The following is a 143,315-nucleotide window of genomic DNA, read 5'->3' as shown; positions in this document are numbered from 1 at the left end:
TGTGGGTCTTTCATAGATAGATTTTATGAAGTTCAGGAATGTTCCCTCTATCCCTATACTTTGAAGCGTTTTCATCAGGAACGGATGCTGGATTTTGTCAAATGCTTTTTCTGCATCAATTGAGAGGACCATGTGGTTCTTCTGTCTTCTCTTATTGATGTGTTCTATCACACTGATTGATTTGCGAATGTTGAACCAACCTTGCAACCCAGGGATGAATCCCACCTGGTCATGGTGGATAATCTTTTGAATGTGCTGCTGGATCCTATTTGCTAGGATCTTGTTGAGAATCTTTGCATCCATATTCATCAGTGATATTGGTCTGAAATTCTCCTTTTTGGTAGGGTCTTTGCCTGGTTTGGGGATCAGGGTAATGCTGGCTTCATAAAAAGAGTCTGGAAGTTTTCCTTCTGCTTCAATTTTTTGGAACAGCTTCAGGAGAATTGGTGTTATTTCTTCTTTGAAAGTTTGGTAGAATTCCCCAGGGAATCCGTCAGGTCCTGGGCTCTTGTTTTTTGGGAGGTTTTTGATCACTGCTTCAATCTCATTACTAGATATCGGTCTATTCAGGTTGTCAATTTCTTCCTGGTTCAATTTTGGGAGTTTGTAGCTTTCCAGGAATGCATCCATTTCATCTAGGTTGCTTAGCTTATTGGCATATAACTGTTGGTAATAATTTCTGATGATTGTTTCTATTTCCTTGGTGTTAGTTGTGATCTCTCCCTTTTCATTCATAATTTTATTAATTTTCATATCAGATAAATTAGATTTTAAACTAAGGACTGTAGTCAGAGATACAGAAGGACACTACATAATTCTTAAAGGTACTATCCGCCAAGACGATCTAACAATTGTGAATATCTATGCCCCCAATATGGGAGCACCCAATTACGTAAGAAAACTATTAATCAAGATAAAGAGCCATATTGATATGAATACAATAATAGTAGGAGATCTTAATACGCCTCTCTCAGAAATAGACAGATCATCGAAGCAGAAAATTAATAAAGAAATAAGAGCATTGAATGAAACATTGGACCAGATGGACCTCATAGACATATACAGAACATTCCACCCTAAAACAACAGAATACTCATTCTTCTCAAGTGCACATGGAACCTTCTCCAGAATAGACCACATACTGGGTCACAAAGCAGGACTCAACCGATACCAAAAGACTGACATTATTCCCTGCATATTCTCCGATCACAATGCTTTGAAACTGGAGCTCAATCACAAGGAAAAGTTCAGAAGGAACTCAAACACCTGGAAGCTAAAGACCACCTTGCTTAAGAATGCTTGGATCAACCAGGAGATCAAAGATGAACTTAAACAATTCATGGAAACCAATGAGAATGAAGACACCTCGGTCCAAAACCTATGGGATACAGCAAAGGCGGTTCTAAGGGGGAAATACATAGCCATCCAAGCCTCCCTCAAAAACATTGAAAAATCCAGAATACATCAGCTGTCTCTACACCTTAAAGAACTGGAGAATCAACAACAAATCAAACCAACTCCACATGCAAGAAGAGAAATAATCAAGATTAGAGCAGAGATCAATGAGGTAGAAACGAGAGATACAGTAGAGCGTATCAATGAAACTAGAAGCTGGTTTTTTGAAAGAATCAATAAGATCGATAAACCATTGGCCACACTAATCCAAAAGAAATCCAAAAGAAAAGAGAGAAAGCCCAAATTAATAAAATTATGAATGAAAAGGGCTGGTGCTCTTTAGAGAGTGAACGGTGCTGCCCTGAGAATGGCTTTATCTGGTCGGCTGACTAAACCTGATTTGAAGAATCATTCATGCAGGCAAAGACATAGATCACCTGGGATGGATTTGTTAAGGCTTTTTAGTGTTTTTAGTGTTAAAGAATTCTATCCTACTTGGTCCTTTGAGAGGATTAGTGGCTGTTAAAATTGCCCCAGCGGAGAAGCGATGGGCAAAGAACAACTACCACCCAGCACCCCTGAGAGCCGAGCTGAGCCGGCCCTGTCTGCGTGTGTGCATTTCTTTGGAAAAAGTTACATAGCCGAGGATCTCATTCCGAATTGACATGCACTACAGTCGTCCGTGGAGATGCTGTCTTTGCTAATAATCTAGCAATTAAAATGGAATGTGGCTGCTTGTTAAGCCTGCCACTCAACTAAGAGATGTGTCCTTGTTTTCAAGTGGAGCTGGGTTTGATCAGCCTGTGTCCAACTGAAGCTGAGGTCTGAAGATGTGGATCAGAATGCGAGGCCCAGAGAGGAAAGTTCCTCTAAATAGCTTTGCATTTTTATTTTTTGAAAATGGACCTTATTACCAGCCAAGATCAAATCCAAAGCTCAAACTAAGTCACCTCAAAATTCCAAAGTGTTTGTCTCTGCAATGCGTTTTCAACATGGTTTTCCTTGTTGGATCTGTGAGTAGACTTTTTAATAACTTGAAATGTTGAGGCTTTCTTAGTGTTCTTTAAATTTTCTTTGATTAAAACTCCTACCACTTAGCTTGTGAATTAGCAGGGATCTGAAGCTGCTTAGTCCGCTGTGGCAGATGCCTGCCCAAGAAAGTTCTGTTTTGAACCCATGTGAGTGCCCATATGGTTAGGGAGCTTGGAGTCAAGGAAAGGACTGGATCAGACCTTGGGGAGTGCTGGGCAGTTCTCCTGCCCTCAGTGGGTGAGGATTTGGGAACTGGCTCCACCTAGCAACCCAGCAGCCTTCTAGACATTCAGCTCCACAGAGGAAGACGGAGTTGTATGCTAGCTCACTTTCTGACGTCTCCAGACTCGTCAGCCTGTGATAGGATTGGCGAATAAAGGCATGGGTGCTTCCGGTCTTCCCCTGTGCTCAGAGCAGACATCACTAACCCATCACTTCATTCTTTCCTCATGAAACAAGGCATGATGTGAAGCCCTGTTAAACATTTTGCAAAGCAGCCACTGCCAGTCAAGTAGAGTGGAGACGCAGATGAAACACAGCTGCTGTCCCCGCAGCATGGCCTGCTTTTTGAGCAGGTCTAAATGAGGGTCCACAGGGCCCTTCTGTCCTGTAGCCTTCCGGGTCTGGTGGGTTGGAACATTCTGGAGAAAGAGCATTTCCTCACCAGATGCTTTAGGGGACACACTTGAAAGGTGGTGAGTAGGGTGTGGGTGGTGAGCTTCAGGTCACCGCTCACCTTTGCAGCCCTACCGGGTGTCTGTTGCCAGACACAGGAAGCCAGGCAACCACAACAGTGGGCAGGACCTTGGCAGGCTGGCATGGAGACAGGGAGAGACTGCGAAGGAGGCTCTTGGCTTCTGGATGAAATGCTCTGGTCCCCTGGGTGGCCTGGTGTGCTGCGTTTACTATTTTTATTGAGCCACCGGCTGCACGGATGTGTCCCGCCCACACAGGCTTCCAGAGGCCCAGCCCTGGCCATGGCCTCCACGGAGAGAGGGCTGGAGAGAGTCAAATGCTCTGAGCACTCTTCACCTTGATGTCTATGAAGATGAAGCCAGCTTCCCTCTTAGCAGGACACTGCTTAGGTATTTAGGGATGAGAAATGGCTCTGGGAAATGGCAGCAAATGACATTAAAATCAGAACTCTGTCAGCTCCCATCTCCCTGCTTTGACTTTTGCTCTCCAGAAATTCATTGTCTGCCTGGCAGCTGGAATGACCCGACCTGTCAGGTCCCATCACCTCCCGCACTCTTCGAACACTTCAGCTTCTCCAGTTTCTCCACTCTCCACTTCCTGCTCCTCAAAATCACAGGCCTGCCAGGGGCTTGGGTGAGCTGTGCTAGTCAGTCCCTCTGCCTGGACCACTCTTTCCCAACGCTTGCAGAGCTGGCTGCTGCTTATTATCTGTGGGTCAACTCAGAGGTCCCCTCCACAGTGGGGACTTCCTGAGCATCCTGTCTGAAGCCACCACCTTCCCCACCAGGAATCACTCTCTTCACAGAGCACATCACTCTCAGAAGTTGTCCTAGTTACTTTTTTTCTTGCCTATTGTCCATCTCCCCCTATGTGAATATAAGATCTGTGGGAGCAAGACCTAGCACCCAACAAAGGTAAGTGTTGGACAGTGAACTTAACTTGCTAGGTCTCCTAGGACCAGAGGATTGTTTCTTTGTTTTTTCAGCTGGCTTTGCAGGATGGTGAGATAGAATGGAAGCAGCCCAACCCTCCTGGGGCCGGTATGCCAAAGCATCAGCCTGGGTGAGCCCTCTCCCTTCAGCCTCTGCTGGACACTGACCGGGAGCTGCCTCCCACCCACAGGGGCCTCTCACTGGCCAGCCTCCCACCTCAGGACAGCAATGCTGCCACCTTCCTCCTGCTGCCAGGGCTAGAGGCGGCTCTTTCCTCTTGGACCCCAGCTGCAGGACAGATACTCTTGGGAGTCTCCTTTGATGCTGGCCACATGTTTTTGTTCCTGCCACAACCTTCTCAGGATATGGGCTTTTGGGTTCAGGGGTAAATAAATTCCCAGCAGCAATGGGACGTGAGGGAGGATGACCTTCGTCATTTTGGAAAGAGAGAAAATACTAAAGTCTCACCAAGAGCAAGATCTCTGTTCCTTCCTCGCCGGAATACCTATCCTAACCCAGGAAGACGGATTTTCACTTCCTAGCCTGCCGTGACAAAGCAAATCCAGGGAAGAGATGCATGGATCAGAGACCCGTGGCGTGCTTCAAATACCATCTCTCTAAGCTTCAGTTTCTTTACTGGAAAAAGCAGTAACATCTGTTACTCAGGGGCAGTTTTGAAGAGTAGAATGAAAGCCGTGCATGGAAAGTGCCCAGCACGAGCTCAGCGATGAAATATCTAGGAATGCCAGGGAGAGTTCTGGGACCGTAGAGCAGCAAGACTGACCTGGCTCAGAGGGGATGAGCCGGCATAGGGGGGAGCAGAGCCCTCCTCCCTGCTCTCAGCTGAGGATGAGGCCAGGAGTCCTGCCAAACTCGTTGGTACTTACCAGGAAGTAGATGAACTCTGAGGGAGAAGGATCTGAGTTTCAATTTTCTTGGATCCCTTGTGCCAAATTCTGTGCTAGGCATACAGTAAGTATGAGTAAGGAGAGAGATTTGTTTGGCTGTGAGTTCCAAGAGGACAGTGATACTCAGTGAAGAATGAATAAGTGAATGAATGAGTGAGTGAATCAAGGATTGTGGTCTCCCTGGCCTCTGTCCTGTCCCCACTGGGCCCCTCCACCTACATGCAAATTCACATACATGCCCAGGAGCTAGGGCAGGCCATGGAGTACCAGTGGGAGTAAGTTTTTCCACAGGAAGGGGCTAGTCTAGGAGGTTCTGGTCCACCCTGGGGCTGTGGCTCCTCGTACCCCCATGGGAGGTCTCTGGGTATGCTTAGGGCTAGCCTGGGCCTTCCTTGCTGGAGAGTACCTCCACCTAACCCTTCCCACCTCCTGCCAGTCATTGTGCTTGGAGCTGGGTTTGATCAGCCTGTGTCCAACTGAAGCTGAGGTCTGAAGATGTGGATCAGAATGCGAGGCCCAGAGAGGAAAGTTCCTCTAAATAGCTTTGCATTTTTATTTTTTGAAAATGGACCGTATTACCAGCCAAGATCAAATCCAAAGCTCAAACTAAGTCACTGTTCATAGTGACCTTCCCTCTGAACTAGTGTGGGACAAAGCAAGGATGCCTTGAAAGGGCAGGGAGATGGGGGCTGGGTGAGACCAGTGACCTGGTGATGAGACAGCAAACTATTAGATTCTCTCTTAATATTTACATCAAGGGAAAAAGAAAGGTAATGGAAGGATAATTGGAAGGCTTGCTAATTTATTTATTTATTTATTTATTTATTGAAAGGCAAAAGAAGCAGAATGCCTAAGTGTGTAAAAAGTGCTATTTAAATTTCTTGTCTGTAGCATATACTCAAACCTATAATTATGGCTTTGAAAAAAATGGGTAATTATGAAAATTTCTAGGCTCATTAAAGACACACAATTGACATCCAAAATTACTTGAGTTAGAAATGATGCTGGAATGTGTCCCTTGCAAGAGACTCAGAGGCAAAAAACATTGTTTTTTAAAAACTCTAAGTTTTTGGATTAATCCAGAGTATCTCAAGCCACCTCACATGATCCTTCCCTCCTGGTGAAGGAGATGACACAGACATTGCCCCCTCTGTATGGCCGGCTCAGCTTGGCCTCCAAGTTTTAAGCTTGTTGGTCTTGGTGGGTGGTGATTTTCAGGGACTCCCCATAAACACTGGTCACCAAGGGCCCTGCTCTCTGTTTGTTTGCCTTGCCCCAAGGCATCCAAGGAGCAGTCAGAAACCTCTGGTCCATTTATTTCCTTGGGATAGGATATGATTCTAGAGTCAGGCTACCCAGACTCAAATCCGTGTGCCATCACTCATGAGCTATGTGCCCTTGGCATGTCTTTTTCTGTCTCTGGAGAGGTTGGACCAATAGAGTGTGGGCAGCTTGAAAGCCTCCTTTGCCAGAGCTTTGACCTGCTCTTCTGTTAGTCCAAGCAGCACCCTCATCTTTGGAAGTACAAAGAATAGAGAGAGCAGCAGTGTAACATAATTTATATTAGCTTTAGCCAGTTTATATCAACCAGGGCTATGATGAGAAGAGCCAGGTCCAACATAATGAGAGGGTAGATAAGATGTACAATGGGTTGCCGGCAGAGCCAGCAAGGCACTGAGTTTGTGGCAGGGTCTCCAGGAGAGACAGAACACCCCAATGGCCTTCTCCCAGGGCCCAAGAGATGGCCAGATGTCCTTAGTGTGTCCCTGAGGTGATAAGAACACATCTGACGGGCCTTAGCGGCCAAGTGAGTTTACAGAAGCAGATTTGCCAAGCCTGGGCTGCAGGCCTCTGTGGCTAAGTTCACAACCTTCGAATGCCTCTCCTCCTTGCCACATCATCCCCTCCTGACCTCCTGCCTCTCACCAAGGCTTCCCAACTGTCCAGGCTGTCCCTGGGCCATGTGGAGGGCTCTGACATTTGCTGCAAGCAGGTCCTGCCCCTTTAGGACTGGCTGGGTCCAGCCACAAGGAGCTGCCTAAAGTCATGACATCTTCCAATTTCCATGCTCACATGCTCTGAGGGCCAGCTGGGCTTCAACAGGGTGGGGCTCACCAGCATCCTGACAGTCATCTTCTGATGGTTATCCTAGGGTCCTGGGCTGGGACCTGCTATGGTTCCCAAGGCCACCATAAGGTCACGCTGTGGTTGTCTAAGTTAGTAATTGGAAGTAATTGGGAAAGTCAACATAGCTTTTTCTTTGACTGGTGGTTCTTATACCAGCCATTTGTGGCCTGGGGTCAGTCAGTCAGCCATGACTCTAACAAAGGCCCTTTCTCTGAACTGATGTTATCTCTTCAGCCTGAGGCTTAAGTAAAGTCGATCATCTAAAAAATCCGAGTGTTTCCTTAGTACTTATGGCTCTCATCCACTTCTACAATTAAAAAAAATAAGAATTTGAGTTGGATCATAAATCTAAATGTAAAACCTAGAATCAGAAAGCTTCTGAAAAAATATAGGGGAATTTCTTCACAGCTTTGGGGTAAGCAAACTTTTCTTAAACAGGATATAAAAACTACAAGCCATGAATAGAAAGAATAAGATATTTCTTGTCAGAAGTGATAAAAAGATGCTTTTCATCATCAAAAGATACAATTAAGAAAATGAATGGGCAAGCCACAGAAGGGAAATATATGAAATGCATGTATCTGATGAAGGAACTATATTCAGAATATATAAAGAACTTCAACAGATCAAAACAAAAAGAGAAGCCAACTTAAAAAAATGGCAACAGAGATTACATGAAATAAGATACATGATTGGCCAATAATGCACATGAAATTTGCTCAACATCATTAGTAATCAAGGAAATGCGAATTAAAAGCACAGTGAGGTATGCTTTCTCACCCAGTAGTGTGGCCAAAGTGAGAAGGACTCATTACACCAGACGCTGGTGAGGATATGGACCTCTCACACATTCCTGGTCAGAAGGAAAAGCACCTTGGAAGTGGGTTAGCCGTTTCTTCCAAACAAGTCTGTTCTGGGACTCAGTGATTCCTTTCTTGATTATTCACCCAAGGGAAATGAAAGCATGTGTTCATACTGAGCTTTATACAAGAATGTTTATAACAGACTTATTTATAGTAGTTCCAAACTCTGAACAAACCAAGTGTTTATTAACAGGAGAATAGGCTCTTTTTTTTTCCCCCTTAAAGTGGCAGAGTAGAATACTATGCACCAATAAAAAATAACAAAGTGCTCATACCTGCAACACCATAGATGAACCTAAAAAACATAGTAAACAAAAAAGAAAGCCAGACAGAAGAATGGGGCCAGAAGAATGTCCACTCTGTGATTTCATTTATGTGAAGTTATAGAATGGGCAGGGCTCATCTATGATCATGGAAATCAGAAATGATTGCCTCTGGAAGCAGGGAGGCAGAGATTGACCAGAAAGGAGTATGAGGGAACTGGGATGGTTGGAAATGTTTAGTGTCTATACCTTGTCTGAAATGATGGTTACACAGGTGTATGTGCTTGCCAAAACTCCACAAATGGGACGTTTAAGGTCTCTGCATTCGGTGTTATATAATAGTTAATTATTCTATGTTGTTTTTAAGAGAAATGTTACTGATTTTTTTTAAGATTTTATTTATTTATTTGACAGAGAGAGTGAGATCACTAGGCAGAGAGGCAGGCAGAGAGAGTGGGGGAAGCAGGCTCCCCGTTGAGCAGAGAGCCTCATGCAGGGCTCGATCCCAGGACTCTGAGATCATGACCTGAGCCAAAGGCAGAGGCTTAACCCACTGAGCCACCCAGGTGCCCCAATGTATTTTATATTTTAATTAGAAAAATATCAACAGCCAGCGTTTATTGAACACCTATGCTATACAGCTCTGTGACTGACTGCCTATCAGTGGTCTCTGTCATGCTCACAACCTCCCTCTTGGAGGGGTAGGACCCATCATGACCACTTTTTATCTGAGGGGTTGCAGGGCCCTTTAAGTTGGGGTGTGGGGGGAGTTTAGCAGAACCTAAACTCTGTGACCTGAGGCCTTACAGGTTCTAATTGTATTTCTGATTCTTACTTTGTTACCTCCATGTTCCCATCAGCATTTATCCCTTGACCTTGTGGGTACTTAGCAAAATGATTTTGGACTGACCGTGGGAATTCCAGGCATTGTCCACTGTTGAGTGAACAGGTGCTGCATATCGGCACTCTCGTGGGGCTGAGCAGAGCAGTAAATAAGAGGGGTGCCACCCCAGGAATCCACAATCTAGAGAGGTCCATGCAGGCAGACATCTGGTTTCCCGGGTGTTCCCTGCATTTCTCCCTGATGGTCTCTAAGCCCAGTCTTCAGTTTTATTTTCTGATGCCTTCCACCCTGGCTCCTGCCTTGCTTGGAAATGTGTCCCTTGATGGTGCAAGTGCCCTTTTATCTTCATAGGCACTGGTTCTGGAAACAGGTTAAGGCACAGGCCCCCTGTCAGAGAGAGACTTGTGAAGTTCCCTCAGGCTCCAGGTGCACACCTGGGCCTCGGCATGGACTCCCCGTCTCCGGAGCTCTGGAGGACACTCCTGCCAGTGGCAACACAGTCGATGCTGCTTCTGCATGTGCTGAGGCCCAAGGGCAGGGGACCAGGCCTGCCCTGGCTTCTAGTTTTTAAAGACAGGTTTGGAGCAAGTTGAGATATCATGGCCCCCATAAATCACAGAGCCTTAGGGAGCTTGCTTTCTTGCCTTTGAATCATAACAGGCAGGTCTGCTGGGCCCCATCTCACCTGCAGAGCTGGTGATGGGCATCTTTCCCTGTCGTCTGCACTGTCTCCCAGAGACCTACAGTGCTTCATACTCCCAGCCCCAGCCCCAGCAGCTGTGGGCAGAGTCACGCCCACCTGCCTCCCATTTTGGGCCACTGGGCACCCCATCAAGGTAGCCTAGTGACAGTCCCCTGCTGCTTGTCCTGGTCCACTCGGCCCAGGCTGTGCACCACTCTGCTCACCCTGTGCATCTCTGGTCACTGGCAGTCAAAGACCTCAGTGGCTTGGCTGAGGATAGCTTTGGCTAAGGGTCAGTACCTTCATATTTCAGGGGACTTTTACCTAATAATTGCTTCTGCCTTGTTCTTACCTTCCTTGGGTTTAGCGTAAGCCAGACTGTCTGACAGAGGCACTGGGTGGCTTGCTAGGAGCAGTATCTTGAGGGGCAGAATCCCTACCACCCTACCACCACCACACATACATCTTGAGCACTCACTTGCATATTTCAAAGCTGTTTGCTGTGCATTTTGTCATTTGATCCCCATGTCATCTTGTAAGGGACATATCAAGGGACTGTCATTCTCACATTTAGAGGAGGAAACATTCCCTAAACTTTTGATCACTTGGCCCATATCTTGTGATGGTGTCTGAGCTGACAGACAGTGGGACAGACAGACAGCCATGAGTCCATGTTCCCTGAGCAGAGCCTCACACGATCCAGATCTGGGCATCCATCCCATGTATTTCTTACTGAGGCAAGATAGGCTTTGTGAGGTGTTTCCTCAGGCGCACCCAGGAGAAGACCCAGGGAGACCAAGACAGGAGTCTGGCACTGCCAACTCATCCTCTACCTGGAAACCAGGGTGATCACTTTCAAAAAAACTCATCTGATCCTGTCACATTGCTGCTTAAAATCCTATTGTGTACTGGGCACTGGGCGCCATGTTTTATGTGTTTATCTCTTTGATCCTTGCAACAGGCCTATGAGATGGTTCCATGAAAAGAATGAGGCTGAAGTTACCACGACTAACTTGTTTCCATTGCTGGCTGGAATTTAATTCTAGATCTGGCTACAAAGCCTGTGCACTGAGCCGCACTGTGCCCTGCTTCCGGCTTTAACATTTTTTTTCTCTCTAGCCCAATGGTAGTGGGTTAGTGTCCCCCCAAAAGATATGCCCCAGTCCTAACTCCTGGTAGCTATGAATGTGATCTTAATTGCAAATAGCATCTTTGCAGAGGTAACCAAGTGAAGATGAGTCCAACTGGATTAGGGTAGGCCCTGAATCCCATGACTGCGTCCTCATAAAAAGGCATGTGAAGACACAGAGATGCACAGGGAGAAGACCATGTGAAGATGGAGACAGAGAGGGATTTGTCTATCACCTAAGGAATGCCAAGGGTTGCTGTCAACCACCAGAAGCTAGGAAGACGTGAGAAATCATTCTTCCTCTAGAATCTTCAGAGGGAGTGTGGTGCTGCCAATACCTTGATTTTGAACTTCTAGCTTCCTGAACTCATAGAAAACAAACTTCTGTTGTTTTAAGCCACCCAGTTACACAGCCCTGGGAAAGCAATACTGTCTTATTGTTGCAGCAGGGAGGGTCTGGCCCCCTCTGGGTGCTATATTCTCCTCCTGGAGATTTCCAGGGCCCAACTGCATATGAAAGGCCCTGAGAAGTCCCAAAGCCAGGAAATGTAGTCAATATTTTCTAATCACCTATTTCCCAAACAAATGGCCTCAGGACCCTTTTCTCATAACATACCTTTTGACATGGTATGAAGCTGAGGCTTTAAGGAACACATTTTGAGAACTGCTGTTAAATGCCAAACAGGCATCCTCGCTGGCTAAGCCAGAGCTGGAAACAGCCACATGCAGGGCCCTTTTCAGGAAACTGCCTTCTCGACTGAACCACCTGAGCTTTCCATCACTCCTCTCTCCAGCACTGGGGAGAGGAAAAAAAGACATCAATAAATTAATTATTATAGAAAGGGCTATGAAAATGCCACTCACGGCAGCGAGCAAGACGGCAATATTTAATATCAGACAGGGACCCACAGGCAAAAATAGCAGAGGCAGATGTGCAGGCTTGTGCTGTTTTCGTCTCAAGTGTGAAAAAACACCAAGTCTGAAATCTGGAGCAGCTCTGTGGGAACCACACATGAGCTTTTGCAGAAGAATTTCCCTAAAGGCAAACCTGGAAACTTCAATTACTACTCAAGGATGCTTTGGCATGCCTCCACCTCTGAGCCAAGAATGTCTCAGAGATAAGCGTGCAGCAGCCCAGCCTGGCCTCCCTGTTGTTCCCAAATGGTGAGGAGCAGTAGTTTCTCACCCTCTGCAGCTGCAGATATCAAGACTGGGGGACAGATGAGCCACACATTTGCTTAGTCTGTGAGGAGCTGCTTTAACAGGGTGGGCATTTTTAAAGCAAGGTCACGTGATGAACCTGATATTCTGCTGCCCACAGTCTTTCCCACTGCCCATCCCTGCCTGGCTAACTTCTCAGAAGAAATGTCCCTTCCACCAGGAAGTCATCCCAGACTCTCTGGCCAACTGTGTCTCCCTCCTCTACTCTCCCTAAGCACCCTGGACACCCAGCTCTGAGGCACTGACACCGCACTGTGACACACTCAGTGTCTGTCTTGGCCAGACTGTAGGGCTCTATGAGGATAGAATGGTCACACTCACCACTGTGTCCTCAGCACCCAGCCCAGAGTCTGGCCTAAGTGGGTTCCCAGAACATAGCCGATGAATGAACGTCTGTGCTTTTCCCTGGGTACCTCCTCAGACCCCACTGCCATGGCCACGAGCATCCTTTCTGTGTGCCAGCTCCCCCAGATCTGGCTGGAAATGGCTGCACCATCACCTGCACCCAGGAGTGACCTTCTGGTGGTCAGCATACAATGCCAGACTCAGTGTTCTGGTGTTTATAGCAGGCTTATGCTCCTGCAAAGATTTCCTTCCTGAGATGCAGCAAATATCTGTATCCATTTGTGGCATTCAGTTACTTCACGTTTGTCCCATCCACTTACTGTCACGTTTGTCCCATCCACTTGGGACCTGGCTCAAAGTCCTGCAGAAGGCCCAGATTTCAGTGGTGGGCTTATGCCCTGCTCTGGGCTGGGAGGATTCAGGGGAGAGAGCAACCTCTTCTTCAGACACAGCGGTACAGGACAGGGGTGCAAAATGCTTCCTTCGGGGGTTTGCTGGGGAGCATATCTTCCAAATATGTATATTGGTGGCAAATCAGGAGGGGAAAAAAGGTTGTTTTCTTAATCCGCTCAGCTTCACAGTGACATCAGACCCGCAGCCCCAAGCCTGCCCTTAATTAAAGCTGGTAGATAGATAGACCTGAAGACACCTCCAGATTTAAAGTGAGGGGCTGGAAAACAATTTACCATGCTAATGGACATCAGAAGAAAACTGGGATGGCAATCCTTATATGAGATCAATTAGATTTTAAGCCAAAGACTATAATAAAAGATGAGGAAGGACACTATATCCTACTCAAAGGGTCTGTCCAACAAGAAGATCTAACAATTCTAAATATCTATGCCCCTAATGTGGGAGCAGCCAACTATATAAGCCAATTAATAACAAAATCAAAGAAACACATCAACAATAACACAATAATAGTAGGGGACTTTAACACTCCCCTCACTGAAATGGACAGATCATCCAAGCAAAAGATCAGCAAGGAAATAAAGGCCTTAAATGACACACTGGACCAGTTGGACATCACAGATATATTCAGAACATTCCATCCCAAAGCAACAGAATACACATTCTTCTCTAGTGCACATGGAACATTACCCAGAATAGATCACATCCTGGGTCATAAATAATAAATTGATACCGTCTCAACCGGTATCAAAAGATTGGGATCATTCCCTGCATATTTTCAGACCACAATGCTCTGAAGCTAGAACTCAAATCACAAGAGGAAATTTGGAAAGAACCAAATACATGGAGACTAAACAGCATCCTTCTAAAGAATGAATGGGTCAACCAGGAAATTAAAGAAGAATTGAAAAAATTCATGGAAACAAATGATAATGAAAACACAACAGTTCAAAATCTGTGGGACACAGCAAAGGCAGTCCTGAGAGGAAAAAATATAGTGGCACAGGCCTTTCTCAAGAAACAAGAAAGGTCTCAAATACAAAACCTAACCCTACACCTAAAGGAACTGGAGAAAGAACAAGAAAGAAAGCCTAAACCCAGCAGGAGAAGAGAAATCATAAAGATCAGAGCAGAAATCAATGAAATAGAAACCAAAAAACAATAGAACAAATCAACAAAACTAGGAGCTGGTTCTTTGAAAGAATTAATAAGATTGATAAACCCCTGGCCAGACTTATCAAAAAGAAAAGAGAAAGGACCCAAATAAATAAAATCATGAATGAAAGAGGAGAGATCACAACCAACACCAAAGAAATACAAACAACTATAAGAACATACTATGAGCAACTCTATGCCAACAAATTTGACAATCTGGAAGAAATGGATGCATTCCTAGAGGCATATAAACTACCACAACTGAACCAGGAAGAAATAGAAAACCTGAACAAATCCATAACCAGTAAGGAGATTGAAATAGCCATCAAAAATCTCCAGACAAACAAAAGCCCAGGGCCAGACGGCTTCCCAGGGGAATTCTACCAAACATTTAAAGAAGAACTAATTCCTATTCTCCTGAAACTGTTCCAAAAAATAGAAATGGAAGGAAAACTTCCAAACTCATTTTATGAGGCCAGCATTACCTTGATCCCAAAACCAGACAAGAATCCCATCAAAAAAGAGAATTACAGACCAATTTCCTTGATGAACACAGATGCAAAAATTCTCACCAAAATACTAGGCAATAGGATTCAACAGTACATTAAAAGGATTATTCACCACGACCAAGTGGGATTTATTCCAGGGCTGCAAGGTTGGTTCAACATCTGCAAATCAATGTGATACAACACATTAATAAAAGAAAGAACAAGAACCATATGGTACTCTCAATAGATGCTGGAAAAGCATTTGACAAAGTACAGTATCCCTTCCTGATCAAAACTTTTCAAAGTGTAGGGATAGAGGGCACATACCTCAATATTATCAAAGCCATCTATGAAAAACCCACCGCAAATATCATTCTTAATGGAGAAAAACTGAAAGCTTTTCTGCTAAGGTCAGGAACACGGCAGGGATGTCCATTATCACCACTGCTATTCAACATAGTACTAGAAGTCCTAGCCTCAGCAATCAGATAACAAGAAATTAAAGGCATCCAAATTGGCAAAGAAGAAGTCAAACTATCACTCTTTGCAGATGATATGATACTATATGTGGAAAACCCAAAAGACTCCACTCCAAAACTGCTAGAACTTGTACAGGAATTTAGTAAAGTGTCAGGATATAAAATCAATGCACAGAAATCAGTTGCATTTCTGTACACCAACAACAAGACAGAAGAAAGAGAAATTAAGGAGTCAATCCCATTTACAACTGCACTCAAAACTATAAGATACCTAGGAATAAACCTAACCAAAGAGGCTAAGAATCTATATGCAGAAAACTATCAAGTACTCATGAAAGAAATTGAGGAAGACACAAAGAAATGGAAAAATGTTCTATGCTCCTGGATTGGAAAAACAAATATTGTGAAAATGTCTATGCTACCTAAAGCAATCTACACATTTAATGCAATCCCTATCAAAATCCCCATCCATTTTTTCAAAGAAATGGAACAAATAATCCTAAAATTTTTATGGAACCAGAAAAGACCTCAAATAGCCAAAGGAATATTGAAAAAGAAGGCCAAAGTTGGTGGCATCACAATTCCGGACTTCAAGCTCTATTACAAAGCTGTCATCATCAAGACAGCATGGTACTGGCACAAAAACAGACACATAGATCAATGGAACAGAATAGAGAGCCCAGAAATAGACCCTCAACTCTATGGTCAACTAATCTTCGACAAAGCAGGAAAGAATGTCCAATGGAAAAAAGACAGCCTCTTCAATAAATGGTGTTGGGAAAATTGGACAGCCACATGCAGAAAAATGAAATTGGACCATATCCTTATACCACACATGAAAATAGACTCCAAATGGATGAAGGACCTCAATGTGAGAAAGGAATCCATCAAAATCCTTGAGGAGAACACAGGCAGCAACCTCTTTGACCTCAGCCGCAACAACTTCTTCCTAGGAAGATCACCAAAGGCAAGGGAAGCAAGGGCAAAAATGAACTATTGGGATTTCATCAAGATCAAAAGTATTTGCACAGCAAAGGAAACAGTTAACAGAACCAAAAGACAACTGACAGAATGGGAGAATATATTTGCAAACGACATATCAGATAAAGGGCTAGTGTCCAAAATCTACAAAGAACTTAGCAAACTCAAAACCCAAAGAACAAATAATCCTATCAAGAAATGGGCAGAGGATATGAACAGACATTTCTGCAAAGAAGACATCCAGATGGCCAACAGACACATGAAGAAGTGCTCCACATCACTCGGCATCAGGGAAATACAAATCAAAACCACAATGAGATAGTACCTCACACCAGTCAGAATGGCTAAAATCAACCAGTCAGGAAATGACAGATGCTGGCGAGGATGCAGAGAAAGGGGAACCCTCCTACACTGTTGGTGGGAATGCAAGCTGTTGCAACTACTCTGGAAGACAGCATGGAGGTTCCTCAAAAAGTTGAAAATAGAACTACCCTATGACCCAGCAATCGCACTACTGGGTATTTACCCTAAAGATACAAAGGTAGTGATCCGAAGGGGTACGTGCACCTGAATGTTTATAGCAGCAATGTCTACAATAGCTAAACTATGGAAAGAACCTAGATGTCCATCAACAGATGAATGGATAAAGAAGAGGTGGTATATATACACAATGGACTACTATGCAGCCATCAAAAGAAATGAAATCTTGCCACTTGCAACAATGTGGATGGACCTAGAGGGTATCATGCTTAGTGAAATAAGTCAATCGGAGAAAGACAACTATCATATGATCTCCCTGATATGAGGAAGTAGAGATGCAACATGGGTAGGAAAAGAATAAATGAAACAAGATGGGATCGGGAGGGAAACAAACCATAAGTGACTCTTAATCTCACAAAACAAACTGAGGGTTGCTGAGGGGGGGGTCGGGAGAGGGGGTAGGGTTATGGACATTGGGGAGGGTATGTGCTATGATGAGTACTTTGAAGTGTGTAAACCTGGCGATTCACAGACCTGTACCCCTGGGGATAAAAATACATTATATGTTTATAAAAAAATAGAAGATTAAAAAATTTTTTTAAAAAGCTGGTAGATTCTGGATTAGCTATCTATTTATCTATTTATTTATTTACTTACTTACAATTTTATTTACTCATTTGAGACACAGAGAGAGAGAGAGAGAGCATAAGTGGGGGGGGGGCGAGCAGTGGAGGGAGAAGGAGAAGCAGACTCTCTACTGAGCCAACCAGGAGCCCAAGATGGGGCTCAATCCCAGAACTCTGGATCATGACCTGAACCGAAGGCAGATGCTTAACCATCTGAGCCACCCAGGTGCCCTTGGTTTAGCTATTTAGAGGACAGGCAACTTCTAACTCATCTTCCCCGAGGCTTCAGGTTTCCCAAAGATCCTCATGCATGAGCCACATAAATTCTTTTGTCAAATATTGAGTAGGATGTGGGCAATATTCCCATTTTAAAGAAAGAAAAACAGACCCAGAGATGTGTAGTTATTTGCAAAATTGATGCTCAGGACTTCCGACTTTCAGGTCAGTGCTATTTAGCTCTTTCCTTTAAGGGACCCATATAAGGATCAAGTTGTATCAAAATTAGGTTTTTTTTTTTTCTCTCTGTATATACTAAGTTCTGGGAGGTATGTGAAGAGCTTTATGTACCTTATGCCATGTAATCCCTCTATTAACTCTTTCAGGCAGCTATTATTATTAGCCTCATTTTATAGATAAGGAAACTGAGGCAGAGAGAAGTTAGTTAACTTGCTCAATATAACATGGCTAATAAATGGCAGACTCAGGATTCAAACCCAGTACTGTGTGATGGCAAAGCTATGCTCCTAACTGAGTTTTCTGGCAACTTTCATGTATCTCAATAGTTCCCTGGTGTCAGGCAGACTGCAGTGTGAGTCTGGGTTGACAATGCAAGCCCAGTGCTGTTCCTGACTGCTGCTCAGGTGTTGGGGCTGGGAGGGTGATGAAGAGGAGGCTTCGACTTGGGTAGGCATGGCCAGGATGGCTGAAAAGGAGCTGGGCGGTGGGGAGCGTGTGGGCAGTTGCAAGGAACACTCTTGTCTAAGGGAACTTGAGCTGGCTCTGGGAGGGACTAGTCAGTGTCTTGTGGGCCCTGACCAGGCTCTGGACTCCCTTCCCGTTGACAAGGCCACAGTGCTCCCTGCGGGTCTGTGCTGAGGCCCTCAGGCCTGGACCCCCCCAAATCAGAGCTCCCACATCCAGTTTATGGCCTGCATTTTCTGGATCTGACTCAGAGAGCAGCAGCCCCCAGAGGGCAAGTAGCTGCCTTCATGAGGGTCCACATAGCTGCTGGTGCTCACTTCTCAGGCTCACTCCACCATCCAGCAGTAAGAAGCCTTGGCCATGTTCTGTAGCTTCTGGGAGCTTTGGTTTCTTCATCCATAAAGTGGGAATGTTAATGGTTATCTCATGAGTCATTGTGGGGAATCAGGTAATCCATGCCAGGCAATCAGCACACGGTAAATATTCCATGCCTGTTAGCTTTGAACATGAAATAGTGATGATGGTGGCAACAGTGACAAAGCATGGGCCATGTGCCCAGCAGATCCCAGTCCAGGCTAGGCTGTGTACTTGTGTCATTTACTACACAAAACAGGGTACAACAACACTGCCTAGACATAAAATGGGCTGGGGTCATCCTTCTCATTTGTATATAGGCTCTGGTGCCTACTTGCTGTGTGAGTTTGAGTAAATTACTTAGCCCTTCTGAGCCTATCCACTCAGAAGAGAGTCCCTCTACAGCAGAAGGGCTAGGTCTTCTTTCCAGGAGATGGAGCTAGGCCTTTGCAGGGCATTGGGATGGCAGGAGTTCCTGAAGTTGGCTGGTCCCACAGCCGAGTCTTGGGTCCCAGCTGCACCGACAGGGAGCTGGCCTGGCTGGAGCACAGATGGGTGTATGTGGCCGCCGCATCCCACCTTTGTTCTCAGGAGTCACTCACCCTGTAACCGCTTTCTTTGAACTCAGCTTTTTCTTCTTGGCTGCCCATCTGGCCACCAGTCCAGCCCTTTATTTTCAAAGTGGACCTCGTGACTACGAGAAGGTGCTCTGCCTCTGCAGCCAGACCCCCACCAGACACCTGACACCTGAGTAAATAGGGCCTTTCTGCTGCTGCTTCCCCAGGGCAGGGCCTAGCCCTGGGCTGGGCAGTCAGGAAGTCCAGGCACTGAGGGTCCAAAGGCAATTTAGAACTTCTCTCTCCTGGGCTTGGGGATAGAGGAGTACAATAGACCAGGAGCAGGGCCTCTGTACTCAGACAAACCTCAGTCCACATCTTAGCTCTGCTATTCTAGCATGTGACATTGGACAAGGCACTCACATTCTCCTAGCCTCAGTTCCCCCATCTGTGAGTTGGGTTAACAATATTACCCACTTCAAAGGATCAGTGGGAGCATAAGGCGCACTGAGCATAGGGCCTAGCACATAGCAAATATGCAGTATTGACCAGTCGTCATCCGTGCAACGCTCTTCTTACAGAGAGGCTTCTGATTTGTCAGGAGCTGGAGGTGGCAAGACCTGTGCTCCAAGGGAAGCAAGTTCTGGAGGCAACAGAAGCACTGGGGGAGGGGCACTGAATATCTGGAAGGTGCCACTGGAATGAGACTTGGAGGAGGAGCTCCCAGGAGGATGAGGGGCATAAGGGGCTCAGTCCCTTCTCTCAAACTGCTGATGTGTGGCCATGTCTCCCCTCCCCATACAGGACAGGCAGGCATGATCATGAAAGAGATGAGGGGACCCTAAAGGGCCGTGGAGGGCGAGGGCAGCAAACTCTTTTGGCCTCAGTGATTAGGAAAAAGTATCATGGGAGAATTAAAAAGTATGATGGATTCTGAAGCAACTACAACCTGTGATCTGATCCCTTGGTCATCACTCTGACTCCCTTGGTCTCTTCTGCAAACCAGAGTGTTGGTGGCATTCTGCTCTCTCCTAGCAGGCTTTCAAGCACTTGTGTGTTATCCTCTACTTGCTCCACCTCCTCATCGTGGTGCCTGCCTTTCTTTCCTGCTTGCTGTACTTCAGCCATTGTGGCCTCCCCTTTGGTTTCTCATATACTCCCTAACATGTCTGCCTCAGGGCCTTTACACTTGCTATTCCCACTGCTGGAGCACTTCCCTAAGAAGCCCTCAGAGTTCATTGCTTCCCTTCACTCAGGTTCCAACTCCAATGTCACCTCTTCAGAGAGGCCTTCCATGACCCCCACAGCTAAAGCAGCCAGCCTCTCTTTCCTAACATCCTGGTTTCTTGTCCCACAGTTCGTATCAGTCTGAAGTGACCTCAACTGTTTGCGTTAACTGTCCATCTCCCCCAGGTAGCATGTGAGCTCATAAAGGCAGGCACCGTGTCTGTTTTGTTGATTGCTGGGCTCTGGTGCCTGGCATGGAGCAGGCTTTCTGGTAGGAGGACAATAAATATGCATTGAGTGACGATAGATGGGTGCAGGCAGTTGAGGCCTCTGTGCCTCTGGCTCAACATGAGGAGAGAAGGTGGGGCCTGGGAGTTGGGACTCTGCAGCTGTGAGATCCTTTCCCTGTTGGCTCCATGCCACTGGGACATGGACCCTCCAGCCTCCCAGGCAGCAGGAGCTGTGCAAAGGAGTATAAATATCCAAGGTTCCCTTTTTTTTATTTTTTAACGTTTTATTACAGAAACTCGCAAACATCTGCAAAAGTGGAGAAAAGACTATAATCCATACCCATCAGTCACCCAGCTGCGACAACAATCAGCTCATGGCCCATCTTGTTCTTGAGTGTCTCCACACACACACCCGGCACCCACCCCCCGCAAGGGTTATTCTGAGGCAAGCCCACGGGCCTCCTTTTGTGTAGAGAGCTTAGAAGTACTTTCTGGCAAGTGTTTTCCTTCTGTCCCTCCCCCGAGAATCCTGAGTCTCCCGCTCTGTCTCTCCCAGGTCAGCACTAGCCCTCAGCAAGGATCTGCTCCATGTAGTCCCACAGAGGTGTCAGTGATGAGATTTGCTTCATCTTGGGTGTGCTTTCATCCAGATTCTCTACTGTAATGGTGGGTGTCAGGCCCTGCCCTAGCCAGGCAGAGGTGGCCATGCCATTGCAGGGCAACTCGGCCACTGCTGGTTTGTGGCACTGCCTCTTCCATTCTCCCGGGCTGGTGTCCTGTAAGGAGTGTCTATGGACAACGGGAGGGATGTTTTCTGTGCCCCGGTCCAGACCCGAGCTGGGGCCAGGAAGAGCCCAAGTGCCTCCAGAATCATCCCTAATGACTTCAGGTGGAAAAACACAGAAGAGAGGGAGAGAGAGAGCCTGAAGGCTCCGAAGGCCAGTGGGTTGGGTGGGCCAGCGTGGCCTTGGAGAACTAGGCTGGCTCTGGTAACGACTATGGCCAGGGGCGCCCGTGCACCCACCCCCATCCCTTCCCACCTAAAATAAGACCTTTGCTTTGTTTCAAGTTGGTAAAGTGCCATTTCATTAGAGAGTGTTTTCATTTAGGTCGCATGACTGTCCTGCCAAGGTGCTTTTATTATTATAAAATGTGGAAAAGTCTATTTTGAGAAGAAAATAATACAAAGCAGATTTTGCTCCATATATTGAACATTGTTGTAAAAGTGAGAACTGAACCCACTACTCCTTTCTTGACAGTAAAAGAAAGGACCCTGCCACCTGCTCCAAGTGCTCCAGCCCCTGGGGACCCATGGCCTGCAGAGCCTGCTGAGCTGGGGAACTCACTGGTTCTTGGGGAAGGGAGTTGGAATCAGCGTCTAGACTCCCCAGCCATGGGCTTTTGGGCTGAGGCCTCAAACCCCACTCAAGTCCTAGACCAACTCTCTGGCCAGGTTTCCCAGTAAATTTTATGGCAAGCTATGGGAAGACCGTAGTTAGGGGCCAGTTTTTAACCCCTCAGCCTTCATTTGCAACTTGTAGTGAGCAGAAGAATCTCCAGAGAGCTTGGTACAAATCCAGAATCCTGGTTCCCCTCCCCCAAACATCATGACTTGGCACAGAAGGGACAGTGCCCCGGAATTTGCATTTTAATAAACCAGATAGAAGGGGGGAAGAAGGGGGACCTGGCCATATTTCAGAGGCATCACTATGTCAAGAGGTACAGTGAGGCGGCTCAAGGGTGGTTTAAATGAAGGTGATGATAATATGTACATGGCATGTTTCCTATGGGTTATTCAAGAGAATAGCTCAAGAATGCGGCCAAGTGCCAGGCACATTGTAAGTGCCCACTTCACACTGAGTAAATAGTAAATACTGTTCCTCACCTGCACGTGGGCCCCCTCCCCCAACACACACTGTTCCCAAGAACACTATCAACTGGATCTCTGCATTTGAAAGGAAAGTCCTGATCTGGGGCATTTACCAGTTTCTGTGGTGTAAATACTCCCCAGGGCCAACTGCGAGCTTCTAATGCAATGATGTCAAACATGGAGCTGAGAGGAGATGTGCTCAATCGGCCAGGATGTGTGGCTGTGAGTGGGCTCCAGGGTCCCAGCATGGAGTCCTTGTTTACTGTTGAGCAGGAGTATGCGGTTGCCTCCGCTGGAGCTGATAAACGCAGAGGGCTGAGGGCGGAGTCCAATGTAATTGCTACCTCCTGCTGCAAGGGGCAGCTGGATTTTGTCCATTTTTGCTGTCCATGAGTCTTCCTAGCTAATGCAGGAAATGGGAATCATAGCCTCAAATTACCGGCATTAGGAATCCGGAGAAGAAATGATTATCAAAGGACAGCGATGGCTCCAACATGCTAATATTTACCATTTGCCATGGGTGGCATGAAAGGGTGCAAGGCCTCTGAAGCCGCTGTTGCCTCCTTGATGGCTCTCCTTTTGTCTTGTGTTGATCACTGAGAAAGGCAGGCATATGCCAAGGAGCGAGTGTGGATCTTAGAGCCAACTGTCCTAGAATCATATCCTAGGATTGTATGTGACCATTGTGCGACCTTGATGCAAGTTAGGAGCTTCCCTTGTTTTCAGTTTGCTCCTCTGTCAAGTGGGTGTGTTCATGGATATGTCGTATGGGGTGGTAACACACAGATGTAATACATGTTGTGTGCTCAGGATAGGGCCTGGCAGAGGGGCGGCTCGGTGGAGGGGTGCCGCATCATGTCTAATCCTGTCTCAGAGGTGCTGTCCATGTGGCTTTTCGGATGCTGTCCTTCATCCAGGAGTTTAGAAGCTCGGTGACAATCCAGCCGCGCTGGTATGGGTTGAGAAGGAGAGGTCGTTTCCATCGTGGCAAGTTTCGTTTCCTCCTCGAAGACACCTTTCCTACACAAAGAAATATTGAGTTCTTTCCAATTATTCCAGCATGTGGAAGAAGTTGGATGATTTTTTTTTTTTTTTTTTTTTTGGCCAAGTTTGGAGAAATCTTTGGTACAATTTGACTTAAAATATAAGCAGTTCCATGCCACTTAGAGGCCTGGTCATAAAATGTGACAGGCACAGAGATGTCGGAGCCACACTATGGAAGGAGCCAGAGTGCTTGGGTTCCTGCTGGAGGAGAGCTGGCTGACCTGGAGTCCACTGTGGACTTTCCTTGAGGGAGAAATAAACCTTGGTGTTAAGCCATCGAGTTTTGAGATATTGCTGTTCCAACCCCAGCATTAGCCAGCCCTGGCTAATACAGTCATAGTAAGCAGACACTGAAAAGCCTGGGGAGCACTCAAAGAGGTGGTCAGATCCAGTCCAGAGCGGCTACTCTGAGGTGCCAGAGAGCTTCGGTGTCACTGCTGTTGTGCAGACGTGGAGCAGCAGTGAGAAGACCCAGAGAGAGAAGTGTCACATGTGAACTTCAACTTGGAAGGCACAGGGTACAAGTTCAGCCCTGCGGATGCTTTTCCTGTGGGCAGATCTACGTGTCAAGGTCTTTTTGCTGTTCTGTGTGCCCTCCTACTCTTCAGTCCAGGGAGGGCCAAGGTGGCAGAGACGAGGGTTGTCTAGAGTTGGTGATACTCAGCTCCCTGTGGTTATTAGTGTCCCCAGCCTGTGGGAGAATTGCAGCCTTTCCAGGACCCTGCCTCTCCAGTTATTTTGGCCTCATGTGTAGGCGTGAACGGACTTTGGTCGGTTCTCAGGAAGGCCCGGTGAGCTGCTGTTTTCATGCTGTTTGGGTGGAAGGAAGGAAAGCATCAGCACCAAGGGTCTCAAGGAGTATCCCCAGGAAGCAGAGACCCCACCATTTCCGTTCTCTCACCAGTCCTCTTGGTTCACTTCAGTTCCCTCCCTTCCTGTGGGCCCAGGAACCTAGGGGAGCTGTCTGGACCAGGGACACAGGCATACTTCCACATTGCTACTGACTGCACAGAACTCTCCCCAGCACATTCAAGTCTGTCCGTCCTTTGTGCCCTGTCCTCATTGCCTGGACCATATTCTTCAGCTGCTTGGAGTTGGCACCTCGAGACTGCCTTGGTCTCCCGGACTCCCCTTCTGTACAGTTTATTCACTGCTGAGCCCTGCTGGTTCTCCTTATGTGGGCTTTACACGGATCCCTCGTCTCAGCCTCCACTGCTGCTGCCTCTCTGGGCCTGGAGCTTTGTTACCTGAACTGTTGTGGCCACCTCTTCCTGGTGTCCCTGCCTCTAGCATGTCCTGCCGCCTCATCCTACCAGGAATCCTGCCAGCTGTGCTCCAGCACCCTGAAGCACAGCACTCCAGACTCCTTGCGAGTCTGCTCCAAAACTTTCCATGTCTTTGTCGGCCTTGACCCTGAGTTGTCGATGATTTTTGGATAGAATCAGAGGCGTCCTTTGTTCCAAAGTTTTCTCATTGTTTTCTTTCCATGGGATTGTAGAAAACATCTCCCGCCAGGCACACCCTACTGTTTTTGTGAAAATTATAGGCTGCAAATAACTGCTTAAGTCGACTGCCAGACGAGGTACTCTCTTCAGAGGGAAAATTCCAGCTGTTGAACAAGTTTATGGGCTTTATTTCTGGAGGAAAGAGTTCATCGAGTGAGGAACAGAATTTTCCAGGTGCCCCAACTCCATTCTTATTGTAAAGCATATGTGTCTGAGTGGGCGACCACTTGTAAGGTCAAATTTATGACCCCAGTACGTACTTACCCCTTCTCTTTCTGTTGACTTCTCTAGGCCCCTTCTGTGGCCCTGCAGTAGGCACTTTGGGGAATACAGAGAGGAACAAAAACGAGAGAGAGAGGGCCTGAGCAAAAGGCCAGCCCCTATCCCACTCCTCCTGAGGTCTGACAGCATTCCCTGGCACGGGCGGCTCCCCGAGCTGATGCTTTGCCCTGAGGATATTTTCTGGCTTGTCAGTTGCCCTAGAATCCAGTCTCAACTGAAACCCACTAAAAGACCATCTTCCTCCCCTTGAACACTTGTAGGGAGAAGAGAATGCCCTGGAAGAAGCTGCCTAAGATCTGCACCCAAACCATGCCAATCCCTCGCACTTGAGGTAACCTGTCATTCTGCAGAGCGTTCTGGACACCCCGAGGAACCCATGAAGTTGTGCTCACCTGTCTCTTCTTCCAGACTTCACCTCCCTCAAATGTCCCTGCATCTTGCTCTGCCCTATAGATGCATAGACCATCCTCAGTGGCCACAACTCCAAGAGGCCTTGCATTCTAGAACTTGCCCAGTGCCAGGCAGTCCTATCAAAACTTCTCTATCCTATGTTCCCCTCCCACCAAATCCTGCAATTAGCCGATCTGATAAGCCAAGTTATAGCTTATATTTAAGGAACTGTAATCACTCAGCATTAACCTAACTTGCTGTTCTCAATGTGGCCCCCATTCCAGTCACTTGAGAGCTTACGGGAAATGCAGTCTCGGGCCCACCCCAGAACCTTGAATCAGACTCTCCATTTTGACAAAATCCCGGGGTTAAAGTCAGAAGAGCACTAACCTAATACACCTTTTCCCCTTTTCAGCAGATGATAAGGCATCCCATGTCAATGATGCCAATGCTTTGGCATTTCACACTTTCACAAAGCTTTTTCACAAATAGGGACTTGTATGGTTATCAGAGCAGCTAGACTGGGTTCCTGGAGGCTCAGGGACCGGCAGGCTTCCCCTGACAGCCTGCGCTCAGGCCTGGCATTTGGCTGTAGTTTAATTAGCCGAACAAATGAATAAACATAGAGGCCCCTGAGGGAAACAGAGCAGCAGGCATTATTTCCATTTTTGCACATGAGGAAGCTAAGGCTCAAATAGATCGAAGCTTGTTCCAGTTTATTTCCTAAGTGTCAGAACTGAAATTCCCCCGACCTCCCATCTCCGGGTGACTTCAGTCTGTCTTTCATGCTCCATTGCAAGAGATTTGTGTGGTCCCCTTGTTGTGGTTATGGAGGCTGCTTGCAAGTTCAAAAGCAAAGCTCTGGGTGGAATGACCTCCTCCAGGTGGGGGCACCCTGCACAGCCCACCCGAGTCTCCATTCTGGCACACTGTCACAGCCCTCTGGCCCCCGGGGTGGGGGGCTCCCCTTGGAGCCCCTGTGGCTGGTGGTGGGAAACCCTGCAGGGAGCTGTTCCAGGGGATGGAAACACCTGCTGCTTACCACGCCCCCCTCCCCCAGGACAGGAGCCGGTGCAGGGAGGAAGGGTAGGACAGGAGTGTTGATGAAGCTTATTGAGAACAGTTTCCGGTTGTGATGCTTGTTAACTTGGAATCATCTCCCTAGGAGCCCCTTCCCCAAGGATGCTGGGTTGTGGCCATCCACCCGAGTGTAGAGAGGCACTTATTCACAGAAATGCTCACAGGAACCTGTGGTGAGACCAGTGGCAAAATAAGGAATCAGAGGAACAGGGGATCTGCGTTGAACTCCAGACCACACGAATGTGCCCAGCCTCCCTTAGGGATCACTACAAAGGACAGAAGCAGATGAGGCCTTGGCTGTTCCACAGATTCATCCAGGCCCTGTCCTGGGCTTTACAGGAGTGGTACCTGGGCCAAGGAGGAGCCAGGAGGGCAGTTGTCTCTCACTGCCATTTTCCACAGTTGGAGGCCCATAACCTCGTGCTTTTTTGCAATTGCTCAGCTTGTCAGCAGACTGCAAGTCTGCCTACCACCTCTGGCTTGCAGTGGAGGCCAAGCCAGGTGGTGTATTGTCTTCTCCTGCATGCTTTGGCTTAGGTGCCCTGGCTGCAAAAAGTCTGGGCAGAGGTCATACCACTCGTGATGGCTGGTGCTCTGTGAGCACTCCCCGCACCAGGCACGCTTCTAAACACTTGACCTACATTCAGTCCTTTGATTCCCCACCCCAAACTAGGCAATAGGAAGGTCCTGTTAGGATCCCCATTCTACAGACAAAGCAGAGGGAACATAAAATGGCCATGTGATTGCTCCAGGTCACACACTGATGATTGCAAGAACTGTTTTAAACCACCTCTTGGGTTAATTAGCTAGGGGAAGGCAAGTGGCTCGAAGGATGTTTGGGTGGGGGGAGCGTCCCCGTGGCCCTGCACAGTGCAGTGGGAGGATCGGTGCGAAGGGGAAACTGCAAACCGCACAGTGCTCTGAGCTCAGGCCTGGTGTGGTGGGGAGTGATGACACCGAGAGGGGCAGGCTAAGGAGTGTGAGCTTCACCCTGTCGGCCAGGGGAGTTAAAGTCTGATGTGTGATCCAGGAAGGTATGAGGTAGCTTGCCAGGGGCCTGGCTGACGAGACAAGAGGCCTGGAGTCTGCACAGTGGCTCTTTCAGCAGGGTAGAGAGGAGGTGAGGGCTGGGCCACTGGGCTACATCTGAAAGAAGTAGCAGAGGGGCGGCCACTAGAATGAGGCCACACAGCCAGCCTTTACACTGGTTACTCTGCCAGGCTGCTGTTTCCAGTCCCGGATGGGGCACTTTTCTGTGTGAACCACGTGAGTCACTATGGCAGAGAAGAGCAGGGTCAGGGTTGTGTCTAAGTTCTCAAGTTTGGCCTTGGGCCCCCACACTGGCTGGGGTAGCACAACACTTCCTGCGAGCCCAGGGAGGTGGTGGATGTGCATTAGGATGGCTCCATCAACTTCGATAGCTCTTTCAAATGCTCCTCTGTCACCCCAGCATGGCCCGAGCCATCGTCCCTTCATGAGCTGCTACAGACACCCTAGTTGCTGGGTGGGCCGCTGCCCCGGTGGGTAGTGGGAGACTGTAACTGGCCAGAGGTGACTTCATCTCTCAGGACTCTCTCCAAAGCCCCAGGGAGTAGATGAGAGGTTTGGACCCAGGAGTGTTGGCATAAAAAGTGCACTTGTAGGAAAAAACAAATTTCTTAAATTACTAATCCATCCATTCTGTGCTAATGCCTCCTGAAAGAGAGCTTGCAAGTTGGATAACAGCCTCCTCTCTTGGAACCACTTGTACCTGTAATTAGGAAGCTGGGTCTCATTAAAGCTGCAGCCCAGAATTACAAAGCTGAAAGATCCAGCTTGACCAGGGCATGCATGGCTTTCTGGGGCTAAACCCTTTCTTGTGCCCCTGCCGTGGTATCGTCCTGTTTCCCTGGGCTGTGAGACTCCTGCTTTGTATTTCCTGCCTTTTATTTGGAACAAGTAATTCTTGTTGAGATTTCCTCTTTGCTTCCTAGCCCTAATAACTATGCCAGTTACCCCGATACATGGTTTGCAAAAGCCTTAGAACGGCTTTTGGGTGCATGTGGCTTGGAATTGGTGGTTTGTTCCCATCTTGAAAAAGAATGCTCCCTACAGGGAAATGTGAGCCTTGATCTTACCCGGTCCCCAGCTCTGAGGCATCCATAAGGATCTTCAGCAGGGAGAGAAGCAGGACGAACTACATCCCTGAGAAAACTGGATGAGAGCCGCTCGGACCCACAGCCCTTCCACTGTACCCATGGCTGGTATACTGGCTTAGACAGCTGGGTTTTTAATAAGCACCTTTTCATGGGCCAGCAAGAGGTAGTGGGTTTGAAGAAGGTGAGCCTATTGCTTACCTGAGGTCCCCCAGAATCTCCTGTGCTGCTACAGAGGGGAGGTAAAATTTCTCAGAGGGACCGTTCTCTGATCCCATTGATTTTTGTTTGTTTCCACCTTTGTGTGCGTGAGTCAGCTACTTCCTCAGGAGTATCTGCATAGTCAGCCTCACTTGTGGTAGCTGATCGGCCTTGCTTCTTCTTCAAGAGCTTCCAGGCATCTGTGAGAGGAATCCTGTCCTTGTCCAATGAGTGTTTCCTGATACTGTGCTAGAAAGACAGTCCCCAATTCTATCTCTGTAAAAGGTTTAATAAGGGGCAGTTTGGGAGTCTGAAACCTTGAATTATGAATGTGGGATTTGGGTTGTCAAAAGCTGTGGACTAGGAAGAATGGCCTTTGAGACCATTCAGCCCAAGCTCCGGCCAGGAAAGGATACCCTCAACTGTGTTGTCTCTCAGTCTGTTTAGATGTTTTCCACCTATGAAATTTCAGTACCATGGAAATACCACATATCTGTTTATGTACTATGGCCCTTGAAGGGCACAGCTACTGTAACAGCTCAGATTTGTTGCCTCCCAAGACCCAAGCTTTGTCCTGTTAGGTGTATATCACTCTCCTTGGGAAATTCTCTCTAGACCATATCCCCAAGCAATGGCTAGCCTGCTCTGGCCTTGATGCCACCCTTGTATCAGGGAGCTCACTATCTGCCTCTTTCTCGGGGTAGCCTTGGAATACGACTTTGCAAAAAAAAAAAGGAACAAACTCTTGATATACACACAACCTGAATGACTTTCCAGAGAATTATGCCACGAGACAAAAGCCAATCCCAAAAGGCTACATGCTGTATGATTCCATTTATGTAACATTTTGAAATAATAACATGTCAGAAGTGGAGAAGAGGTTAGTAGATGCCAAAGACAGTGGTGCTGGAGGGACATGGGTGTGGTTATAAAAGGGCGTCAAGAGGGATCCTGTGGCTTTGGAATGTTTCTGTATATTGACTGTGGTGGTGGATACACAGATCCTCACATGTGACCAAACTGCTTTGAACTAAACACACACCTGGATACAAGTACAATGAGGAATGTCTGACCGTGCTCCATGGATTACATCAAGGTTAGCATCCTGGCCATTGTCTCACAGAGTGCTACTGTTGAGGGAAGAAGCTGGGTGAAGGGCACACAGCATCTCTCTGTGTTCCTTCAAACAGCATGCGAATCTACAATTACCTCAAAATATGACGTTTACTTTAAGAAATAGCTAACTTAAAAAAATTAAAGATAGCTAACTTTGAAAATAGAAAAGTAAACAAAATAAATTAAAGAGCCTATGTTTTCATTTGCAGATCTAGGATTTATTACACCCTTTGGGATTTTCTTAGGTCCTGTTGTCTCTTTGTCAAATTCAGTCCAATTGACTTAAAAGACAGGTAAATGAGCCCACTGTGTACCAGAGGCAGCGAGTATAGGCATGTCCCAGTGTCCTAGGGGGTGGGCGCGGGGCAGGGGATGTGGAGCAGGCATGCAGGAAAGGCAGGAAGAATGGAAACCTGGCTTCCATCCCTCCCTGTGGAGCCCCAAGGGAAAGGGTGGGGAGATTCAGTGGGGGACAGGCGAGAATGCGCCCCACATTCCCCCTGGGGATGCCCCTTCAAAGGAGCAGGAGGGTTGGAAGGGAAGGTGCTCAGGCTGCTACATGAAGAGGGATCTGAGAACACGAAGAAGCTTCTGTGAGGGCAATGCTTAGACCTGCTCAGGAATGTGGCAGGGGATGTGGGAGGGGTGGGGAGGTAGTACTGGGGAGGAAGAAGGGAGAGAGCACTGTGGCTTCCATCGCTGGGCCTGGCCAAAGGCTGAGGACATCAGCTCTCTCACTGAGACCTGAGAAGAGGCTCTGTGGCTTCTCATTTTAGCAGCTGAGCTCCTTCATACGGGGTGGGGGCACTTCCCCCTGGGACCCTCCCTGACTTAGAGTTGTGTCATGTGACCTAGAGCCATCCCTGGGGCCTTACAGATGGACCCCATTTCTTTGGTCCCAGCAGGCTGAGGTGGGCAGCTGCCTGGGCCCAGGGAAAGGCGCTACATCCCTTGTTCACCATTTTGTTGCCAGTACCTGGCAGGCAGGCTTTTAAAGCAAGCCTGAAATTCTCTGTTGGTCTGGAAGTGCTGGCTGGGCCTGGCCTTTGTGAGATGGAGATGCAGATTGGGTGATGAAGGCCAGGCCCTGTGCTGAACGACTCATGACTGACAGGACTCACAGAGGTTACACAGCTCCCTCTGGCCTCAACGTGGCCCTCTGGTCTCCTGCTACACACTAGTCCCACTGAGATGAGGGCACTTGCCCGAGTCCCCACAGCTGGCCATGATCACACTCCAGCCCAGTGCTATCTGACTCCCAAGCTGAGCGGCACAAAAGATGACTATTTGCCTTCTATTCACATGTCACACTGTGCAGGGCCTTGCACACACCAGTGTGTACCCCAGTGAGGCAAGGGAGGTGGGCATTATGATCCCCTTGAGAGATGGGTGCTCAGATTCCAGAGAGAGTGACATGTCCAGAGACAATCAAAGCTGGCAGCAGACTCAGGCCCCTGACACTCACTTCTGTATGCTTCTCCTGAACTACACGACCCCTCAATTGCATGACCCGGGAGACTTGCCTGGCTGAGAAGGTTGACGGAAGAGTATGGTGGCTCTTCATGGGAATCAGTGGTCCTTGTGAGTCCAATATTTGCTGTTGCTGGTATGAAATGACAGCAGCTTCCTCAGAATGGTCTGATGCCCCAAGACGGTTCCAGAAGCCTCTGTTCAGCACAGCCCCCGCACAATCCTGGCAGATCCTGCTCTTCCGATTGTCTCCCACAATCCACTGCGCAGAGATGCCAGGTGGAAAAGGAGAAAAACATCCCAGGCCTAAAAACTGCTGGGCTCTTACCAACCAACATGGGAAGTGAAGCAGGGTGGTATAGGGAAGGAAGATTACTTTGGGGGATGGATGTGGTGGAAGCCTCTGGCTGGTGTCAAAAAGCCGGGATTCAGGCCCTCCCTCTGACCCTGACCTGCAGCATTATCCTCACATTCTTGGGAGTGAAGATGCTGCTCACAGAGGGGTGTTCTGAGGGGCCAGGTGCAGAGGGGAGCCTGGTTAATGAGTTCTGTGCTGCCATCCCCATTTTCACCAGCATTGTTCCACTTCCACGGGATTGCATGTTGGGGGCCACCCAAAGTTGCTCGTGGGAAGGATTTCACAGCTGAAGCGGGTTGCAAGCCCCCAGCTGAAGCGGGTTGCAAGCCCCCAGCTGGATGGTCTGAGCAAATTTCTGCTCTCCAGAAACAAGAGTAGGAGGCGAGAGGGAGAAAATCAGTTCCTGCAGGAGGAAGAGGCTTCTAACAGGAAGTGGGTCAAGGAAAGGGAGAGAAGGACGCCAAGAAGAACTGCGTGTCCACCGCAAGCCGCTGACAGCCTCGCTCACTGACAGGGATGACGCCAAAGCCCTGGGAACATTCCTTGGGATGCAGCCCAAGGCAGATGCGGTTGTGCTACACTGGCATCGCTCTTCCATTATTGTTAGACGTGTTGCGGTGACGGTGTGTTGCTGGAAACCAGCAGAGAGCAGCAGAGAGGGCATTCAGCCTAGGTACATGGCCTTCTGCAAGCTGGCCCCAAATCATCCTGGAGCAGGTTTCAGTCCACAGGGCTCTGGACCCTACGCTTCTGGGAAATGGTGCCTTGTGGTTTTGCCTTTGCTGTCAATGATTGCAGAAATCCTGGGGCGGAGCCAAAGTTTATAGTCACGTATCTTCTGAGTCTGTGTGCAAACTGCGGGTTGAACAGTCAGGGATCCGGATTTCATTGTTCTCGTCTGTCTTCTGCATCCCTAACATTGCTCCTTTGTGTTTGCCCTCCATGGAAAGAGCACTGGGTCAGGCCATCTGGCTCTGTCTGCTGGTCCAGCCACCCAAAGTTGCATGCTTCCTGTCCCCAAGCTTCTCATGCTGCTGGCCACAGCTGGTACCTTCCAGGCAGTTTGACGTGTCAACCTGCTGTCTGAGGAACCTGGCGTGGCTGTGTGAGTGCAGAGGGAATTTTGCCTGCAGTTTCTCTTTCCTTCCTCTTTCCAGGCACTCGGCTGCCCCTACATGTTTCTTCATTATGGGAAACAGGCAGGAATAGGTTGCAGATTTGAATTATACCCCGTCACTTACAGGGATGAGTGGCTTTGACCTGGAGCAAGTTACTTGTTTGTTTGAAGACTCAGTTGCCTCATCTGGAGAGACGCAGCTTTACTGTTTATGGACTTTGCCTGGGAGAGGCGGAAGGAGGGGAAAGCCTTACCCCATCCCAGCCTGGCCGGGCCCCAGATGGGAAGAAGGGAGAACAGGGCTGGCATTTCAGGAGGACATTGTCCTTTAACCATCAGGATAATGATGGGGATCATTGCTATTGTTTCCAACAGCTATCTCTCCCCCACCCAGCTGCCCCCGGGGGCTAGAGCACAGGTCCGCAGGTGACTGCTTTGATCACTACAAGACTTGTGCTCCTCTTCAGAGAGGTCCTGCCTGGCTAGGTGTCCTAGCTGGGCCCCTTGGGCTCCACCTGAGGGCTTGAGGCTTTCCCTCCTTCACAAGGCTCCTGGCAAATGTTTTCATGTCTTGCTCCCCCTACCCTTAAACTTTGAACTGCCCATTGTGCTGCAAACCTTGATAGTAAAGCCCAACAATGATTTTTCTCATTGGCTAATCAACTTGTTATTCTTTGAGCTACTGTAAATCTGCAAAAATCCCTCTTCAACAGGCCCTATTGGCTAGAGCCATTTTGAATGGTAGCACATGGGAGAGACTGAGTATCAGGGAGGGAGAATGAATGAAGGAGGGGAATCAGAGCCAGGGAGCCCCAGGTACATACACTCCCATGCAATTCCTCACTTGCTCCTTTTACTTAAAAAACGACAGAGACCACAGTGTAACCACCAGAAGAGAAATGTTGCTTTAATCACTCCCAGTCCTGTCACTCAGGCGAATCAACTATTGTTCATCTTTGTTTCTCTATCCTGCCTGTATGCAGACATGTTTCCAAGCAGCTGTAATTTCAACACAATCCCACATTCTGTTTTTCCCCTTATTTCCTAAGTCTTGCCTCCCATTACCACAGTCTTTATAGGTATCGTTTTTAATCGCTCACTCAGTTGTGCCTTCTGGAATTTACTGACCATCCCCCTGAATGGCCATCACGTCACATTAGCTGGGAAACAAGCATGGGGGTCATTTGTGCAATCTCTCGGTGTTATTAACTCTAGAAGTTTCTGGCAGGAAAATGCTTCCTTGGGGGCAGGCGCATGACTGTTCCAGGATGGGAACTCCTATCCTTGCTTCATGTGTAAATAAATGCCTTCATTTTTGAAGGAGACTCAGGCCCAGACTCCTTGCACACATACGTTTGTCTCTCAACAGTACAACCAGAGATCATTCCTGTCACTGCTTTTCTTCAGTGTGAATTTGTCCCTCTCTTCAACTTCTCCATCATCATCATCCTCGCCCTCTTACTCAGGGCTGCCATTTATTGAGTGCTTACTCCGTGCCAGGCACTGTAGTCTCGTGTCATGGCTTTATTCCATCCTATCAAGTGCTCTTGCTGTCACTGTCCTCAGTTACAGATGGGGAAACTGAGGCCTAGGATGCTGAAGTAGCTGTCAGAACTCTAATAGCTCTCCAGGGTAAGAGGCAGCCTGCCTCCAGGTGGGGGGCCTTTATACCATCGGCTCCTCATATGTGGACACTAATCCCATTCTTGAGGGTTCCATTCACATGATCTGTTCACCTCCCAAAGGTTCCACTTCCTAGGACCATCACCTTGGGGATTAGGTTTCAGCACAGGAGTTGGGGGATGTAAATATTTGGTCCCTAGCATCTACCACAATGAATCTTTCTCTCCAGGGGAGAGAGGAGGCCTCCCCCAACCCCACAAGAATCCTGGGCAGAATGGTGCGTTCCTGGCTGAAATGGCAGATGAGAGGTCATGGGTCCTTTCCAGAGATTCCAGGAATGGGACCAGGCCTTCCCAAAGGTCATGGAGAGAGTTATTGGCAGAACTGGGCTTGCATCTGGGGTCTTCTGACTTGTGAGCAGGTGACTGACTGACAGCAGTCTTCTATTGTTAGAAAACGCTGGTGTTGTCCCATAGATAGCACAGGGCAGGGGAAAAGACCAGAGAGGAGACAGTAACCAAGCCCAGAGTGGTGGGCAGAGATGGACGGCAAATGGAACAGACTTAGAAGTGTAAGAGCCTGGCCTCAGCCTGCCGACTCAACTTGTCAGACTTACCACAGAAACTCCTACCAAAGGGACTTCTATAAAGGGAGAGGCTCTTTGCTCTTTTGAGTCTCCTCTGGGTGGCAACACCTCTTGAAAGGGGCTTTATTGTGACTACAACCTTTTCTGAGCAGAATTAACCCAGAATTAAAGCTGCCACAGGAAAGGAGGTAGTTTCACAGATTCTTTCAATGGGTATTTTTTCAAACTTTCTGTGTCAGGTAGTGGGAAGAAGATAGATGACATTCTTAATCTTTGTGGGGCTCCCACTTTAGTGGGGATAATACACCAACCAATAAACAAGACACTTCCTGAAGGTAAATGCGATGACGGACAAAAGTGGGGAGATATGCTAGGGACTGTGGGTGGAAGTGGGGGCAGGAAGCCAGCTTGCAGGAAGTTGTCAGGGAGGGAGGGCTCTTCCCAGGAAAAGGCACATGTGTTGAGACCCAGATCTTCCCAGATCTGGGGGCAGAGCCCTCAGGCAGGGCAAACAGCAAGTGCTGGGTCCCAGAGGTGGGCAGCCGAGTGAGTTGTAGGAAGAGAAAGAAGACTGATGGCAACAGTTCTATTGAGGTTCAGCATTGGTGCTATTTAGAGCAAAGAGAGAGCCAGCCCACTGGGATTGTTGGCCTGCCTCAAGACAGAACATCCACTTGGACTGGATCCTTCCTTTGTCTCTGTAAGTCATTACTGTTTCCCCTCATCAATGCCTGTGTTTGCATGCTGCAGGGAGTGGTGCGTGGCTGGGACTCTCATGCAGACAGTAGCTCTTCTAGACCAACAATCCCTCCAATCTCTCAGTACCCTCAGTCTGATGGCTTGTTTACATCTGATAGCTATGTCCTCATTAGAGGCAATTAACATGGCATTTCTTGGACTTCATAAAGTAATAAATCATGTTATGTTTACCTTTTGTTACTAGGCAAAGTGCTAGGGTTTGCCAAAGAGAAAAAAGGAAAAAAAAAAAAGGCAAAACAAAAGCCCCTGCCTGTGGTTATTTAATTGGAGAAAGCTGCTCTAACATAGTTATGGGCACTGAGCTAAACAGGCCATTAGCTCTGGGAGGGACAGCCCTGAACAAGCCATCCCTACTCATTTTCTGCTTGCTGATGGATACCGACTCCAGATCTCACCTGGGAAGAGACAGTGTCACTGTTTCATCCTGCCTTTGGGCTGGGTTGATCCACATGTGCATTGCACTGAGGTCTGCTGCTGGAGTCTGGCCCTGCCCAGTGGCCCAGGGCTGACTGGAGAGAGGCCCTACCATCCTAGCCCCTCTGTTGGGGAACCCCCCGCCATGACCCTCATTCTTGCCATCCTGGTGTCACTTGGGTGCTGAGTGATTTGGGCTCCCTGTTGAATACAAGGCCTTCGGTGCAGACCCAAGTAGCACAGCACCCAGGCCCATGTCTGCCTGTTTTTTGGGGAGCGTCTCATCTCTATCCTTTTTATTCTAATGAAACTTTTAATTTGGGGATCATTGTAGATTCACAGAGCTGTAAGAAATAACACAGAGAGATCCTGCATATCCTTTACTCAGCTTCTTCCAGTGGTGACATCTTACAAAACTATGGTACAAGATCACAACCAGGATATTGATGTTGATAGTCAAAATAGTTTTCCATCACCATAAAGGATCCCCCATGTTTCCCCTTTATAGTCATACCCAGTCCCTCTTGCCTCTCCCCCTCCTTAACCATTTGCAACCACTAAACTGTTCTCCATTTCTGTAATTTTGTCATTTTGAAAATTTTCTAGAGAAGGAGCGACAGAATTACAGAATGCGATTATAAAATACAAACTTTGAGCATAATTCCCTGGAATGTCATCCAGATTGCTGTGTGTCGGTGGTTCTTCCCTTTTTCCTGCTGAGGACTGTCCTGAGGTGTGGATGTACCACAGACTAACCTTTCACCAACGAGGGATATCCATGTTGTTTGGGGCTGCTGTGAATGGAACTGCTGTTTCCACTCACGTGTAGACTTTGGTGTGGACATAAGTCTTCATTTCTTTGGGATACATGCCCAGGAGTGCCATTGCTGGCTTCTGTGGTCGTTGCATGTTTAGTTTTTCAGAAAACTGTTTTCAGGAAGGAATGTCCTATGTTACAGTCTCACTCGCACTGTTATGGGTGATCCAGTTTCCTTGTATATTCCCCAGCATTTAGTGTTGTCACTTTTTTATTTTAGCTATTCTGACAGATGCATAGTGATATCTCATTGTGAGTGAAGTTACATTTCTGTAATGGCTCATAGCATACATCTTTTCATGTGCTTATTGGTCATCAGTAAATACCATTTTGTGAAATGGCTTTTGTCTTTTGTCCGTGTTCTGGTTGGACTCTCTGGGTTTTTTTACTCTTTGGTTTTGCAAGTTATTTACGTGGTCTGGATCGGTCCTGTATGTGTTTCATCCCCTCACAGGGTGTTTTTCAGAGCAAAAGTTTTTATTTTTAATGAAGCCCAGTTTACTGGTTTTTCCTTTTATGGATTTTGCTTTAAATCTTAGATCTGAGAAATCTTTCCTGGCCCTGAAGATTTTCTCCTTTATTTTTTTTTTCTAAAAGCTTTATAGTTTTACATTTTATGTTTACATTTGTGATCCATTCTGAGTCAATTTTCGTAAAAGACATGAGACTTAGGTTGAGGATTTTTTTTTTATTTTTTTTTTATTTTTTTTTAAGGCAGGGAACTGGGGGCAAAGGGCAGAGGGAGAGGGAGAGACAGAGAATCCTAAATAGGCTTTACATCCTGCAGGAGCCAGATGCGGGGTTTGACCCACAACCCTGAGATCGTGACCTGAGCTGAAATCAAGAATCAGACTGAGCCACACGGGCACTCCTGCTTTTAAACTTTTGTGAAAAGTCTGGCACATTTGTGTGAGTCTTTTTGTGATACCACACAATCTTGATGGCTGTAGGTACCTGCTAAGTCTTGAAATCAGGTAGAACGAATCTTTGCATTTTATTCTTTTTCAAAAATTATTCTAGCTATCTAGTTCTTTTGTCGTTCCATATACATTTTGGGATATTCTTAACATGTATCTGCAAATGATCTTGCTGGCATTTTGATAGGAATTTGGGGTTCTGTTTTTTTTATGTAACTTTTCTATAGCGTCTATAGTGTATTTTATATAGTATTTTTAATAGGGCAAAAATAAATAATTCATAGAGAACTGAGAACATCTACAAATCTACCACAATATATATATCCTGTAGAGACTGTTTCATAACCAGCTGTCTTTTACTTAGTATATTAAGACTCTTTTTCCATGGCAACAAATGCATTTCTGTGTTATAATTTTTAATTGTTTCATAATATTTACTTGTGTGGATACAGTATCATTTATCTGACCAATCCCCCATTGTTGGATATTTAGGTTTTCCCTTAAAATATTTTTTTTGTTTATTTACTTTTCATTGTTAGAAACAACCCTGTGATAAATATCTTAAAGCCACATCTCTGTAAATATTTTCAGTTATTTCCTTAGAGAAAACTTCTGTGAGTCAAATAGCTGGTATCTTCTTGATTCCTCCATTTTTCTCTTCACAGATGGAGTTCCAGTTCCTTGAACTGAAGCTCATGTTTGGTTATTAGCTCACGAAAAGATTGGGCATCAAACCACCCTAGCTTGGAATGCTCTCACCCCTCCTGTACCAAAACTGCAGATGGGGGATCCACGATCTCCTCAGCTCTCTGTTTTTAACTGTCTTTGAGGCTGTCCCTGAAGTTCAGAGCTCCAAGTCCTATTTCTAACCCCAGATGTAAAACAGATGGGAAATAGATCCTGTGCCTTACTCTTAGACTCCCCCACCCCCACCCCACCCCCCACTCCATATTTGCCTAGTGATTCTCTGAAGGCTGTTCTTCCTTTCTGGAAAAAGGTACATGGGAACTCATGGGGCCCTTCCACCTCCATTGTCACTTAAAAGTACCCCCCCCCCCAGTAGTGTGTGACTATTTTAAAAAAAATTCTTTAAGGGCTTCAAAGAGTAATAGAATAGTCTTCCGGGATGATTATTAAAATTCTTGAATACATTTAAGGGATTTACATTTTCAAAGAGAGAATGTTTTCTGTTAGATGTTGAAAAAAGATGATTTTTTTTCCATCCCTGTGAATTTAAATAATTTGCTTGACTTTCTAGTGGAATAACCACAGTGCTCTTATGTTCTGGATGTAGCATTTGTTAGAATCCTCCGTGATTGGCTGTAGGGAGATTGTGTAAGTGATTTTGAAATGTGTTTTCAAACCAACGGCCATCTGTAAGTTGTCAACTTAAAAAAGAATGGCATCTTCCTTGCATAGGGAAATTTCATTTGAGAGAAATAGTCTCTCTCTCTCTCTCAAACACACACACACACACACACACACACACACACACACACACACAGAAATACCAGTTTTAAATGATCTTTAATGATGACCCAGTGGGTACCTTTCAGAAGAAATGGAATCAGTCTTCCCCCTTGTGGAATAACTAGGAAAGTGCCTATTTTCCCAGATTAAAGTTACACATGAGAGTCTTGAGGGAACTCTAGGGTATGTGATATTTTTCTTCCTCATTTAAAAGTAATTGTGAGTACACTATCTAAAATTTTGTTAAAGTCACAAAATGTCTCTGTAATAGCTTATTTTTATAACTAGTATTTTAACACAAACCACAGGAAAAAAATAAGTAAAAGGTATAGTGTGAGACATAGGTATTTTTATATATAATAGAATGTCTTCAGCTATGTATGTATGTTTGAAATTTTAGTTTCCTCTCCCACATTCCCAGAGTATTGGCAACCACATCAGATAAGTCGGTCTTAATGTCCCTGTCTGGATCTGGTAAACTGGAAGGTTTGGGCAGAGCTTTGGAGACTCACAGGAGAGGTGACAATAACGACCACTGTCATTTGGGTGCGGGTTACTCTATGTCAGGTACTTCTTCTTAACCTTACTCTCTAAATTAATCCTCATAAGGAGCTTAGGCTGTTATTGTCCTCAGTGTACAACTGAGGAATTGGGAGACCTGGGTTCTTCCTTAAAGTAATACTGCTAAGTGGCAGAGCTGAGATATAAAAGCCTATGTCTGGACACACCCAGAGGGCACGAGGCAAACTCCCTGCTGGGAAGCAGCATAACACCAGGGCAGCCCTTAGTGCTGGCGAAGCGGGAGGCCTGCTTCCTGTCCCCGGGAGATCGTGTCCTTTCTGTCTGTACCCCAGCCTGAGGGATGTAGGCAGAAGAGGCTTGAGCACCTCGCATCCCCAAGAAACACATAAAGCAAAGCAAAGTGAAAACTCCTCCAACGCTTGGCTCAGAGGAAGCAAAAGAATAGGTCTGAGGATGGAGAAGAGGACCTGGAATATCTAAAGTCAACCTCAGAAGACTTTATGGGCTACATTGTGTCCTTTAAAATCCATGTGTTGAAGCCCTCATCCAAATACCTCTAAATGTTAATCAGTTTTCCTTGAAGAGGTAATTAAGGTAAAATGAAGTCATTAGGATGAGTCTTATCCTAATACAAGTGGTGTGCTTCTCAGAAGAAGAGTTGAACACACACACACACACACACACACACACACACACACACACACACAGAGGGAAGACCGTGTGCAGACCAGGGAGAAGACCGTCATCTATATACAGGCCAACAAGAGAGGCCTTGGAAGAAACCAGCCCTGACAGCACCTTCATCTCAGACTTCCACCCTCCAGAACTGGAAGAAGGTCACTTTCAGTGTCTAAGAACCCCAGACTGGGGTGCAGAGTTAGGGCAGCCTAGAAGTGAAGAGAGCATCTGTGGCCACCTGGACCGTGTCTTGGAGGAAGAGAGCGGGGCTCCCCTGGGAAAGAGAGCACAGTAGGGGGATGCACCAGGGCTGTTAGGGGCTTAGCAAATCTGGGGTGCCAGAGGAGAAGCTTGCTTCGCATAGTAGAGAGGCAGCTGGATTGTTAAAGATCTGGGGTGCTGGACCGTGCAGTCTGGATTTGCTTTCCTGGGCAGAAGGGAGCCACCGAAGGTTTTTGAAACCCTGGGACCCTGGTCTTGCATAGCAGCCGTGAAGAGGTGGTTCTTTAAATGTCACTGGAAACTTCTTGCAGGTAAAGAGGAGTGTCATCCCCACAGAAGGGCCCGAGGGGCTGGCTTTGAACTGTATTTAAGGGCAAGGGCTAAGTCCAGCACACACTGTGGCATGAAGAAAGCACATTGTGACGTGTGATTCCTCTGATATGAGTTAGCGTCATCCCCATCTCTAGACGCACGCGGACGCAGGGACCAGACCAGAGGCGTGAAGTGTCTAGGATGTGGCCTGGAGTATAGGTCTTCTCACATCACTGTGTCTGATGACAGCTTGTAATCATTATGTCAGTAGTAGACTCAGCGTTTTGTTGGGGAAAAAAAAAATCTACTCTTGTCCCAGGCAGAAATATCTGAAAAGTCATGACTTTGGTGTCACAATATTATTTTTTCTAATATATTGCAAATTAAATATATTTGCTGTTAAAATAAAAACTGTTTACCTGTGTCACCTAAAATCATTTTCAATGACAAGTGATTAAATACTTCAGCCTCAGAGCCAAGCTGCCTAAATTTGAATTCCAGCTCTGCCGTTTACTACTGGCCTTTGATTACCCTCTTTAAATCTCATTTCCTTATCTTCACAGGAGGGTAATAGTGGTACATCCCTGATAGGATTCTTAAGAGGACGTAATCAATGACAACTGATTTGCACAGTTCCTGGAGTAGAGTAACTACTGAAATAAAGACTGTTATTAAAAACTGGTTATAGAGACGTGTGAATATAGCTCGTACTAGATTTGTTCTCCTGCTGTGAACAACTAGGAAACTACATAAAATAGGAAGCCACTATTTTAAGACAGTGGAGAACAGGAAGTGCATGCAGGACAGGGGTCTTGGAGGGAAAGGAAGCAGGGAAGTGAGCCCTAAAAGCCCCCAGCTTTCTGCAGGATTTAGAACGCAGCAGGGAAGGGACACTTGTGCAGAGCACCATGGCCTTTGGGAGTCAAGAAGTCAGAGGTCCGTGTTCAAGGAAGATGAGTAACTAGAACTTGCATATGATTCTACTTAGGAGAGTTTTGAAGAAAGGCAAAACCTCAGGTATAGACTGGTGGTTGTGGGGTGGGAAGGGTTTTCAATCAGAGGGCACAGTGCATGCTGCCCTCGAGACAGCTTGTTGCAGCTCACGAGCCTAGTCTGGGCATCTCTTCCCAGCAGCACATTTAAGTGCTACCATGTCAGCAGTTTGAAACTGGCCAGGGCAGGAGTATTTACACCAGGGAAATTAGCAAACAGTCAAGGCTTTGTTGTGTTGTTTGTTTTGAGAGCTGGTTTACCAGCACACCACTGGGGCAAGGAGGAACTTGGGGAGATAACTGCAGTGTTCTCTGCCTTGATTAAGGTTGTGGTTACTTGATGGGATGCATTGGTTAAAATTCATAGATCTGTACATTCAAAGGGGTAGATTTTACTTACTAAAAAAGAACCGTGCAAAAAACTTGTAATACAGAGATAGATTTAACATACATTTCTATGAAAATGTGGACAATAGGGTTTTAAAAATATTTTTATTTTTTAAATGTTAAAGTGTATTTTGAAAAAGGACAAAACTGGGGCACTTGGGTGGCTCAGTCAGTTAAGCGTCCGCCTTTGGCTCAGATCATGATCCTAGGGTCCTAGTATAGAGCCCTTCATTAGGCTTCCTGCACAGTGGGAATCTTCTTCTCCTTCTTCCTGTGCCCCTCCCCCTGCTCCTGCTCTCTCTCAAGAAAACAAATAAAATCTTTTTTTTTTTTTAAGATTTTATTTATTTGACAGACAGAGATCACAAGCAGGCAGAGAGGCAGGCAGAGAGAGAGAGAGAGAAAGAGAGGAAGGGAAGCAGGCTCCCTGTCGAGCAGAGAGCCTGATGCGGGGCTCAATCCCAGGACCCTGGGATCATGACCTGAGCCGAAGGCAGAGACTTTAACCCACTGAGCCACCCAGGTGCCCCAAAACAAAATCTTAAAAGAAAGAAAGAAAAAAAGAAAGAAAGGAAGAAAAGGGGCAAAACTGGCCAACAACCTAGCTGATTTCAAGGCATATGGTAAATTTGCAGCAGCAGTTCTCAGCTGAGAGTGGTTAACCCCCAAGGGACATTTGGAAATGTCTGAAGACAGTTTTGGTTGGCCACAGCTTGGGAGGAGAGGTTTCTACTGGATTCTAATGGGTAGAGGCAAGGGATGTTATTTAACATCATAACGGGCACAGGACAGCTCCCACAACAAAAAGTAATCTGGCTTAAAATGTCAATAGTGCCAAGATTGAGAAACTCTGATCATCGTAATCAAACCCTCCTCACCCCCATCATTTTATCAGTTGATGGGACAGAGCAGACAGTCTGGTATATATGTACCCATGTACATAGTACTGACTTTCTTTTTTTTTAAAGATTTTTTATTTATTTGAGAAAGAGTGTAAGATCAAGTGGGTGAGGGACAGAGGCACAGCTGGAGAGAGAGAGAGAATCTCAAGCAGGCTCCATGCCCAGTGCAGAGCCCCATGTGGGACTTGATCTCATAATCCTGAGATCATCACCTGAGTCAAAACCAAGAGTTGGAGGCTTAACCGACTGAGCCACCCAGGTACTACCATATAGTACTGAATTTTGACAACAGTACCAAGATATTTCAATAAGAAACAGGGAAAGATTTTTTCAACCAATGATAACTGACATAGTAGATATCTAAATGGAAAGATAGATCTTAATTACCACCTGAAATCACATCAGTTAACTCCAAAAGAATCAAAGGAAACTTAAGTATAAAAGCTAAAGCTATAGAACATCTAGAAGAAAACACAGAAAGAAATTACAGTCCTAGGGTAGGCACATGTTTCTTAGGATACCAAAAGCACAAATGAAAAAAAAAAATTGGATTTCCTCAGAATGAAAAAAAATTTCCTAGAAGGACATTGTTAAGATGATGTAAAGTCAAGGCACAGCTTGGTAGAAACTATTCACAATAGATATGTCTGACAAAGGAGCTGTATCCAGTAGATATAAAGATATAAAGTAGATATAAAGAGTTCATACAGTATAACGTAAGAAGACAAAAAACTTTACTAAAAATAGGGGAAAGGAGGTTTCAGTGTTAACATGGTAGCATAAGCTCACTTAGTCTACTCCTCCCACTGATTAGAACTAAAAACCTTGAGCCAAACACAAAAATCAACTACCAGAGAACTCTAAAAATTAAATAGGAACAGACTGTGGAGACACCACACTTAGACAAGTGATCCATGTAGGGGGGAATTTTCCCAGGCGCATTTTCTTTCTCTCTGGCTATCTCAGTCTCTTGCAGTCTCTCAGCTTTGCCCAGAGGGTCAAGTTCCACTTGCACAGCAGCAAGGCAGCCGTAGTCTAATGGGGGGCCGGGGAGGACAAAGAGTGTGGGAGGAATCCAGGAGGAGAGAGAACCAGGAAAGTGGTGCCTTAATTCTGTAATGTAGTACTCACCAATCTCAGCCTAACCTCTGAGCTATGGCATAAGTGAGACAGACCCAAACCAGCACAGCAAGACTTTGAAATCCAAACTGATGGGATGCCTGGGTGGCTCAGTTGGTTAAGCATGTGCCTTTGCTCAGATCATGATCCCAGCGTTCTGCGACTGAGTCCCGCATCAGGCTCCCAGCTCAGGAGGGAGTCTGCTTCTCCCTCTGCCTACCATTCCCCCGCTTATGCTCTATCTGACAAATAAATAAATAAAATCTTAAAAAAGAAAGAAAGAAGGAAAAAAGAAAACCAAGCTGAGGTTTAAACCATGTGCACACATCTTTTTCGCTTTATCACTAAATAGTACATGCTCAAGGACAGAACCAAGCCAATCCAGCATAGGCTTAGAGAACTGAACTTAGGTTTGGATCACTGCATATGGAAGGCAAGGCAGAGCATGGAGCTTGAACCTAATTAACCCAGTTGTTTGCCTGCTAAAACAAAAATATAGATTTCTTGGGAGGATTATATACAAGACCCAAAGTCTACACACCATAACATTCACAATGTCTGGGACAAATCAAAATTACCCACGATATAGAGAACCAGGAAAATGTGGCCAGTTCTCGAAAAGACAATGAATGCCAACCTTAAGGTGGCCCATGCATTGGAATTATCAAACAAAGACTTCAAAGAAGCTATTATAACCATGTTCCATAGGTCAAGAAAAACACATTTGGAATGAATAAAAGAATAGAAGTTTTCAACAGAAACATAGGACCTATAAAAAAGAGCCAGATGGAAATGTTAAGACTGAAAAATACAAAATTGGAAATTTAAAAATTTACTGATTTCAATAGCAGCCTGGTGATGATGAGAGGGGAAAAAACCCTATAAACTTTAAGATAGATCAATGGAAATTACATACTCTGAAGAACAGAGAGAAAAGAAAATCAGAAAAAATGAGAAGACTCCAGGGACCCATAGGAAAGATATTTACATTTTTTAAAAAATTTGTTAAGTTAAATTTTTTTCTTCTTTAATTCTGTGGAGAAGGTGTCTTGGAGGTGACATGGAACAGGAAGGAGGCAGTCCTGGGGGACTGGGCACAGGCGAGTCAGGAAGAGGAGGCAGATCGAGATCTGACCCCACCATGGGAGGTCCTGGGGCCACTGCAGGGAGAAGAGAGCCCAAGGATCCCCTATCCACTCTGCCATATGACTTTAGGTGGGCAGCTGTGGCTTGGAGAGGGACATATGGTTGCTCTGGCTCACAAACATGGGGAAGGCGCAAGAGCCAGAGAAAGGAGCACAAGAAGGGGCAGAAAGAACGCCCAGCTCACAAGAACTCCCACTGCTGTTGCAGCTTGGTTCCTACACCCAGCCCCTGCCCCGTCGAAATAATTCTGTGGACTAGTCCCCGTGAGTCCATGCCCCTCAGGGTGGAAACCCAGAAACAGGGGCTAGGTTGCCCCTCAGAGATGTCACTGGAGTACCAGAAGGAGAGGAAAAATCAACTGCAGAAAAATATTTGATGAAATAAAGTCTTCCAAGATTTGGTGAAAGTCATAAATTGACAGATTCTGGAGGCTCTCCAAACTCCCCAAAAGATAAGGTCATTGGAAACCATGGCTCGACACATTATAAATGGCAGAAAATGAAAGATAAAGAAAAATATCAAAACAGCTAGAAAAAAATGACCCACTACATATAGTGGACTAATGATCATGGTATATCCATCCATACAATGAAACAGCACTCAGTAATAAAAAAGGAGCAAACTATTGGTACATGCAAAAACATAGAGGAATCTCACAAGTATTATGCTGTGTAAAAGAAGACAAAATATATAGTGTATGATTCCAGTTATGTAAAATTGTAGAAAATATAGAATATACTGCTGTGACAGAGAACAGGTCAGTGGTTGCCTGGAAAGGGAGGGACAGATTATAAAAGGGCATGAGGAAGTTTTGGGGACTGATAGAAATATTTGTTGTTCTGATTGTGTACACTTGGTTTCCCAAGCGTGTCCGTATGTGGAAACTGGTCAAATTACATACTTTGAATATATGCAGTTTATTGTATTGTACTTTAATTAGAACAATAAAGATGGGCAAAAGGTTCAAAGACTTAAAAAGGTATATAAACTGACAATATGCACAGGGAAAGATGCTCAACGTCATTAGTCATCAAGGCGAATTACAACCATAATGATATACCAGTAGATTCCCACTAGAATGGCAAAATTTTCAAGCGATGGCAAGAATGGAAAGCAACTTGATCTTTTCCACATTGCTGCTGGGAATGTAAAATGGTGCAACTTTTGGAATCAGTTGGGCAGGTTTTTGTTTTTTAATTTTTTTTAATTTTATTTATTTACCTGAGAGAGAGAGAGAGAGCATGAGAGGGGAGAGGGTCAGAGGGAGAAGCAGACTCCCTGCTGAGCAGGGAGCCAGATGTGGGACTCGATCCCAGGACTCCAGGATCATGACCTGAGCTGAAGGCAGTCAGGTGAGCTGCCCAGGTGCCCCAGTTTGGCGGTTTTTTAATACACTTCTCATATGACCAAGCTATTCAAATCCTAGGTATCAACCTAGAAGAAACAAAAACTATGCCCACACACAGTCTTGTACATTACTATTCATAGCAGCTTTACTGATGATGGAAGCACCTGGACTGTCTGTACACTGATGAGTGGATAAACCAATCTTGTTATACATACAGTGATGTCCTCCTCCTCAGTAGAAAGGCACAAACAGAATGCCAATGCATGGATGAGTCTTAAAAAGTAAATATTGAGTAAAAGAAGCCACACACAAAAGTACAGATTATGAGATTCTGTTCATTCTAGAACAGACAAAATTAATCTATGGCATCAAAATGCAGATAAATCACTTGGTTCCTTGGAGCTGGAAGGCCAGGGTGGGGGACTACCTGAAGAGAGGTATTTCTGTATATTAATTTTGGGGTTGTTATGTGGATTTTTAGGTTGTAAATGATACATGTTATGATGTATGTAAACTAGACCTCCGAAAAGCTGATTTTTAAAAATATGTCCCTATAATGGGGGCACCTGGGTACCCTGAGGCATTAAGCATCCAACTCTTGGCTTTTACTTGCGCTGTGGTCTCAGGGTCATGGGATTGGGCCCCATGTCAGGCTCTATGCTTGGTGTGGAGTCTGCTTAGGATTCTCTCTCCCTCCCCCTCTGCCCCTCCTCCTGCTCACTCGCTCACTCTCTCCAATAAATAAATTAAAAATAATAAAAATATGACTGTATCATGAATTCTAATCATGATAAAACTTAAAAGCTCAAGACAATATGGTATTGGCAGCAAGAGAGACAAAGAGAGGGACAGAACAATAAACTGGAGAAACTGACTTGAGTTTACAATAGTTAAGAATTTCGAAGGCAGTTACTTTGGCATTTCAAATCAGGTTGGTGGAGAAATACATCATTCATAAATGATGTTGCATCAACATATGTAACTGAAAATATAAAATAGAATTAGAGCCTTATCTATTACCACTTACAAAAAATAAATTCCGTGTGGATTAAAGGGTATGTCTATCAAAAAGAAAGAAAAGAAGGCTTTCATGGCCCAGGATGGGGGTGAGGGAGGAACCTGGCTGCGTCACCCTGTGCTTGGAATCCTACACTGGAGAAGCTTGAGTCCTGGAGATAGCTGGGTCTCGTGGCCCTGGGGGGTGTGTCGGGGCTCTCCTGTCTCCAGCCCTAGGGCTAAGGATTACCTCTGAAGGCCATCCCAGCGCTGAACTTCAGCTCCCCAGACTGAAACGTGGCCCCAGAGTGGTACCATTCCTTACTCGAAGGGCTGTAGTGAGGACAGCATGTGGAGAATGCCCAGCGTGGTAGCTGACGACAAATGCTGGTCTCTTCCCTCAGAAAAGCAGCATCAGCTGGGGACAGAAGTTGGGGGTGGTGGCTCCGTGGGGGAAAGCGGGCGTTCAGCACGAGCCCCTCTCACTTGGTGGTCACGAGTGACTGGGGAAGACCCACAGAGGAGAGGAGGCAAGAGCAGAGACCTGAGGGGACTAAGGCCCCTGGGGAAGGAGAGGTCCGGACAGCCCTGGGTGACAGCATGGATCCTTGGGACCCCTCCTCAGCTTCCAGGGGCGGTGCTGGGCCCTCTCTGATTCTCCCAGCACAAATCCCTGAGCGAGCTCACCGGCCCTATCGTGGAGAGCTGATCTCATTCCCGGAGATGCCTGCCTGTCCTTTGTTTCCCCTAAGTCTCTGGAGAGATCTGGATTAAGTGGAATTAGAAGTGGAATTAGAAGCAGGTGAGGATCACAGGTGTTGGGCGCTGGGGCTGGAGTCTCCGTGGTAACAGAGCCATCTGGCTTTCTTGCCTGGCACCAGGCCTTGTGACTTCATGGCGGAATCTTCTCTGACAGGCAGAGTGGGTGAAGAGCAGACCAGGAGGAAGGGACCTGCCAAGGGCAGCTTTGTCTTTCTTGCCAGAGTCCGAAGATTAGCCTCGATCATGTCACAAATTGGGGCTACTGCTGGGTCCAGAATGGATGCTGGAGGCGGGGCCCCAGGGATAGCATATGTGGCACTGGGCACGGGCCGCTTTGCCTAGCCCCCCGGAGAGTAGGGGGGGCGGACCCAGTCTCCTTCAATCCAGAACTCACGGCTGAAGCAGATCCAGGGCCCAGGCGGGGACGACCCAGGTGTGGGAGAGCCGCTGGGCCAGCACCACAGGATGGCAGGAAGGGTAAGGCCTTGGGGGACCCAGCCCCTGCAGGGACACTGCAGTCCTAGATGGGCCCCTCTCCAGAAGCTGCTCATGAGGTAGTGCCAGGAGAGCCCTGCCAACCTTCATTCTTGTGTCAAATCCCTTCGCCCATACAACCATCCCTGTGACTCACCTGTGCGTGTTAGTGTCCTGGGCTGCCGGAACCAGTCACCACAAACTGGATGGTTTCACACAGCACAGATGTCTTCTTGCACAGTTCTGAAGGCAGGCTCCTTCTCGGGGGCTCAAGGAGAATATGCTCCCTGCCTCTCACAGTTTCTGGCAGCCGGCACTCCCTGGCAGCTCTTGGCTTGTGGCAGCATCATTTCAGTTTCTGCCCCCAATGTCATAGGATGCTCCCTCTGTGTCTGGGTGCACATTTCCCTCCTAAGGACAGCAGTTGTTGTATTTAGGGCCACCCTAATCCAGTATGACCTCATCTTAACTTGATTGCATCTGCACAGACTATTTCCAAAACAGATTGCATTCCCAGGGACCACGGGTACATGTCTTATGGGGACACAGTTCAGACCACAATACTACATAGGTCACGGCTTTGGAGTAGGGTGTACTTGGCCTCAAACTCTAGCACCATCTCTAGCCCATCTTATTTCCTAGGCCCAGCAAGGCTGGGACAGGGATCCTGTGGCTGGCCTGAGAGAGGATTGCACAGGGTCCATGGGGTGTCTGGAAGGGCAGAAACTTAGCATGGGTGGTGCTGAACCAGGTACCAGCACTCGGGGGGAGGGGGCCTGATCTCTGCTCTTCAGGAGCTCTCAGTCTGTGGGGCCCTGGGCTCTTATCCAGGGTTAGGACTTCCAGGGGGGATTACTCTGGCCAGGCACATAAGAAGTTAGGACCAGCATGACCACATGACATGAGGTCGAGGAGGGAAACTCAATCCCAGAGGCCCCAGCAAGGATCAAGAAGACAAAGGCCAGACCATAAGTCCCTTCCTGTGGGACTTCCTGAGTCCTGTGGGACTCAGAATCCACAGGGTACCCCCAGGCCTTCTCATGTACCCATGGGCTCTGGGCCTGATCCTGACAGGCAAAGGTGGATAAAGGTTACTGACAGGTGCTCTGGTCTTCTCTGTCCCATCTGGGGCTAGAAAGTAACTCCTCATTCCTCTCCCCAACCTCCCCACAAGACATATCTTCCCCTTCCTATGACATGGAGTCTGGCAAGGACTTTGTTCCTGGCCAAACCCAGTTTAATATTCTCTTTCTTCCTCCTTCCCTCTCTCCCTCCCTCCTGTCCTCCTTTCCTTTATTCCAATATTTGGTATCTGCCATACGCTGGGGCTGTTCTAGGCCCTGAGGCTACAGAGGACAGATGGATATTGCCTCAGTGGAATTTGTAACAAGCAAGATGAGAGATATTAATAAGGAACCATGCAGATGAATGTTTTGTAGTAGAGGGGTGGGTGCTCTGAGTGAGGGGCCTCAGGGTGGTGGGAGTCAACAACAGAGTGATGAGCTAAATCAGGGAAGTATGGAAGTGACCTGGAGCCAAGGGCTGAAGTTGTCAACCAGGGAGGGAGAAGGAAGGGATTCTAAGCGGGAGCATTAGCAAAGGCCCTGTGACAGGAGGCTGCTAGGCAAGTGAGAAGGACAAAGAGTTCTGTGTGGCTGGACTGGACAATGAAGGGAATTTGAGATGGAGTGAGAGTTAGGAGATTAGCCCAGCCTGCAATGAGCCAGGAGCATCAGACAGACAAGACCACCACACACTGCAACAGGCAGACCACAGGGCAAGAACATTTCAGTGTGCAAGATGTGAGGGGGGAAATGGTCAGGACTCAAAGTAGGGGTAGGGAGAGGCAGGGGTTGGGAAGGTTCCTCTGAACTGATAGGCGAAAGGCAAATCTGGGCATGGGCCTTAAAGATGAACCAAGCTTGACGTGACCGAGGAAGGGTAAGGAGACTGGTGTGTAGAGAGTGGAGCAATCAGTGGAGAGGGATGCAAGGCAGAGTACAGATGCTGGTGGGGCCAGATCCTCCAGGACTCTTGGGTAATCTACTCATGGCTGGCCACCCCTGCTGGGTTCTAACAAAGAGAGCCACACTCAGATTTATACTTTGGAAAGAAAGATCCGTCTGGCCTCCAGTGTCAGCAGGAATGGGGAGGAAGCTTGGGGGCAGGGAAACTGGGCAGCCGTAACAGTGGAACCCCTTTCTCTTCCCAGTCATTCCAGAAGAACTGTGAGTCTGAGCTCAGGGTCTTGGTCCAGAGCCTCCCGGAGGAGGACAGCCCAGAGCCCCTGTCCCAGCACCTCCAGGCCAGCAGTTCCAGAGGCAGTGAGCCTCTCAGCAGCCTAGATCTCCCCCATGGCTCCCTGGTGGCCTCGGAGTACCTGCCTTTCTTCCGCACCTTCGGGAAGCTCCTGACTGTGGAGGAGCCAGCCCCGCTGCCCGAGGTTTGCAGGGACCAGAACATCAGAGAGGCACCATTCTCTGAGGACCCAGAACCGCCCAGTGGCTTCCTCCCTTACTACCGCTCCAAGGAGGAGAGTTTTCCCAGCCTGGTCCTTCCTGATAGGTTGTATGGGGTCTCCCGACACCCGCACACCAGGAAGGAGGTCCTGACTGGCTGCTTTTGCAAGATGACCGTCTGCTGTGGGTACTCTGTGAGTGGGGGAGTATGGGGAGGGGCCCCTGGCATCCTTCAGACCTCTGTCCTGGGACTTAACCCAGTAAGCCAGGCCGGCACCACTACTGGGGTCTGCTGGGGCTCCCAGAACAAAGTGTAGAGACTGGACACAGACCACCTCGCTTCATCCCAGCTCGGCCACTTGTTGGGGGGGGGGGCGGTGTCTTTAAGTCCCTTGAGCTTCAGTTTCCTTGCAGAAGAGAGATAATAGTACAGCTGCTCTTAGAGCCCCAGTGAGACTTATATACAGTAATGCGCTGATTTTACCAGGCTTAGCCTGTGTTCCTGGACAGGAACATCTTAGTCCTCATGACCTGCTCGGCACCCAGACAGATGCTTCCTGTGCATCATCTCACTTGTCCTAGTAATAGTCCTATGAGAGAGGCCTGATTGTTATTCCCATTTTACGGATGAGAAAAAATGAGGCTCGGAGAAGTTAAATGATTGGTCAAAGACATCACTAGCGAGAGCAAACCTGGGATCTGACCCCAAGCCTGTGCCCTGGCATGTCATTACCAGCCACCAGCAACACCACAAAGCTGGGTGCAATGCCTTGACTGCAAAGACAGATCAGGCAGGATGAGTGGGTTCTAATCCTGGATGCACTCCTTCCTGCAGGGAGGCCCAGAACGGCGGATGACCCTGCTTAATGTCACCCAGTCTGCAGAGCAGGTCAGCCTTCTAACCCTACCGCTGCTGTGCGGTTGCAGGTCCAAGGCCAGTCCTGGATTTCCAGCCAAACCTGCAGGCCTGGCTCACCCTCTTGTCTCCTTCCCATACAGGCTGTCTCGGCAAGCACAGGCGTCCTCCCTGGGTCCTTCTCTACACCACCCTGCTGTCCCCTCCTGCTTGTCTCGGCAGGTCACTCTCATGACAGCAGCCTGACTGTCCCTCTCTCCAGTGATGCTGCCTTCAGGGGCCCCGGCCTTTGTGCCTCAGGATTCGTGCCATACTACAGAACCCCTGAGGAGAAGCTGCATACCAGCCCTGGGCCTCCTTCCTCTCTGTCAGGGAGCTGGGAGCCCACAGGGGAGCTGCTCAGGCCTGGTGCTGCCACAGTGTGAGGGAGCAGGAGCCCCCGAAGAATGGGCCCCAGTACCTGCTCAGCAAGAGGTGAATGTGGCTGGGGGTGAAGCTCCCCGAACTGGCCTGGGACCTCCTGCTTCAGTGCCTAGGACCCGCAGAGAGGGCAGGAGGAGCCCAAAGGCAGGCAGGCCCTTCCATCCCCCTCAGTCTACTGGGTGAGGGCAAACAAGGGGACCCCGTACCCTGCCAGTGTGTAGCTCCACACCAGTGTCTGACTCAGCAGGCCTGGGAGCTGCCTTCTCTCCAAGGAATTGAGAGGCTCATTCTGTGCACCCTTGCAGTCACAACCTCAGTAAGTGACCCCCCAGCCCCGGGGGCTCCCTTGGGTCTGCTAGCCAGAAAAACTTCCTGATGACAAATGGAGTGCAGCACCCCAAAAGCGGCTCCACAGAGGGATGTCAGCCTAGCCCAGCACTCAGACCTCCCCACGGTCCTGGTTCTGCTCTAGCCTGAACTCCAGGCTCAGGGGCAGAGAGCAGGGTCCACGGAACAACAGAGGGCTACAGACCAGAGACTAAGTCACTGCATTACGAGGGTTGGAATTGATGCCCTAGTGTGATATTTTGGAGAAATACGTGCAGTTTCCATGTATAGAGTATTTGCTATGGATTAGGGATAGACAGTGGGTCAACTCTATCCTCCAGTTAAAGAAACAGGCTCAGAGAGGGGGGCTGCAGGCCTGGACTCACACAGCTCACCAATAGTGGAGCTGGGATTCATACCCATGTCTGTCCTCGGGGCCTAAGTACTTAAACCCTTTTCTTATACACCTTTCCTCAGTGAATCTTCACACAGCAAGGAAAGAGCCAGCTGCCACCCATCATGCTCCCTGGAGGCCATCCCACCTTGCCTTCCCCCACTGGTCCCCTTCCCTTTCCTGGCTCACTGCGCTTTGGAGCAGCAAGCAGGGGAAAGCAACATAACGCATGTCTACCAAGGACCGGCCTCCCTGACCTCTGGGGATAACATTTTCTGGTGCCCCAGCCTTGACCCCAAACTCCAGGCTCACCCCACAGCACGGCGGATGGCCCTGAGACTGAAGCACGTGCTTATGATGACAGCACATGCCCCCCTCCCCTGGGACTGTGAACCTTGGCTCCTGTTCGAAACAGTCTCTTGGCACCCACGTTCACAGCCACTCTGTCCCGCGGCACTGGTCTCATGTCCCTTCCCCTCCCCTCTGACCCGTACACCCCTGATGGCTAGATTCCTGTTCCTCCTCCACCCAGGAGGACACCCTCACCGGCTCCCCAGTCTTCCCGAGGATGGCAAAGTTGAGAGGACACGTGCTAGAAATCAGGCGGTTGTACCTCAGTCACATCCAAGAGTTTCTTTTTTAAAAATGCATTTAAAAATTTTTTTTTTCTGAGACACTTGTATGACTTCCCTTTGGGTTGTGTTGACAGTAAGCTGAAGACATTGAGGTGCCCTTGCTGGAAGGCTTCTTGGCTTTGTTCTTGGAGGGGGTGACTGGTCTTTCCCCTTTCACGTTCCACAGGGCTGGGGCCAGCCAGCTGGCATCCCTGGGCTCTTGCTGCCCTCAGAGAAACGGACTGGGTTGGGAAGTGTCTGGCTGCATGTTAGAACTCTCCCCTCGTGCAAAGCTGGGTTGCCATATAGCTTCCTCTTCCCATGCGAGTGGCCTCCCAAGCCTCAGCAGGGCCACCTGCCAGCACTCCCAAGGGAGCTGGACGAGCCTGACTGGCTCGCATGCTGAAGAGAACCTCCCGTGTTTCAGGACTGAGAGTTTTCTGGAGCAAGGGGTTCGCAGAAAGGATCTGGGGCAAGAGAGGTCCCGGGTGAAGGAATGGGCTTATGTGGAAGAGCAGGTGTCTTGCTGCTCATCGGTCCAGGTGGCATCGGCTGGGAGTTCTGTGCGGACACAGACACATTCATGAACACATGTCAGCACACAGAGGCCATAAAAGAGAAGCGCCAACTAACTTCCAGTGTTTGCTGTGTGTCAGCCGTGGGGCTGAGCACTGATGGGCATTGATGATGAGTTAAGAATGATTTCATTTAGGGGCGTCTGGAAGGCTCGGTCCATCAAGAGGCTGCCTTTGGCTCAGGTCATGATCCCAGGGTCCTGGGATCCAGCTCTGTGTTGGGTTCCTTGTTCAGCGGGAGTCTGCTTCTCCCTCGGTCCCTCTCCTGCTCGTGCTTTCTCTCTCTCTCTCAAATAAAAATCCTTGAAAAAAACTTGAAGAATGATTTCATTTAGGTATGATTAGCGCTCCCATTTACAAATGAGAATGTCAAGATGCAGGTTGATAAAGTGGCCGAGGGAAGAACACAGCAAACAGTAGAGCCTGGCTGTGAACGTGTCTCATCTAGACCCCATGCCCTTGACTGTTATGCTTAGATCATAACATTAACATGATGCTTACATTACTTCTATCAGATATCGAATTCTCTGTAATAAGTCGTCTCAGAACTTAGTGGCTTAAAATAATGACATACGCATATTTTCTCCCAGTTATGAGGGTCAGGGACCTGGCAGCATCTTGGTTGGGTGGCTCTGGTTTGGGGTGTCTCATGAAGTTGCGGTCGGTATATTGCCAGGGTTGCGGTCATCTGAAGGCTGGACGGGGGCTGGAGGCTCTGACTGTTCACTCCCACAGCTGGCAAATTGGTGCCAGTGATTTGGGAGAAGACCTTGGTCCTTCCCCTTGTGGGCCTCACCACAGGGCACTGGCATGGCCTCCCAGCATGGTGACTGGCTTCTCCCAGAGCAAGTGATCCCAGAGACCAAGACGGAGATGTAATGCTGATTCCCACCTAGCCTCGAGAGTCACGGCTTGTTACCTTTGGCATACTCTGTTGATCAGGCCGATGAGTTGTCACTCAGTGTGGAGAGACCTCACAAGGGCATGAATGGTGAACGCGGGTGTCCTCCTGGACATGGCTACCGAAACGCTGTCATACAAGATACAGAGCCCAATTCTGGCAACTCACGGCGGGAGCGAGCTCGTTCACTGAGGCTGGCTGGCATGCCGGAGGGAGAAGGTGGGGCGGTGGCCGGCAGTCACCCTGAGGAGGACAGGCAACCGGCTGATATCACAGGAGAGCTGCAGGTGTGGGGCAGTGGGTGGCTTCCTTTCTGCCTGGGCCCCAAGGGGCCTTGTACCTCATTTAGGGCTGGCTCCCCTGAGCCTCCTCCCAGGCCACAGCGTTTGGCACTTAGCAAATCTCTCTTTTCTAATCTAATCCATATGGTTTGGGATTTTGTTCTTTTAAATTTTTCCTTTGTGCTTTATAAAAAATTGAGATGTCTTTGGAGTTCTTTAAAATCTCTCCTCTCTCAACAATGGGAAGTTTGCTCTTTGCCACGTTCACAGGGACCCTGGAGCAGAGAACAGTAGGATTTGGGTGGGTTCAGCGCTGTGGGTTTTATCACACCCTGTGGCTCTCCTTAAGGCCATGAACAGCAAGTGGGAAGACCTGTGCTCTCCCTGGGCATGGTAGGTACTGATGGTCCTAGTTCCTGCTTGCCTGTCCCCTGGCCACCACCCTCATGCAGAGAGCATTCAGGTATGCGTGTCCTGGCATGACAGTGAACTGCCCAGGCAGGTGTGGGGAGGGAGACCATAGCCCTTCTGAGAGGCTTGACCAGCACAGGCCTCCGCTTTTTTGGGACAAGATGACCAGGTCCTTGCTGAGAGCTGGGCCAGGGAGGTTTGTCTCAGTGAGACTCAGAGCAGACGACTGAAAGACGGGTCCTCTGTCCCCTCATAGGGAGTAGCACAAAGACTGAGACTACCTATAGTCAGTTTTCAGGCTAAAATCTTCTGCCTTCAGACCCCAAGCCTTCAGCCTCCCCTCTACCAGCAAGGCAGCTCCTCAGGGTGTCCCACCATCCCTGGCTGGCATTGCTCAGGCTCTTCCCTCTACCCACCTGCCTTTCTCTACTACCTTCATTGGTCAAAGCCCAGGTTGTCTCTTTAGGATCTACCCAGAGGTCACCTTCCTCCTGAAGCTTCTGAGTGTGTCCTCAAGACACTCTTCTGTCCCTCCTGGCCTGTATTCTTTTCAGATCATCCAGAGTAGGGGGTTTCCTGGCCTCCCCTGCAGGACCCTGTATCTGATGTTTGAAGAATGCATGCTGGGGAGACCTACCACATGGCAGAGCTTAGCCACACATCTTCAACACAAACTTCTCTCCTGCTTTCAGCATCTCAAGCCCTCTGTATCCCTGGCAGTTGGTCCCTGGTAGGTGTTCAGCAAGGGTTTTGGGATGTGGTCTCAACTGCTGTTCTGGATCCTTCTACCCCTCCTTCCATGCTCCTTTCCTCCTATAGAAACTCATCCATTCTAGATCTACCTGGTCCCCTGACCTGCCCAGTCTCCACGTGTCCTCAGCACCAGCCCACTGATGTCCAGGAGTTGAGAAGAAAAGCCCAAGGTGGACCAGGCTTTCCTTGCTCTCAGATGTGCACAGAACCAGCTCAGCCCAGGGGAACCTGTCAGGGAGGACAGGACACAGGATATCCCAGGGCATTCCCCATGATTACTGGGGCATCGGCTGCAGAAGCCCTAAGAATATGAGTGTGGTTGGCAAATGTTCATACCATCTTACTGATGGTGGGGAAATTAATCACAGAAGTTAAGACATTTATGTAGATGGGCAAGGGCAGGGATGGGGGCAAGCAAGGGCTTGGAGAAAGTCATCTCCACTTTCTGAGTCTTGGCCAAGAGGCAGCACTCTAGTAAAGAGCTGGGTCCTGAAGTCATACAGCAAGTGTATAATCCTCCATTCATTGGCTGTGTGGTTCTGGGGAAATTGCTTAACCTCCCTGAGCCTCACTCCTCTGAGCTATAAAATCACAGAATACACTGAGATGTTGGAGGTGGAGCATAGAGTAGTGGGCCAGCTTGGAGCCCTGGTTTAAAAAAAAAAAAAAAAAAAAAAGACCCTGGTACATTTGCTGTCTTGTTGAATCAGGGCAGGTGAAGAGATTGGGGGTGTCATCTCTCTCTACTGGGGCATTCTCCCTCCCAGTACAGTCAGCTCCTCACAGCCTCAGATGGATCCTCTTCAGTCCCCTCAGATGTCCCCTCTGGCACCTTCAGATCCCTGTGAGCCTCCCAGCTCAGCTCCTCTTTCACTGCCCAAGTGTATGCACTGCCAGCCCCAGGGCAGAGGAATCTGGGCCGGGAAACTCCCTCTGGAGCGGCCAAGCTGGTTTTTTCCTCCTGGGAGTCCCAAGTGCTGGACAGCAGCGCTCTCTGCTGGCACATCTTGATAAGACATGCATAGCTGGTGTCACGGTGGCCCAGAATTTCATACTTTTTGGTTACTACTGCCTGTGATGGAAGTTATCTGTACTCTCCAAAAGACAGGAAGGGAAACTCAGGGCTGGAGTTGCCCACGGGGCCCAGAGAGGCAGCAGCAGCACCAGAAGAAGAGCCCAGGCTTCCCAGTCTCCCAGTGGCTGTGTTGCCCCTTCCGAGCCTTTTCCAGCCCTGCAACTCTGTTTCTTGACTTGGAGTCAAACTGAATTAATGCTGGACCAAATACAGTCTGAACATGCTTTGAACAGACTTTCCCAAAAAACTGTCAATAATGAAGGGAATGTCGCCCCAAGTGAGAAGCTTGAACAGCACCTTAAAAACCACCATATGCTCTTTCCCTTGCCATTAGAGTTGGAAGGAACCAGATACCTCCTACTGTCTGAGACCAGTACAGGATGGACGCAGCAGGTACAAATGCCCAACAAAATGTCCAAAGAAAAATACAACATACACATCTGTTTCCACTTAATTCATTTGCATTCAGCGATCAGGAATACCTGTTCATCTGTTCCATGGCCAAGGCTTAGGACACAGTGACGGTGGGTGATTCAGAAGAGTCCTTTGCTCCGAGGCTTCCTGGGCATTGCACGAGGACTGACCAACATTCCAAGGGGTGGAATGAGAAACAGGGATGCCTAAAGAAGGACAAGGACTTGACCTTGGCCCAGGGGCCTGGAGAGCCCTCTATGAAGAGGATGTTTCACCTTAGGCCTGAAGGAAGTGGAAGCTCTCCTCCAGAAAAGCAAGAGGAGGGAGCCACAAGCAGGAGTGGTTAAGGCAAAGGTCTGAGGTGGAAAAACATCTAGTAGCTTGGAGGGCCTGAAGGAAGCCAGGCTTCTATGACATGCCAAGAAAGGAACAGGGCCTCTTCTGCTCTGCCTTCTATCTGGACCCCCTCTGAGGCTGTCTGCAGTCAGCAGGTCTTTCAGAATTCTGCTCCACAGCCTTTCCTTTTCCACAGCCTACTGAGTGGTGACTGGCCACCAGGCCTGTGCCAGGCACTGCAGGTTTACAGGAGAATAAGGCACTTCCCTGTTCTCAGGAAGACAGACCAACCTTTAGGGTTTGGCAGCTGTGATATGGATAGGCCCGAGATATTCTGGAAATACACTTGAGAGAGAGTGGATCCAGGGCGGAGCGTGGTGGTGAGTGCTTCACAGAAGGCGTGACAGGAGAAGGTGCATGCTGAGCTGAGTCTCAAAGGGGTCAGGTAGAGGGGTTAGCCAGAGAAGCCAAGGAGAGGGCATTCACAGTAAGGGAACACATGTGCACAGTCATATGTGGAAAGCAGGTGGGGTTTGGAGGACATATTGCCCAGCTTGGGGGGGGGGGTGAGTGGTAGGAAGTAGGGGAGTCTGAGGGGAAATGGTAGGTAGTAAGAAGTGGAAAGGCTGCCAGACCCAGGCCCACATGTCTAGCTGGGGTGTTGGAGTTATGCTCAAGGTCATGGGGAGTCATTGGAGGTCCCGCAACAGAGGAGGGCCAGAGCAGATGCAAGCCTTCAGAAACTCACTGTGGCAGCAGTGGGAGACTAGACAGGGGACGGGCCAGAGGGCCTCTGTCACCCTCATCTAGGCAGGCAGTGGTACAGGCCTGGGCTCAGCCACATAGGGAGAGGTCAGAAAGGGCTGAACGTCAGGGCCAAGGAAGAGATGGCTGTTGGGAAGAGGCCTGGGGCAGAGAGAGGAATCACAGACAACACCCAGGGTCTGGCTCAGGTGACGGGCTGGGTGGGAAAAGAGGAATACTTGGGGAGTTACATAGCTCATCAAGGGACATGTCACATTAGAGATGACATGGGGCCACCTGGGTGGAGGTGTTGGGTAAAGAAATGTGTGAGGTCTGAGTGGGAGATGAGATGTGGGGCTTGTGAGCGGAGAGATGTGGACATGGTTGGGTCAGGGTGTTGATGAGGGTCCTGAGGACCTCATGGAGGTCCACACAGGGGTGGAAGCACCAAGAAGGGAGAGCAGAACAGCAGAGAAGGGGAGAATAGCTGAGCAGGGCTGGGCTTCCAGAAGGGAAGAGAGCAGGAGGCAGGGTCACAGCCATAGGCCATGAGGCAGGAGAAGCTGGCTCAGGACTGTGTGGCTCAGGCATGGCAGGTGCAGGGGTCAGAGGGTGGGAGGGGAGGGCTTGGCCAAGAGAGCCTTGAGGAGGCAGAGCCATGAGGCTGGATAGACTGGGTGTAGCCCAGAGACTCAAGGCCTGGAGGCTTCCCTGACAGCTGCCTGGCACACAGCTCCCTCCCCAGGGCTCTCACTGTTGCCTCTCTGTGAGCAACTCAGACTGCCTCCTCCCTGACAGCTCCCAAGAGTGGAGACTGGCCCATAGTAGGTGCTCAGGAAAGTCATCACCTGAAAAGGCAAACGAGAGGTGGGAAGTGGGCCGCTGGTTGTCAGGTGTTAGCAGTACATCCCACGTGCATACCCCATAGCAGTGGGAAACGCTCCAGGAGGGTACCTCTTGGGAAGAGTTGAGGGAGAAAGGAAATGGTGACTTCTCAGCAACCCAGGGAGTTGATCTCTCTGTGCCTCAGTTTCCAAACCCTCTCTCTTGCAAGGGTAGAATCTAACCGTGCCTGGCAGGATTCCAAATGCTCCCAAGCAGGGAAGCTGGGAGTCAGCCACAGACAAGACCCACTACTCAGAGTGAGCCTTCTGCCAGGTCCCCCAGCCTAGTGGTCTGGGTTGCTCCAGGCCGGCCCCGTGGCTGCCATTGGTCCTGGGTCCTCCCCCTGCCTGTTGGGTGATGTGCCTCATGGGCAGATTTGTGGCACTCATCTGGGAATGGAGCACAGTGGTTGATTCTGGAAAGGAGCCCACTCCTTCCATTCTGCTGTACTCATTAACAGTTTAAGCAGTAGCTTTCAGAGCCACTGCCTGCCAACTCAGGACCTTCCAGTTACTGCTGACATGGGACTGAGGAATGACAATCGGCCTGGTGGTCCTCTGAGACAGTGGGTCTTTCCTCCTGTTGACTTGTTCAGTGATGAACTCACAAAAGGGTCCATCTTGGGAGACCATTCATGTCTTGGAACTGTCCTGGCACATAGCTCAGGCCTGGTAGGTAAGGCACAACTTGGGAGTCAGTGCTCATGGTGGGCCCCGACTCCTCAGCAGGCTTCTTGGCCCTTATCAGCAAGCCTCAGTGGCCAGACTTCGTCTTGCTTTGGAAGAGGGAGGCCTGGGTGGCTATTGCATGATGGCCTGGAGGAGGTGACATAGATGTGCCAGTGGGAGAAGAGCAGACCCAGCAGAGGCCCCTTCTAACCATACCCTCACAATGAGGGGTGCCACGGCTGGTGTCCTGCTGGAAACCAGCCATCAAATCACCTTCCTTCTTGGAAGGAGGTCAGGGAACTCCCACTGCACCAAAAGCACCTCTACATAGCCAGGCCATGTGCCCCAGTGAGCATGGACCTCCAGCTGGGTTCTGACTGGGTGCAGAGCCTACCTGCAGAAAGGATATTTGAGGGACAGAGGAAAACCTTTCAGCCTTCCTGGGTGGCACAAGCAGACAGTGTAGGCTGAGCCTGGATCTGAGGGGAGCTTGGCCCCTGGAAAGCTGTATCTGAAAATCTGACACGACCCTGAATGTCCAGGTGCTTGCCTGCTTGGGTGCTGCACGGGACACGATTGAGAAGGCAGTAAGCATCAGCTCCCGGGGCTGGGAGACAGAAGAGAAAGCCCACGGCTGACTGGAATCAGTGCTGTCAGAGCTGTGTCAGATGAACACAGGATTCCACTGGGGAAGTAATCAGCAGGGGAAGTATATATGTTACATTAAGTGTAGGGTCTAGCTAGGCAAGTCTGAAATCGGGAGCACTGGCTAGAAAGCTGGAGATATTCAGGCAGGAGCTGACTCTGCATTCCAGAGGCAAAATTTCTTTTTCCTCAGGGAAGCCTCCATTTTGCTCTTTAAAAATTTTTTTTAATGAAAAAAAATTTTAACTTTTTTGAGAGAGAGGGAGTGCGTGAGAGAACACAAACAAGGGGTTCCAGCAGAGTGACAGGGAGAGGCAGCCTCCCCACTGAATACAGAGCGCGTGTGGGGCTCCATCTCAGGACCCTGGGATCATGGCCTGAGCCAAAAGCAGTGGCTTAACTGACTGAGTCACCCAGGCGCCACTAATTAAATCAATCAATTAATTAATTTAACAATCTCTACACCCAACAGGGGCTCAAACTCCAGACCCAAGATCAAGAGTCGCATGCTCTTCCCACTGAGCTAGGCAGGTGCCTCTCCATTTTGCTCTTTAAGGTCTTTCAGTGGATTGGGTGGGACCCACTCAGATTATCAGGGATTGGCTCCCATACTTAAAGTTACCTGGGTTTGGATGTTAAATTTATCTATAGAAATACCTCCACAGCGACATCTAGGTTAGTGTTTGATGGAATCACTGGATACTGCTGAGCGGTCAGGCAGACACACAGATGATCCATAGCGGGGAGAACCCTAATACCTGCTACCAGCTGCTATGAGGAGGAAGTGGAACCATGCACAGGGCCCTGGGCACAGACTCTGGCCTGAAGACATCCAGATAGCAAGTATTTATTTTGAGCTGACTTGAGTCTAACTTTGGGCTAGGTGCTTTCCATACACTTTATTCTTGAATAGATAGGGTTCTGCAGCCTGGGACTAGCCAGAGGGGTGTGGAGGGTGTGGCCGAGGAGGAGTCCTTGACCTCCAAAAAGGGCCTGCAAAATTGTGTCCTGTGTTTTTCACAGCGGAACTGTCTTCTAGCTTTCAATCAGCTCCTCGGAAAACTAAGGACTTGGAGCTAAGCTGCTCCCTGCGCAGTCAGTTGGAAGTCCTCCAGCACTGTTTTAAATGATCCTATTACCTCCTGGTGTTTGTGATTACGTTCTTCTAGACTTGGGATAAAGCCTCCCTTTCCACCTCTAATGAATTTTGCAAAACTGTCCCTGACATCTCTTGCAGTGTCTCGGGGAAAGTGTGAACAAGGCAGGGCCGGCATCTTCGCCTCGAGGCGTGGAGGGTGTGAGGTGGCCCGGCGTGGGCGATGGAGAAGGGGGCGCTGAGGGAATGCAGCGCGCGGGGCCCCAATGTCCCAGAGCGGCGGGGTGCGGCGCCTTTAAGGTCCGCTGGGGGCGTGCTAGCCGCGGCGGCGGGCGCTTGGAGAGGTGAGCGCGGCGGCTGATCGGCCGCGCGGCTCAGAGTCAGGGCTAGCGGGAGGTCCTGGGGCGCGCTCCAGTTTCCCACCTCCTCCCCCGACACGCCGGCCGGTAGGGCATGCGCCGCGGACTCTGACTGGGCACCGACCGGGCTCCGGGAGTGCGAGGCGCCGCGGCTCCGGCCATGGGCAGCTTCCAGCTGGAGGACTTCGCTGCGGGCTGGATCGGAGGTGAGCCCCAGCCTGGATGGGAGGGAACCTCCGGGAGGTGAGTGTGCTTGCAGGATACGTCTGGGCCAGGGAGAAAAAGAGAGACCCGGCCGAGTTTACAGACCGTGCCGTGGTATGTCTAGGCGCCCCGCACCCTTGCGCCTCCACCGCGCGCACACCATGCTAGCCGCCTGCTGCCGGAGTGCTCCACCGCCCCGCGCCTGCTGTTCCTCGCCCGCTGCCCCGCCAGCGTCGCAGGTTCCCTCTGAGCTGCGGCTTTGCCTCAAAGTGAGGATCCCGAGGACTGTCTCCGGTAACTATTAAACCCGCCGTCGAAGCCGACAGCCAATGGAGCGCCCAGGCGCGCGCACACCCTTGGGAGACCGGCTGTGCGCTTGAGTTTGAGGACACAGCTGCAAGAACTTCTGGGTGAGGGTGGCGGTTGTCCCGGGCGCGGGATGGGGAGCCCGGCTTCGCGATCAGGCCGGCCCCAGAGGGCGCCCCGGCTGAAGGGTGCGGGGCTCAGAGCTGGGAGCTGCAGGTGCGCATTGCCAAATAGGAGGCACACTTCCAGTTTTCAGCTTTTATCCACTTACTGTCCGATTTCTCCTCCCGGCCCTCTTGGAGCCATTTTTTCCTTTGGAGCCGCCTCCTGGAACCGGTGTCTGCTGGACCCGGGGTGGGTTTGCTTGGGCAAGAGTTGCATGCATTTCCTCGCTTCTCTGATCGTCTCTTTACAGTAGGTTTATTTCTCTACTTTTATCAGCTACTGATGGGGCCCGGGGAGGGGATGAGAAGCACTAGCACTTACTGTAGAATGTTATCTTTCTTTTGGCCCCATCTAAGAGGATCCTCAGAAAAGAGATGTTGGCAATTGCAACCCCTGCCCAAAGTCAAAAGCAAAAACAAAACCAAAAACATGAGGTGCTGAGGCAGAGGCTATAATTAGTGTGTTGGTGCCCCACCAAGTGTTCTGGACATGGGGATCAGGAGATTTATAGGAAAATGAAAATGAAACAGATAAAAAGAACAACAGACCAGATAGCATTCTAGGATCCCTTTCTGATGGTTCCTCCTGTCTTTGTCCCCCAGCAGGTGGCTGCAGGGCCCCTGCTTCTTGCTGTCATGAGCACAGGGGGTCCCTTTCACCATAAGCAGTTCTTTTGTACAGGCTTTCTAGACCTTCCTCTCCTAACCTCACCATGGGGTAAGGGGTGCTATCCAGGGGCCCACTGGCCCTATTCAGACCCTCTTTGGACAACTGTCAGCTATTCTGGGGGAGAGCCGTCCCTACTTAAAGCTGTCCCCTTACATAGCCAGACCAACTTCAGAAGGGCTGTCCCTGGCTGGATTTGAGGGTAAGGCTGTCCGAGTAGCTCCAGGTCTCTAATGATCCTGGGACTCTCCCCAAGTCACACAGTAAATAGTGGGTTGTCCTTTATTCTGTGAGTTGATGTTATCATTTTGTTGTTGTCTTTTGATTTGGGGGTTTTCTTGCTTCCCTGGAGTGAAGATGAGGATCATACCTGAATGCTAAGTCAGTAGCAGGTGCTGTTGAAGTGCCACAGGTAATTTTAAAACGACTTCACTGAGGTTATTTTGGGCATCAATTTTGTATACAATTCGGTGACTTTTCAGCAACCTTACCAGTGGTGCAGCCATTACCATAAATTCGTTCTAGTACATTTTCTTCTCTAGTAAGATCCTTCATGCCCATTCACAGTTAAATTCCGTGCTCTCCTTCTCCCTCGGGGTAACTTTCTGAATCTACTTTCTGGCTCAATAAATTAGCCTTTTCCTGGCATTTTATGCAAATTGAATCAGACAGTATATGGTCTCATGTCTGTTGGTGTATATTTCTTTGTAGCCCCAGTGAGGTAGCTACCATTATTACATCCTCATGTTACTGACAAGGAAATGGGTGCACAGAGACATTCAGTGACTTGCCCACAGCCGTGCATCTAGCTGGAGCCCTGGAATTCCAACCCACACAGCCTGGTACCAGGGCCATCCTAACCCCTGTACTCATCTGTAGCTGTTTTCTTTCTTAATGAACTTGCAGGATAAAATTCCACCATGCCATCCTTTACATTTTGTTGGAAGTTTTACTGGTCTGTGAGGCCCTCAGGTCTGGAAACCACTGACCTGATGGTCCCATTTCTGATCTTTGCATTCCTTGCTTTCAGATGCATGGGCTAATGAATGACCAGGGAGATACATGTCCTAGGTGGGCTCAGAGGCTGCTTTCCTGGGCTAAGGGATGCCCATAGTGAAGCAACTAGAATCTGGAGACCAGAAGTCATTTCTTCCCTGCTGGGAGGGGCTCCGATAGAATGAATACTCGTTTCCTTCTGCCTCTCACCTTTCTGCCTCCACCCACTTTTGAGGGAAGGAGGGACTGAGAAGGGTCTGAAGGTTCTAGACAGAGCACATGTCTGTTCTGGGGTTAGCTTGTTCCTCTGCGCCTCTACCCGTCTCATATTCCAGGACTGCCTTACCTGGTTAAATCACCCCTGCGGACAGAAATGCTTCACTCCTCATCAGCGTGGCAGGGAATTTGTTCAGGCCTTTGCAACTGTGTGTGCAGATGGGCATTTTTCTGTGAGAAGAAAAATCCAGAGATTCCGTCACCATGTCAGAGAAGCCTTCTTAAAAACAAAAACAAAAACAAAAAACAAATTTAAAAATCCAACTAAAAGTGGATAGTGACAGCCTATTAGAGCCAGAACTCTGCCAGTACTTGACCTTCGTTAGCTCATTTCATTCTTGCAGTGGAATCATGAGGTAGGTCTAATATGACTCCCACTTACACCTGCTGAAAGTGAGGTCTAAAAAAAATGAGGTAAACTGTAAGTAACCAAAAAGTTTCCAGGTTTTCTCTTCACACCCTCCCCCCTTTTTGAGGAACAAATCGCATAACCTGAAATAATCATTTTCAAGCATCTGATTTAGTGCATTCATGGTGTCGTGCACCTGTTAGCTCTGTTTAGTTCCAAATTATCCTCCTGCTCAAAGAAGTCCCTGGATCCATCAAGCAGTCACTTCTGTTTCCCCTCCCCTCAAGCCCTGACAACCCCTAACCAGCCTTCTGTCTCTGTGGGTTTGCCTGTTTGGATAATTCGAGTAGATGGAATCAGACACCCTGGGACCTTCTGTGTCCGGCCTCTTGCACTTGGCGTGTCGTCCTCGACCTTCCTGCACACTGTAAGGGCATCGGCACTTCATTCCCATTGATGTTCAACAGCATTCATCGCAAGGATTTACCGCATTGCATTTACCCACTCACGTACTGATGACATTTGGGCTGTTTCCACCTTTTGGCCATTGTGAATACTGCTGCTGTGACTATATGTCACATGTACTTGTTCCAGTGCCCGTGGTCCGATCTTTTAGCTCTCTCTCTAGGAGTGGAATTGCTGCATCATATTGTGATTCTTTGTTCCACTTCTCGAAGAAATGACAAACCATTGTCACAGTGGCTGCAACATTTTACACTCCCACCAGGAATGAGCAAGAGTTCCAGTCTCTCCATAGCCTCACCAACACTTACTGTTTGCCTTTAAGAAAAAAAGAAAACAATAACAAACAAACAATTGTAGCCATTCTAGTGGGTATGAAGGGGAATCTCCCTGTGATGTTGATTTGCATTTCCCTAACGTTTAATTGTTTTAGACATCTTTTCATGTACACCTTGGCCACGTGTATATTTTCTTTGGAAAATGTCTCTTCCCATTCTTTGCTTAAAAAAAAAAAAAATGGAGTGGGGGCCACACCTGGATGGCTCAGTTAGTGGAATGTGAGACTCTTGGGATCTCAGGGTTGTGAGTTCAAGCCTCCTGTTGGGCATGAAGCCTACGTTAAAAAAAAAAAAAATCACTTTTTTTAGTTTTAAGTATTATAAATTCTGGATACAAGGCCCTTATCACATATATGATTTGTAGATATTTCTCCCCATTCCATAACTTGTCTTCACCTTCTTGATAGTTTCCTTTGCTGCACACAAATTTTTAATTTGTGTGACATACAATTTATTTTTTCTTTTGTGACTTGTGCTTTTGGTGTTCTATCTAAGGATCTGTTACCCATCTAAGACCATGAAGTTTTTTGCTCTGTGTTTCAGCAAATGATTTTTATAGTTTCAATGCTTCCATTAAGGTCTTCATTCTCTTTTGAGTTTGTTTTTGTATATGGCATGAGGTAGGGGTCTAGCTTCATTCTTAAGTATTTGGATCACCAGTTGTCCCAGCACCTTCACTGTCCTTTCTTGGGGGTGCTTGTTTCTTGAGGCAGAGCCCAGGTTTTACTTCATTTTCTCTGCCTTCCTCAATGACTGGGCCAGTGTCTAGCACATTGCAGTGGGTCGGGGGAGGCTCTGGTAACTGGGCATTGACTGAATGAGTGAATGTGAGTGCCCAAGCTGTCTGTCTTATCCCAAGAGCCAACTGGTACATGTGAAGAATCCAGGGGTCAGTGACCAGGTCTTCTTCTTCTTTGATCAACAGGTGCAGCCAGTGTCATCGTTGGTCACCCTCTAGACACAGTCAAGGTACTGCAGCCATGTTTGCCTTTACCTCTTGGAAAGCGGCCTGGTGTGAGTCTGCCTCCAGGAATGTGTCTGCCGTTTCTGATCCCAAGACAGTTTCCAGCCCAATGCAGATTCTCTGTGCCAACCCTGGGGGTGGGGGTGGGGTGGGTTGGGGTGGGGTGCTGGGAGGACTGGTTTGGAATCCTTGCTCCCTCCTCTGGTTACTTGGCAGTGATTTTGTTTTTGTGAATGTCGCATATCTGCCTCCAGCTTCTCATGGGCTGTGAGGGAGGGAGCCAAGGCAATGCTAAGTATCCCCTGCTAGTCTCTGTGCAACTAAGGAACAAGAAAGGCTTCAGGCGTGAGGTGGCAGCTGAGTCCAGAATTTAAGGTTGGGTTTCAGGTGATGAGAACAGATACTCCAGGCTAGAGCTAAGGCACTGAGGTAGGGACACCATGTGCAGGCCACGCTTGGGAAAAGCCAGCATGGCCAGTTTGGCCAATGCAGCGGGTTTGCGAAAGCTGCTCTAGATCAGAAACCAGGAAAGGTGGGTCAGCACTCCGTTCTGGGAGGCTTTCACTGTCAGAGTAGGTCTGTGGACTTGGGTTGAGAATGGGGAGCCATTAATACTCCAGGAAGTGGGGGAGGTATGAGGACCCAACAGGGCCTTCTGGCATGGGGCTCATCCATACCCCTTGTTCAGATGGAGAAGCTGGCCCAGGAAGGGCAAAGGGCTTGCCTGAGGTCATGCCAGGTATCGAAGTATTGAGGAGTGAGGGAGTGAGGTGCTCTACAAAGGGACATTCTTTGACGCCACCCCCGTACCTGCCCCCTGTCCTCAGTGCTGAGCAGGACTACAGAACCATACCTAGGGGCATGGTCTCAAATAGTGCCTTCTCACCCTTGACTTGCACAGTCATATCTAAAATTTTGCCTGGATCGTGCACTAAGACGAGCTGCTCTGGCTCTCACCAAATGGCTTCTACAATCACACACTGGGCTCCCCCCGCCCCCTGCCCTGTCTTCTTCCCTCTCTGACAGCGGGCCTCTCCTAGGTCAGAGCCCAGGTCTGCTTTCTTCTTTTTTTTTTTTTTTTAATATATTTTATTTATTTGACAGAGAGAAATCACAACTAGGCAGAGAGGCAGGCAGAGAGAAAGGAGGAAGCAGGCTCCCTGCAGAGCAGAGAGCCCGATGTGGGGCTCGATCCCAGGACCCTGGGATCATGACCTGAGCCGAAGGCAGAGGCTTTAACCCACTGAGCCACCCAGGCGCCCCTCTGCTTTCTTCTTGATGGGGGCTCAGCCCCATATGGGCCTTGCTTTTTCTCATACTTTCGCATACTGGACATGTTCTATGTGTAGACAGTATGGGGATAGCAAGGCATCAGTTATAGACCAGGCAAATCCAATCCCTGCCCCGTGGGCCTTCCAGCTACATTCCTGGCACAAGCTGCCTCTTGTGTCTCTCTGGTAGAACATCCTTCCCTTACCCCCCGCCAGGCCAGGGGCTTGTTGAAGGTGCCCCCTCCCCACAGAGGCAAGTCTGGCCACCTGAAAAGGCTGGAGTGCTCCTCCTCCTGTCCTCTCTGCCCCTGGAGTCTCTGAGGGAACCCTTCCTGATATGTCAAATCCAGTCTCTGCCCAGCCTGAGAACCTCTCTGTGCAGGGTACCAGCCTGGTGATGCCAGCTGACATGGCTGGCCTGGGCCCAGCCCAGGGAGTGGGCCCAGGACCCTTGTTACTCTCCAGAACATGCTCCTTCTTTCCTTTCTTCTGGCTTACATTTTCTCTGGAGTCCCTGTCTTAGAAAGGTCTGGGCAAGAGCTTTAGAGTTGGAATAATCTGGAGTGCATTCTCAGCCTGCCCACCTACTCTCCTGTGACCAGGGTGCAGCACTTTACCTCCCCGAGACTTGCTTTCCTCATCTGAAAAATGGGCAAAGAGCATCTCTCAGCAAGGCTCTTGTGAAGATCATCCCTATGGCACAGAGTCATGAGTGAGCCATTCCCATCCTGATGAACACACATGCTTGTCTGTTGCGAGTGCCTTGGGACTTGTCTGAGGTCCCAGGGCTTGCCATGGGAAGAGCCGAGCTAAAAACTCCTGCACTGCTAACCTAGGTCAGAGGCTCTTTTCCTGCCCATGGCTGCCCCATCACTGGTGGGAGGGCCAGCCCCTGGCTGCGCAGTGGCCCTGAAGCGGGGATCCAGACTCTTACCAGCCTCTTGGCCCAGCTGGTGCATTTTGGGTGTATGCTTAATGCAATATGCCCAGGATTTCCTGATCGGGGCTCAGCTGCCTTTAGACCAGCGGCAAACTGGTAAGGGAATAAAATATGCCTTGTGGTAAGCCGCCAAATTTGTCATAATTTTTACGGCAGCAGTAGGAGAACTAATACAAGAAGTCAGCTTTCTCCATCTGTAAAACGGGGAGAGTGTCCAAGCTGCATGGCGTTTGTGGGATTCTGTGAGATAAGCTCTGGAAGAGGCCCAGTACTTCCCCAAGAATGCAATTGTTGCAACTAAATTCCAGCCCCTGTTGTAACCGAGGCCCCGGAGGCATGTGCCATGTGCCTGGCCTCCGTGGCAGCATTCCCAAGGGCTCAGTATGGCTGGGAGACCCTTGCTCCATGGTTTTAAAACTCCTCTGTGACCTGGGATTGACTCCTACGTTGAACTTCCTCATGTACGATTTGCTTGAGTAACTTGGGCCCTCGAGTTTTTCAGTGGAACTTGAACCTTCTTGGGGATTCAGTCCCCAGAGGAAGCCCTGCCTGAACTGGGGCCAGTGGAGAGTATCACCCCCACACCGGCCTTAAATAGGGGAAAGAGGGAGGCCTGTGCTCAAGTCCCTTCGTCTACATTCTTGTCCTGGTTGGGGATACCCCACCCCAAGGTAGAGCTCTGTGGGTCTGCCCACCATGTGAGCCCGCTTCTCATCTCTCTGTGCCTTCCCCCATGTCTTCACCTCCAGACGGTTAAATACTGCATTTTCGCTCAATCAACCCACACTTCTGACCCCCAGGTCTGTTTTTCACCTTGGTACTTGTCCTCAGCAGACATAGATATTTGCTTGGGAATTACCTACTATTGACCTCCCACCCCATCCCCACTTAGTTCTAAGTTCCACGAGGCCGGGAAGTTGGTTTCCTCTACTGCTGAAAGTCTCCTGAGAGTGGAACAGTGACTGTTGGAAACAGGCATTCAGTCGTACTGGTTGAATGAGTCACCTGCTACATTTCTTTGATTATGAAAGTAACACTTATAAAACATACACTACCATTTACCTGTCATGCCTGTGAGAGTGCTGTGGATTTCCCACGGCCATCGGGGTCTCTAACCCCATGGAGATGAATGCCTATCAAACTCATAGCCACGCTGTTAGCCATGCTGGTTAGCTCAGGCGGGGGGGCAGGGTGGATTGAGGAGGGAGAATGTTGAATTTTTTTTACTAAGAAAATTTATTCCATATTAGTTGTATACTTAACATTATTTTTAAATAATGTAAATTGAAAATAATGAAAGTAACCCTTGTCTATTGTAAGAAAGTCAGACATGAAACACCGTTCAGGGCAGAAAAAACATTTCCTGTGATTTTCACCTCAGAGACCATCACCTTTATGATGTGCGTTCTGCCAGAGTCTTTGCTCCTTGTCTACACACTGAACTCAGGCTGTTAGTGTGACATGTTAGGCTGCACTCTGGGTCTTAGTCCTTCATGGACCCCTGGGTTCTGGGGGCAGGGTATGGTCACTTCTCCTGTGGTTCTTGGAGTTCCTTCTTACCAGGCTCAGAGGGGGTGCCCTGATACTTTTGTGAGCCTCCTTAGACTCTCCGTGCCTGTCTACTGATGCCCCTGGTCACGCGAGCCAACCTCCAATAGAGGACACCATGTCTTCCCTTTTAGTCCCTTATTTAGCTGGTGCAAAGGGGATACGTGCCAGGGCCATGCTCAGCCTGGGGACAAGAGGGAAATGTGAGACAGCCCTGCCATAGAGAGGGAGCCCAAATAAACCCAAAGTAAATAGAGATATGACAAGCTCAGACACAAAGGATAAGCAGGAGCTGAAGGAAGAGCCTTCTGGGGAAAGGAAGAGCTGGTGGAGAGTTCAGGCAGGGTGGGGGAGGGGAAAGTGAGGCCAGGGACTGGGGGATGTACCACGTGGCTCAGAGGGCAGGGGCATGGAGGAAAGGACATGCAGGGGTGAGAGGCAGGCCTGGTGCCAACCCAGGCCTCTTTGACACTGGTAGAGAGTCGGGGGTTTACTCTGAGTCTGGTGGGAAGCCACCAGTGAGCTGTAAATAGCGATTCGCTCTTGTCAGAAATGATCAGTGTGACTGTTGTGTAGACGCAAGCCAAGGACTGAGAGGGAGCAGGAGTCAGTGGGGAAACCCACCGGCAACCAGCACACCATCCTGGTGAGAGATGAAGGGGTTCTGGAGCTACGAAGGGCGGGTCACTCAGGGAATACTTAGGATGGCAGAGTGATGGGCAGCAGATGGGGCAGAGCCCTGGAAAGTGTTTGCACTCAAGAGGCGGGGATCACGTCCCCTAACAAACATCGCTTTCAAACAACAAAGAGACTTTTGTTCTTCTCTCAGCCCAAGAGTGCTTCTGCTGTGCTCAACAAGGCCTGAAGGGAACATGGAAGGAGGCAGTGTGGGCAGAGGACAGCACCAGCCTGGCAGGGACAGAAATCCTGCCCTCCTTCCTGGCTGGGCCAGCAAGGGCCTCAGTGCCACAAGCGCATGCTCTCTGGGGCAGTGGGAATGTGAACCATCTTGGCCTGGGCCCTCACCTCCTCGCATCTCTCCACAGACTCGCCTTCAGGCCGGCATCAACTATGGGAACACCCTCAACTGCATCCGCACGGTGTACAGGAGGGAGAGTGTAAGTGCCTCCGGGACAGGGGCCGGAGCAGTCCCCCCTCAGGGACTCCTGCACACAGCTCGAAGCCTGCCCGGGGCCTGGGCCCTGCGGCCAGAGCCCCGACACCAGCCCATCAGGCTGGAGGCCCGTTCATTCCTGCTTATCGCTCCTGGCTCCGTGTTGCCTCTTCTCTCCTCATCTCACGCCACACCTCAAATATTGTATGTCGCCTAAACTTAACCCAGCCATCTTGTGTGCTGTTATTAGGGGGGAACAAACTGATTTTGTGAAACCTCTCTGGAGAAATTCTGAGGAATTTAGAGTCACAGAGTGGAAAATTCCTGCAGAAACAGGGGACCTGTCAGTTTTCAGAGCCAAAGGTGAGACCGGTAAACTGTTTGCTCACAGGCGTCCCTTCACCTGGGGTGGCAGAAGCCAGGCCCTTGGGATTCCAGATGCCCAGAGCTGGCTTGTCCCTCAGGTTGCTTGAAGGCAGGGGACCTAGGATTTTCCTTCCCAAAGAGGAAAATGTGAATAATATTTTGTGGAAGATGTATCATGTGCCCTTCTTAAGAATGAGCGTGTGCTTTCCAAAGACTTTCTAAGGCCCTGCTTTGGGGGATTTAAAATACATTTTCTAATTAATGATGAAATGACTTGATGATTTAAAGAAATCATTGATAGCAGCCCTCGGCTTTCCCTTGAGTACCTGGAAATGTGGCCTTGTTGTCGACCACCATCTCCACAGCCTCCATCCTAGCAAGTGCCCTGGGGCTCAGGAGCCTCCTGCTTGTGCCTGGACTTTTTCCTCAGAGGTGTGTTTTATGTCAGGACATTGCTCGAACTCTCCTCCTGGGCTGCTTTACAATGGACTGCAAGCTGTTCAGGATGGTGTGTGATTCCCTAGTTCCCTGAGAGGTGGCCCCTGATTCTGCTGTTGGGCACACACTCTCCACAGTGCCTGCCAGCCCCAGCTGCCCCCCTTCTCCCCCACCTCTGGGCCATTTTGTGGGGACTGCGGGTGTTCCTTGGAGACACAGCACCTCAAGGCTGAGTGATGTCCCACATTATCTGAGGAAGCTTGTTTTGGAAGAAGAACCTGAGGTGGGGGTGGGGGGAGGTGTGTGTGCATGTGTGTATGCATGCATGTGTGTGGGAAGGTGTGTGTGCGTATGTGTGTGGTGTCCTACCTCTGAACCAGGTCAGGATTAGCAGGTTTGTGTGCAGCCTGGAGTCGGTACAATAGCTTCCTGGTACTTTTTCATTTTTGGCACGAGACTGAAAGTAAGTGCTGCCCTGACTCCTTCAAGGGCCTGTGGAATATTCCAGATTTCAGAGGAGTATCTGTGATGTTCCCGAGAGTTCATTGTGGAAAGGACCCTCTCCTCTCAGACTCCAGCACCCTCTGCTGTGGTCTCTGCTTATGTGCAAAGGAAGCCTCTTGGTGCTGTCCTTCTGCAGCTCCCTTCCCCTCAGACCCTTACCACACCCTTAGCAGGTTGAATTTTAATCACCTGTCAGTTGATCTGTTGCCCCCTCCCCTCTCCTACCCCCAGATGTGGGCTCAGTGATGGCAGCAAGTATTTCTCTAAGGGCACTTGCCATGGGCAAGTGAATGCTTTTGGTCGAGTGGCAAATGAGGAAGTTATGTGGGGTGTTTGGCAAGTCCACTGCCCATGAGGGCTCCATGCAGCCTGATAACTTTCCAGCCCAAGAACACTGCCACTCTGGTGGCAAGTATGGGTTCCAGGCCCAGGGCACCCGGACTCAAGAAACAGAACTGCCTACAGAAGTGGGTTCCTCCCTTGGGCCAGATTATGCCTTGCTGAGGAATGGAGAGCCACCCCTCACTTACCCACCTGGTCCTTCCCATCATATCAGCAACCTTTTTTTATTCTTGTCACTGACATGATGATTTAGTATTCCTGTGGTATCCCTTCCCCAGACTGCGGGCTCCAAGAGGGTCTATGCCGAGCACCATGCGGGGAGCCTGGCACCTGGCCTGCAGACAGCCCGAGGCCCTCATGCTCCTGCCCCCTGGTTTTCCCACAGGTGTTCGGCTTCTTCAAGGGCATGTCCTTTCCCCTTGCCAGCATCGCTGTTTACAACTCGGTGGTGTTTGGGGTCTTCAGTAACACGCAGCGGTTCCTCAGCCAGCACCACAGCCGGGAGTCCGAGGACAGCCGGTCCTGCACACTGTCTGACCTTCTCCTGGCCAGCATGGTGGCTGGCGTGGTCTCCGTCGGGCTGGGGACGCCCGTGGACCTCATCAAGATCCGGCTGCAGATGCAAACACAGCCATTTCGGGAAGGTAAAAGGAGGGGAGGGAGCCTGGCATCTGGGCACCAGTGGCCCTTCCCTGGTCCACCAGATCTGGGATGTGGTTGCTTGTCTCCTTTTTGTTTAGCAGAGAACCTGCATTGTCATCTAAGAGTCTGCAGTTAGCATTTTGATCGATTGTAGTAAACAGTCATTAATTATTTATTCCATGCCAACCACCTGCTTAGCGCTCTGAGTACACTCTCTTCATTGGTCCTCCTAACAATTCTGTAAGGCGGGTGCTATGACCGTGTCCATTTTATAGAGGAGAAAGCGGAGGCTCCTGGAAGTGAAGACCCTTAGGCAGGGCCACACAGATAATGAATGACTGGTGGGTGAGGACCAATGGCATCATTTGTGGTGTCCAGGGCAGAAGGAAAACGGGGGACTCCTTGTTCAAAAATTATTAAGAATTTTAGAAGAGCAACCCAGAGCATTAAATCAGGCCTGGGGCCCTGAGGGACTCATGGGTCTCAAAACCACACCCATCCCCAACACTAGGGAGTGCACCCAGAGGCCTCACCCCTGCACCACCTGTGGCCAGGGGTGAGGGGTTGTTCCTCTTCCCCTCCTTGGTGTTCTGGTTGGAACGTCATTTCTTGGTACATTAAAAGCCCTCCTGAACTGCAGGCTGAGTGTGTTACTTCCTCCGTCTTGAGAGAGGAGTGTCTGTATCTACTGTGCTTTGCCTAAAGGAGGATGGAAAGAATGGGAAGGTGCTTGCTGTGCAGAGTAGAAAGTGCCAGCTCTCGAGGAAGGATGAGCTGGGGTCTTAGACAGATTTCACTCTCTCCAGGTTTGGTTCTTGGTTCTGATGTCACTCTGTCTCCTCAGGCAAGGCACTGCTCCTGCCTGGGCCACCGTCTCCTGTCTGCATAATGGAAGGGCTGGATTTGTGGTCCTTCCTGACACCTCAGTTATCTGATCTGGGCTGACAGCTCTCGTGGACAAGACCCCCCTTGCTGGCAGCCTTCTGAGTGGGCTGCCTTGAGCCCTCTGCCCACAGAGGCCAGGCTCGGTTGGGCTCATCTGGGTTCTGCAGCCAAAGCCCAGAGAGTGCACTCGGAAGCATTCCAGCCCAGCAGCTCTCCTGCCCCCAGCCCCGGTGCCTTGATGCAGCCTGCACATCTTGCCCGGCCCAGGACGTTTCCAGGACAGGACTGCATACCCCCTATTGCTGCTATCCTCACTGGGGCCCGTGGAGAGCCTGGGGCCAGCTGCTCTAACACATTGGGTCATTCCAGAGTGACACTCAGTGGTCACTGTCAGCATGTGGGGTGACACGGGACCCCAGCAGCCTGGCTCATCCTGAGGGTCACAGCATACCATCTTTGGGGCCACTCAGAGAGATACAGGGCAAGAGGTTTCCACGTTCCTCTACTCGACAAACTGAGCCATGTCTTGGTATAGTTTAGTTTCACCAAAGGGTGGCACCTCACAGAAGTGTTTGAAGCTCACTGATCTGGTCCCGTCCCAGAGACAAAAGCAAACATGTTGAGGAATGAAGGGCATCATGAGCAGATTGAGAACGAGGAGGCCTGGCCCCCACGTTCACATTTGGCTCTATCCCTCTCTCAGAAAAGCTTGTGTCAGTCTCAGGTGCAGAGGAAATCTCTCTCCCTAAGTCTTTAGACTCTTTGGGTCCAGATGTTGGAAGAATTACCAGTGATAGTTCTCCTCTGCTCCTGCGGGCAGACCTGCCTCCTTCACAACCTGACGCTTTGACCCTGGAAGGGGAGGAAGAAGGGGAGGCATGCATTTATATATTGGGCGAGGTGAGGCACAGTGAGCCTGGACACCAAAGGAGATGTTTCTCAAAAAAAAAAACCAAAACAAAACACCTTCCTTATAAACACCTGGGACAGTTGGAGGTAAATTAATTGATTGCATCCTCTGTCCTGCCCTTCTCCACCCCTGCCTTCCCTGCAGAGGGTTCTAGAATGGTAACTAACTTGGGAGGCAGAGGCCTGAACTACAAGGAATCCTGAGGCTAGGCTAGAAGCCTCTGGAGCTTGGAAGAAGGATGGGAGGCTGTCAAAGAATGGGTAGACCCAAGAAGGGTCCCAAAGCTGGGTGTGCAGCAGCAGCCAATGTTAGGGACATGAGCATTCCCCATTGGCAGCTGCTAAAGCTGTCAAGCCACTCACCACAATATGCCCGATACTTAATACCCATTACGGTACCATAATGTCTGCATGGCTGCTAGCCCTGTTCGTTTATCCAATGTGCTAGGTTTATCCAAGGCACAGAGCTAGGTGCTAAGGATGCAGTGGTGAAGAAGATACATCCTATCTGTCCTGTAATGCTCTTTCCAGCAGAGAGCAATTGGGCAACTCCAGATGTGGTGGTGGGGGAGGGATCAGGACAGGCTAGGGGTCAGGAAGGGCTTTGGGGCAGGTAGAAGGAGGGTGGAGGGATTGCTATAGATCAGGTCTGTGCACGTGCTCAGGGCTACATTGAGGGTTACCTCTGCCTGCTTGCCAGGCCCTGAGGCATAGCTCTCCCAGGCTAGGGTTCTCCACAACTGCCCACCTGGGAAGTCCAGATCCTTCTGGGGCCTCGTTTCCTGGATAAGCTCTCTGAGCAGTGAGAACATGGGGTCCAGGGTGCTCTCCCTGCCCTTGCCACCACAGGAGACATTGAACAGCATCCGAGGAGGGTGAGTTCCTGGCTCTGCTCCTGTGTGGGTAGGCCACAGTCCGTGGCTTTAGGTTGTCAGTTCATCATAGTGCCAGAAGGAAACTTGTCTTCTTTCGTCAGTCCCCTGAGGCAGCAAGAGAAAATGAACATTTTTTTTTTTAAAGATATTGCTTATTTACTTGTCACAAGTAGGCAGAGAGGCAGGCAGAGAGAGAGGGGGGAAGCAGGCTCCCCGCGGAGCAGAGAGCCCAATGTGGGGCTCGATCCCAGGACTCTGAGATCATGACCTGGGCCTGAAGGCAGAGGCTTAACCCACTGAGCCACCCAGGCACCCCGAACATGTGTTTATTCTGTCCTTTTCAGTGTGCCAGGAACTGGCCTTGTGTGAACTCAGGGAAGGCTCTCAACAAGAAGCCAAGGGAGGTTCCTGCAGGCCAGGGTTTCTCAGCCCTGCAGAGTTCTAAGTCATTAAGCATCTGGGCCCAGCGGCTTAGCAGGCAGCTAGAGACAGGTCACAGCAGTGGGGGCAAAATAGCCAGTACTAATTTACTGATCCCTTACCCTGCACCAGGCACTATGCTAAGAGCTCTGTAAGTGTTTATCCTTCCAGCCACCCAATTCCTAGACATTAACAGAGGGGAGCCTGAGGCATCAGTGTCTTCTATAGTTGGCCTTGGGTCACTCCCCTAATGGGAAGTGGAGCCGGGATGGAACCCCAAGCTTTCTGACTCACAGCCCACTGATGCTATTTCTGCTTCTTCCCTGGGATTTTGAGATGATGGCAGCTTTGGTAACATGTGGGCCTTGCATAAACTCATCCCAAATCCAGCTTCAAATGGGAAGGGGGAAGTGGGCTGGGAGCACGTCTCCAAAATAACACTGTTCAGGTAGTGGGCATAGCTCTTGGATTCCCAGGGGTGGGTCTGAATGCCATGGCTTTGGGCAGCCCCTCTCTGCCTGACCTGTCGTTCCTCACCTTCCACCCCAGCTGCTTGGGGGAAGGTCTTTGGTGGCTGGACAGGATCACTACCGGGGCTGGAGCAGGGCGGGTAGCGGTGATTTTGGCCAGGAAGCTCCCCAGGAAAGGAGAAAGGATGTAGTTTTCTTTCACGTGTCCCTCAGAGACCCTCTAGACCAGAGATGGAAAGCTTAAAGACTCACTGGGACCAGGGAGGTAACATAAGTGAGTAACTTCTTCCATTTATCTTGATACCCACAGCCTTGCTAACCCACGTTTCACTTTTCCTCTTCGAAGTGTGAACACAAAACATGTTTCACTTCCCTATGACTCTGCTGTTACAAAAGTAGTAGGTCCCGCACATGTCTGCTCCGGTGCTGGGGAGATAATAGGGAGTGGTGGGGACCGTGGCAAGCCAAGCCCATATCCTATCCGAGGGGGTGGCTTCAGCTCTGTTCTAGGTGATGGATGCCATGTGGCCTGAATTGGAAATGGTCATATAATTTAATTAAGAACAAAAGCAGACGTAAACACCAGACCCTGAAGCCTGCAGAGCATGGAGCTGGTAGCGTGGGGCTAGTGCTATCTGCGAGCTTGTGGTCTCAGCCCTGGGTCAGGGCCCACTGTGGAGTGACTGTGCTGAAATGGGTGTTTCTAGGCAGCCTTAGGCTAGGCTTGTGGGATTGTCCATAGTTTGTGGATTTACCCCGGAATGCCCCGGCCACTTCCTGGATAGAGATGATGGGCTGTGAGGGACTGCCCCCATATACTGAAGCTGGGTGCTGGAGGCCTCTGGCATCTGGGACATGTGACAGGTAGAATAGAGGCCGCATCGAGGTAAGAGGTGAGCTACCTGAAGGCTTGCAAATAGAAAGCCACTGAACTAATCCTGATGAACTATTAGTGCTGACTTGTCATTGAAAATGTACACAAGCTAGAACATTCAATGTGGAGGGAGAAGACGTCCATCCACCCAAATCCAGTCACTGTGAATGCAGTAATGTGTTCCCTTTTCCTTTTCTAAATGCATAGATAAAATATGTTAAGAAGTGGTACTCCTCCAGTTTCGTATCCTCTTTTTAACTTAGTATTGCAACATTTTCCATGTTATGAAAATGGCATTTAAAATGATTAACAATAGACAATTAATATTTAAAATAGGCGTGCATTATTCCATCACTGTGTCCATGAGCACACACATGTCTTGAGAGGGATGGTGCAACGTGGCAAAAATTCAGTTTCTAGAGTTCTATTACCTGCTTCTAATTCTCCCCCACAACCCAGGAACTCTAGATAATTCCCCTCAAGTCACCAAGGCTCCATTGACTCATCTGCAAAGCAGACATAGCGACGGTAGCTACCTCATAACTGGGATGGAATGGGATGACGGATTTCACATGACAAACTGAGCATCAGGCCTGGCACACTGAACACCTAAAATAGATGTTCACTGTAATACTGAACTTAGGTCACGCCTTCCTAGGGATGGACCTTGACATTGTTGCCGGTTCATCCTCTTTCAAACATAATGATATGATCAGGAAATCTGTCTGTATGGAGTTGCTTTCATGTAGGGTTATTTCCCTAAATGTGTGGGCTCTTTGCTTCATGAATGAGTCAAAGGGTCTGGTCGTTTTAAGATTCTTGGCACATACTGTGAAATTGTTATACAGAAGGGTTTTTTGTTTTATTTTTTGTTGTTGTTGTTGTTGTGTTTTTTTACCACATTCCATCAGCAGTAGCTGAAGTTGGGAGGGAAGTTCTATCTGGCCCTGACTAGGGTTGCATACTAAACAGCAGTAACCCCTCATGAAAACTGCTGCAACTTGACGGTGGTTTGCTCCTGGCGCCTCTGCTGCTTGGCAGCAAGGAGAGACTGGCCTGAGTTCAGTTGGCCGTGAGTTGCACTGTAAGGCTCCAGTGAAGGAAGCCCTCCCTCTGGAAGTCATCATCACCCTTGGTGTGGGCATGAGCCTCTCTGGGTGCCCTGCTGGGCCTGAACTGGAATTCAGGGCTGTGGTCCCAGAGGCCAGCAGTCCCTCCTCTGCACGGGCCAAGTCACATCCTGGAGGCCGATGGCCAGTGACACTCAACTTTTCCCCAGTCTGGGAGCTTTCTGGTCTGTATTTTCATTGAGAGCCTAATTAATGTGCAAATCACAAAGGCCTTAACGCCCCAAGAGGGCAGAGTTTGGGCACTGGACGAGGACTCAGCATTAACTCTGTGCCGACCAGCCCAGGACTGCACCCGGCCCCACTGGAGGCAGAGGTCTGAGTGTGGCACCTGTTGGGACTCACTCTCTGGCTCCGTCATTCACAAACATGTCCCGAGCTCTTGCTGAGATCCAAGCAGAGTAGATAAATCAGAGGTATCAGATACACAGCCCCTGTGTACAGGGAGTGCACAGTCTGGTGGGGAATCAGATGCGTAGCAGAACGAGAACGGTCCGTGGAAGGCTCTGGAACCTCGGAGTCTGGCTCTGCAGGTCAGGAAGACTCCAGAGAGGAAGTGGCCTTTGATGGGGTGTTGGAATACTGGCGAGGCTTTGGAGACGGACACGTGGGAGTGGAGAGCACCGTAGCACAGGGTCAGAGTTCTAACTACAATGCAGGGAGGGGAAGGCGCAGGGGGGAGTTGTGAAGAGCTTGGATTACTTAGCTGAGCATGGGCTTAGGAGGCGCCATTCAGCGGGCAGTGAGGCCTTTTGGGCAGCAGAATGACCTGAGCAGAGCTGTGTGGAGAAAGGTGGATCTGGCCTTCAGGAGAGGTGGAAAGGGTGGGGAAAGTAGTAGTGATGGTGGGTTGATTTGGGTGTGTTGCCACAGACCAGGTGAGAAACAGGAGCAGGGGCCCAGGGCCTTGGTCTCTGGGAATGGAGGGGAGTGGCCAGTTGGAGGTATCTGTGGTGGAGAATCAGTGGGCCAGGCAGGAGAGGGAAGTGTCTGCACTGACCCAGGACTGCACAGTTGGGTGACTGTGAGGGAGGACGCCCCCCACCCCGCCACCGGGAATGAAATGGCGAAGTGTGTGAGGCAGCAGTTGGTGTGGGGCATGTCACCCATACACATTACTGTCACTGCTGCTGTTCTGGAGCCTGACAGGAGGGCTGGCTTGAATGAGAACATGCTGAGTCTGGCTCGGTTCATGTGGGAGGTGCCACAGCTGGAATGTTGGGGTTGGAGGAGTCGGGGTGTGACAGAGAAGTGACCACTGAGGCCATGAATTAGCTGCAAATATCAAGGTGACCTACAGATAGGAAGAGGTGGAGATGAAGGGAAAGGCTCAGGAAAGAGCTCAGGGAGGAGTTCCAGTGGCATCAATGGCCGTGGTCAGCAGCGGCCAAGCCCATACCATGCGCGCTGTGCTAACACACACCTGCCATTAAATCGTCACAGCAGCTGTGTAAGCGAGGTGCTGTCATTATCTTACAAATGGGGAAACTGAGGCTCAGGTTGGGTGACGTGCTCCCTCAGGTGTGACATGCTGCAACAGGGCATGGCCCCAGCCCATCCACCTCCACTGCCCCAAGAGGCAGAGTCCTGGGAAACTCCCGTCCCCGAAGTAGGCAAAAGGGAATCAAGAGGGGAGAATGGCTGAAGTGGGGTGACACTAGGGACGCAGACCAAGGGCTGGGGAAGGAACAAGCCTTTCGTTTCTGTGTTGGAAGAGAACAAAACAGACAATTCAGAAAGGATTTTGAGGGCAAGAGAAAGGAGGTTGCGGGAGACCTCATTGCAAGGCCTGCCTCTACCATGTTCAAGAGCCCAAACAGAATGAAGGGGACAGGATGTGGCCAGGATTTGGGGAGAAGAGGATCCTAATTTCTGAGCGTGCGAGCCGAGATATATAGGGCTGGAATGGTAACACCAGAGAGGGCCGCATGAGGGGTGGATCTGGGTGGGAGAGATCATCAACCACACACCAGAACACAAAGCCTGCCTGAGCCCAAGGGTGACCAAAGTGGGATGAAACCATTTCTCTGATTTTTCTGAGTCTTTGGCAATGTCTGGCTGGGAAGGTCACCAACTGGGCCTCAGAGGCCCTGACCATGTACATCAGTTTGTCTCTTTGGCAACATAGTTTTATTGCTACCGTAAAGATGTGTGGCTGCCAAGAAAAACACTCTTCTCCAGGTGGATTGGCCTTGGGGAGGAGCAGCCTTCTGATATAGCAGATTTTTCAAGACTTTCCCATTGCAGATCAAAAATAACTAATGCTAAACTCCCTGAATGTTGCTCCATTTAACTCCTGAAGAAGAAAGTCTATGTGGGAGGGCAGGAGGAATCCCTGGAGTATGACAAGGGACTGGAGACAAGCCAGGACCCTACAGCCTGAGCCTTCTTGTCAAATAGGCTGTGGGCTGCCAATAGGAAGTGAGGGCTGGAGCCATAGCAGCCCAAAAGTAAAGGGAAGAAATTTGTGAAGAGGCCAGGCATTTAGCCATGTAGTTCAAGAGGAGTCCTTGAATTCTGGGTGGTTTGGCTGAATCTTTTCCAAACTGGGTTCCCACACAGCTAGCAGAGATGAAATGACGGTGCATACAATGTAATACACGGTTGTGAGGTTACGTAGGCGGATGACACATCCATTTGGTCTTTATATCAACTGATGAGGGCAAGTATGGTCCTGATTTGGAGACTCAACGCTAGTATTGGTAGTCGTTGGCCCTGTGTGGGCATCCACAACCTACCCCAGTAGGTTTGGCTGCAGGCCACCGCTGCCTGAGTTTGGCAGTTCCAGCACTCCCAATCTGGAGTCATATCAGGAGAGGGGTAATAAAAATAGGAATGACTATTTGCCTCAAGTAAAGTACCTTTGCCAAAATTCACTCAGTTTTCACCAAAGCCAAAGAGGTGGCAGGCTATTTATTCTTCCCCTTTCCTAAGTGGCGGAGGAAACTGCGGGCCAGCGTGGTAGGTTCCCTTGCAGCGGATTGTACAGTAACAGCCGCCGAGCAGCAGAGCGAATCCCAGCTGCTTCTAATCCCAGCTTTTCCCAGGAATGCCTTGTAAATACATTAAAGGGCATCCAACCCACAGAATAGCGCTGTACTTTCAGCGTCTGTGGATTAAGAAGCTGCATACAATCAGTTACTATTGGATAATTAGTATATTTAAGAACATTTTTGTTGTGTTCCCCGCAATAGCATGTACATGTAAGAGAAAAACAGTTACACATGTATGTGAGATACTTTAGGAGTCCTGTGAATCTATAATGCTTACCAGTTTGTGGGTCCCTGAAATAAGTCCATGCTCCCAACTTTGATTTGGGAGTTCCCTGGCCTAGAAATATTTGAGCACAGAAAACGTGGTAACCCTGCACGTCACTGACTGGGGAGCAGCGGGACCTCATCTGTGGATGGCTTGGTTATTAAGGATTTTCTGTAGAAAGTGACCTGTTGAGAAATAATATTGTGTTTTCATCCCATGCCTGACTATGCGTACATAGGAGAAGTCTCGTGGGCCTTTCTCTTCCAGAAAGTGGCCAGCCCTTTATGTTTCTGAGGGCTGGCTACCCCTTACTGCAGTGGATCAGTGACCAGCCATTGTGTTTCAGCTGCCTTTCCTGTTTCCACAGTTATGGCCCATTGAAGACATTGAACAATATCTGAGAAAGGAAAGAGATGAAAGTTTTTCATGTTTGTGCTTGGGAAGGGCCCAGCAGTATGCGTGGCTAAACCCCTGGCTTCTGAGAGGCAAATCTGTGGGGACCCAGCCTGCATCTAGGCTGGTTCAGGCCCACTGAAGTGGGAGAACTCCCAAGAGGTGGCTGCATGGGTACCTGTTAGGACAGGCCAAACCTGAAAACTCCTACCTCCTGCAGAGGCACCTGCCAGGAGGGCCCAGTCAGAGGCCAGTAGGCAAGACACCTTACACTGGTGGGCAGAGCAGTGAAGTTAAACAGCCACACGGTAGAGTCTAAGGAATGATGGTCCCCAGCATCTGTGTCTCCTGCCTCCCAGCCACACAGACCAGGTAGGCCAGCTAGTCGAGGTGAGGGAGGTTGGAAGAGAGATTTTTGTTTTTGTTTTTAAAGATTTTATTTATTCATTTGACAGACAGAGGTCACAAGTAGGCAGAGAGGCACGCAGAGAGAAAGAGGGGGAAGCAGGCTCCCCGCTGAGCAGAGAGCCCAATGTGGGGCTCGATCCCAGGACCCTGAGATCATGACCTGAGCTGAAGGCAGAGGCTTAACCCACTGAGCCACCCAGGTGCCCCAGAGGGTTTTGGGTTTTTGTTTGTTTGTTTGTTTAGAACTATATAAGCTCTCCTCTTCTCCTTGATGAAGATTAGGAGCGAGGTAGGGACCCATTTCATTGACTTTGATCATCCTGCCTGTCTTTTTTTTTTTTTTTTTAAAGATTTATTTATTCATGATAGAGAGAGAGAGAGAGGGAGGCAGAAACAGAGGGAGAAGCAGGCTCCTGGCTGAACAGGGAGCCCGATGTGGAGCTTGATCCCAGGACCTTGGGATCATGACCTGAGTCAAAGGCAGATGCTTAACCATTTGAGCCACCCAGGTGCCCCACATCCTGCCTGTCTTGGTATAGGGAGCTTGAATTGGTCCTAAGTGAATTTGGGAAAACAAAGAAAACCACAAGCATCCTGAGTGTTTCAGAGTTTTAATCCATATGTATCATCATAAAAAGTAACAGGGTCTTCATTTAGAGTACAGAAAAAAAAATGGTGTCAATAGCAAAGCCTCCTTATAAAAAATGATCAGTTTGATTTGTAATTTAATCCCCATCTTGGAACAAAAAATTCTAATTAGAGAAACTAAATACATTTTGTCCCAGAAGAAAATATGCCCCATGTGAATCCCTTTACACGCACGTGTGCACCCCCAAACTAAGCCCTGAAGGATCAAAAACAACTGAGAACAGGTGGTTCAGTGTGAGCAAAGTACTCACTCACCGAGCACCTCACCTCCTTCCTTGGGTTCCTTGCACAAACAACATGCAGATTTACGGATTTCTGTTGCGCCTATTTCCAAACGCTGCTTGCAGGCAACCTCCCAAGTCCATTTTTAAAGGTCACCAAAGTTTGTTTTAAACAGCTAGAGTTACCAAGAACTCTGATTCAGCTCTTTTCTAAGTGGAACTGTCAAGCCCTGCCCATCTCCCCAACCCTGCCTCCCCCAGTCACGTTTTCTAAGCCTTACACCCCCCCACCCCCCCACCCCCGCCCATGCCTCTCAAGCCACACCTCCCCAGGTCCTGTCTCAAGCTCTCCTCCCCGGGCCACACCTCCTAAGCTGTGCCTCTCCGGGCCAGGCCTCTCAGACCATGTCCCCTCCCAAGGGGGGGCCTCCCCCTGATGGGCCCAGCCTCTGATCATCTCTTGGTTGGTGCAACTGATTAAGAGTTGCTTCTGTTTTCTGCTTTGTGGTCCCATATGAACAGTCCATGCCACTATTGCTAATGCAGATGGGCCAGTAACAACCATCGACTAGCTGAAAGATTTGTTTCTCATTGAGTGACGTATCATTGATGTCACAGAGTTCCTATACCTTCAAAAACAATCAGGAGAGGGTAGGTAGGCTTGGAATCTTCACTGTGTCTTAGTGGGCTGTGATCAAACAGGTGACTTCAAGTACAAGATGTCATTTTCTCAGGAGGGTGTGGTAACCCAGGCACATGCCATTGTCAGAACTCATCAAATGTATACCTACAAGCTACACCTTTTATTGAGTGTAAATTACATCCAAATTGAAAAAGGAAACTAATAAAAACTAGGACAGGAGGCCAGAGAAGATGACCAGGGGCTCCCGAGAGCCATTAGTCTTCATGGGAGGAGAGGTGAGAACGGGGAGGAAGTTCAGCCAAGAATGCATCATCTCAATGTGATAACAAGGAAACATCAAACAAACTGCAAACGAGGAAGGTTTTATTCCTAAGAAGGGAGGCAGCACACTCATAAAAAATGCTGGTGTCATTAAAAAGAAAGAAAAGCTGTAGAAATGCTCCAGATTAAAGGAACTAGGGGCACTTGGCTGGCCCAGTCAGCAGAGAGCGTGACTCTTGATCTTGGGGTCATGAGTTCCAGCCCCAGGTTGGATGTAGTGCTTACTAAAAACAAAAATAAAGGAACCTGAAGAATCATGACAACTAAGTGCAGTAACTGGCTGGACTAGATCCTGCACTAGTGAAGGGAGGAATGCCGAACAGGTCAGTACAAGATCAAGTGGTAACTTGAGTATAGCTAGTACATTAAGTAAAGGTATTGTCACATATATTATGAGACTGATAACTACTCTGGCACTTAAGGCAGTATCCCTATTGCTAGGCAACAATTACTAAAGGATTTAGGGGTAAAGAACCATTCGGTATCTAACCCTGAAATGGTTCAGAAAATAATGTTATGTACATATGTGTGAAAAAGATATGCATGTGTATATGCACAGAGAATTTCCTTATTGCTTACCTTGGGGAAAAGGATTAAAAAAAAAAGCGCAAGTTTGGGTCTTGGTGACAAAGCCAGTTCAAAGTTTATCAGATGTTTTTCCAACATTGGCACCTCCAAACAAGGAAGATTTTTATCACGATCTTTCTTATCAGTAACTCCTGAAAGCCAAGTCATACCCATACCTCATTCATGAAACCCTTGATTCCGGGTCAGGTCACTGATCTTGGAGATGAACACAGCCCGGGCAGTTTATGCACTGGGACAGGGACATCTGTTCAGTGAGAAGGGAGGGGGGAGAGAGAGAGAGAGCAAGCACTCAAACCATAAAACAAATGAGGTAAAATGTTAACATTAGGTGAATCCAGGGAAAGGATGTATAAGGGTGTTCTCTGTATTAATTTTTCTTTTTTGTCCTTTTTTGCAAACTGGAAATTATTTCCAAATAAGTGTGTGTATGTGTCTGTGTGTGTGTCTGTGTGTGTGCTTTAACTCTGGGGTTGAGGGAGCTAGAAGGAGTTCCAGTGGCTTTGTTTTCAGAAGGTGCTGGCTGCCAGTTAGATTCATGTTAGTATTCCAGAGAATGGCAATCCGCATGACAATTATATTGCTTTAATAGCCATAAATGGAGAATTCTTAAGCAGTAAAAACTAGATTGCTTACATAACAAACATGGGAGAATATCAGAGAAGTTCCTTATTGCTTATCCTGGGAAGAAAAGGGAAAAAAGTACAGGTGTTTTGTTGATAAGGCATTGTGGAGGTTGGGCAAGTATTCTTTTCAATATCTGTACCTCTACATAAGCAGAATATTATCAGGACACTCTCCTTCAATCAGTAACTTCTGAGAGCCACATCCTACCGGTAGTTGATTCATGAAAACCTTGACTCTTGGGTCAGGTCAGTGCTACTTGGACATGAGCATGACCCAGGTAAAGTTGAGATGTTGGGACAATTACATCTATTCTGTCTCATCCCAGAATTTCCCAGGGTGACACTGGCAGCATCATAGTGGATTTGGGAAAGGAAGGTGTGGGCAATGATATCCCAGTGGGCTTTCAAAGATCACAGTGTCTGATCTTGCTCTGAGCTCAGAGGCCCTTTGCCCCCAGGGGTGGCCACCACACTTGCTCCCTTCCTGGGGGATCTGCTGTGGAAGTGAACAGGACTCAGCCTCCTGCCCATGCTGTAGTTGGCTGAATGTGCAGTCCATAATTAGTCTCTTCCCCTTGCACAAAAAGAAAATACAGGATTCATTTGTCCAAGCACACTTCCCAGGCAAATAGGAAGCTCCCCCTCTACCTTACCTCCTTCTGGGATGAACAGAAAGACAGGTTGTGTTTGACTCTCAGATCTTCAGTTTGGACTATAAAATCATGAACCTGAATCTTTGCTCCTAACCTTTCATCTGATAAGGATGGGACTGTTTGGGGAACTTGGAAATTCAGCTGTTCAGTAATGAAAGTTATTGCCTCTTTGTCAGCATGTGCAAAACCAAAGTGAGATGCCACATACGGGGAACTAAACTCAGGTGGTAACGTAGGTGTGTGTCACAGGGAAGCTTCGTTCTGTTTCTTTCCTGACCATACCATGTTGGTTCCTCAAGAAAGGAGTTTTGAAAATAAGAGTGCACTGCATGAGCCCTGAGACTGGGGGGCCTCTCTGGTCAGGAGTCAAAGCTGAGATAAAGCGTCCACAGCTGGGGAGATGAGCATCAGAGAAGGAGACGGGAGCCTGGTGGAAGGATTAAAAGGAAGAGACAGAGTCACTGCTTGCTAGCCAAGGCTGGAGGGACAGCATGTCGAGCCCTCCAGCCCATGTATCCTCCCAATTCATGCTGATCATCTCAGTCTCAGTAATAATCTGTGGATAAATTATTCTCCCCCTACAGTGTTCCTAGTACCATGCTCAGCACTTTATAATATTCCCTAATGCATACTGATCTGTTCTCTTCTTTTTCCTTTAGAAATGTTTGCTGCTTTATTAAGAAATGATTGAAATATAACATTGTGTAAGTTTAAGGTATACAAGTTGATTATTTAATATGCATGTGTATTGTGAAGTGGTTACCAAGGTAAGGTTAGTTAACCCATTAGTCATATCCTATGGTTACCCTGTGTGTAGAAAACTTTTGAGATCTACTTTCTTAGCAACTTTGTATGTAATAAGTAGTTGGCCTATTATCTTTTTTTTTCTTTTTAAGATTTTATTTACCTATTTGACAGAGAGAGAGATCACAAGTAGCAGAGAGGCAGGCAAAGAGAGAGGGGAGAGCAGGCTTGCCACAGAGTAGAGAGCCCAACATGGGGCTCGATCCCAGGACCCCGAGATCATGACCTGAGCCAAAGGCAGAGGCTTAACCCACTGAGCCACCCAGGTGCCCCTGACCAATTATCTTTTTAAAGTTAAGAAACCAAAGGCTGAAAAATATGGCCTACCACGGTTGAGAAGTTATTAAGTAGTGGGTTTTGGATTTGGAACCAGAACAGGCTGGGTCCAAATCTCATATGCTCTTTTTTTTCCCCCTTACTTCTTTTTTCCTTTTTTTTTTGGTTAACATGTAATGTATTATTTGCCCCAGGGGCACAGGTCTGTGAATCATCAGTCTTACACATTTCACAACACTCACCATAGCACATATCCATGTCCATCACTCCACCAACCCATCCCTACCCCACCACCCCCCGCAACTCTCAGTCTGTTCCGTGAGATTAAGAGTCTCTTATGATTTGTCTCCCTCCCGATCCTACCTTGTTTCATTTTTTCCCCGCAACTCTCAGTCTGTTCCGTGAGATTAAGAGTCTCTTATGATTTGTCTCCCTCCCGATCCTACCTTGTTTCATTTTTTCCCTCTCTATCCCCCAAGACCTCTCCGCCCTGCCTCTCAAATTCCTCATATCAGAGAGATCATATGATAATTGTCTTTCTCTGATTGACTTATTTCATTCAGCATAATACCCTCTAGTTCCATCCATGTTGTTGCAAATGTTTCATTTCTTTTGATGGCTGCATAGTATTCCATTGTATATATATATACACCACATCGTATTTATCCTTTCTTCTGTTGATGGACATCTAGGTTCTTTCCATAGTTTGGCTATTGTAGACATTGCTGCTATAAACATTCGGGTGCACGTGCCCCTTTGGATCACTACATTTGTATCTTTAGGGTAAATACCCAGTAGTGCAATTGCTGAGTCATAGGGTAGCTCTATTTTCAACTTTTTGAGGATCCTCCATGCTGTTTTCCAGAGTGGCTGCACCAGCTTGCATTCCCACCAACAGTGTAGGAGGGTTCCCCTTTCTCCGCATCCTCGCCAGCATCTGTCATTTCCTGACTTGTTAATTTTAGCCATTCTGACTGGTGTGAGGTGGTATCTCATTGTGGTTTTTTGATTTGTATTTCCCTGATGCCTAGTGATGTTGAGCACCTTTTCATGTGTTTGTTGGTCATTTGGATGTTTTCTTTGCAAAAGTATCTGTTCATGTCTTCTGTCCATTTTTTGATTGGATTATTTGTTCTTTGGGTGTTGAGTTTGATACGTTCTTTATGGATTTTAGATACTAGCCTTACACAACTGACGGAATGGGAGATGATGTTCGTATGTTTTTTTAAACCACACTGTGCACAAGTACACACACGCACATACACACACAGAGTACATTGATTTTGCAACCTCTGCTTCAGGGAAGAGTTTGGTATAGCTTGTTCATCTTTGATCTTGGACATTCCGCAGTCACTGCTGCTTACAAAGACATAGCGTTGGTTGACCAAAAGCCCTTCAGGCACCTGGGGCTTTCTCACCCAGCAGGCATAGTCTCCAGTCTGGGTGTACAGCTGGTTGCACGTGTTGGCCTTCCTGCTGGGACTTGCGAATCTCAGTTTGAACTGCTAGGGTCAGAAGTTTTGGTAAAAACCAACAGGCCATGGGAGTGGAAATCATCAATGGGCCAGGCTGGCTCCAGCGCTGGAGATGGACCAGTCTCTTGCCCCCTGGGTCACTTGCCATCTTCTCCTCCCTGTCTTTGCAGCCAACCTTGGTTTGAAACCCAGGGCAGTGGCTCTTGGGGTGCAGCCCATTTACCAGGGACCTGTGCATTGCATCACAACCATCGTGCGGACTGAGGGCCTGGCAGGGATGTACCGGGGCGTTGGTGCCATGCTGCTGAGGGATGTCCCAGGCTACTGCCTCTACTTCATCCCCTATGTGTTCCTGAATGAGTGGATCACACCTGAGGCCTGCACGGGCCCCAGCCCCTGTGCTGTGTGGCTGGCCGGTGGCATGGCAGGTAAGGACAGCCATACTGACCCCTATCCCTGGGCTGACCCTTGTCCTGGGATGACTGGGAGGCCTATCATGCCCTTCTCAGCCCAGGAAAGGGCACGATTCAGCTAGCCACTCATCTAACAATTCTTTATTCAGCACCTACTATGTGCCAGACCGAGCCAGACTGAGGAAAGTCTGGGAATGGGGAATGGTCTCCCTCTTTTTTGCCTCTCCTTTCCTCTGGATCTGTGGGAATGGCAAGTTCCTATTTGGGATTTTGGAACTTCCAGTCAGAAGATGTACTCTGACCCTTTCTTCTGTGTTAGGTATTACTGAGCTTTAAAGAGGAAATCTGTTATTGGGGTTCACTGTTTTTGAATGTTGACACACCAAACATTTCTAAAGTGAGAATTTCATTAACTCTTTAAGGGAAGAATCAGTCTTCCCATTTTTCAGATGAGAAAACTGAGATTCAGAGAGATTAGGTGACCAACCCAAGGGCACACAGCTAATTAAGGCAGTATAGCAGGGACTCTGCAGTCAGCAAGATCCCAGTTCAAATCCTCTCTTACTCATTTGGTGACCATGGGCTGGTTACTTACCCTCCCTATTCAGAAACCACACAGTATCCCCACCTCGTTTCAGGTAAAAATCAGTGTTCTTACAGTGTTTTTCAGTCCCTTTATGGTCCAGTCTTTTTCTGCTCCTCTCCCCTTGCTTGCTCTGCTCCAGCCAGACTGGTCTCCTTGCTTCACCCTGACCATGTCTGGCTTCTCCCCACCTCAGGGCCTTTGCACTTGCTATACCTGTTGCCTGGATTTAGCAATATGTAGGTCATCAGGGACTGTGACAAGACCCATTTTGGTGAAGAGAGGGGTGTAAACACCCCACTGAAGTGGGACTAGGAGAGAATCGGATGAAAGAAATTGGACAGTCTGAGGACACACAACATGTCTGAGGGGGTTTAGCTGTGCTGTGATGGGAAAGAGTGGTATGCAGCTATCTCCAGAGAAATGTAGGGAAATCAAGAGAGGGATGCTTTTTAAAAAGACTGGTAACACAGCATGTTTGATATTGATGGGAAAGATCTTCTGGAAAGAAGAAAATTGATATTCCTTCCCCCGTCCCCATATCATCATCATTAGCTATGCTCAAAACTCAGCACACACATAACAAAACCCATTTCTTACCTGCTGAACACCAGTGTCCTCCCTCTGCCCTCATGTGTGTGAGGTCTGGCCTGTGCTAGATCCTCGTAAGTGCTTACTAAGCACTCGCTGGCTGAGAGGACAAGGCCCCAACCATTCTCGATTCTGGTGAGAGCAGGTTTGAGTGGTCTGGTAGGTAGACTACATTTTGTATTGCCCTTAGCCATGGGTTGAGGAAGAGGGGAGTGTGCTGGGGAGTACTTGGACAGACTCCAGAGGAAGCAGCCCCATTATCTGGCAGGAGGCACGAGGGAAGGGAGGTGTAGAGGATTCCCAGAGGATCATGGGCAGGAGGCCATGGTGGCTGGAGGCTGGGATGGGCAGTGGGTCCACAACAGGCTAAGGCATCATTTGGGAGTCTCCGGACAGCAGTTACTAAACTTTGCAAACCAGCTGCCTTGGACTTTAGCATCAGTTTGTTTTTCTCTTCCTGTCTAAGGACATGCCAATTTTCATGTTTATACAGTAACCTGGCATTGTTTTCCTAGAGTCCTTTAAAGTCACAAAAGTGCTCAAACTAGGGCACCTGAGCTTCTCCAGTGAGGATGACCCAGTGTTACATCGTCCCGAGGCTTCGGTTTCAGATATCCAGAAAAGTGACCAGATTTGTAAAGACCTTCCTGCTCTTTCTAGTCCTTACTTGACCCTTCGTTGGCAAGCAGCCTATCTGCAAGTGTTTGTTTAGCTTCTCTGTATTCAGAGTCCCTTCTGTCTCTGGGGAGCTGCAAGCCTTCCGCCACAGCCTTTGCTCTGGGCTGTGGCCCTTGGTGCCCTGGAAAGGCACTGCCAAGGATTGGTGGGGCCTATTCTTGTCTCTCCAGTAAAGGTTGCCAATAAAGGCATCTGGATAAAGCGCTGGCTGTGGGCCTGGCACTGTGCTCAATGCTTTGTGTGCATCCGTTTATTTGTCCTAACAGGAACCCCATGAAGGTCAGTACTGTAGGCCCAGAGGAGACTTCTCTAAAGTTCCACAGTGACTGGTGAGGGAAGTTCAGGGATGGCCTTCACAGGTCCTGACTGAGCTCTTTCCACGTCCCCCAGCAGCTTGTTAAGCCTGTAAATAATGGGAAGGGGCAGGGAGCCACGTCCCCAACAGATCCCAACCAGCCAGTCCCTGACACCTGTTTGTCTCTCTCTTTACAGGAGCAATTTCTTGGGGGACAGCAACTCCTATGGATGTCGTGAAAAGTCGACTCCAAGCTGACGGGGTTTATTTAAACAAATACAGAGGTGTCCTGGATTGTATCTCCCAGAGTTACCAGAAGGAAGGTCTTAAAGTAAGCCCCACAGCGGTGACACAGGGTCATGTCAGTCCCGGGAAGGTGGGCCAGCCATTTTGGGGGATATGAGATTACAGAGAGGGGAATCAGGAAACTGAAGTTCTGGAAGTTACCACATGAAGCCCTACTTAGATCCTTGTCTCATCTAGTCCATGCCCCAGGTTGGTGTAAAAGACAGGCTCAGAGAGGGCTGACAACCTACCTGAGGTCACACAGCTGTTGTATGAAAGAGCCAGGACCTGGAGCCACATCTCCCTGTCACCAAAGCTTGCCTTCTCATCAGGAAAGGCTTGGAGGTGCTTCCTCACTCAGTACTTGGTGCTTTGTCCTCCAAGTAGGGGGTCCCAGAGCCATGTCGGTCATCACATCTCACAATGTCTAGTCCCCTGGTCTGTCTTCTCTCTCACCCCACTTGAGTCCACATCCTGTCACCTTTGGTCTCAGCTATGGGGCAGCCTGCAACTTGGCCTTACCTCCTTTCTCTTTACTCCTCCCTGCACCCAAAGGGCTTGTCTAAATCCAAGCCTCTTCTGGTGTCTGAACTGTCCTAGGATGACAAGCGGAATTCCAAGTTTGGCATCTAAGGCTATAAACAAAATCATCTCTGTCTATATTGCCACCTGTGATAACTCCTATTATCCTCTAGAGAAACCATCATGTGTGTTCTACCTCCAGGGGGCCTCCCAGGTTTCTTGGCTTCCCCCTTCAAGTCAGCAGACTAAAGTTAAAGCCAGCCTGGCTACTCATGAGCTGGGGGAAGTCCAGGCAAGTTGTTTCACTTCTGGGCCTCCATTTCTCCAAGGATAATCATCCCTACCATGAACAACAGGGATATTTGCTAGTAGGATTAAATTAGGCATCTAAAAAGTGCTTAGCTTCATGCATAACACACAGAGTATATTTACAGAGAGTTAGGCATTGTCCTTGGCTTTACTATTAGTGTTAGTTTCACTAGTGTTAATGTTACTACTGGACGCTGGACCTTTCCTCACATGGCTGCCTCATCCCCAGCCCTCCAGTCTTGGCTCACTATCCACTCCAGTACATCCAGACTCTCTCTCTCCTCTCTCTCTCTCTCTCTCTCACGCACACACACACACACACACACACACACGCTGGCCAAGTCCTCTTTCTCCAGATGCTCCCAGACTGCAGCTGAGATGGGCTAGAGCCAGTCGATGGGCTGCTGAATCTCCCACTGCCAGTACTGAGGTCTCTCAACCTGGTCCCTGATACACAGGCAGGCAGGACTCTTGCATCCATCGGGATGTGCTCCTGGATCCCAGAACTCCCACAGAGGCACCTGTGTGAGTAGATGGATGCCCAATTTATGTTGTTGGGGTGGGGACAAGATAGGGACATTTTATACTGTCACATTTTATGATGTCACTCTCATCATTAGTTCACCTTTACTGAGCTCTTTGTTTCTTCATGCAGATTCAGGTTACTCTCTAGTGCTGTTTCGTTTCACCCTCCACAGCCCCTTCGGGCATTTCTTGCAGGGTAGACCGAGTGGTGATGAACTTCCTCAGCTTTTGTTTACCTGGGAATAAACCTGGGAATAAGACCTTCAGCCCCAAAGGATAGTTTTCCTGGATACAGGATTCTTGACTGACATTTTTTCTTTTAGCTCTTTGGCTATGTTGGTCTGTTGACTTCTGGTCTCTAAAGTGTCTGATAAGTAATCTGCTGTTAAACCTATTGAGGATTATTTCTATATAATGTGCTCCTTCTATCTTGCTGCTTTCATAAGTTTGATTATAATGTGTCTTGGTGTGGGTTTCTTTGAGTTTATTTTACTTGGAGTCATTCAGGTTCTTTGATGTTTATAGTTCTGTCTTTCACCAAACTTGGGAAGTTTTTGGCTATTACTACTCCAGACATTCTCTGCCCTATCTTTCTTCTCCTTTTGGGACTCCCATAATGCATATATTTATTTCCTTGACAGTTTCCCACAGATCTCCTAGGCTCTTTTCACTGTTCTTCAGTTTTGTTTCTTTTTCTCAACTGCAGTAATTTCCATTGTCTTATTTTTAAGTTTGCTCATTCTTTTTTCTGCCTGCTCAAATATACCTTTAAATCCTTTTAGTGAATTTTTCATTCCAGTCACTGTGCTTTTCAGCTGAAGCATTTTTGTCTTGTTTCTCTATAGATTTTTTAATTTCATATTGATGTTTTCATTTTGTTTGTGTATCATTTTCTGGACTTTCTTCATCTCTTCCTTTAGTTTTTCAAGCATCTTTAAGATAGTTCCAAAGTCTTTGCCAGCTTGATCTGCTGTCGGGTCTTTTTCAGGGACAGTTTCTCTTGATTTATTTTTTCTTTGAATGGACCATACTTTCTTGTTTCATTTTATGTCTTGTTATTTTTTATTGAAGATTAGACTTTTATTTAATTATGAATTTAATTTAATTATGTGTTAACTCTGGAAATCAGTTTCTCCCCTCTTTCCCCAGTGTCTGGTGTGTTTTATTATTGTTTTTGTTTATTGTTTCACTTTTCAGATTGTCATAGGCTGTCTTTTTGCCAAAGATCAGCCCAAAGTGTAAACTTAAGGTCTTCTCAGTTGTTTTCTGAGTCTTTCTCTAGGAATGCATGGTTACTTTCCAATTTCCCCATACATGAAGTTGCTTTTGAATGTCCTAGTCTTTAACATCTAGCTTCCAAAAAGAAAAGAGAAAAAGGAAAGAGAAAACTGACAGGGGAAAGGGGCATTGGCCAGAGGAGGAAGGACTTGCATCAGTGGGGGTAGAAGAAACAACCATGGCTACTTTCCTCTTTGCATTTCTGTGATCAGAAACAGAAATCAGTGATCAAAACACAGATCTCCAATATTTGCAAGACAGGGTCCTTATTGTCCACTCTGGCTTCCACAAGCTGTGTGTGCAGATTGCTCCTAGAGCGTGTGTGCACCTGCCTGCCACAGGTCTGGGGGTCAAGGATGGGCAGCTCCTACCTTGCTATGAGCTTAAATGGACTGAAATTAACCATATTTACTGTCCAAACCTTCTCCTGGAAGTTGTAAGCATTTAACAAACCCCAGAATTCCAAAATAATTACATCAGATGGATTCTGTCAGTGCATCTCTTATCTAGGTAAGGAAGGAGACTGCTGGCATTCCCGATTCTGCCACTTTCCTAGAATCCTCACCTCACTTGTTTTTTGTATTATTTTAGTAGAGGCACAGTTTGTGAAGTATACAGAGGGACATGTGAGAGAGAGTCAAACAGGATTATTTTATATATTTTATAAATTCTTGTCTGCTCTTAATTAAAATGTTAATGTGTCAAGTTACTCAAATTAATGTGTCCTAATCCTATAAAGTCTACAGAGTCTTAATATATTGCTTATATTATTTCATCCAAAAATTACTGTGCTCTGCTAAGAACAAGATCCTGGAAGGCAACTGAGGTCAGATGATTGATTTCTTAATCTCAGTAGCATTGGTCCATAGTTTATATTCAGAGACAGGTTTTAGATAGAAGTAGCAGTATTCAGCTTGGATTAACCACTCACTGACTGCAAATTATTTAAAATTTTTTTATTAGTTGGTTTTAAAATAGATAATGTATGAACATAGGAAGTTTCAAAAGGTAAAAGAGGATATAAGGCCGAATTGGCCTCCTTGGTCTTCAGTCTTCTCTCAAAGGCAATCACCATTGTGAGTTTCTTCTAATATATTCAAAAAACATTCACATACTGTGCAAGCTTATATGTGGATAGTTATATTTATGCATATTTGTATATGTGTTTGCATGTAAACACAAGAGTAACGTGACAACAACATCCCACATAGCCCTGTACCCGGCTTGTCTCCACATAGCCGGCTTGTCTCCAAGTCCTTCCCAGCAACAGGAGGAATGACTTTTCTGGGGGCCCAGTAGATGGCTCCTATCACAGCTGGCTCTGTGGAGCATCCATTGCCAAACTGTTTGTACCATGGCACACTGAGGCAGGGTAGGCCAACCTGTCCCCACCTCCCTATGGAAGGAGAACTCAGTGGGGATAAAGATTGAGGAAGGAGTAGAATAATGGTGATTATACCCAATCACTGCCAAGTTTGGCAGTTCTTTGTAACTCACTTCATGATTACCAGGAAAGCAGCCTTTTTGATAAAGGGAATTAGAAGTCTAGGACTTTGGGGGCATTCCCAAATCAAAAAAGAAGTCTGTTCTCTGCCTGCTGTGACATTTGTCATGGGCTACTTGGGCCATTGCACACACTGGGAGAGTTACCATCGAGATCAGGAAGCCAGAAGAGGGAATTGGTATCCTTCAGCTGCACGGAGGTGGCTGTTGGGAGGAGGTTTGTGACAGTGGCTTGAGACTGAACTTGAGACTAAGGAGAGATGGAGAGGAACATTTGTAGGAAGAGCCATTTCCTGAGGTAGCAGAGCTGGCTGCCATTTGGTTTTGCCATCTGGGGACCAGGGCTGTCCCTCCACTCTGGGAATCCCCCACTACCACTAACCTCAGCAAGACTCTTTGAGCTCAGAGACTGTTCCTTTTTCACAACAAGGAATTTGTTCATTCCATCCATCCATTCATTTGTCCACTGATTCATTTATAAGATTTATACAGGGCCCTCTGGGCCAAGAAAAGCACTAGATGCTGGGGGTTCTGAAGTATAAATGTTGGGGATTCAAATGTGTAGATGCTGGGGGTTCCAAGGTAAACCACACACAGCTCTGCTGTCACTGCCCTGACTGAGATTAACGGGGATTCGGACAAATGATGGGTGGTTAGGGACAGTGTGAGAAGTGCTGTGATGGCAGAGATTCTGAGTGCACAGAAGACAGCGGGCCACAGTCCAGCTTGGGGTGGCCCTGGGAAGACTGCTAGAGGATATAGCCAGGCCTGGGGAACATTCCAGCAGACGGAACAGAAGACACCCAGTGGTAGAAGAGAGCTAACTTCTTGGAGGAATGACAGGTTGTTAACTTGCCCAGAATTTCAGGTGTAAGAGGCTTCCCAGAGAAAGTGCAGGGTCCAAGCATAAGGTTCTTGGCAGGCCAGGGAAGGATGTAGACTTCCCTGGGAAGTGGGGAGCCATCGAAGCTTCATGAGGAGAGATCAGCTCTGGTGGTTTTGTGTTCCAAAAGCTCAGGGTAAAAGCCAGCAGGTTCTGCACTTTGCCATCTCTGGGCCTTAGAGCAGAGAAGGCCAGGGCTGTTGGAAGGAGTTTGTGTCTATATGTCTGGAATGTTCTGTGGTTCCCGTAGGGCCCAGCACTGTGGGAGAGGAGGGCCACACTCCAATCTGGGTCCTGCCTGGCTTAGCCTCACAGGGCAGAGCCAAGCGCAAGCCCACAAGGGAGTGTTTATGAGCACCCAGCATGGAATTTTCCTTTTGGAGCTCGGGCCAGTTCCTTGTTATTCAGTCACTCTGGGTGAGCCTGGGGAATTCCAGAAAGGTTAGACATTAGATGCTACAAGTGTCCTGCTTGCCCCTTGACTGAATCAGTCCTGGGTTTAGCTGAGCACTTGCTCCCTTTTGGGGATCCTTGTCCATCAAATCCCTTCCCTGTGAGGGTCAAGACTCTCCCCAAACCCACAAAGGCCATTCTCTCCCCATCACAACCAGGCTATGTCTTGCAGACTGACACAGAGTACTAGGGGGCAGGAGCCTCACCTGAAGGAAGACATCCTGCTGTCCTGGCCGGTGACAGTGGCCTGTACCTACCCTCACACCACAGTGCCTCACAACCAAGAAAACTAGGGAAATGTACAAGGGCTGGATTTCTACTTCTTCAAAAATTCCCATACCAGCTCTATTTATTATACTTAGTAAATATACAGGAGTCTGCTAACAGGTGTACATCATATTCCTGACACTTTCTGGGTCATTTATGCTTGGGTAGTGTTTCCCTTAGATGTGTTGTCTCTTCCCAGGGAAGACATTCAAGGACAGGCTCTCCCCACCTCCCCCCACCCCATAGCCCTGATCTATTCTCATCACATTCTAGACTGTATTGTAATAATTCCCACATGGGGCTTATCTCTCCCTGGTAGGTTTTAAACCAGGCAAGGGCTGGAACCATATTACATTGATCAACTTCTACCCAGCACTGGGCAGGAAGATTCAGAGAGGGAGTGAGACATTGAGACATCTTATCATCAGCCCTCGCAACAGAAGGGAAGGAAGACAGATACAGGGTTCTTGTATGAATGGCTAGTTAAGCAGCTCATCAATACAGGCCAGGACCCTCAGCACTCATACTGATGATTGAGGATTGAGTGCCCCTCTATGTAAAGATGGCTACTGAGAAAGAGGGTGAGGGGACCATCAGCTTTCCAGGAGCGCTGGCTGCGTGGCAGACGTGTACAAGAGCTTTGAAAGCAAGCATCTCATTTATTCCTTTGGCAGCCATATTTGCTCAGTAGTATCGTTACCCCCATTTTGCCATTGGGAAGTTGAGTTCCAGAGACTTCGCCATTTGCCCGAGTAACACAGCTGTTAAATGCCAAAGCTGTGTCTCCGCTTCATGTCTACAGTCTTAAAAGTGTGGCCTGAGTTCTTCCCCACTCTGTCCCTTGGAGGACTCCCTGTCAAAATGGTTGGTCCTGACTGGCTGCTGTGTCTACCATTGCAAAATGAGCGCAGTGCAGAGCTTGGATATCCAGGTTCCAGAGAATTTGGTGCTTGCATGCATGCGTGTCTGTGTGTGTATCTCTGTGTGTATACACTTGCAGGTGGGTATATACATGAGAAAGAGCAGCAATTAAGCAAGTGTATGTGGGTGTCCGTGGTGAACAGTTTGCCCACAGTATTTAGTGTATGTGTACAAGGCTGGACTGGAAAAACCCAGTCACAGATGATGTGGGTCAAGGCAGAGGCATGACTGGGGCATCTGGGGTGGTTTTGGCTCACCAGGGTCCTTTGGGCTCTGTGGAGTCCAGTGTGTGACAAGTGGCCAACATCCCCAGTCCTTCCTCCACACCTCAGTGGTGGCCCTGCAGGGGGTCTGGGTCAGTCCTCTGTGATAACGCTGCCTCCTGCCACAGGTGTTTTTCAGAGGCATCACGGTGAACACCGTGCGTGGCTTCCCCATGAGCGCTGCCATGTTCCTTGGGTATGAGCTTTCACTGAAGGCGATCCGTGGGGACCACACCGTGCCCAACCCCTGAGCGCCAGGTCAGTGTGCTTCCTTCCCAGCCAGCTGCATCTCCCTGGGGCTTGACGCTCTCTGCTTTGCCATGAACACTTGACTTTCTGAAACCTCCCTGTCATTCATTTCTTTTCTAATCTCTGTCATTTCTGGGGCTACAATGGCCACCCTTCTTGTCATCAGAAGACCCTTCTGAAGTGCCCACCTGTGGCTAGAAGTGAGCTGGTGCCCAGTAACTGAGATCGGCATAGAATTTACCTGTTGATCGTGAGCTCACCGATCTGGTTTTCCCATCTAGCGGCGTCAGCAGCCCTTGGAGAAAAGTGTACTTCACTTTACTATACAAATTCAATGGGTCAGGCCCAGAAATGAGGACTTAAACCACACTGCCCACCCTCTGTTACAGGCATCATGTCCTCACATCCCTCCTGGACTCAGAGCATGAGTTTGAGAGCTACCAGTGGCTCCCAAAGCCCTGGAGGGCAGCCTTTGCCCGGGGTCCCTGCCTCCTACTCCCTTTCTTTCTTCATCTCTCATTGCAAAAGATTACTACAGCCCAAGGGATCTAAGAAACGAAATCTGAGCAAGTGACTCCCTTCATCAAATGCCCTCAGTGGCTCCCCATTGCCCTTTAGGTAAAGTTTTAGTCATCAACCCCATCATCACCAGCGTCCTGAAAATCACATTCTTACTCTTGCCTCTGGGTTTTTGCACAAACTCTCCCGACCTCACACCATCTTGTCACGCCCCACACCATCCCCCTTGTCCTTGGTTTCATCAACTCTTCTTTGTCATCCAGGCTTTCGTCTACAAGCCTTTTCCTCCAGGAAGCCTGCCCTTATGCCTCAGCCAAGATGAGTTGTGCCTGCTGTAGGCTCTCCCCTGCAGCCCCTGCTCAGCCCCTACCACATCCCCTTGCATCATAACTGCCTGATGACTTTCCTCACTCCCCAGCCAGCGTGAAAATCCTGGGAGAGCTGTAACTGTTTCTTCACTTCTCTATTGCTGGTGCCTCACATGGAACCTGATATGGAGACGGCCACTCAGAAACATTGTTGAGAAGATGGACAATCAACTTCCCGTATCCCCTCAGCTCCTTCTCTTCTCTTCCTCCCTGTTTCTCCTTCTCTGGCTCCACAATGGTAACTGCAGATCTGAGAAGATAAAGGGGAATGAGTCAGTGAATTTTCTAGTCAACAAGAAACCATTTTGCTTCGGCCTTGGTGACTGCAAATTCTGTCAAGAAGGATGGCCTTCGTCAGAAAGGTCTAGCAAACCTCCCTGCTGTTGCCCCTGGAGCAGCAAAGGCCTGCTGGCATGTGTGAATGGGGCCAGACCCTAGACCCAGGGGAAGGGCATGATGGATGAGGCCGACAAGTCTGAGCCCAGGACAAGCCCTGAAATGGCGGCTTTATATCAAATGCTTTAGCTTTTCACTAAAGTACCCACATCACGGCTCTCCTGGCTCTTCACCCTCTCTTACAAAAGGAAAAGAGGAGTCACACATTTTGCATACTTAAACATATTGAGTGAAGCACTACTGTCCTTGGGTTTTGTCTGGGGCAAGGCAGAGGAATAGTCTGGTTCTCAAAGCTGTGCTCAGATACTGGCCACTCCCCCTGTGACCAGAAGAGAGTGGCTTTCCAAAAAATCCTATAATAAAATCAGTGCCTCTTTACTATAGGAAAAAAAAAACACAAAACAGAAAATATAAACAGAACAAAATAAAATGCCAATTTTATGCAATATTTTACTACTCATTCTTCCCATTTAAGAGCTCAGGACCGTCTTTTTATGTGGTTAAATATTCAGCAGCAAGGTGGCTTGAGAGCCAAGATCTGGCAGCTCCTGGAGAGGTGGACGCTTGCCTGAGCTGTTACACCCAGCCACTTGTCATCACCCTGTTGATTAACTGCTTCAGGAGGAAGGAAGAAGTTTCTAGCAGGCCAAATTCTGATGGTCCTGGATTTGGCCTTTCAGAGCAGCGACCACCCCAGTTGGAAGCTCCTCTTTCTGCAGTCAAATGCTCTACCACTGAGCTATACCCCCGGAAGCTCCTCTTTCTGAAAGTCCTCTCATGGGACACGAGGCACAGACAGGGGCTGGCCTTGGCCTTCAGGTGTGGGACAGGAGGCTGTGGCTCTCTGGTGGAAGAGAAGGATCCCCAATGACCTTTCGGGAGCCTCATCCTGACCTCATCATCTCACCCAAGGAGTTACACCTTCCGAGGCCCTTTATCAAGCCCTGGATTTGAATTTACCAAGTAGCTCTGAGTTCATGCGCAAGTCAAGCTCTAGGTGACAGCAGCTGTCCAGTGTCTGAAGGTGTGGGAACCAGTGGCTCCCTCAGGTGTCCAGACTGGAGTCGGGGTGAGAGATGATCCTTGTTAGAGAGCCACAGAGCCCCCACAATCCCTGCGAGGGGGTGGGAGGGTGACTTTCTCATGTCCCTGGATGTAGGTGGTGGATGGACTGGGACTGTTTCCAGTGTCTGCAGGGAGCAGAGTCCAACCCGCAACTCCTACAGCCTCCTTCCAGCAAGCAGAGGCAGAGTTCTCCCTCACCCCCCACCAGCTCCCATGGAGGAAGAACGCTTACTTTTCATTCATACTCTCTGTAATTTGTCCCCCAGGATCACACATATGAGTGACCCAAGGGCTGTGTGAAACCCAGTGAATGCCACTTGAGGTGTGCTTTGGGATGTGGTTCGTTTTATCTGTTCACAGGGAGATACCAGACTCAGCATGAGAAAGATGACCCTTGTTGGTAGAAGTAGGGTCCCAGCCTGGGTCACCAGTCAGCTCTTCGGCTTGTTGGAAGCCCATGATGCCAGCTGGGCCATCCCCTATCCACAGACCAGGATCCGCTGTCCCAGAAGCTTCCTGGAGTAATGCTGGCCTACCTCTTGCTGTGACTTTCTTGCTCCAAACCTCCCTGATCTACATTCAATTCCTAGGAGACTCAGTTTCAAGGAAAGAAGATATATTCTTCTTGTAATCTCTTTTTTTGAACATTTAGGAATAACCCAGACCACCTCCTCGCCCTTCACATCTATTCTCCTGGTGATCCTCTGCCGATGGTGGCTTCACAGAAACAATTTTCTCAGTGGGTTGTTGACCCTTAGATCCTGCTGACTGATAACCCGGTTAGGTTAAGGCTATTTTTTTCATCCTTTTTCCTCAGAGCCAATGTCACCTGATCACAGCCTCATTTTCTGCCGCTGAAGGCAGCCATCTAGAAACCCATGGGAGTGAATTTACTGAAGAGAAAGAAGGCCTCTTCTCCACCTATGCTGTGGGTTGGGTGGGTGCTCAGCCATCAGTGCTGAGAAGACCTCAGAATCCCTTCTTTCCCTGATCTGAGTACTCTGTTCCTTACCTCCTGGCTGGGGCCCCTCAGCGGCTGCCTGGGAAGGCAGTGGACTGCTGACTGACACCAGCTAATTCCGATCCACACTGGCCCTGGGTACAAAGCAGGGTAATCGACCCTGCCCGTGTGCCTGCTGTGTATTCGCTGGGAGTTCGAGGAGGAGCTCCCTGGTCTCCACATTGCCAAATAAAAGCACTGAAAACCTCTTCAGGTCCTTTCTGAATCCAGTGTTTCTGCCTGACTTCCAAGGGCACTGGCTACCCTCATTCTTCTCTCTGTTTAGACCTCTGTGGGTGGCGCTGGCCCACAGACCCTCTCCACACAGGTGAGAAGGGAAAGTGAGGATGGCAGTCAGGCTTCCCGTGGCCCAGCTGGGCAGGGAGGGCGCCGCGAAAGGAGAGGCAGCCCCGTAAGAGCCTCCCCACCTGAGCAGTGGCAAGCGCTAGTAAGGCACTTTGGAGGCCGTGGTGCTGAGCATGCTGGGATGGGCATTCTCTGGGCCTTTTTGTCACATGGAGAACAAAACAAAATAAAATGTTTTGTCCATAGTCTGGTTTCCAGAATGGTTTTCATTATTCTGAATTTCCCTCTTGCTAGAACCACATGGGAAAGCCACTGCTCTTTGGCTGTCCTGTGGCATGGATCCATGACGTCACTGACACTTCTGTGCCAACAACAGGCATCCCTAATCAGTCAGAGAGCCTTTTCCTGATGCGCTAAATGCCACTCGAGAATCCCCAGTGTAGGGCCCCGGGTGGCCACCACCAGCCTGCAGAGCTGGCATCCAGATTAATTGCCATTCTTAGCTTAAATCCCAGTGGGGAAAATATCCTTAGATTATTTTCCTTTCCCCTTTGGGACTGTCTTCCTTGATTTCTCTGTTCCCTCCTGCAGCACTACAGAAAAGAAAAAAAAAAATCAGTCACTCAAAGGCTCTCTCAGCTGAGGAACTGCAGAATCACCACTTGGTGGCAGCAAAGGTCAACAGAACCATCCACAAGATTTCTGGTATCTTGTGACCAGGGTCCTCCAAGGTGAGAGTATCTGAGTCCTATGACACTTCTCTTCATGTTTTTTGGGATCTCACCATCTATGTTGTTATTGTCTTTTTACTTCTCTGTGGTGGAATGAACCTCAGGTGAGAGGGAATTCCACCTGGCATTCCAGGTCCAGGCTATCCTCAACTACCTTGGTGAGCTTGGCCCACTTTTGCCCCGTCTGGGCCTCAGTTTTCTCACCTGTAAAATGGGGGGATTTAACAGTGGGGCTCCATTATTTACCTACTAGGGCTTTAGTGAGAATCAACTGCAAACATAGATTTGTAAACTGCAAATTAAAAAACAGGAATTCGAGAAGGCAGGGAAGGCAATCGCATATCTGATTTTTCTGGTTTCTTGTTTAGACTGCCCTTCCACTCTGTGAGTTCGGGTGGTTTGCCACACAGGGTGGCTGCAGTGGACCAAGGTCCTTGGACCTTGTCTCTACAGGTGAAACCCGAGAACTACCGGTGCCTGGCCCCTAGGCCTTTGGATGTCCAAAGGGACAGTCAATGCACATGCTTGGGAGTAGGGTGGATACAGATACTGATGTGTTTTTGCAGATGCTGAGGCTGTCTGATGAATTATGGATGCCAGCCCTTCAGGATGCTGACTTCTAGTGCCCCTTGTTGTCAGGCTGACAGCAAAGGGCTTTCCAGAAAACATTTGATCCAGCAGAGAGGAATCCAGCCCATTAGTACCTGAGAGTTAGAAAAACCATCCGGAGAATTGCTAGCTCTTTCCCATGGCTAAGAGTGGGGTGGGGCCAGCATGCTCTGAGATCAGTCCCCGCTGCCAGTCGTAACACTGGTCCCCAGTTCCTGTACCTCCTGCCTCCCAGCTTCCTGGACCAGCCCTTGGGTCCACACACATACATTCTGGAGACACTCCTGCATCCTTTCTCTGTGTTGAGTCCAGACCCTGGCACTCCCTGCATGCTTCACTGGTGTCTGCTGAATGATTCCACGATACCCTCCGGTGTACAACAAATAAATGAAGACTTTTTTTTTTTTAAAGATTTTATTTATCTGTCAGAGAGCACAAGCAGGTGGAGCAGTCTCCCCACTAAGGAGCCCGATGTGGGACTCGATCCCGGGACCCTGGGATCATGACCTGAGCTGAAGGCAGACACTTAACTGACCGAGCCACCCAGGAGTCCCTATATGAAGACTTTTACATTTTTTCTTTTATTTTTTTTCAATCCTCCTTTCCATCTGATGGCAGTAAGAAGTTTTTGCCATTTCATGGTAAAACTAAGAAACAAGTTAAAGACAGGCAGTTCAGGAATTTCTCCTTCTCCTCCATCTCCTGGGAATGACTTTAGATTTTGGGGGGTTGATGTATAGGGAGAGGCTGGCTCCTGGCTCTTGGGAGGTGCTCCATCCTATGTTGGGGTTCTTCCTGTCTAGTCCTGGGGTCTGGCCTTTCCTCCATGGTGGCTTCTGGGGAAGCATCTTTATTCCTCTCTGATCTTGGCCATCTGATCTGTGGTCCATGCACAGCCTTCTCTGCCAAGCCCTAGACCCCTCTCTGTCCTCTGGGAAAGCCTTGACTTCTCCATCAGAACTACTCAGGGGCCTACATCAAGCCCATCTTGGGGGATCCCTATGGTGCACCATGTGCTAGATGGCAGGAGGCATTCTCTTTTCAGATTGCTGTCTCCCAGGATAAGCAATGCAGAAGGCCTCCATTCTCAGGTACTCACCCCTCCTTGGAGTATCCCTTGGCTTCACTTACCAGCAGAGCCCTCACAGATGTCTGCTGTCATCCTCTCCTCTCCGGAATCTGTGTAATACTCGTTGGTGAGAAAAGCACTGAACAAACAGAATAGAAGGAAATTTCCTCAACCTGATACAGGGCATCTATGAAAAGTCCACAGCCAACATCACACTCAATGGCGAAAGGCTAGATGCTTTCCCACAAAGATCGGGAACAAGACAAGGAGGGCTGCTCTTACTTCCATTCCACATGATATGGAGGTTCTAGCCAGGGCCATTAGGCAATGAAATGAAATAAAATTCATCCCGATTGGAAAGAAGAACTAAAATACCTCCTGTGCAGATAATATGATCTTGTACTTAGAAAATCCTAAGGAACCCGTTGAAAAAATATCAGAACCAATAAACAAATTTAGCAAGATTTCATGATACAAGATCAATAACAGAAATCAATTATATTTCTATATCCTAGCGATGAACATTCCAAAAATGAAATTAAGAAAACAATTCCATTTACAATACCATTTGAAAAATCAAATATTTAGGCATATTTTAACAGAATAAGCACAAGACTTACTGACAACTACAAAGCCTTGTTGAGAGAAACTTTTAAAGATCTAACTAAATGAAAAAGTACTCCATATCACAGGTCAGAAGATGAGTGTTAAGGGGGCAGTACTTCCCACATTGATCTATAGATTTAATCCAACCCCTCTCAAAATACCATTTGGCTTTTTCTTGGGAGAGAGGGGTTCAGAAATTGACAAGCCTCCTAAAATTCATATGGAAATGCAAAAGATCTGGAATAGCTGAAATGATCTTGCTAAAGAAGAATAAAATTGGAAGACTTACACTTCCTTACTACAAGTCTACGGTAATCAGGGGGTGGTGCTGGCATTAAGAGAGAGACATAGATCAGTGGGATACAAGGGAGAGTCCAGAAATAAACCCTGACATTTATGGTCAATTGTTTTTGCCAAGGGTGCCAAGACAAAAAAATGGAGAAAGAAGAGTCTTTCTAACAAGTGGTATTGAGACAAGTGTACATCCACATACCAAAAGAATGAAGTGGAGACCTTATTGCACACAATATATAATAAATTAACTCAAGATGGGTCATATACCTAGAGGGAAAAGGTAAAGCTATAAAGCTCACAGAAGGAAATATAGGAATACATCTTCATGAACTTGCCTTTGGCAGCGGTTTCTTAGAATAACAATAGTGCAAGTGACAAAATGTATACAATTTGGACCATAGTTTAAAACTTATGTGCTACAAACGATCCCATCGACAAAATAAAGTGACAACCTACAACATGGAGGAAAATACTTGCAATCTTAGATAAGGGACTACTATCTAGAATATATAAAGAATACTGACAATTTAACAATAAAAAGACAAGTGACCCAATTAAAAAAAATAGACAAAGTATTTGAATAGACATTTCCCCAAAGAAGATATACAAGTGCCCAAAGAGCATGTGAAAAGATGCATCACTAGTTATTAGAGAAATAAAACTCTAAGCTACAGTGAGATACTACCACATACCTTCTGGGAGGGTTATAATTAAAAAAACAGAAAATATCAATTACTGACAAGAAGGCAGAGAAATTGGAACCCTCGTATATTGCTGGTGGAAATGTGAGATGGTGCCGCCACTTTGGAAAACAGTTTGGCAGTTCCTCAAAAAGTTAGAGTTACCATATGACATAGGGGTACCTGGGTGGTTCAGTTGGTTAAATATCTCTTGATTTCAGCTCAGATCATGATCTCAGAGTTGTGATATTGAACCCTACATCGGGTTCAGCACTGGGCATGGAGCCTGCTTAAGATTCTCTCTCTCGCTCTCCCTCTGTCCCTCTCCCTTCCCTCTCTTGTCCTCTCAAAAAAAAACAAAACACACACACATATATATATGTATATGTATGTGTGTGTGTGTGTGTATACACGCACACACACACACACACACACACATATATATATATACACACATAACCCAGCAATCCTACTCCTAGGTATATACCTAAGAGAAATGAAAACATGTTCTCACAAAACCCTTTACATGAATGTTGATAGCAGCATTATTCATAATGGCCAAAAAGTGGAATCAACCCAAATGTCTATCAACTGGTAGATGGATAAATAAAATGCAATATATCCACACAACAGAATATTATTTAGCAATAAAGGAATGATATCAATACTTCATTCCTTATATCCTTCATTCCATATATGCTACAATCTGAATGAAAGCATCATACTAAGTGAAAGAAGCCAGTTACAGAAAAACACATCCTGTATGATTCTGTTTATAGGAAAAATCCAGAAGAGGCAAATTTATAGAGAAGAAAGTAGATCATTGGTTGATAAGGCAGGGGAAGGGAGACTAGGGAATGGCTGCTCATGAGTACAGGGTTTCTTTTGGGGGTAAAAAAAGTTTTCTGGAATATAGACCATGGTGATGGCCACACAGCCCTATAATGACACTAAAAACCACTGAATTCTACACTTGAAGTTGGTGGGTGGTCTTTACATTTCTTCTGAGAGCTCCCTTTGCAGCGGAAGAGAGTTCTTGGTCTAGACTAGGTGAGGGGAGCAGGCCAGGAAAGGAACGGGAGTCTTAAGCCTTCAAATTGGATGGATGGGCAAATAGATAGACAGACATATGGGGACTGGTCACAGTCAGTAAACTGTGGTTTTGGCTTTGGTAAGTGTTATTGTGCCCTGGACCGGAATCTTCTGGAAACAACTCTACCTGGGGCTGGGCAACCTGGACAAGGTGGATGGCTGTGTTGAGAGCTTCCACTCTCCTGTTGGTTAGATAGAAGATGGGGCTCTAGAGCCAGTTACATGAGTTAGAACATTGGCTTCACTTCTTGTAAGTCGTGTGCCCTGGGCAAGTTATACTAACCTCTCTGGGCCTCAGTTTCCCCATCCGTGCACTGGGAATAACTATATACAAAAATTGTCTACCTTATCAGGTTCTTGTAAAGATCCAACAAGATATTCCATAAAACATGCTTAGCAGGATGCTTGGTACTTGACCCTTCTTCTCCTTTCTCCAAGGGGCTTTTTAGATAAATCTCAACTCTCCTGACAGAGGCAGGAGAGTAATTACTGTGTGCCTCATCACAGGCCCTGAGAACTGTGGGCTGAGCTGGCCTGCAGGGGTGTATCCTGTGGGTTAATGTGACTTTTGCAGAACAGCTGAGGGAAACCACCAGACGACACTGGTGACTCATCTGTGACAGTGGATTGCAGCTCATCTCCGGGCCATCGTCTCCCGCAGCCTGCTCCGAAGTCATCACCAGCCACCAGCATCTGTCCTCGCTCTGATCCCCGTACAGGGTGAGTTCTGCTGAGGGGGTGGCCCCAGTTGCCTCAGGCTGTAAACCACACTGGGAAACGCGTGTCTGGGGCCATTCAGAAAATCCAAGTGGAGGACACGAGAGAAGGCCCTGTGGCCAAGACCTGGGAGGCCAAGAAAGCCTCTGACCCTCCTGGAGATGCCCAGCCTGGCCCCAGATAAGCCCTTTGGAGGGAGTTCCCGCCCCCTTCTGTAAGTGGGGCCAGGACTAGGGAATGATCACAGTTCTGAAATCCAAACAGTTCTGAAAGCCCAGGGTTTGCTGAGACTCATTTGGCTGCAAAACCTGACTACTTTGTGTGACAGCTCAAGTGGATTTTTTTTTTTTTCAGAATATTAATGTATTTCATTATAGAATCCTGCCCCGGGGCCCTGCTCTGGGGATTATGTAATTCATAGCACGTGAGCTATGTGTTCCCTTTCTAGAAGGCCGAACAGTTTCAATTCTGAAAACTATCTGGTCCTCAGGTTTTGGAATCAGGGAGTGTGGGCCGATATTATTATGAATCTGATTTACCCTTAGACTATCGTCAGAGGAAACACAGCTGATATAAACAAAATAAGAAAGGAACAGAATGGAGAGAGCAATAGGTTTGGGATGAGACCCTGGGGCAGAGGTGGTGCTCAAGCTCTCACTAGTTATAGGGCTTTGGGAAGGTCTTCAACCATTCAGAGTCTCGATTTCCTTACTTATGAAACAGAAATAATAATCCCTACCTCCTGTGCTTATTAGGGGATTAAATGAGATAATGCATGCTTAGTGCATACAGAGTGAGTGCTTAGTAACTACATACTTAATATGAATAGATAACAATGTACGTATTAGCCAGATAGACCTTTTTGCTCAGTGCCTTGTGCACTGGGATCCCAGAGCAGCCAGGGAGACAGACAAGGTAGCCACACCTGAATTCCATGCTCTGGGTGCCTGGCAGGAACAGCACCCAGCTTGAGGAGCCCTGTGTAGAAAGAGGGAGGGTGCTGAGGATGTTTAGTACTCAGAACTTCCAGTGTCGGGGAAAAAATCATGTGGGAGATGCTGGGATATACTATTATAAACAGTCAAACTGGAACATGAAGTCTGGTACCCACTGTTATGGGAGATGCTCAGGAATTCTCCTTGGCAGACCCGATGTCCCTGGCCCACCCACCCACCACTGCTACATGATAATTCTCACTTCTCTTGGGAAGCAGGTGGATCAACAAGTTGTGACGACTGTCTACTTGTCTTAAGGTCTGTGTCCACTACAAACTGCGTATGGCCTTCAGCACTGAGAGAGAAGAAAGGCTAAACTGTGGGTCCCCTTCTGAAAACCTCTTGACCGAGAAAATCTGGCTATGGCCCTTTCATCTTCGTGTCACTATAAACAAATCTTTGAGAAACTTGTTTCTTTCTGTGCAAACTAAGATTAAAACAATTACGATTGGATGTCCCCAGGGACTCGTAATTTCTGCACTCCAGAAGATAGCCCAGGCTCCCCTGAGCGAGGCACTCCTTGCTAAAACTTCCTTCTCCATCCCCCTGCCTCCCATCCCTAAAGGGTTTGCACAACTCTGGGTTCAGGGCTACTTAGAGTGTCAGAGAATCTTAACTTTGGCCACGGGCTTTTTATTTATTTATTTTTAAAGATTTTATTTATTTATTTGAGAGAGAGAGAGAGACTGAGCATGAGAGGGGAGAAGGTCAGAGGGAGAAGCAGACTCCCCATGGAGCTGAGACCCCAGTGTAAGTCATGACCTGAGCCGAAGGCAGTAATTTAACCAACTGAGCCACCCAGGCGCCATAAGGGCTTTTTAAAGGACAGGTCAGTTCTGGGGCATCTGGGTGGTGCAGGTGGTTAAGCCCTCGACTCTCGGTGTCGGTGGCTCTGGTTGCGATCTCAGAGTTGTGAGATTGAGCTCCGTGCTGGGTTCTGTATCAGGCTGTGGGTCTGCTTAAGAATCTATCTCCTTCTCCCTCTGTCCTTCCCCCACCTCTTTCTCTCTGTCTCTAAAATAAATAAATCTTTTTTAAAAAATGAAGTAAGGTCAGTTCTGATATTGTTTAATATCATAACTGATTAAAAGAAAAAAAAAAAGCCGAGTGAAGCTTCTTGAGGAAATCTTGATGCTCTGAACTTCCATATTATTGTCATCAAAAGTACCCAAGGGTGTTCTAGCTCAACAGGGAGGAGAAGCAATTCTGATTTTGACAGTACCTAGAAAAATACTTCCCATGGTAGATTCCTGTAAGCTCTTCCCAAGCCTCTAACCCTTCAGGTGGTGGGGAAGAAGGTGACTGTGATAGTCAGACCATCCTGACCCCAAGACCCTTGCCTTAACCTTGCCTCCACCCTGTCAATCCCACAGAGCCAGGCAGGCCAGGCAGGAAGTTGCTGGCAGAGGGCCCCCTCCCAAGTGGCCAGATTATGTGAACCCCAGCCTGGGGCCAGCGTGGAGCTCTGTGAAGGGACCTCACCTCTGTGAGCACATCAAGTGTGTCACCATGTCTTCTCTAGGTGAGTACATGCCTGACCGCCAGACCAGTTCATACTCTGCCTCTGCATCTGGAAAGTCTTTCATTCAGTCAGTCTGTATTTATGGAGTTTCTGCTCTGGCATACAAGGAATACAGGCTCAGGAAAGGCATCTGGGCTGCAACAGTGAGCTGAGGAAGTTCTCTGCCCTCAGGGAGCTGACATCTGGGCAGGGAGAGACAGACAACAAACAGCAAACATGGTCAAGTCAGGAATGCCAGAGCATCTTAGAAGGTAGTCAGTACCATGGAACAGAAGACAGGATCTGGGCTCCTGGGGGAAGCGGCAGGTTGAATGTTGAAGTCAGGTGGATAGTATATTAGCTAGGGTTCTCCAGAGAAACTGAACAATAGACACACGGATAGATAATAAGGAATTGGCTCATGCCATTAAGGAGACTGAGAAGTCCCATGCTCCGCTGTCTGCAGGCTCCAGGCCCAGAAAAGCAGATGAGTCCAGATACCTGAGAGCCAGGGAGCTGATGGTGTAAGTCCCAGTCCACGTGGAGCAAGTGTCCCAGCTCATGGGGTCAGCACAGAGAGGGCCAATTCTTCCTTGGCCTTTTCAGCCCCCTGTGGATTTGCATGAGGCCCATCCACACTCAGCTGGGCTGTCCAGTATCCCCATTCAAATGCTAATCCCACCCAGAAACTCCTCCACAGACACACCCCGAAGCAATGTTTAGTTAAATATCTGGGCACATTGTGGCCTGGTCAAGCTGACATATAAAATGTACCATCAGAGGGGTATCTGGGTGGCTTGGTAGGTTAAACCTCTGCCTTCAGCTCAGGTCATGATCTCAGGGTCCTGGGATGGAGGTCCGTATCAGGCTCCCTGCTCAGCGGGAAGCCTGCTTCCCCCTCTCTCTCTGCCTCCCTCTCTGCCTGCTTGTGATCTCTGTCAAATAAATAAATAAAATCTTAAAAAAAAATGTACTGTCAGAGAGGGCCCATATGCCAAGTCAACCTAGTCCAAGGATCTCTTCGGGAGAGTCCGCGTTAGGCTCCGCACCCTGGCTGGCATGCTGCCCAGCGTGTGGTGGGCACTAGTGGAAGGTCTTTGAGGGTGAATAGGTGACTGTTGATCCCAGGGTTGCTCTAACTCAGAGAGTCTGTCCTGTGGGTCTCCCCCGGCTTAGTTTCAAACCCTGCTGTCTTCTATGTGTAGGTGCCCACATTCCTGGGTAGGCTCCTACCTCCTGGGCTTACCACACTGTATTCTCCCATTTCAGATACACAGGTGGTTTCTTAGTACCCTGAACTCTTGGGCAGTGACCTCAGCCTCCCTCCCCCAGCACCCACAGGTACAGTGCCCTGAGCCTCCCTGAGAGCAGCCCTCAGACCGTCCCCCCACACCCCTCCTAACTGTGCCCTCTGTTTCCCCAGGCCTGGTCAGTGGGTCTCCCAGTCTGCTCAGGATAAGAAATCTTGTTATTACAGGAGTCCTTGATCCATTCAGTCCCTTTATAGTGTTTGTAGCTTTCTTTTTTTCTGAGCAAGGAGCAAATAAGCACCTGGAGACCAGATGGTGTTCTTTTTCTTCATATATATTTATTCCAAAATAAAATACAATTTTAAACAAGTTAATTACAAATGATTCTGATTTAACATGGCTTTACTTGTTTTCTTTAATGGCCCCAGATTAAAGAGGAGTCTTTTTCATTCAATAAATAGCATAAATAATATTTCATCTTCAGACTCTGCCTATCGCCCTTTGTTTCTGAAGAGTTTCCTGGAGACTCCGCAGAAACGTCAGCGTGTTGCCTGTTGTGGTTTGGTTACATGGCTGTTCACAGGAAAAAAACTGTGGGGAGAAAAGCCAGCGAAGACAGAGTGACTAGAACAGTGTGGACCAGGAACCACCCTGCTTAGAGTACTGAGGTGGGGTAGGGGTGCGGTGGAGCGGGGTATGCAGGCAGTAGGGGCTTGAGACAGAGGGCAAATGCTTGGGAAGGTCCGGGGCTAGTATGTTGCATAGACATTGCAGGTGGCTAACATTCTGCTACTGTTCCTGGAGTGTCACACACAGACACACAGACACACACACACACACACACACACACACACACACTCCTATCAAATGGTCCTAAATCTCCTCATTAGAGGAAAACTCAGAATTATTTGAGTCTTAATGTTTTATTATCCTTTTTGGTTGTCCTTCCAAGGTCATGGCTAAGAGTGGGACTCTGGGGTCGGATAGACCAGACTTCCAATCTCAACTCTGCCCCTTATTAAGTATCTAGCCTTAGGCAAATTGGTTAAGCTCACTGAGCATCTGTTTCTCTGTTTCCTCCTCTCATAAAGTGAGGGTGATAAATGATCATTGAAACAATTGTCATTGAAATGGATTGTAATGAAACAGTAAATATTAAGCACTTAGAACCCCAGTGCTGTTGATGGTAAGTAGCTCAGTTAAGTAGTTGAAGGAAGGGCTCTCAGCCTTCTGGGGACAGTTGTGGAGATGGTAAATCCCAAGGAGTTCCCACCCACCTTTCCCTCCAGGGACCAGGGGATATGCTGAAGAAGAGAAGGTGCCCTAGTATAACTTAGCTAGCATCCTTTGAGACACAGCTCTGATCCTCCAGATTTCAGCTTCTTACTACAATCAGGACAGATGCTTTCATCATTCAAGAGAAGTGAATGGCAACATGGGTGTGACTGTTTTTTAAAACTAGAGGGAATAATGGACTATCCGGGGCAGATCTCACTTTACTTTTGTCAGTCAGAGTAAATTTCTTAGAGTTCTCTTATTGACCTTGAGCTACCAATTCCAAGTTCATCATCCTTTTTCCTTTCGATACAGTTGCTATTGACCCTCACATAAACACAACTAAGCAGAGCATATCACAGATAAAAACAAAGTCACCTGGCACTTATTTTTCTTTAGGTCTTGGACTGTTCTTTTTACTCGATTGAAAATCAGAGTGTATCTTGTTCCCACAATGGAGTTGGTCATCTGGGACAGACCTTCCTGGAAGCACGTTGTGGTGCAGTTGTCCTGGTAAATAAAAAGAATTGATTCAAAGAAACCTTCTGAGGACTACTTTGAGAAGAATCACAAAGAGAATGCTTTCAGACACTATTTTAACATAACCAATGTAACCTAAACTGGTATTATATTTAGACAGGTCCCTTCCCAGTCTAGGAAATGATCAGCATTTAAAGGCGAGACCATTTTTCCTCAGTGACCCTCCTTGGAGATTTCCAATTGGCTCCATCCAAGGAACACAAAGCCTATGGATGCTAGGAAACTAGTTCTATTCTCCTTGGCCCCTGATGTTCCTCTGCTGTATGTCTTGTAATAGTAAGGTCCAAAGTAGAGAGAGAGGGAAAGCTTTCTCATACCAGTCTGATGGGATGTGCCAAATGAATAGAGCTGGTGTTTCATGCAAACTAAAATCATAGACCATAAACTGAGGGTCTGGCCTGGACTATAGATGCGTGGTCCATCCTCAGAAGGCACCTCACACTCATCGAAGGGATGCCCCCTGATGGGCTGTGATATCTGACCCCAGCTAAGGTGAGAAGCTCAGATTCTCCCAGGGTTTGCTTCCTTCCTCACCTAAACCAGAAAGTTTCTGCCACACTTCCTCTTTGCCTATGTGGGGAATGAATGAACCCTTTTTTTCACTTTCCCTCTGCATAGAAACCCTAACCTCCCAGCATTCAAACTGCAACAGCTACCCTACATCAGCCGAAAAGACAGATAGGAAGGGAGGGAAGGGGAGAGAAGGTATAGCACCTGGATAGTTCATGCAAGAGGAAAGAAAAAGAGTTACTTTTACTTACTCATTTTGCAACTCTAGAGTTTTAGGGAATAAATCAGTAAGTAAATATGATATAAGCTACATTCTGATATTCTCAGCTCTGGTGTGATTTATCTGTGCGCATGGCCACTAATCTAAAAAGACATACACGATTCTTTTTAAAGGATTGAAGAGTGTTCAAACTTCTGAAAGGGCATAAAGCTGACTAGATACAAAGTGATGTAGACGGTATAGAATTTCAGGAGGCTGCTTTTAAAAGGAAACACTGAGCCTTAACAATTACAATCGAGTAACATCTTCTTACTTAAAAGATCAAATAGAGCAATTTATTTTTACTTGAAACTTCTAAAGAATACAAGGTCGAGATTATGTTGTTTTACTATACTTACAGAAGGAATGGTCAGACACAAACAATCGGTCACCTGCAAAAGAAAAATTCCAGAGTGAGGATGCCCGATGCAAGCACGGAAGTTAAGTTTATGGAAAGTTCTTAAAAGAGCATTGACTCACATTGGCATGGCTGCAGTTGCATTTTGAAGCTGGATGTTCCTACAGTAAGTAGAAAAACAAGAACCCATAATGGGTGGTGAGTTTTTCATTCTTACGTTTCACCTAAATTTTCAATAGCTGCCTTTCCTGCCGGCACCCCACTCTGCTGTTTACCTGCAGTTCGTCAATGAGGTGTGTGACATCCCTGATCCCCATGAAGGTCAGACAACTCTGGCTGGTCACGGAGCAGAGGAGCAGGGCAGAGGCAAGGACCACCACGGGCAGGAGCATCTTGACACGGAGGTGCAAGCTGGCTTGCAGATGCCTTGAGATGGAGTCGTATTTAAAGCTCCCCTGCAAACCTGGGAAAACCCTGACATCAAACTGATACCAGGTGCCCACTTTTTCTATGTAAGATTGGGTCACTTGACATTGAAAATATACATGTATACGTCGAACTGAGTCACTTGGCAAAGACTATGTGACCTTGTGCTGGGAAATGTCATTCCCCAGAAAAGATGCTTTTCAAAAGTTGGGTACCGAGATGCTGAAGGAAAAGTTAAAGATCTTAAAACCATAATTTTTTTTTTTAAGACAGATGCTCTAGTTGTGAGAGTTAGAATATTTTCCATGAACACCCAGGTCTGTATTTTCCCCCTTTTTACTTTATTGGAAATGCTGATCCACTAGCCAGTCATGGGTGTTCTAATGAAGGGCCAGGAGGGGGCGGGAGAATGAGAAATCATGCCTGTGAGCTGCTCTGTCAGGGTTTTGCAAGCTCACGCTGGTGAACCCCCTGCAACCTTAACCTTACTGTACTTTATCCTCAAATCATGTTTTTCATGCCTAGGGCCAGATTCTCTACCTCATACAAATGTATCTCTGGGCAAGTATTCCTTTAAATGGGTGTCTGAAGGAGGAACCCTTCCACTGTACCAGCAAGAATGTAGCAACAGTGTCTGTTAAAATTGGCCTCGAGGATTCCTTAGTGTCTTTAGGGAAATTATGTAACCCTGCACAGCATCCAGTCAACACTCAGTGCTTGAAATAAGATAACAGCTAGCATTTATTGAGCACTTACTACATACTGGACACCATTTTAAGCACTTGATGGGAATTAAGCCATGTACGACATATAGCCACCAAATAAGGTAGATACTAATTTGTCATCCCCATTTTTTATCTTTTTTTTTTTTAGCTTTTATTTATTTATTTATTTGACAGAGATCACAAGTCGGCAGAGAGGCAGGCAGAGAGAGAGGAGGAAGCAGTCTCCCTGCTGAGCAGAGAGCCCGATGCGGGACAAGAGCTTCTGAGGCCATCTTATAACTATGCAGGAATGAACAAGAGAATTTTAACAATAGCAACATGAACACTTTACAGAAGTAGAAATAATCGTTTAAAAAACCGAGAAAATGTTTATAAAAAAAATAAGAAATAAATAAAAAATTTTAAAAAAATAAAAAAACGAGAAAAATAAAATCATGAGAGCAACAATAGAAGGTAACAATGAGAATACAATAGTGCTAGTAAATTCCAGCTAGAAATCACTGCCTACAGAAGACCCTGCCTCTTGCAGCTTAGTAAAAATGGAAATCTCTTCTCAAAATGGAAATCGACACGTGCAAGAGAAATGTCAAAGATATGCCAGCATCAGATCAAACATTTTTGTCTAACATCATTGGAAGACGTAAAAGAGACTTGAAAAGGTAATCACTTTCCCAATGTGTAGATCAGTACTATTTAATGCCATGCATGTGAGGCATGGATATCATTTCTCATCGCCTCAGATGTGCCTCCCACACTGAGGAAAACACCATACAGCCCCTCTTACTGGATAGATGGAGGCTAGATCCAGAAAGAAAAGTGGGCTTGTCCATTTACCAGCGGGGTAATAGGAGAGTGTAGTGCTTAACACCCGTGACCTTGCAGTCAGACTGCCTGGGTTCCAATGTTACTTCTATCATTTGCTGGCCATATGGATATGGGCGAGTTGCTTGGCCTCTCATCCTTCTATTTCCTGACTGTAAAACAAGGATGTGGATGTGGAGGATGGGAAGAGGGATAGGAGTGCAGTTTTCATGTAAGGCCTACCTTGGAAGAATCTCGTAAAGATTGAAAGAAATGTTTCATCAGTAGACATCATCTATGATCTTGCCTCCTGGGAAATGTTGAACTAGGAGTTGGTGGCCTGACGGTCTCTCTTCCCATTCCCGGTCCTGTTATTCAGTTCAGGGTTCTATACAGAAGGCAGGGCAGGGGAAGCTCTGGAATCATGGGCTGCCATCTTCTCTGAAGTGCTGGATACCCGTCATCTTCTGCAGTGGGCTGTAGACTGAGCTTCCTGGCCCCATGAGCCAAAGGTCTTCTCTTGGTGTAGCCTGGTACCTACCATCAGAGTTATCTCAAGTAGGTCCTGGTTTATGTGAAGAGCCCTACATATTGAAGTCAGGAGAAAAGTGGGTGAACGAACATGCCTTTTTCTCTGGGTCAAATACTGGCCTGACAAACTGGCCTTGGGTCACATACCCTTGTAATACCCCCAAGTACTGTTGCAGGGAAATGTCATCATTGGACACCGGTGCTCCTCAGGCTGGTTACCTAGCCTTTCCACATATCCATGTACCACCAACACTCACCCACACCTGAATCTGGGGCAGTTTACTCAGCACCTCCCCCGCCTTGGAAGGATGCTTCCTCAAGAGGGAACCACATTTCCACTTGGAAATGTGATCTGGTCTGGTCCAGACTATGCTTATATTCTGCTCTTCCCCTTAGCTCCCACCTGATAGTCACATTGGTTGCTTTCTATTTCCAGCCTCCAGGCTTTTGTTCTTGCTAAGCTCTGCCTGGAATGTTCTTCCTCAGCTCTTCCATGTATGGCTTGTTCTCATCCTTCAGGCTTCAGCTCAAATGCCACTTCCTCCATGTGGCCCTCCATGACCACAGCAGTCATTGCAATCTGCACAATTCTGTCTTGTATCTATTCCTTCAAGTGGGACTGAGTTCCATGAGAAGGATATGATGCTGGACTCTGGTTCATTACTGTATTCCCAGGGCGTGGTCTATACTAAGTGCTCAGGAATTGCTGGTTAAGTGAATGACTAATGAATAACTTTAATTTTGTAAAACTGTATTTAACGTATATTATTTATGAAATGACCAAGACATGTTCCCAGTGGATCATTAACAAAGAACAGATATAACATTCATGAAACTTGAGCAAGGGAAGCATTTGAAGAGTGAGTAAGCAATCAACAAAATACAGCCTCCTGCAAGGAAGTCCCTTCAGAACTTTGGAGAGCTTTTCAATTTCTTCTCCCTTCCAGTTCTCATAGTCACTACATGAAGAAGGCATGTCAGGTGTGGGAACTCTGACTCCGTAGAGGAAGAAACAGGGGGAGAGAGAGAGAGAGAGAGGGAAAGTTAGGTGATTGTTCTTTACAGTTCTTTTCTATCCTCCCAGCCACTCAGTTGTAAAAATGAAAAGAAGTAAGAATATTTAAATAGCAACTCTGCAGTTTAAAACACCATTACAACAGCAGATGTTTATCTAGCAAAGTCTACAGCTTTTGAGGTTTAGGATTTATTGTGATACCAGAATGTTAGTAAGCAAATGATCTCCTACAGAGGAAATACACCAAGCTCAGAAATTAATTACTCACCTGTTTTAAATATCAAGAAGATTGGAGAGTGGGAAGCTTACCAAGATGTAGTGTAGATAACATATTTTACAATAAATGAGAAAAGACGATACTCAACCATTTATTTTGTTGCAAAGATAAAGTTTGACATTTTTGTGATTAAACACCCATGTGTCATGGATTATTGCTCTGGGAATAAAACAACATGGTTATTTGTTCTAGGAAGTCCCAGCATGAAATGACACACACAAAAAGACACAGAATTTCTAAGTAAAACCCATTCTGCCTTTTCTTTTAAATAGCCAAGAGATAGCTAGTTATGGGAATCCTCAAGCACTAATTTCTTAATCAAATAATTACTTCTAAGTCATTATTTCCCAACCAACTGTGAGGGGTAAACCCCACTGGATGCTGTTATCCCTGAAGGGGATTCTCCCCCAAGGAGAGTGATTTCTAGGTGGTGTTCTGGACCTCTCCCCTCACATTCCTCCAAAGCAATTCTGGGTCCCATGGACTCGGGGCCCACTGCTCCGAGTTTAGCTTCCAAGCAATTTCCAGAGCTCCAAGATCTTAGCTCCATTCCTCTCTTTTTGGCTTCTGCTCCTTCTCACCATCAGTGAATAATAATCTAGGCCATCCTTGTAAATGCACTCTTTGCATTTTCCCATTGACACAGCCCATTATTAGCAGAAACCTGCCCCCGTGGTTCTTAGAGAATGTGGGACCCACCTTCCCTTTGCAGCAGACAATTTCTTGGTGTACATCTAATTAAAAAGGGATGAGAACTCCTGTTTTGGGTCACACTGAGGAAGGCACTAGAATTTGCTGAACCCTTACTATGTGCAAGGTAATATATGAATCACTTTATATATATTATGTCCCTTGGCCTTCTGCACAGTCTCTATTGCCCGATTTCATAGATGTTGAAGCTCAGAGAGGCTAAGAGGGTTGCCTTAAACGCACAGCTAGTGACTTGAACTGGGTTTTTCTGATCTCAAAGCCCATGATCTCGTCTGCTATGCCATGTATCAACCTCTGTTTCTGCTGACCTAATTATATAGACTATATTTCAAGTCCACTGAATGCAATCAATATATCAAAGTATGGCTTTGGGCCTGAAGGTAGACTGTAGATACAGCTGTATTGGTTGGAGCATCTCAGCTCCCATATGCACAAGACCAGTGAGATAATCCAAAAACATTATGCTCACAGTAGTGGGGGAAGTATAAAAGGAGTAAGACCAATGCTCAGTTTCGTCTCGAGCCTCTGTTTACATCATTTCTGCCAACATCTCAATGCCAAAGCAAGCCATGGAGCCAATCGGTGAGCAAAGCAGGTCACCTTGCCCATGGTGAGCACACACTGAACAATTACATGGCAAAGAATTTGGCTATGGGGAGGACTGAGGAATTACGGCCAATTGATGCAATCTAACACAATGGATTTCTTTTTTTTTTTTATCAATTTTTTTTTAAAGATTTAATGTATTTATTTAACAGAGAGAGAGAGAGAGAGATTACAAGTAGGCAGAGCAGCAGCCAGAGAGGGGAGGAAGCAGGCTCCCTGCCAAGCAGAGAGCCCGATACGGGGCTCGATCCCAGGACCCTGAGATCATGACCTGAGCTGAAGGCAGAGGCTTAACCCACTGAGCCACCCAGGCGCCCCTAACACAATGGATTTCTTAATGCTTATATCTTTATCTTATATACCCACCAACTACTGAACCCTCTTATTAGTTTGAATGATTTTCAGTTGATTCTCTTTGTTTTTTTTCTTAGGTGGATGTTTTCATTGATAATAATGATCCTCTTTAAACTTTTTTTGTAAACATCCAGATAGTAAGTATTTTGAACTTTGTAGACTATGTGGTCTCTGTTTGCAGCTATTGAACTCTTCGGTTGTAACAGGAAAGTAGCTATAGACATAATGTAAATCAGTGTGTACGGTTTTGTCCCAATAAAACATTATTTAAAAGAAAAATAGTCAAAAAACAAACCAAAGCCAAAACAAACCAAAACCAAACCAAAACAAAATAGGCAGCCAGCCCAAGTTTGCTGATCCCTGAAGCTGTAATCAATTCCTTTAGAATACTGTCTTATTTCCTTTTTTTCCCCTCTTCCCTTTCTTCCATCTATCCTTCCTTCCTTCCTTTTTTTTTTTCTTTGTAATAACAAGCATTGCTGACATTTCCTTCATTTTACTGGGAATGCTTTCAATATTTTTCATTTAAGTATCATGTTTGCTATTGATTTCATATTAGGGAATAGTTTTGCATTTCTAGTTTTGTATATTAGAAATGATAGCTGAATTTTATCAAATATCTTTTCAGTTCCTGTCAGCATCATGAATTTTATCTTTTCAGTAATTCATGTGATGAATTATTTTAATAGATTATCAAATGTTGAGCCATCCTTACATTCCTGTAATAAATTCTATTTGGTCATACTCTATCACCATTTAAAAAAAAAAAAAGACTGCGTTCAATTTGCTATTCCTTTCTTTTGGATTTTTATCTTCAATGCTCACTGGGAGGTCTTTTTAGACTTGGTCACTCAACCAAACATAGGGCCAACTAAGCCAGGCTCATAAGACCATCCTAGGTTACACTCCGTATGTGTCTCCTCAGAAGAGTAGATGGAGCAGTTTGCCAGGCTGACAGCATTAGGTGTTCCTCTCAGTCGGAGTGATCCGTACCGTCATCCAGGAGCTATTCATTTACGTCTCTAGATGAGATGGCTCAGGTGTGATGCAAACTCCCATTTGGAGGGTATGGGCATAATCCTGGCTTAAAAGTCTTATGCCCCAATGGTTGTCAATATCTCTTGGGAGAGCTCCACAGTTGTAGCTTCTAAGGCCCCTGAACTCAGGAACCTGAGGCTGTGGTGTCCCCTTGAGGAATTTATAGTTCGTTTAGACTCCTTCCAGTCTAGATACATTTTGCCAATCAGGCCTAGTTGATGTTTTACCTTCATTTGGTTTTCAGGGGAACAAAGCTAAAAACTTTAATGGTAAGGCCAAATTCTCTTTTACAAGTGTCTGGTTAACACATTTCCTACATCATCTACATTTGTAAGTGAGTTCATTCTTAGTTATCCCTTTTCTGAGGGTCTTGGCCAGGGCTACTCTATCCTTCTAATGTGAATTAGGAGTTTTCCATATTTTTCTGCACTTTGGAAGAACATAAATAGTATGAGAATATATTTTTGTTCCATTACCCCACTGTAAAGAACAAGTTTGGTTTTCAGGGGAACAAAGCTAAAAACTTTAATGGTAAGGCCAAATTCTCTTTTACAAGTGTCTGGTTAACACATTTCCTACATCATCTACATTTGTAAGTGAGTTCATTCTTAGTTATCCCTTTTCTGAGGGTCTTGGCCAGGGCTACTCTATCCTTCTAATGTGAATTAGGAGTTTTCCATATTTTTCTGCACTTTGGAAGAACATAAATAGTATGAGAATATATTTTTGTTCCATTACCCCACTGTAAAGAACAAGGGATTTTTCTTGCTCATCTCCACAAACCCAGTGACAAAGCAGAGCTCGGGGCACAGCCATTAGAACAGCCCCTGGAATATTTCCTGGCCTTTCTGTGGTACCCAGAAAGGGGTCCATATGGCATTGTTCTGGGTACCCATCGTAACTTAAAGGGAAACTTTCACAATGTCCAAAGTTCTTGATGTCCTGCAGATGAAGGAGGAAGATGTCCTTAAATTCCTTGCAGCAAGAACCCACTTAGGTGGCACCAACCTTGACTTCCAAATGGAAAAGTATATTTGCAAAAGGAAGCAATGGCATCTATGTCATAAATCTGAACAGAACCGGGGAGACGTTTCTGCTGGCAGTTTGTGCCATGGTTGCCACTAAAAAGCTGACTGATGTCAGTGTCCTAGCACCTCCAGGAATGCTGACTGGCGGGCTGTCTTAAAGTTTGTTGCTGCCCATGGAGTCACTCCTGCTGCTGGCCACTTTGCTTCCAGAACCTTCCCTCACCAGACCCTGGAGCCATGACTTCTGCTGCTTACTGGCCCCACGGCTGACCACCAGCCCTTCATGGAGGCCTCTTAGTTAATCTGCCTATCATTGCTCTGTGTAACACAGAATGTCCTCTGTGTTTTGCGGACACTGCCATTCCCTGCAGCAACAGAGGACCTCTCTCTGAGTCTGAGGGGAAGGATGATGGACCAGGAAGTTCTGTGCATGTGCAGCACCATTTCCCGTGAGCCTTGACGAGAGGCCAGGCCTAACCTCTAGTTCTGGGAGATCGTTGAGAGGGAAGAGCTTGCGGCTGCTGAAAGGGGTTGATCTGGGAGGAACTCCAGGGTGCCTGGACTGCTCCAGCTACCAAATTTACTGGTACTCACCCCAATGTGGCAGACTTGTCTGAGGGAGTGGGCGCCCTCGTGCTTATTCCGCCCATCCCAGCAGAAGACTGCAGCCCTCCACCGCTACTGAGGACTGGACCGCAGCTATTGGGTAGGAACAATCACCTAATGGGCTTAAGCTGTTTTTCCAGACTTTTTTTTTTAATTTTATTTATGTATTTATTTGAGAGAGAACGAAAGCAAGCGAGCGCGAGAGAGCACACACACATGCACATGCTGGTGTGCACGTGAGTGTGGGGGGAGGGGCAGAGGGAAAGGGAGAGAGAGAATCCTAAACGGGCTCCAAGCTCAGGGCAGCGCCCTGTGCAGGACTCAATTTCACCACCCTGAGAACATGCCTTGAACAGAAACCAAGAGTCATACGAACAAACAGTTTAGCCACCCAGGCATCCCTGGTTTTCCAGACTCTTAAGCAGAATATGGAAATAAGCTTGATGGAAAATAATGTTTCTTAATTTTTTTTTTCTAAATGAATTAAGTTTTGATAAACCTGTCTGAAAAACCTGGATCTGATGGCCTTTGGGCATTAATTTTTTGGAATTTTCTGGTTTTTCTCTTTTTAGTGCTCTTTTAGGTTTTCTACTTCTTAATTTTTTATGTGCATTTTCCTAGACAATGATCCCAGATTTATGCTAACAAAGTGGTGAGATTGTGCAATTTACCCATGTTTTCTCTTGGGAAAAATCCTTGTAAGATATTTATATATTTGATTCTTTTCAGATATTCAGGTTATGCTTTTATTTATCAATTCTGTGCATGATTTTCCTCAGCTTTCCAAATTAGCATTTTACATACTTGCATTCTCCTTACTGGATTTGGATTTATTTTGTTGTTCCTCTTCTAGCTCCTTGAGTCATATGTTTGCTTCATTTCTTAAACAGTAACTTCACTTGCTGAGTACACTGTATGGCAAGCAGAGGGCTATGTGTTTTATTCGCATTATCCCACTGAATCCTCATAACACTGCATAAGGTTTCGTAAGAAGTCTTTATAGCTTAGTGGTGATGAGTGCAGATTTGGGCTAGATGGTTACTGCCACTTTTAACTCTGTGACCTTGTGCAAGTGACTTCTCTGTGCTTGTTCCTACAGCTATACAATGGATTAATCATATCATCTACATTATAGGGCTCTTGCGAAGGATAAATTAGCACTTAAAACCCCCCAGAACAGTGTCTGGCACATAAGTAGCACCATGGAAGTAACTGATACTATTTAAAGACAAGGCATTGAAGATTTAAAAAATTAAGTAACTTTCCCAGGATTACACAGATTTTAGCAGATTATGACCCACCTTCTTGGGAGCACAGCCTGGGCAGCATCCTGTGGTTTTTGGTGTTGAGTTGGCTCATTTGCATTAATTTCTTAAGAATCTGTAATTTCAATTTTTAATTGCATCTTTGATGAAATTCCTGGGTATTTTTTTTTTCCCCCTCTGTAGGAAACCTTTTTGGAAACCTTTCCCTTGCTGCCTGCATGATCTACATCCTCATGCAGACTCAGAAATTTTACCAGAATTTCAATAGTTGTGGCTATTATGCTTTTTATTCCTGACCAGCATGTAGCCCATTTGATCTTAAGATCATAGTCTTTCTCCAGTAAAAGTCTTTCTTTTAGTTCATTGATCTCCAGTTCTCTTTTTTCTCCTTCTGTAATTCTGTTACACAGATTGAAATCTCATAGGCTTATTTCTCATGCCTTTGTTTTTTCCTTAAGTTTCTTACCATTGTCTTTACTTCTGATTTTTAAGGGCACTTCTGGATTGGGTCTTTTAATTGCCAATTCATTTATCTGCGAACCCAGTCTGTTGCTTAAAAGCCTCTATTGAGGGTGGGTTCCCCCCCATTAATAAATGTTTTAATATTTTTAAATTTTAATATGCATCCCAAAAAATAAGTAACAAGCTCATGTAGACCACTTTGTACCATTTTTTATAAAAATGAGGAAGGTGATACATACAAATCACAAAGACACTTAAAATGGCCTTACATTTTCCACTAAGATTAATTAAAAATCCCACTGAAACTTTTACTTCCACTGAAGTTTTTCTACCCTGGATTCAGCCATCCAGCTCCTCTTCCTCCAAAATCTGACACCCACTTCCAGAACCCAAAAGCAGCCTACTGTCTCCCACATTTTACCAGTGTCTTCCTGTCTTCTTTTTTTATCTTTAATAAAGTTTTTCTATTAGAACACATTTACAAGACAATCATGAATGTAGTACAGAAAGTTCTCGTATATCTCACATCTAATTTCTTCTACTGTTAACAGCTTACATTTGTTACATAAATACCACATACTTGTTACAATTAGTGCACCGATATTGACATGTTATATCTAACTAAAGTCCATACCTTATTCAGATTTCCTTCGTTTTTACTTAATGTCCTTTTCTGTTCCAGCATCCCATCCAGAACACATTACATTTGGTCATTTTGTATCCTTGGGCTCCTCCAAGGTACAGCAGTTTCTCAAGACTTTATTTTTGATGACCTTGACAGTTTTGAGGAGTGCTGATTAGGTTAGGTATTATAGAATGTCCCTTGGTTGGGATTTGCTTGCTGTTTCTCTCATGATTAAACTGAGGTTAGGGAGGAAGACCACAGAAATGAAGATTTATTTTCATCACATCATTTAAGAATACAAACACTAACATGACTTATCCCTGTTGATATTGGCCCTGATGGTCTGGCAGAGATAGTGTTTGTCAGATTTCTTCACGGTAGATTTCTCTTTCCCCCTCTTTCCATGCTGTAGTCTTTGAAAGTAGACTTAGAAAGTCACCATAGACAGCCCACACATAAAGAGGGGGGAGTTAGGTTTCACTTCCTTGTGGGCTGAGTATCTACATAAATTATTTGGGATTATTCTGCATGGCACCTTTGTCTTCCCGTTTATTTATTTACTCAATTATTTATATCAGTGTGGACTCATGGGTATTTATTTTATATTTCAGATTGTAGTCCATTACTGCTTTATTTATTTTGTGGCTCATATTGTTGCAGCTTTGACCATTGGGAGCTGTTTCTTTTGTCTCCTGTGTCCCTTTTGACCCCGTGATTGTCACTTTTCTGTTCTTGTTTTGTGAGCACATTACTTTCTGGCACTACAAGGTGTTCCAGGTTCATGTTGTCTATTTTCTGGGGCAGTCCTGGAGGCAGTTGTTTCTCCAAAGAATGCTGATTCCTTTTACTGGAGAATGGCATTAGAAAGCAAGAAGGGGGGTGCCTGGGTGGCTCAGTGGGTTAAAGCCTCTGCCTTCGGCTCAGGTCATGATCCCAGTGTCCTGGGATCGAGCCCCGCATCGGGCTCTCTGCTCAGCAGGGAGCCTGCTTCCTCCTCTCTCTCTCTGCCTGCCTCTCTGCCTGCTTGTAATTTCTGTCTTTCAAATAAATAAATAAAATCTTAAAAAAAAAAAAAAGAAAGCAAGAAGGACGCTAGCTGTGCTTACTGCTGCTGGGAATCCATTTTTCTTTTCAGTTTTGCAATTATAATTTTTATCTTCAAGAATTGTTATGCTTCTTTGCCATAATAGCCTGCTCTCATTTTATCAATGTAATGGAAGAATAAGAATTATTAAAAAAATAAATAAAAACAGAGGAAACAGGGGAGAGAGAAGAAGCCCCCCCACCCCCCAGGGTTATTCACTCTGAATGTTCTGTTTAAAAGGTTGAGTGTTTTTATATATCCAGTAATTTTTTGCTCTGCTGATACATAGGAACAGTTGTTCAGAAAGATAATCTGAACCGAGATGGGTCCCAACAGAACCCGTGTAAACCAGTGCAATTTCTTTCTGTCCTTAACAAAAATAGAAGACAAATTTAGATGTATGCTTTTTCTTTAGCAGCTGAGAGGTTGAGTGGTGGTTCAGAACAGGGATAGTGCGGTCAGCAGTGTGGACAGCTACTTGGGTGGAATTTCACCTTATCTCAAGAGCCAGGTCTCCTTTTTGTCTTGGAGGTTGGACATCAGCCAGCACGGAGCCGCTCTCTGCTCTCCCTCTCAGAGGAGACAGGGCTCTGTGCCACAGCACTGTAGGATCATATTGGATCCACTTCCTTTGCATACCCTCAGACTGGTTAACTATCGGGTTGGCCCTAAATGCAAGCTATTGGCTTCTGTCTCCATTTCTACTTCTCTATCCTGCTCCCTTTGATGGAATTATTCAAAATGACTCTCTTTTCAGTTCTTGACTCAGCCTTTCTCCCCAAAGTCATGGCAAGCTTTGTTCCCCCTCCATGGCTAGTGACAGGTTCTAGAAATCTAGCCCAAGTTAGAGGCCAGGCTTCTCACCGCCTGTCCACAACCTACTCTGTTACGTAGACCTCTACAGTCATTCAGCTGGTGAGAGTCAGAGTCAGGGACTCAACCCATTCTCTTTGCATTATCATTCTGCTCAGAGGCTGACCATTTAAGTAACTAGTTCATTCAAACTCTGCACTCGAACACTGTATTCACGGTTTATTATTTCCATAGCCTAGATTATCCAGTTTGATTAAATAGATAAAGTGGAACAGAAAATGAATAAAATTCCTACTGTGGTCACAGTCACAACTGAAAGTGAAGGTCAGGGTAGGGATGGTGGGCACCAGAAATTCAGAACAATGGTGGGTAGATGCAGAAGGACATGAGTGTTATGCCCACCCCCACGCTTTATTTCAAAGCCCCTTTTGGGAGAAAAGGAAGCTTTACCTCTTGTTATACTTCTGCTGTCTCCAGAGCACCTGGGATACCAAGCACAGCACCCAGCAGAGGCCCTGCCCACAAAACCATGTGCTTTGGTGTGTGTTTGAAAGGATGAGAGACAAGTGTGTTTTCCAAGTTGATTTCAGAACAAGATAAGCAAAACAAAGAAAGACACATTGCTCTGCTTCTCATGATGCTTCATCAGAAGCAGACTAAAAGATCCTGTGGAGTACCTCTAAAAGTTCTCAGTAATAGTGGGGGATCTCCAATCACCAGTGTTCATTAATACAGTCATCCTGATGGGGTTTCAGTTTGTCTCAAAGAGCACAGCATTCTCTGAATAGAGCATCATTGTAATTAAAAATAGTGACACGATTTTATGAAATTTTGTTACCACTGGCCCTTTTAGATAAGGTATTTTTAAAGTTATTATTATTATTAATTTCAATTTGTCTTCATTATCCTTCTAAGGAAGAGCTGAAGGTGTGGAAGGGTCAGGGTCAGGATCAGAGTGTGGGTTAGGATCTGTCATAGTCTGGATCTCCTGGGAAAATTTGATTCCACTGAGTGCTCCCTTCCTCTGGAAACTTGCTCCTCTCATGGCTTCAGTGACACCACATGCTCTTGACTTTCTTCCTATCTCATACACTTTCTCTCTGTAACCTTTGGTGGCTCTTTCCCTCCATTTCAGCCTCTCCTTACTGGGTTTCCCTAGTACTCAGTGCAGGGCTCTCAGCTCTCCTTTATCATGACATAGATGTCTCCTTCATTCCTGGCTTTACCCCATCCACATGCTGATGAGTCTCCAATTATGTCTCCTTCACTGACAGCTTCACTGGGCTACAAACTACGAACTTGCATTACAAGTGTAATATATTTAAACATGTCCAGATTTTGTTTCCCTATGAAGAATCATATCAGCACTTCTCACACTCCCTTAGCCATCAGGGTTTAGCAGTGAGACCAGAAGGAATTTTTGTATCTTTCAATATATTAGGATTAGGTATATAAATAGAAGATTGCCACCTCACTTTACTGGCTGGGCTCTGAAGCTTGCTGCCCCAGGGCAGGGGAGGAAGGAACCAAGAGGAATGAAAACTGGAAGCCTGTTTCTTCTGGTATCAAGGGATTATAGGGAAAAGAAGGTAGGGCAGAAGAGACAGAAGGAGACACAGGGGTGCTGGTCTTTCCTCCCTGAACTCCCACTTAGGCAGAGGGAGGACAATGCTGATTGTCCTTGCCCATTTTACTTTGGAAGCTCTGAATGGAGAGCATCACCTAGCTGGCCTTTCTGCCAACCTTGGTGTTGGGGAGCAGATGGTGGATTAACATATCTGAGTAACGTCAGTGGTACGGCACGGTCATGTAGAGGTGAGCTGAGTGATAGTTCCCTAAGTTATCCCCAGTTCCCACATGGTGAGGATGGAACTCAGAAATTCCCACATGTTGGCAATGTGTCCATGGAACCTAGCTGGATAGGGAGCTAGTAAACACCAACAAGGCCAAGGTTGGTGTTTGGGCCAGGAATTGGATGGAGAATATGGCAGACACCCAGATAGGTGTACAGGGCCAGCTGGCATGAGGCTGAGTCAGCCAGGGAGTCTCTGAGCCCCCACCAAGCTCTCACCAAGCCACACTGGCTGCCAGCGTCAGCAGCGAATGCCAGCAGGGCAAGCAGAGACCAGGCCCATGTGTGTAAGATGTATTGCTGTAGAGCCCACAGCAGGTAGAAGATGCCAGGAGATACAAAGACTCCTTCCAGGCACAGCTGGGGGAACACCAGGGTCTCCCACCACCTTGAGGGGGAGAAGTGTTCAGGGATGGAATCTGAGAGTCTGGACCTCTTTAAAATCTTCTGTTGGATGAAGAATACCAGTCTGGAATAACTCTAGTTCCCTCCCTCTGCCTGACTCCAGTCCCTAGTGGGTCAGGCATCATGAGGAAGACCTGAGAAGAGGCTATAATTTCTTTATATTTCTGGAATCAGAGATTCCCTCAGCTCCTACATCTGATTGTTCAACATCTAGCATGTATCTTAGACTGAATCTAGCCCAGAGTGAATTCTTGCCCTCTCTCCTAAAAAGAACCATGGTCCACTCCCAGTTTTCCCTACCCCAGTCAGTGATAGCACCATACCCCATGGGTTTAAGGTTCACTGTTGATTTCTCTGTTCCCCTCATCCTCCCATCTAATCCATCAGTAAGCCCTGCCAGCTCTACCCCCACATATGTCCTAGGCCCACTTCTCTCTTTCTCCACTATCATTTTATCCTTGCAGAGATTACTCTAGTACCTTCCCCACCATTCTCTTTCATGCCCATCTGGTGCCTTGTATATGACAGAAAAAGATACCCTTCTGTACAGGTGAACGTAGCCCTAAGCTGGACATACGGCTTGGTGCATGGCACAAAGGCTAGATTTCAACCCCCCACTCACCCTCTCTGCCTGGCATCATGGTGTGAGATCCAGGCTACAAATGAGCCATTGACCCTCTTCATTCCTGTGCTCCTCCTGATGATCATTTATCCACCTGCACCCAGAGTGATCTTTTTAAAACATAAATCGGGTATCTCTTCCCAGCTTAAAGACCCTCAGTAGCTTCCCCAAACCCTTAGACAAAGTGTCAGCTTCCCACCATGCCTGGGATGTCCTGCATGGTGGGAGCCCTGCTTCCAATTCCAGCCTTGTCACACTTGTGCACAGCCCCTTTTTTCCCCTCAGTGCAATGCCAGTCCATCCTTTGGGCTCTTGCTGTTCTCAGACTGGGAAATGCAGCTGCCTTTTTTCCTTCTTCCAGGTTTGGGCTCAGTTGGCATCTCCTCAGTAAGAATTTTCCCCCATGACCCCATTCATATTGCCATCCCCCACATACCCTCGATCCTATTACCTGTGTTGCTTTCTTGATAGCAGTTATGAACCTCTAAGTCTCCTTTTTCAAGTGTTCATTCACTTGTTGCTTGTCTCTCCATGCTCACACCAGAATAAAAGTTCCCAAAGCAGGGACCATTGCTGTATGGTACGACTCTGCTTTCAGAGTCTTGAACAGTGAATGGCACATATTTGTTGAATAAACCCTTGAATTAAAGAATCAATGGTGAAGATTGCATGTGGTGCTATTGTAGGCATCTCATAAAAGGACTGCATACTGCTCACCAGCAAAGCTAAGATTTTAGTATTTCTCCAAGAGACAGAATAATGGCTCTATGGACATATGCATGGAACAGTAAACACCAGAAGCCTGTGAACAGTTTGCTAGACAGAAAATCGTGCCCTCACATTGTAAGTTTCTCAATAATAAATGACATCAGAAGTTGATGTCACCGCCATCAGTGAATCGTAACAAAACCCATATTTAATTTTTATAGATCTTTCAAAAGTTCAAAAACAATTGCTATAATATACACTGCTTAGAAAACAAAACTATTGATAGAAAGATCAATAAAACCCACTTATAAGTGAGATGAGACCTTCTAGATTACCATGTAAGTCAGGCTGAAGATTTCTTACCTAAAGAAAACCTAATTTTAATAAATAATTCATACAACATGTTCTGTTTTGCTAATTCAGTCAGGGTGATAGTGAAATATCTTCCCCTTTCATTTTTGTGGTGTTTAAATTTCAGCTGAGGACAGCACTATATAAAAGATGCCTCTTAGCTTCGTGATTACGATGCTGTGGAATCTTTGGTCTTCCATTACCCAATTCGAAATGAGGAAAGATCAAGTTTTAAAGTGGTGGAGTCCCTTAACAAGGCCATGGGAAACACAGTCTTTTGATGATCACCTTATTTTCTGACTCTGAAACTTTTTTTTTTTTTACAATTTTTCTATATCCTGTTCGTGGTTGAAAAATTCTGATCACAAAGAATGATATAACACCCACTAAACAATAATTCAAATAGAATAATCTTAACATCTATTCATCATCAAGTATTCAAATTTCCTAAAACATTATTCATTGTGTTACTAAATCCAGGAACTGGCCACTTTTCACACAGTTTACTCTCCTGTGTAGCCCTTGTAAACGAGGATTACTGAGCATGACTAAACCCCGTTGTAACCAGTTCACAGAACTGCTACAATCAGGGTGTGTATCAAGGGTCACCGCTGTTAGTTACCTCCTCCTATCCCAGGCTACCAAGACGTGTTCATGATCTGTGGCTCCAGCTTGAGGTTTCTTCTGTTTAATTTAGAAAAAGCAGTGGTTGCATGGTAGACTGAGTTTCACAGACATATTGTAAGACCACTACAAGACAAGATATGATATAAGCTCTGCTCAGCAAGAGAAAATAACAGTTAATTTTTACTTGAAACGCACTCTCCTTTTCTTCACCTGTCCTCTTTCTCTTCTTTCTTGTCTCCCTTCCTTCCTTCTCTCCTTCCAGTACCTACTGAATTTCACCTATGCATGAAGCCCACTGTGAGGTCACTACACATGAACACATTGATGGAAGACCCTATTGCCATGCCTAGAGCAAAGCAGATTGTTCTGGGGTGGGGTGGGGGGCAGTAGGGATAGAACTGAGTACATGAATTCTACCTTTGATCCTGACATCATTGAATCCTTTATTTGGACTTAGCCTAGACACAAGTCAATTAATCTAAGCTCTCTTCTTGTGTCATGCAGTCCTTAATAAATGATTTTCCAGCTTTTGTTTAAACGAATGAATAGATTTTGCCATGATGCAGTATGGCATGAAAAAATACCTGTACTCTCACTCAGAAAATGCTGAATAATTCAGAAGACAGTATATATAAAGCACAGTGTAATAGGAAATGCGTTGGAATAGAAACTCTCAGACCTGATTTCAAGTCCCCGTTTTGTCCCCAGTGTGCTATGTGACCTTGAGTCAGTCACCCCCTTCATATGAACCTAACCTTCCTCATTTGAAAAATTAGAGGATTCTTTTAATCGAAAGGGACAGAAACCCAGCCAAAACCAGCTCAGGACAGAAACCCAGCAAAAACTAGCTCGGGCCAAAGAGCATTTTTTGGACTCAAGCATCTTCAGGCATGGCTGGATGCAGGAATCAGACAGTATAAAAGAAATATTGTCTTTCTCTCAGCTCTGTTTATCTCTTTGTTGGCCTCATTTCCCCTCTGATGGATGATCTTCTGCAAGGGCCCAAGGGAAAGATCCACTGTAACTTCAGGCTTGCATCACCCTAGCTTAGTAGCTCTAGAGAAAATAAATTTTATTTCCCAAGATTCGTATTCCAGTCTGAGGGAAGAACTTAGGTTGGATCTGCTTTGGTCCTCTATCCATCCTTTGGACCTATTTGCATTGCTAGGGAAGTAGGTACCATCACTGGCCAAGTATGGATCATGTGTCTCTCACTGAAATCAGGTTAGGGGAAAGATCTTCTTGGTTCCTGTCCTCGTTTCATCTTCTGGCCAAAGAAAGGAACTAGAGAGTCTTGGGTTAGCACAAGTGTGTTCTTAGCCTTTCTAGAAAATCTGTTTCTCCAAATCTTTGCTACATTAGGAGATACTGTACCAGAGAGGCATTTTACCTTTAAAGCAAAACTATTGTCCACTTGCTTTGCTCATCCATCTGCCCTGACCTAGAAGATGATAGGAAGTTTGAATAATTACTAGGAGGATTTCTAAGTCCCAAAGAGATGAAGTGCTTGCCCAAAGTGAAATGGCTAACTTATGACAAAGACTGGGCTGAAACTCACATCTGCCTTTTTCCATCCAGTGTCCTCTTCATACCACCAGGCTTTTCTTTGGTCAACCAGATAATGCCTGTGGCCATGAGGCTAAAGTAGTTTAGGGTCAGATGACAGGTTTGTTCCCTCTTGGTCCCACTTGAAAACTTTTCATTATACAGTCTATATTCCTAGAACATGGGCACTTTTAGAGCATCCTGGTCGACAGGCTCAGTCAAATATTAGTGTTTCAGATTCAGGGGATATGCAGAATGACTATGCTGAATTACAGGGTCTTTTGCAACAAATGCAGTCCAGTCATTTTCAAGCACACACAAAATCAAGGTATGGAATGTGTACTGAGGAGATTGCAAGCCAGCAGTTAACACTTTGGGAACTTTATTTCCTTTTCTGTAAAACGAGAAAGTTAGATAAAGTGACTTCTAAGGTCCTCCCGAAGTCTGTGAGTACGTGCTTGAAAGTCAGTTGTATTTCCTTCAGACTTTATACCCATGGGCAGAGATAATAATTTTAATTTTAATGTTAGTCATTAGAGTAAGTAAAGCAGGTACAGGCTCAGGGTAGAGGGGCTGTGCATGTCTGTCCTGCATGGCTTTATCTCCAGGGCACTGACAAAGTCCTGCCCCCTCAAGCAGAGGCTTGGTGATTACTGATACTTCATTGCTGGCCCTCATGCACTTTGCTTCTGGCTTCCCTCTCTCCAGAAGGACATACCACAACCTAGCAGGAGGCAGCTTGTTTCAGCTTTGATCAGTGGCTTACTTGTATGCCAGTTTTGAAAGGAAGAAGAGTGTAGGTCCTGGGCTTCTGAAGAGGGACTGAAGGTATGAGGGATAGGCCATTAGGAGGCCAGGGCCACCTGAACAGCGGGCAAATTTGCAGGGGCTCGGTCTCCTCAGGAGCACTTGTCTTTTCATTGTATGTGTGGTCAACACCGAGTACTTGTGGCACTCACACTTTGACCTCAGGAAAACACTCTTGGTTAACCGCCAAGAGTGAGCCCTGCTTCCTTCTCAGAGCCTTCCTTGACTAATGTGTTCCACCGTGACATGCCCACGTAGACTAGAAGAGCCACGTGAGGTTAGCTGAGGTAAATGACTGGCCCAAGGTCACCATGGCGCTCTGTTGACAGTCTACAAGTCATTTCGCTTTTTTCTTATGCTAATAAGGCAGGCAATAATAGACTTTCTAAAGCTCAAATGATTTATTGTAAATGTCAGACTACTTCTTGGGCTCATCTACATTTTCTGTTCCAATACAAAGCTGTCAGAAGCTGAGGGATCTTGAATCCGCAAAGCCTTCTACTGCTACCTGATGTATAATAGAGATGTATAAGTACGTGTAATTATGCTGCTTTTTTGGGGGAACACATTTTAAGGTGTTCCAGTGAAAGGTGTTATTTAATACTTAAATTTCTGAGAAATATAAAATGCATAACGATTATATGCTGTCCTTAGGCTAAAATGGGAGATTTCTATCTGTAATTTTGTATTGGTGCTTGGGCTGTCTTTCCTGGAAAGGGGTGGGGCATGCTAGTGACAGGTCCTACCAGCTTATCTGCAGGTTCATTTTACTTGTCTATCCATCCACACCCATCCATTATCTCTCTACTGAAACAAGATATAATGTAAAATAACAAGACATTTTCTCATTCAATTACACAGTAAGTACCTGCTGCATCCCAGGCACCACTCTAGGTAGTAGTACACATGTACCAGAAACCAAATCAGGCAAAGATCTCTGCCTGGCTGGAGCTTACATTTCAATGTGAGTGACACATAAAAAAACACGTAGTATATCATATAATGGTTAGTGAAAAAATAAAACAGCCCCAAAAGAGAAAGAGGGAGTGAGTCTTGTCAGTACCTTTAGAAAGAGCATTCCACATAGAGGGAAAAGTGAGTACAAAGGCCCCAAGACAAGAGAGTACCTTGAGGGCTTGGAGGACAGGGAGGAGGAGGCCCTTGTGACTAGAACTGAAGGAAGGAGGGAGGGAGGAGGTGGGAGAAGATGAAGTCAAAGAGATGCGGTGGGCAGAACAGATTAAAGGGGGATTTTATAGGTACTGTAAGGATTGCCTTTTACTTTGAGGGCAAGGGTCCCTCTGGATGTTTTTGAACAAAGAAGTGTCGTGATCTAACATCTGAACAGGATGATTCTGGCTAGTGCAGAAAGATTTTATTGTAGGAGTGAGAAAGGAGACAAGGGGGAACAGTTAGGAGGCCATCGTGCCCTCCAGGTGAGAGATGATAGGGCTTGGACCAAGATGGTGGTAGTAGGGATGGTGAGAAGTATTCAGATTCTGGACATGTTTTGAAGGTCTAACTGAGAAGATTTGCTGACAGATTGTACAGAGAGTATGAATGGAAATATGAGAGTCAAGGATGATTGCGAAGTGTGCCTTAGCAACAGCAAACACGGCATTGCTATTTACTGAGATAGGAAAACCACAAAAGAAGCAGGTTTTGAAGGAGAAGAGTTAGAAGTTGCTGATGGCCTTTGGAAATCCAAGGGAAGTCAAATAGAACATTGGATATAAAAGTCTTGAGTTTAAGAGAGAGGTCAGGACTGGAGATACACATTTAGGAGTCAGTAAAATATAGATTGAGCTTAAAGACACAAGAAAGAAAGAAGTGGCCAGAGCAACTGGGGAAAGACTAGAGATTGCATCCACAGTCTTTCACCATGGGACAGGACATAATTAAACGGTGCACGCAAAAGTTCATTTTACATTATTGGATTTGGGCTGGGACTCTAATAAACTAAAGCTATAGGAATAGAATAATATGATGTCATCAGTTCAGAGAAATCTAACTAGGGATGCCTTCCCATCCTTCTTCCTATTTTATAGCACACTGAAGTTTAAAAGTTGAAGCATTTTATTTAAAAACTATTTGGGTATATTTTTCTGCATGATTCAGAAGAAGTCATTACCATTCTCAACATATTTCTGTGTAATAACAACAAAAAAAGTAAATTTAGGCTATTTGAAAATAGGTTTTATATGACTTCCAGAATATAGGGGAATTGCGGTTTGTGAAAAGGAACTTTGGTCAAATCCATTGACCTCATGGTCAAATTCATACCATTTTAGGGTTGGATCATGTTCTAGCTCTATACTAAGAACAATCAGGAAAAGTGCTAAGAGATGCTATTCATGTTGGGTAAGAAATTCTGAGATTTATTGATTGATGTTTTTACCACAATTTTCTACATCATTTTATTGTGCTTCATGTTATTGGGCTCTATAGACTCTATAGATATTGTGGAGTTTTTTGTTTTGTTTTTGTTTTTACAAATTGAAGGTTTGTGGCAACACTGTGTTGAACAAGTCTATGGGTGACATTTTCCCAACAGCATTTACTCACTTTGTGTCTCTCCCTTTTTGGTAATTCTTGAAATATTTCAAACTTTCTCATTATTATTATATTTGTTACATGATCTCTGATCATTGATCTTTGATGTTACTATTGTAATTGTTTTGGGGTGCCATGAACAGGGCTCATATAAAATGGAAAACTTAACTGATAAATGTGTGTGTTCTGGCTGCTCTGTCAACTAACTGCTCTCCTGTCTGTCTCCCTCTCCTCGAGCCCCCCTATTCCCTAAGGCACAGCAATATTGAAATCGGGCCCATTGATAACCCTATAAGGGTCTGAAAGTGTTAAAGTGAAAAGAGTCATGCATCTCACTTTAAATAAATCAAATGCTGGAAACGATTAAGCTTAGTGAGGAAGGCCTATTGAAAGCTCAGAGAGGCCCGAAATTATGCCTCTGGCATCAGCTGGCCAAATTATGAATGAAAGGAAAAGTTCCAGAAGGAAATTAAAAGTGCTACTCCACTGCGTAAACAAATGATGGGAAACCAAAACAGTCTTACTGCTGATACGGAGGACGCTTTGTTGGCCTGGATAGAAAATCAAACCAGCCACAGCATTCCCTTAAGTCAGAGCCTCCTCCAGAGCAAGGCCCTCACTCTCTTCAATTCTCTGAAGGCTGAAAGAGATGAGGAAGCTGCAGAAGAAAAGTTTGAAGCTGGCAAAGGTTGGTTCACGACGTTTAAAGAAGAAAGCCGTCTCCAGAATGTAAAAGTGCAAGGTGAAGCAGCAAGGGCTGATGGAGAAGCTGCAGCGAGTTCTCCAGAAGATCTGGCTAAGATGATTCACCAAACAATGGGTTTTCTTTTTTTTTTTTTTTTAAGATTTTATTTATTTGATATATAGAGAGAGATCACAAGTACAGAGGCAAGCAGAGAGAGAGGGGGAAGCAGGCTCCCTGTTGAGCACAGAGCCCGATGTGGGGCTCGATCCCAGGACCCCGAGATCATGACCTGAGCCGAAGGCAGAGGCTTAACCCACTGAGCCACCCAGGCGCCCCACAATGGGTTTTCAATGTAGACAAAATAGCCTTCAGCTGGAAAAAGATGCCATCCAGGACGTTCATAGCTAGAGAGGAGAAGTCAATGCCTGGCTTCAAAGGACAGGCTGATTATCTTGTTAGGGGCTAATGCAGCGGGTGACTTTAAGTTGAAGCTAATGCTCAAAATCCTAGGGCCCTCAAGAAAGATGCTACATGTACTCTGCCTGTGATCTCTAAGTGGAACAACAAAGCCTGGATGACAGCATGTCTGTTTCCCACATGCTTCACTGCTGAGATGTACTGCTCAGAAAAGATTCCTTTAAAAATACTACCATTCATGGAGAGTGCACCTGGCCATGCAAGCGCTCTGAAGGAGATGTGCAAGATTAATATGGTTTTCATGCCTGCTAACACAATCTCCATTCCTCAGCCCATGGGGCAAGGAGTCATTTTGACTTCCAAGTCTTATTCTTTAAGAAATACATTTCATGGGATGCCTGGGTGGCTCAGTCAATTAAGCGCCAGCCTTTAGCTCAGGGGTCCTGGGATCAAGCTCCACATCTGGCTCCCTGCTCAGCAGGGAATCTGCTTTTCTCTCTCTGTTTGCCCCCACCCCCCAATTTGTGCACTCACTTGCCCTTGCTCTCTCTCTCCCTCAGTTGAATAAATAAAATTTTAGAAAAAAAATTATTTTGTAAGAGTATAGCTGCCACAGATAGTGATTCCTCTGATGGATCTGGACAAAGCAAATTGAAAACCTTCCAGAAAGTATTCAGTATTCTAGATTTTATTAAGAACCTCAGTGATTCATGGGATAGGTTAACTACTGACATGTACAGGAGTTTGGAAGAAGTTGATTCCACCCCTTATGGATGACTTGGAGAGTTTCCAGACTTCAATGGAGGGAGCCACTGCAGATGTGGTAGAAATAGCAAGAGAACAGAATTGGGAGTGGCGCCTGAGGATGTGACTGAACTGTTGCAATAGGATGATAAAACTTAAATGAGTGAAAAGTTGTTTCTCATGGGTGTTCAAAGAAAGTGGCTTCTTCAGATAGAATCTATTCCTGGTGAAGATGCTGTGAAGATTGTTGAGATGACCCAGAGGATTTACAATACTACAGAAGTCCCGCTGATGCAACAGTGGAAGCTTTGAGAGGATTGACTCCAGTTTTTTTTTTTTTTTTAAATTGTATTTATTTATTTGACAGGCAGATCACAAGCAGGCAGAGAGGCAGGCAGAGAGAGAGAGGAGGAAGCAGGCTCCCTGCTGAGCAGAGAGCCCGATGTGGGGCTTGATCTCAGGACCCTGGGATCATGATTTGAGTCAAAGGCAGAGGCTTTAATCCACTGAGCCACCCAGGCGCTCCTTGACTCCGGTTTTGAGAGAAGTTCTGCTGTAGCTTAAATGCTATCGAAATACATCCATGGGATGATATAGAGAAAATTGTTCGTCAGAAGAAGAGTCCATTAGTGTGGCAAACATCACCGTTGTCTTCTTTTAAGAAATTGCCCCAGCCCCATGCAACCTTCAGCAACCACCGCCCTGATGAGTCAGCAGCCACCCAGCACTGAGGCAAGACCCTCCACCCACAAAAAGATGACAATTCGCGGAAAGCTCAGATGATGGGTAGCATTTTTTAACAATAAAGCATCTTTAAGGCATGTACATTTTTGGACATAAGGCTGTTACACACTTAATAGACTACAGTGTAGTGTAAACAGGACTTCTAAACAATGTGAGCAGTAGTGGACATTATTGTTGTGAGCACCTATCTGTGTTGTACAGATGTTTGTGTGGCTCACAGCTTGTTCTTTTGTACTCTTCTCTGTCCTGGATTGTGGACCATCATCACTGTTGGCCAACTTTTATGTTCAGGTTTGGGAGCCCCATTTTTTTCAGTGTCTTCCTCAATAATCTGCACTGGGAAACCAAAAAACTCATTTGACTCAATTTATTGTGGGATCTGTTTTATCACTGTGGTTCAGAGCTCAACCTGTACTATCTCCAAGGTATTTCTGTAGTTAATTTAAGGAAACACAACTGAATTAAATGTAGGAGTCAATGAAGGAGATGTATATCATCAGCACCCCTTGTAAAAAGCGACCTATATATGTCATTCTACAAGTTTAATATTTGTGAATTTTCCTGGATTGAAAATGAAAACTCTGTTCCCAAGGGAAATACATCAATCTAATAAGAGTTTGACTGGGTTCTCTTCTGAAGCATCTATATAATTATCCCGCTAAAAGTAACGATTCACTTATAGGACATGACTCAATAGCAATTTGCTCTTAATGAAACACTCTCCATTCAATAGTGGACAGTGTTGTGATTTCCTCTCAAAGATTTGAAAAGTTCCCTAGAGGTAAAATGGTGTGATTGATGTCGATAAAGGAAAATGAGTAACAAAATTTTCTCTGAAGAGAAAACCTCTTTTATGAAATATATTGGCAAAGATGCTTAATAAGGATTTAGGGATCTAAATATACTCTTACTATGATTCAACCAAAGGGATATTATATGCTGGGACACATTGTTGCGGGAAGAAAACAGTTCCAGCTTTGACATGAGATCTGCTCCTTCCTTCTGGAGGAAAGTCATTTCCCCAAACCTAGAACTTAGTGCATTCTCAAAAGACTGGGCTTTTCCCAAAATCCCTTCTTAGATCCCATACCACCCTAAGTACTAGAAAGATGTGTGGTCAGGAAAATGGTTTTACTTGATTTTTATTTGTACATGTTTTTCATACCTCATCCTGTTTTTGGAAGGCTCAAATAAGAATACTCATGTGAAAGATTTGAAGATGTAATTCTCCCTGTGAATGTTGAGCTTTATACTTTCACTCAGTATAGGGAGAATGTACAGGGAAATGGAAAAATCAGACATGCTGTGTTCTGTTTTAACTTTTACTATTGTAATAAATGCAATTACCACCACAGTCAAGCAGTCTCAATTATGTGTGTGTGTGTGTATGTG

At 47.0% G+C, this 143,315-nt stretch overlaps 2 protein-coding genes across 5 annotated transcripts; one reads left to right on the top strand and one right to left on the bottom strand.

Moving 5' to 3' along the window:
- The first annotated feature begins 63,387 nt into the window (after positions 1-63,387).
- SLC25A48 (solute carrier family 25 member 48) lies at positions 63,388-105,218 on the top strand. 4 transcript variants are annotated; one of them, XM_046001192.1, is made up of 8 exons: positions 63,388-63,782; positions 68,264-68,307; positions 73,108-73,179; positions 75,211-75,469; positions 91,509-91,766; positions 94,096-94,229; positions 101,236-101,365; positions 104,522-105,218. In XM_046001192.1, the coding sequence occupies exons 1-7, from the start codon at positions 63,737-63,739 to the stop codon at positions 101,356-101,358; spliced, it is 936 nt and encodes a 311-aa protein (XP_045857148.1). In that variant the 5' UTR covers positions 63,388-63,736; the 3' UTR covers positions 101,359-101,365; positions 104,522-105,218. The 4 variants fall into 4 exon arrangements, with proteins under 4 accessions (XP_045857148.1, XP_045857146.1, XP_045857145.1 ...); XM_046001190.1 differs by lacking the exon at positions 104,522-105,218 and adding an exon at positions 102,298-103,087; XM_046001189.1 differs by lacking the exon at positions 104,522-105,218 and adding an exon at positions 102,139-103,087.
- A 9,816-nt stretch (positions 105,219-115,034) lies between these two features.
- Positions 115,035-117,927, bottom strand: IL9 (interleukin 9). The gene is made up of 5 exons (XM_046000980.1): positions 117,772-117,927; positions 117,619-117,657; positions 117,498-117,530; positions 116,208-116,339; positions 115,035-115,145 (listed from the first exon to the last, which is right to left on the bottom strand). Exons 1-5 carry the CDS (start codon positions 117,886-117,888, stop codon positions 115,035-115,037), a joined length of 432 nt encoding a protein of 143 aa, XP_045856936.1. The 5' UTR covers positions 117,889-117,927.
- Between the last annotated feature and the right edge of the window lie 25,388 nt (positions 117,928-143,315).

This window comes from Meles meles, chromosome 3, assembly GCF_922984935.1.
Source record: "Meles meles chromosome 3, mMelMel3.1 paternal haplotype, whole genome shotgun sequence".
In the NCBI taxonomy this organism is placed as follows: Eukaryota; Metazoa; Chordata; class Mammalia; order Carnivora; family Mustelidae; genus Meles; species Meles meles.
Note: the sequence above shows the minus strand (reverse complement) of the source record. Positions and strands in the feature narration are given on the sequence as shown.

Excerpts from the sequence above, each read along its gene's own strand:
- SLC25A48 (XM_046001192.1), top strand. The coding sequence starts at position 63,737 with ATGGGCAGCTTCCAGCTGGAGGACTTCGCTGCGGGCTGGATCGGAG. Across the intron at positions 63,783-68,263 it reads CGCTGCGGGCTGGATCGGAG|GTGCAGCCAGTGTCATCGTT; the intron begins GTGAGCCCCAGC and ends TTTGATCAACAG. Across the intron at positions 94,230-101,235 it reads ACCAGAAGGAAGGTCTTAAA|GTGTTTTTCAGAGGCATCAC; the intron begins GTAAGCCCCACA and ends CTCCTGCCACAG.
- IL9 (XM_046000980.1), bottom strand. The coding sequence starts at position 117,888 with ATGCTCCTGCCCGTGGTGGTCCTTGCCTCTGCCCTGCTCCTCTGCTCC. Across the intron at positions 117,658-117,771 it reads ACCTCATTGACGAACTGCAG|GAACATCCAGCTTCAAAATG; the intron begins GTAAACAGCAGA and ends TACTTACTGTAG. Across the intron at positions 115,146-116,207 it reads TAAAGAAAAATAAGTGCCAG|TTTTTTTCCTGTGAACAGCC; the intron begins GTGACTTTGTTT and ends TTCTCCCCACAG.